Source organism: Gossypium raimondii, chromosome 8 (assembly GCF_025698545.1).
Source record: "Gossypium raimondii isolate GPD5lz chromosome 8, ASM2569854v1, whole genome shotgun sequence".
Taxonomy (NCBI): domain Eukaryota; kingdom Viridiplantae; phylum Streptophyta; class Magnoliopsida; order Malvales; family Malvaceae; genus Gossypium; species Gossypium raimondii.
Window position 1 is genome coordinate 919,116 of NC_068572.1, and position 140,569 is coordinate 1,059,684.

At 31.7% G+C, this 140,569-nt stretch overlaps 21 protein-coding genes, 1 long non-coding RNA gene and 1 pseudogene across 32 annotated transcripts; 11 read left to right on the plus strand and 12 right to left on the minus strand.

Annotated features, from left to right (window-relative positions):
- Positions 1–2,705: 2,705 nt before the first annotated feature.
- Positions 2,706–5,162, plus strand: LOC105790049 (LOB domain-containing protein 1). The gene is made up of 2 exons (XM_012617444.2): positions 2,706–3,074; positions 4,642–5,162. Exons 1-2 carry the CDS (start codon positions 2,826–2,828, stop codon positions 5,002–5,004), a joined length of 612 nt encoding a protein of 203 aa, XP_012472898.1. The 5' UTR covers positions 2,706–2,825; the 3' UTR covers positions 5,005–5,162.
- Positions 5,163–10,219: 5,057 nt separating this feature from the next.
- LOC105790050 (pentatricopeptide repeat-containing protein At2g27800, mitochondrial) lies at positions 10,220–13,424 on the minus strand. 3 transcript variants are annotated; one of them, XR_008198322.1, is made up of 3 exons: positions 11,923–13,424; positions 11,122–11,398; positions 10,220–11,038 (listed from the first exon to the last, which is right to left on the minus strand). XR_008198322.1 is itself a non-coding variant. In XM_012617446.2 (2 exons), exon 1 carries the CDS (start codon positions 13,200–13,202, stop codon positions 11,943–11,945), a length of 1,260 nt encoding a protein of 419 aa, XP_012472900.2. In that variant the 5' UTR covers positions 13,203–13,424; the 3' UTR covers positions 10,220–11,398; positions 11,923–11,942. The 3 variants fall into 3 exon arrangements, 2 of the variants coding, with proteins under 2 accessions (XP_012472900.2, XP_052490078.1); XM_012617446.2 differs by having other exon boundaries at positions 10,220–11,398; XM_052634118.1 differs by having other exon boundaries at positions 10,220–11,417.
- A 1,043-nt stretch (positions 13,425–14,467) lies between these two features.
- On the minus strand, positions 14,468–15,494 carry LOC105793504 (uncharacterized). The gene is made up of 2 exons (XR_008198915.1): positions 15,294–15,494; positions 14,468–15,140 (listed from the first exon to the last, which is right to left on the minus strand). It is a non-coding gene; the product is annotated as an uncharacterized LOC105793504 (long non-coding RNA).
- Positions 15,495–17,778: 2,284 nt separating this feature from the next.
- Positions 17,779–18,610, plus strand: LOC105790051 (protein transport protein Sec61 subunit beta). Its single transcript, XM_012617447.2, has one exon. The coding sequence runs from the start codon at positions 17,923–17,925 to the stop codon at positions 18,391–18,393; it is 471 nt and encodes a 156-aa protein (XP_012472901.1). The 5' UTR covers positions 17,779–17,922; the 3' UTR covers positions 18,394–18,610.
- Positions 18,611–21,050: 2,440 nt separating this feature from the next.
- LOC105790052 (serine/threonine-protein kinase GRIK1) lies at positions 21,051–28,067 on the plus strand. The gene is made up of 12 exons (XM_012617448.2): positions 21,051–21,541; positions 23,774–24,174; positions 24,502–24,576; positions 24,660–24,704; positions 24,955–25,029; positions 25,439–25,526; positions 25,614–25,738; positions 26,107–26,202; positions 27,000–27,066; positions 27,168–27,283; positions 27,369–27,447; positions 27,533–28,067. The coding sequence occupies exons 2-12, from the start codon at positions 23,848–23,850 to the stop codon at positions 27,688–27,690; spliced, it is 1,251 nt and encodes a 416-aa protein (XP_012472902.1). The 5' UTR covers positions 21,051–21,541; positions 23,774–23,847; the 3' UTR covers positions 27,691–28,067.
- Positions 28,068–29,158: 1,091 nt separating this feature from the next.
- Positions 29,159–31,389, plus strand: LOC105790053 (10 kDa chaperonin, mitochondrial). The gene is made up of 3 exons (XM_012617449.2): positions 29,159–29,344; positions 29,420–29,559; positions 31,142–31,389. Exons 1-3 carry the CDS (start codon positions 29,240–29,242, stop codon positions 31,188–31,190), a joined length of 294 nt encoding a protein of 97 aa, XP_012472903.1. The 5' UTR covers positions 29,159–29,239; the 3' UTR covers positions 31,191–31,389.
- Positions 31,390–32,080: 691 nt separating this feature from the next.
- LOC105790055 (GTP 3',8-cyclase, mitochondrial) lies at positions 32,081–36,064 on the minus strand. Its single transcript, XM_012617450.2, has 7 exons — positions 35,773–36,064; positions 34,836–35,381; positions 34,566–34,733; positions 34,285–34,476; positions 33,834–33,902; positions 33,512–33,596; positions 32,081–32,371 (listed from the first exon to the last, which is right to left on the minus strand). Exons 1-6 carry the CDS (start codon positions 35,842–35,844, stop codon positions 33,513–33,515), a joined length of 1,131 nt encoding a protein of 376 aa, XP_012472904.1. The 5' UTR covers positions 35,845–36,064; the 3' UTR covers positions 32,081–32,371; position 33,512.
- Positions 36,065–36,734: 670 nt separating this feature from the next.
- Positions 36,735–39,751, plus strand: LOC105790058 (60S ribosomal protein L7-4). The gene is made up of 7 exons (XM_012617455.2): positions 36,735–36,861; positions 37,843–38,021; positions 38,111–38,208; positions 38,294–38,351; positions 38,906–38,985; positions 39,080–39,182; positions 39,270–39,751. Exons 2-7 carry the CDS (start codon positions 37,845–37,847, stop codon positions 39,483–39,485), a joined length of 732 nt encoding a protein of 243 aa, XP_012472909.1. The 5' UTR covers positions 36,735–36,861; positions 37,843–37,844; the 3' UTR covers positions 39,486–39,751.
- An 892-nt stretch (positions 39,752–40,643) lies between these two features.
- On the plus strand, positions 40,644–42,663 carry LOC105790059 (molybdopterin synthase catalytic subunit). The gene is made up of 2 exons (XM_012617456.2): positions 40,644–40,863; positions 41,824–42,663. Exon 2 carries the CDS (start codon positions 41,917–41,919, stop codon positions 42,475–42,477), a length of 561 nt encoding a protein of 186 aa, XP_012472910.1. The 5' UTR covers positions 40,644–40,863; positions 41,824–41,916; the 3' UTR covers positions 42,478–42,663.
- A 2,225-nt stretch (positions 42,664–44,888) lies between these two features.
- On the plus strand, positions 44,889–49,994 carry LOC105790057 (uncharacterized). Its single transcript, XM_012617452.2, has 13 exons — positions 44,889–45,066; positions 45,149–45,244; positions 45,350–45,427; positions 46,747–46,827; positions 47,081–47,300; positions 47,378–47,436; positions 48,195–48,244; positions 48,341–48,428; positions 48,517–48,777; positions 48,872–48,949; positions 49,043–49,147; positions 49,328–49,444; positions 49,564–49,994. The coding sequence occupies exons 1-13, from the start codon at positions 45,001–45,003 to the stop codon at positions 49,633–49,635; spliced, it is 1,371 nt and encodes a 456-aa protein (XP_012472906.1). The 5' UTR covers positions 44,889–45,000; the 3' UTR covers positions 49,636–49,994.
- A 2,353-nt stretch (positions 49,995–52,347) lies between these two features.
- LOC105790063 (disease resistance protein Pik-1) lies at positions 52,348–53,324 on the plus strand. Its single transcript, XM_012617462.2, has 3 exons — positions 52,348–52,478; positions 52,611–52,689; positions 53,001–53,324. The coding sequence occupies exons 1-3, from the start codon at positions 52,356–52,358 to the stop codon at positions 53,141–53,143; spliced, it is 345 nt and encodes a 114-aa protein (XP_012472916.2). The 5' UTR covers positions 52,348–52,355; the 3' UTR covers positions 53,144–53,324.
- Positions 53,325–54,977: 1,653 nt separating this feature from the next.
- LOC105790064 (heavy metal-associated isoprenylated plant protein 47) lies at positions 54,978–56,252 on the plus strand. Its single transcript, XM_012617463.2, has 3 exons — positions 54,978–55,051; positions 55,245–55,323; positions 55,710–56,252. Exons 1-3 carry the CDS (start codon positions 55,046–55,048, stop codon positions 55,847–55,849), a joined length of 225 nt encoding a protein of 74 aa, XP_012472917.1. The 5' UTR covers positions 54,978–55,045; the 3' UTR covers positions 55,850–56,252.
- Positions 56,253–58,187: 1,935 nt separating this feature from the next.
- Positions 58,188–64,466, minus strand: LOC105790056 (protein DGS1, mitochondrial). Its single transcript, XM_052634501.1, has 14 exons — positions 64,110–64,466; positions 63,903–64,017; positions 62,817–63,020; positions 62,443–62,580; positions 62,147–62,308; positions 61,810–62,004; positions 61,578–61,678; positions 60,924–61,013; positions 60,469–60,541; positions 60,364–60,392; positions 60,133–60,256; positions 59,635–59,745; positions 58,875–58,975; positions 58,188–58,750 (listed from the first exon to the last, which is right to left on the minus strand). The coding sequence occupies exons 1-14, from the start codon at positions 64,334–64,336 to the stop codon at positions 58,630–58,632; spliced, it is 1,791 nt and encodes a 596-aa protein (XP_052490461.1). The 5' UTR covers positions 64,337–64,466; the 3' UTR covers positions 58,188–58,629.
- On the minus strand, positions 63,006–66,772 carry LOC105790060 (50S ribosomal protein L12, chloroplastic). 4 transcript variants are annotated; one of them, XM_052634502.1, is made up of 2 exons: positions 66,138–66,772; positions 63,006–63,020 (listed from the first exon to the last, which is right to left on the minus strand). In XM_052634502.1, the coding sequence occupies exon 1, from the start codon at positions 66,698–66,700 to the stop codon at positions 66,146–66,148; it is 555 nt and encodes a 184-aa protein (XP_052490462.1). In that variant the 5' UTR covers positions 66,701–66,772; the 3' UTR covers positions 63,006–63,020; positions 66,138–66,145. The 4 variants fall into 4 exon arrangements, with proteins under 4 accessions (XP_052490462.1, XP_052490464.1, XP_052490463.1 ...); XM_052634504.1 differs by lacking the exon at positions 63,006–63,020 and adding an exon at positions 64,920–65,203; XM_052634503.1 differs by lacking the exon at positions 63,006–63,020 and adding an exon at positions 64,920–65,206.
- A 2,086-nt stretch (positions 66,773–68,858) lies between these two features.
- Positions 68,859–69,736, minus strand: LOC105790061 (glycine-rich RNA-binding protein 4, mitochondrial). The gene is made up of 4 exons (XM_012617460.2): positions 69,578–69,736; positions 69,431–69,499; positions 69,181–69,287; positions 68,859–69,099 (listed from the first exon to the last, which is right to left on the minus strand). The coding sequence occupies exons 1-4, from the start codon at positions 69,732–69,734 to the stop codon at positions 69,010–69,012; spliced, it is 423 nt and encodes a 140-aa protein (XP_012472914.1). The 5' UTR covers positions 69,735–69,736; the 3' UTR covers positions 68,859–69,009.
- A 3,208-nt stretch (positions 69,737–72,944) lies between these two features.
- On the minus strand, positions 72,945–73,874 carry LOC105793046 (uncharacterized). Its single transcript, XM_012621989.1, has one exon. The coding sequence runs from the start codon at positions 73,872–73,874 to the stop codon at positions 72,945–72,947; it is 930 nt and encodes a 309-aa protein (XP_012477443.1).
- An 8,128-nt stretch (positions 73,875–82,002) lies between these two features.
- LOC105790065 (cytochrome P450 94A1) lies at positions 82,003–83,758 on the minus strand. The gene has a single exon (XM_012617464.2). It carries the CDS (start codon positions 83,673–83,675, stop codon positions 82,095–82,097), a length of 1,581 nt encoding a protein of 526 aa, XP_012472918.1. The 5' UTR covers positions 83,676–83,758; the 3' UTR covers positions 82,003–82,094.
- A 1,274-nt stretch (positions 83,759–85,032) lies between these two features.
- On the minus strand, positions 85,033–87,362 carry LOC105790066 (pentatricopeptide repeat-containing protein At5g27110). Its single transcript, XM_012617466.2, has one exon. It carries the CDS (start codon positions 87,210–87,212, stop codon positions 85,113–85,115), a length of 2,100 nt encoding a protein of 699 aa, XP_012472920.1. The 5' UTR covers positions 87,213–87,362; the 3' UTR covers positions 85,033–85,112.
- Positions 87,363–88,526: 1,164 nt separating this feature from the next.
- On the minus strand, positions 88,527–96,533 carry LOC105790067 (PH, RCC1 and FYVE domains-containing protein 1). Its single transcript, XM_012617467.2, has 9 exons — positions 95,933–96,533; positions 94,613–94,699; positions 93,747–93,836; positions 93,229–93,309; positions 92,901–93,095; positions 90,686–92,818; positions 90,129–90,275; positions 89,561–89,946; positions 88,527–89,095 (listed from the first exon to the last, which is right to left on the minus strand). The coding sequence occupies exons 1-9, from the start codon at positions 95,999–96,001 to the stop codon at positions 88,963–88,965; spliced, it is 3,321 nt and encodes a 1,106-aa protein (XP_012472921.1). The 5' UTR covers positions 96,002–96,533; the 3' UTR covers positions 88,527–88,962.
- A 10,220-nt stretch (positions 96,534–106,753) lies between these two features.
- LOC105790068 (homeobox-DDT domain protein RLT3) lies at positions 106,754–111,449 on the minus strand. 6 transcript variants are annotated; one of them, XM_012617471.2, is made up of 9 exons: positions 111,031–111,449; positions 109,727–109,857; positions 109,288–109,389; positions 108,566–109,204; positions 108,399–108,481; positions 107,732–108,160; positions 107,568–107,648; positions 107,163–107,230; positions 106,754–107,065 (listed from the first exon to the last, which is right to left on the minus strand). In XM_012617471.2, the coding sequence occupies exons 2-9, from the start codon at positions 109,761–109,763 to the stop codon at positions 106,990–106,992; spliced, it is 1,515 nt and encodes a 504-aa protein (XP_012472925.1). In that variant the 5' UTR covers positions 109,764–109,857; positions 111,031–111,449; the 3' UTR covers positions 106,754–106,989. The 6 variants fall into 6 exon arrangements, 5 of the variants coding, with proteins under 5 accessions (XP_012472925.1, XP_052490946.1, XP_012472927.1 ...); XM_052634986.1 differs by having other exon boundaries at positions 109,727–110,475; XM_012617473.2 differs by lacking the exon at positions 109,727–109,857 and having other exon boundaries at positions 111,031–111,447.
- Positions 111,450–127,824: 16,375 nt separating this feature from the next.
- On the plus strand, positions 127,825–130,236 carry LOC105790071 (protein LATERAL ROOT PRIMORDIUM 1). Its single transcript, XM_012617478.2, has 2 exons — positions 127,825–129,513; positions 129,621–130,236. Exons 1-2 carry the CDS (start codon positions 128,541–128,543, stop codon positions 129,947–129,949), a joined length of 1,302 nt encoding a protein of 433 aa, XP_012472932.1. The 5' UTR covers positions 127,825–128,540; the 3' UTR covers positions 129,950–130,236.
- A 1,955-nt stretch (positions 130,237–132,191) lies between these two features.
- Positions 132,192–135,908, plus strand: LOC105790073 (dihydropyrimidinase-like; annotated as a pseudogene).
- Positions 135,727–139,032, minus strand: LOC105790072 (uncharacterized). The gene is made up of 7 exons (XM_012617480.2): positions 138,842–139,032; positions 137,965–138,075; positions 137,679–137,789; positions 137,428–137,559; positions 136,257–136,484; positions 135,943–136,146; positions 135,727–135,858 (listed from the first exon to the last, which is right to left on the minus strand). The coding sequence occupies exons 1-7, from the start codon at positions 138,962–138,964 to the stop codon at positions 135,811–135,813; spliced, it is 957 nt and encodes a 318-aa protein (XP_012472934.2). The 5' UTR covers positions 138,965–139,032; the 3' UTR covers positions 135,727–135,810.
- Positions 139,033–140,569: the final 1,537 nt, after the last annotated feature.

Consider the following 140,569-nt stretch of genomic DNA (forward strand, 5'->3'; position numbering starts at 1 on the left):
ATATTATTTGGGTTTTCGTGTATTTTTTAATTGCGTCGGTGTTAGTGAGTTAAGTGATACCAACTTAATCTAAAGTTTTATTATAAGTATCGAAATCCTATTACACACGTATGCGTATTGAAACCACAAATTTAGAATATAGATGTGCGTTTAAAATAACATACAATAAATAATAAAACGTATGGTTTGAGGCCATCATAATAATAATAATAATTATAATTTAAAAAGAATGGGTGTTTCAGAAATTCATAATTGAGTTGGTGATCGATTAAGGATGACACCAACTCAATAAAGTGTTTAAATAATATTATAGATAAGTATAGATTAACTCTATTAAAAATAAATGACGCTTTTAAAACCGTGAATATTAACTCAAATAAATTTTTGTTTTATTTTATTCTTTTTACGGGCACAAAATTAAAATTTTTATTTAATATTATAAGGACTAATTTAAATCAATCTCTATAATAGAGGGACCAAGAATTACATTTACTTAAATTTCTAACCAGTTTTCCACCTAATGGTTTTTTTTTTTTTTGCAATTTCTTCCACACTCCACTGCTGTCTTAAAAGAGTCTTTTCCGCGTGGACCTTAAAATAAAAAAATAAATAAATATTTATTTATTTATTTATTTTGGACAAGTCACCAAATGCTAGTTTTGCTTTTACACATCATATAGCTACTTGAAAGTGATTCGACTTTCACTCGAAAAAAATTCGAATTTAATTTGATCATTATTAAATCGAGATCAAGCTATCGGTCGGATTAAATTCAAGCATTTTAATACTCGATTCGAATAGCTTATGAGTCTATTCAATTTTTTTCATTTTAATATCCATATTTATAAAATTATATTTTACCCTTATTATACAAAAAATTAACTGTGGAAGAGTTCTGTTCGACTCAATTACACTTCTAATAATGAAATTATATTTTACCCTTATATACATATTATGGAATTATATTTTCATGTTAATCCTTATCGAACTCCAACTTATTATTATTTAAATTCAGCTCGACTTAGTTACACTTCAAATAATAAATGTCACCTCACTAAAGTTGAATTTTCCTTCCCATAAAGAAAATGAAAAGATAAAAGAAAATGCACAAAGTTGCTATTTTGATTTCGGATTTGAAATTTTATGCTTAATTACTATAAATTTAAATTATTTTAAGTTTAATTTTTTTAAAATTGAGTTAAATGATTTTAAATTATTAAATTTTTTATGATAAAATCAAATTTTCGAGTTGAATTTTAGAAATTTAAGAGTCATTATCATAAAGTCCATTAGGGTTAGAAATAATAGGATTTTTTGTATGACTTAATTATAAACCAAGTGTGGACCACTTCGAATTTTGGCTGCCTAAAATTACTCATAGCCCATCCTCAACCCATAAATAGGAGGATAATGCACTTCAACACACTCAAACCCACGGCTTCCTGCATTGGCAACAATGCATATGCTAATCGAGCTAAAACTCAGTTAAAATGGTTAGTGTTTTTGTAGGAAATATCAAATTTTAAAAAAATAACATTTTTTTAGATATTTAATTATTTTAAATGTTTTATTGAATTATTTTCATGAGTCAACCAAGACTATATCAATTACAAAATTACTAAAATACCTTTTTCTTATACAAATTAAGTTATACTTTTATAATGGTATTTTGTCTTTTTCTTATATTATAAATCAATGGAATTTTAGTCATAATGAGATTTGAACACATAACAATTAACACCTCTCTCAAAGCATCAATTAATTTTTATATGATTTTTAATAAATATATTTATTATATAATTCTTTTACTTAAATCATAAATATACCGTAAATCTAGTATATATTTTAGTTCACCGCGTCCTTCCATTTAATACAAGGAGAGTTTCTCTTGTCAAGGAAATAAAATTTTTAAGTAGTGAAATGGATTATCTGGGCGAATCGAGCTGAACAGGAAATTGATTTCTTTTTCTAAAATCGGGTCATAGTTCGATTTGACCCATGAATATATTTTTTATACAATGTCTACTTCTATCCATAACCCCAAATCTTTAAATCGAAAGAAAAATGCATTTACGAGTGGTCGAACCCACATACACCTTGTTGTTGCAATAACAATGGTGCCAACCAAATTAAGACTCAATTACACCCAATCAAATAATGATTTAAAAACTAAAATTCTATATAAATATTAATATAAAATTTTTTTTAATATGTATTTTTACCAAATTTTATTTTTAGTTTCTCAATATATCTACCGGAGCGAACCTAGTAACTAATCATTCGCATTCGATAGGTCCATTAAGGGGTAGATGTTCACGAGTTTTAAAACTGTTCCGTACCCAGAGCAAAAATCAAATCCTTGACCACTAACTAAGATAGGAGAAACACTTATCATCTCACCTAACTCTCGTAGTTTTTTACCATTGTTTCAATACGTAAATATAAAAAGAAAAGTTTAAAAAAAAAATAGGTCATGGGTCATGAGGTCAACAAAGAAGGAAGGGTTTTTCAAACTAGAAATGGTCGTTTTTAGAAGACAAAAAAGCCAAAAGAAATGTAAAAACATAACCCAAAAAAATTTGTGAAAGACATAGAAAGCAGCCAGACCAGACACCAATGTAGACATTTTTTTTTTGTTAATTTAATGATGTCATTTTTTTAATTTTTTTATTTGGGCTTATTTCTTCTATAAATAATACCCCATTTCAATGCAAAAAAAAACCCCACAAAAATTTCCTATCAACATATTATGATCATCATCCTATACCTCTTCTTTTTTTCTCTCATTTAAGTCCATTTCTTCTTTTACACTAAAATCTTCCCATATGTTTAAGATGGAATGTAGAGAAGCAACCCCGTCCGCCGTTGCTTCTCCGAATTCTTCGAACCCGTCATCCCCTTCGACACCTACGTCTCCGCCGGTCGTCATTAGTCCTTGTGCTGCTTGCAAGATTTTGAGGCGAAGGTGTGCCGATAAATGCATGTTGGCCCCGTATTTCCCTCCAACCGAACCGGCTAAGTTCACCAACGCTCATCGGGTTTTTGGTGCTAGCAACATAATCAAGTTCTTGCAGGTAGTTTATTGATAGTTTTACTAGGAGATTTTCCATGTGAAGAGTAATGGCTAGTTGTACCAGTGTGAAATGCTTAAAAGGTTTTCACTTTTCTTTTGGAGAAATAAAAGGACTTTTACTTTACGAAAATTAAAAAAGTTAGTCCCTCTATTTTAATTTGTTAGGTTTCAACCCTCGTACTTTACAAAAATCGAAAGTTAGTCCAATTGTTGATAAACAGAATTGTTAGTTTTCAAGTTATTGATATCACCCAACTGGACTAACTTCTCGATTTTTGTAACAAAACAGGGATTAATTTCTCAATTAAACCCTAATAAACTCAATTTGTATTAAGTCAAAATTGAATAAAAAAATTTTGAGTCGACTCAACCGAACCCGAACTAAAATATTTTTAGAACATCTTCTTCTAACCTTTTTTTTTTTTTTTAATACGTTTAGGCCTAACATTGCTCATTCTATTAAATGAATGCTTTATATCAAACAGCAATATGAAAAGCTAGTTTTGAATTGATTTGTTCATATTAGGTAGAATTACATATGGTGCATGTGCTAACGACCCCACTTTATTTCAGCAAATGTTGACACTTCCTAATTACATTTTCTTTGACTATGTCAACAATTATTCGTACCCAATTTCTTTTTATCGATCTGATGTCTTGATATTCAGTAGTTACATTGTGCCCCAATTAAATCTGGAGTTAAATCGTGTCAGACTCTAGAGGCAAAGCAAGAAATGTTTTTAAAGGTTGAGATTAAGTTATATGTTTTTGTGAGAGTTAAAATGCAATTTCATTATTGTGTTGGCTTATATCTAATTTATGGTTTTCAAAAGGACTAAATCAAAATTCTAGAATTTTTTAAAGGCCAAACTATAATTTTATCATATACTAAATTAAGATTTTAGATATTTCAAAAGGACTAAAATAGAAATTTTCTATTTTAAGAGACCAAGGCATAGCCTACCCCTCCTTTTGCCCTTATCGGACCCATCAAACTTCAACTCAAAACCTTATACTTCTGCATGTTGAATTTCTTCACTACATTGAGTTCTCTTCATCAATGATATTTGATTTTTTTTTCCCACACATTAAGGCCTATTCATTTGTTTACTTATGGTCTTAGTTTTGAGATTAATTTGGTTCAAATTGTAGTTTTGGTCCTTTTACAATACTCAAATATGGGATTCAGTCCAAATACTTTAATTTATCATAATTTGGTCATTTTACTTTTATAATGTCATCTTTTAGTCTAAATGGTTAATATTATTAACTACTCCGATTAGAATATTATTGTGAACTTTCTTAAAATCCATTTTAACATGATGGGTCGAAAGGGTTAAATCGTGAAATTGAGATAAAAGAGGACTAAAACAATAATTTGACCTATTGATAAGAAAAGTTCGTTAAAGCCTAAAGGTGTAGGTGTAGACTTTCCTTTCGCAGTGATACTGACATGAACAGGGGCTTTGGGGAATAAAATGGTGAAATTTTATTTTAAGTCTTTCTATAAATTTAACAATTTACTTTAGCCCCCAATAACTTATATTTTTATCTACAACCCCTTTCAGGAACTTCCAGAGTCACAAAGGGCCGATGCAGTAAGTAGCATGGTGTACGAAGCTAGTGCGAGGATCCGAGACCCGGTGTACGGCTGCGCTGGGGCAATCTGCCAGTTGCAGAAGCAAGTCAACGAGCTCCAAGCACAGTTAGCCAAAGCTCAAGCCGAAGTGGTCAACATGCAGCTACAACAAGCGAACCTCGTGGGGGCTTTGCTTTGCATGGAGGCGACTGCGCCGCCTCCTCAACCGCATCCCCAACAACTCGCCGTCGACACCTTCATGTGTAGCCCACAAAGCTACCATAGCAATCCCGGCTTCATCGACGACGACGACGACAACAACAACCTAGGATCCTTATGGGAGCCTCTTTAGACATAACTGATGTCAAAGGTCCCATGAAACTCTTCTAAAGGAGAAGTTGAAGGACATTAGATTAATAAAGGCCAAGTTACGATTCTAGTCCCTCTATTATACTCAAATTTCATATTTAATCCTTATACTTTAATTTGACATAAAATTATTCTAATTTACTTTTATAATGTCATTAGTTAGTCTAAATAATTATCACCGTTAATTATTCTAGTTAAAATATTGGCATGGCTTTCTCGTAAAAGACACTTCTTTCAACACAAAGTAATTCATGTTAACATGATGAGTTGAAAGGAAAGCTTCTAAAAAAAAGCCACATCAACATTTTAATCGGAATAACTATGATGTTAATTGTTTGAGTTACCTAATGACGCTATAAAAATAGAAGGATAAAAATATGTCAAATTAAAATATAGGGATTAAATCGCAAATTTGAGCACAGTGAAGGGATTTAAAACCATATTTGACCATTAATTAATATTTAACTTTAAACATTGGTACTAAATACTAATAGGTTATGATAACTTTGTATAGACGAAAAGATACCTCCAATTTGTTTCTAAACTTTATTTATGTGCTAATTATGAAATAACTTTTCCTTCGGTCAAATTCTAGTTTTGGTTCCTTATTCTGCTTAAATTTGAAATTTAGTCCCTTTAATTTGATTCACTCTACTTATAATATCATTGGTTACTCTAAATAGAATGATATTTTTTCTTAAAAACAGTCTGGACTAACAAATAACATTATAAAAACAGGAGGGCTAAATTATAAAAATTGAAGTATAATGACTAAATCTAACAAATTCGAGCATACTTGAAAAAACTCGCATCAATAATTCAACCATAATAGTTAAGGGCATTATTTATATGGACTAACAAATGACACTATAAAAGCAGGAGGACTAACTTATAAAAATTAAAGTATAATGACTAAATCTAACAAATTCGAGCATATTAGAGGGACTAGAATCATATATTCTGACCCTTTTTCTTTTGCATTAGACTCCCCCACTTGATTTTTTTTTTACTTACTGAAGTGGAATTATGGCATGTAAAAAGAAAACCTATAGCTAGACTCAAAATTTGGGTTTAAACCTAATTTCCACTAGTAACAAATTTTAGGTCACCCACTAATACTATTTATGATATACTTAAAAGTTTATGTTTGATTTAATTCCTTGTCAAACAAGTTTTTGACCTATCTCTATTAGTTTTCAATTCTGTTATTTGAGTCGGAACGGATTGAGAATTTATCAGTATACTGGACCGAACACAAGGGTTGAATCGATCTTTACACTGGTGAAATTAAAAAGTTTTTAGGGTTATAATTGAATTATAAAATTTTGAAATTTCAAATTTTAATTTTATCATTCATTACTTTATTTAATTACTTTTTAAAGGGCTAAAATTATTTTTTCCATTTTCTAAGGGGTCTATTTTTTAAAGGGCAAATTTATCATATATCGATTTATAAATTTATTATTCACGCGGTACTGAAAGGTTAAATTTCTATTTTTACCCCTAGACCTATGAGCTAATTGCTCGATAAAAATTAGAAATCGGGATGAAAAGTAAACCGATTGAATCGATTTTATAATTTTTAAATTATTATTGAACCGACAATTAAACTGAAAATTAATTATCTAATTTTAACAAAAATTTTTAAAAATCAAATTGAAATTAAATATGTGTGCCTAAATCAAAGTGTACTTTTCTAAATGACTAATCATTTTCCTAATACAATGAAACATTTTTCAATTTTATTTTCCTAAATTTGACTAATTAGGGTGACTAGTTTGACCTTTTGGAAGGTTCAAGAACCTTATCTCAACTAATTCACCACCACAATTTAATTTCTTTCCTTATTATTATTATTATTATTATTATTATTATTATTATTATTATTATTATTATTATTTTATGAATCGGATCATATCATAATTCAAAAATATTTTATTTAAATTTAATCTGTAAATTAATTTATTATTTAACTCGATATATGATAATTCACTTGAAAATTTCAATTTATAGGAAATTCAAATTTTAATAAATTTAATAATAAACATTAAAAAATAATTGACTTATAATTAATAAAAGTCTATACCAAAATTTTTCTTAATATTGATGGACATCCACTTAATAATAAAATATTCATAATTAATTATCACTTAATAGTCAACATTATCATAATTTATATTTTTTTATCTTAATATCATACCTATCATTTAAAGAAAAAATCTTTAATTTATGAATTTTATTTAATATTTAATTTTTTAGATATCTTGTTTTAAAATTTAAAATTTTACATTTCTCAAACAATATATTTATATTCAACCTAAACCTAAACCCGAACCCTGAACCTCGAACTCGACCCTGAACCTTGAAGTTTAGGGTTCAAGTTTGGGTTTGAGTTTCGGGTTTGGAGTTTGGGGTTCAAGATAAAAAAAATTTACTAAAATTATGTGTCAATGAGATGAAAAAAATTGTTGAAATATAATTAAATAATTAAAAAATTGTTGAAATATAATTAAATAATTAAAAAAGAACCATGAATGATGTGGTGGGAAGGGTCCATAAAATAATTTCTCCGTTAAAAAAATGATATGAATGATGTGGTGGGAAGGGTCCATAAAATAATTTCTCCGTTAAAAAAAAAAAGATTAATTAATGATTTGAATATGGATTAAAGTGTGGTTAACAGGGCACATGCAAATGTTTCAAAAACTAATGGTCCTGATTTTGAGATTTTGTCTCCTTTTTGGAATTCTGGTTTTAAATCACGTGCTTCCCACGTGATTTGATCTTTCAAATGGCTACAATAAATTTGTCATTTTTTGGTAACAAAGTTTATCTTTATTTCTATTCTTTGAAAAAGACAAAATGAAAAATCATATTTTTCCCAACATCCCATTATTTTCCATGCTCAATTTCTTTTAAAAAAATCTGATAACTTTTAACGGTAAAAGGCTTTCTCTAGTCTTTCTCAGTTTCGATATTGAGTAAATTGATCATTTAAAAAAGAATTTGCCAATTTCGAAAATGAGCAACCAATGACAATTTATCCTACTTTTAATTTGTATAATAACAAGTTTATCTTCAATGTTTACAAGTTTTGTCATTTTTGTCATAATTCTAAAACTAATCAACAAATTTAGAATCGGGACCAAATTGATAGGATATGTAAATGTTTAGGGATAAATTTATTGAATTTTTTAGAACTAAGACAACATTGAGGGTTGTTATACCAATCAAAGGTAGGATAATTTGACTAAAGAAGTTAACATCATGATTAATTGTCTTTAGTTACTCACTTTCGAAACTGAGATGGACTAAATTGCTATGTTTTTTTTTAAATAGAGCAATTTACTCGATATCAAAATCAAGAAGGATCAAAGAGGTCTTTTACCTTTTTTGCATTTATATAATGTTAATATTTTTAACCCTATAATATTAATTAAGAGGGACTAAATTGTCACATTATTCCAATACACGAACAACTGCCAAGTTCACGGATTAACTTGGACAAAAAAGGTTCAAGCCCCAATATGAGAATCGTTGTTAAGATCAAGCTCCCAAAAAGTGGATTAGCCCTAGAATTTACTTTATAAAAAGGGACAAAGTAGCATTTAGTCCCTGAACTTGAAAACTTTTCCCAACTTGGTCCCTAAATTTTTTTGTCCATGTTAATCCCGCACTTGACATGTTTTTCCAATGTGGTCTATAAAATTGAACATAGATTCCATTAAAGTATGATGACATGACACTTTGACAAAGTACCACATAATCACTTAAAAAAATTTTAAAAAAATATAAAATCTAATCGATATAAAAAATTATATATATTTAAAATAATTATGTGACAATGTGGTACAATCTCAAAATATCACATCATCACATTTTAACGGAAATCTAAATGTAAGGATCAAATTGAAAAAGCTGTCAAATTCTAAAACTAATGTGGACTAAAAAATTCGAGAATCAATATAGAAAAGATTGTCAAATTCAAAGACTAAATATTACATTATATCTTATAAAAATATAATTTTTAATTATTTTCCAATTTAATTGATTTATATCATTTCAATATGATTAAAATATCATGTGCATTGTTCCTTAGATTTTGATGATATTTTCATGGCTGAAATAACGGGCATGCCACCATGGCCATGGAGCTCCTCTCTTACCCATACTTCATTCAAAACCATATAATAATGACACCCACGTTCCAACATTTATTCCATCTTTAATTTTCGAAAATAAAAATAAAAATTTTATTCATTCAAGCATGAAAGTCTAGTCGATATTTGAGAGAATTTTAACAAAAATATTGACAAATTAGACAACAATTAGGTCGTGCTTAAAAATATGTCGGTTTATTTTCAAGTTTTAACTATATATATCCTATATATTAAGGAGATAATTGAGTTAGTGTCGTCCATCAATCGATATAAACTCAATTATGAAATTACTAAAACCCATTTTTTACAAAATAAGGAATATTGTTAATGGGTATTTGTGTCTTTTAATAATTTGATAAGTTCAGAAAAATAAGTACACGTTATAAGATTTGAACTTCAGTTTATATTTTTTTACTAACTCAACTTTATTATCATTTCAACTAAAAACACATCTGGTTTTTATGTCAAATTTTTATAAATATTTTATATTCGAGTCTTTGACTGGATTGGTATCACGAGTCAACCAGGCATCAACTCGGTTAGAAAACGACTAAAAACCTATTATGTTTATAAAGAAACAAATATTATTATGATGTTTTTATCTTTTACGTTTTTATATAAAATCTATTATCATCAATTTAAATCCGAAAACATACCTATGCATGATGGGGTTTGAAGTTAAACCTACCATTTCAACCAAAACTTCATTTATTTTTATAAATACATTTTTAGCGCCAATCAAATCAAAATCAAACCTTTTAAGAATTGGTCACATAATGATCAATCATTTTTAAATTGTCGAATAATGACTATACCTATTCGAACGTACTCAAACACGAACAATAAAAAATAAATAAATAAACAAAACCTTAATTAGAACAAAATATTAATCCTCAAAATTTGTAATAAAATAATCCTTAACCAATGTCTATAACCCTAGTCATCTTAGAGCCTATATCCGTACGTATGCCTGACACCCGTGTTCAATGCATAAGTTCCACCTAAAATCTCCAAGTACAAGGAAAGGGAAAAAACATATGTAAAATACATATTCATATCCAACACTAACATTCAAGTCATGTCTGAGTAACATAGCTCTGGTCCATGGAACCTATCTCGTAAATGCACTGGTATATTCTACCATGATGATGTACCAATGAGAAGAAAATACACTGACCTACAGCTACAAGAAAATTTAAAGGGAGTAGAAATCAAAAGATACAAGTTGCAGTATTTTTCAGCCAACAAATGTTATCAATTAAATAACTACGGCCTATGTTGCACCGACTCTTCATTTTACTTGAAACACCTGTGTCTGATAGTAGTGCCTGATGCATATCGGGGATATGAGTACAAAAATATGACCCCTTTTTTCCGGTCAAAAGAATATTCCACCTAGCATGGCAAAGAGGATCCATTGCTATCAGACCTCAATCACCTAGGTACCAAAAACGAAGACAGGATGCTTCAACCCAATTCGTCAAGCACATCCTCTTCCTCACCTGGTGTGCCGCTTTATTTGCTTGTCTCTTCACAATTCAAAACTCAATAGCTTCACACGTTATACATCTAACCTCAATTTTTCCTTTTCAGCTAGTCTTAACCCTCTCTTGGAGCTGCAGCTTCAGCCTGGACTGCTGAGTTTTATGTTTCTTACAGTCCCATGTCGCACAACCATTTCAACATTCTCATTCCAAATTACAACTCCTATTCGTCCCTGTCCCACCATAAGCTCCATCGCAGTTAACTTTTGTCCAAGTAGCCTTTGGCCTTTCCCATTTAGCCTTCTCTACCTCTTTACTGTCTAGCCTCTCGTTCGCTCCTTTAGCTTCCCGCAAAAGTTCAGCGACGTGCTGCCTGCATAACAGCATAACGGTCATTGTACTAGCTTCCTTCTCCACATATTCTGAATTCTTGCTATATTATTAGTATGAACTCACCATAAAAAACACCTTGATCTTAGCAGGCACCAATGCATAACGGCATAATGGCCGTTGTACTAGCTTCCTTCTCCACATATTCCGAATTCTTGCTATATTATCAGTATGAACTCTCCATAAAAAAACACCTTGATCTTAGCAGGCACCAATACATATCCACTTCCAAACTTTTTTATCGATGACATGGGAAGTAGAACAAACCTCCCCTTTTGTTCTCCTTATTTCAGCACCCGATATCCAGACTCAACCGTATATTCCCCATCAGCCTCCAAGGACCCTTCAAATAGATGAAAAGACTTAAAAAGAAGAAGAAAATACCCACATCAAATACCTACTCGTGTCAAACACATTATCGTATCCAAAACTCACAACTGAGTTAGAGTACACATAGACACATGGAAAAGAAAAACCAAAGATATTGAGAATAAAGCATTTTGAAAGGTTTTCAAATGCTGCATTGATTGTTGACAAAAAATGCAGCATCAAAGCTTGAACTATGATATTCCTAAATCCCTAAATCACATACATTAACATCAATTCATACGAATGCAAATCTAGATGAACAAACATGTATAAATGAAAGAAAATGTTTAAAAAAAATAATTAAAAGCATGCTTCTTAGGGTTTTGTTTTTCTTTTTTTGTCGATTTATCATCTATGTCAACTAAAATTAGTTCAATATCAGGACTGTCAACACATATTATAGTAGTTCGGTTAGAATGAATGATGGTGAAGTAACGATTTACGCATATTAGGACATAAAATGTTATGAGCAAAAACTAAAATTCTTGCATGCAATACCTGATCCGGCTTCTTTCATTTCAATCCCCATAGCTATCCTCCATTGCATAAAGAAGTTTCCGATAAGTATGTCCATCGACAAGATCTTTACTTTGCAACTCTCTTAACAATCCCATGGCTTCCTCGACCCTTCCTCTTCTGCAAATCTCATCCAAAATCGTTCTATATGTTATCAAATCAGCAGACTTCCGCATTTCAATCATCTCTCTCAAATAATGCACCGCTTCTTCAACCTCTCCAGCAATTGCCAAAGCATTCACAAGGGAGTTATACGATTTACCACTAGGAGTAAACCCGTTTCTCTTCATTTCATCACACAACTCCCTAGCATTATTCGTTCTACCTTGCGCACATAACCCGTAAATCAAATAATCATAGGAAAAAGCATTAGGCAAGCACTTGTAAACCACACCCATCTGGTGAAACACACGAAGAGCATCATTGACATGAAGTGAAAGCACGTATCCTTTTATCATAGAATTCAACGTGAAAACATCAGGTTCGATCCCGTCATCAACCATTTGCCTGAACAAACACCTAATAGTCTCCATATACATATGGTTTATATAAGAATCCTTTCCCCTGCTCAACATCGCGGTGAAAAGAATGTTATACGTCCTAATAGACGGCCTACAATCGAATTTCCGATTGTTCCTCATATGCTTAAATATATTCACAGCTCTAGTTAACATCCTGGCTTCAGCAAAAAAGTAAATCATGGTATTATAAAGTGGCTCAGAACCGAACGAACGAAGTGCGAGCACTTGGTTAACAACAACATCCATTTCTTCATACATTTTCGCAACACCGAGCTTCTTTATGGTAATATGATAAGTGGAAACATTGTGCTTAAACCTAGGTTGTTGAGCAGCCCAATTGAATAATTCCCAACACACTAAAGGATCATCCTCTAGTGTTATTACATTGTAAAGCTCATCAGCAGTGAACCTAGGTGGGAGTTGTGAAATGACTTGTTGAAATTTAGCTTGGTCAAGAACAGGCTTTTGACTAGCTTTTAATCTCTTATTGACCCTCCTTCTATATGATCTTGATGGGGCTTTAGTTGAGTAAAAATAAGTGTAAAATTGATGTGAAATTGAAGTGGGAGATGTAATGGATGATGGGTTGATTTGAGTAAAGGTAAACGGGCTGTGTTGAGGGTTTTTGAAGGTACCTAAATTACAAGAAAAAACAGAGTAAAAGGGGAAATAGTGAAATGGGCACCTGTGAAAAAGATTAATCAAGCAATTTCTACGAAGAGCTATCATTTTGATGTTCATCAAATGAATTTGCAACTGGATTTATGGCAATAACAAAGAATATGTATGTATATAATTTTCTGTTTGCTTCTCGGGAAAACAAGAGAAAAAAAAAAAGAGAAAATGGGGGCTGCAAATCTAACCTCGAAACATATCGGAGAAGGCACTGAACGGTGAGTAGCACAGCATCAAAACGTAAAATTGATGGCTGTGTTTTAGCTCTATGCCCATACAAGAACAGTGGCTAACAATAAGAAATTAAATCACCAGTAAAACCTTGAGCCCTCCAAAACAGTGGTGTTGATGGCCCGGACCGAGACCCGAGCCCATTTTCAAAAAAATCAGGCCCTGTCTTAGGATCGGTCCAGTCCGCATTAAATAATTTATTTTATTATTTATATAGCTATTTTTATTTTTTTGGGAAAACTTCATCTAAGGTTACTAAACTATTAGTGAGTTTACATTTTGGTCATTTAATTTCAAAACGTTACAAATTAATCACTAAACTGTTCAAAAACTTTAATAATTAATCCGGAGCGAACCAAAGAAAAACCCAATTGTTTGGCGTTTTTGGTGAATTGAGTAAAAACTAATTTAATACCGTAGAAAAAAAAGTTGGCTAAGGCCTTGTTTGATGAAGTGTTGAAAAAATCTAATCGACTGAAAATTAGTATTTCAGCAACTTAATTTCCCAAACACGTTTGATTCCAATAGTAAAAATTACTAGATAAAATATTTTTCACGAAAAAATGTCTCAAAATGTTATTTATCTCAAAATGTCTCACCAGTGAACTTAACAAAAAATAATAATGATGTTAACAATTAGAAAGACTAAATTACAAATATACGGAAAGTTCAGGGACTTTGAACATATTTTAACATTTCAATTATTTTAAATATCGGGGATAAAATAGTTTTTAATCATTGAATTTAACAACCTTATCCAACTTGGTCCCGAAACCTTCCTTTTGTTCAAATTAGTCTCAAAAGTCAAAACTAGGCAACTTTTCTCATTTTGGCTTTTGAACTTGGATTCTATTAAGGTCCAATTATGTAGCACTTTGATATTGTGTCATGTCATCACTCGAAAATATATGAAAATTTTATATAAAATATAAAAATGAAAATAATATAAAAATATAATAAAATTATTAAAATTTTGTTTTTCTAATGATAAATGATGATGTGGCACAATCCGATAGTGTCATATCATTAGACTCTAAGTTCAAGGACCAAATCGGGAAGAACTTTCAAGTTCCAAGGAACAATTTAAAAAAAAAAACTAATATAAAAAAATATCAAATTCAAGGACTAAATGCTACATTATTCCTAAATACATTAAACGATTCTCAAACATTGTCAAAATACAGGGAGTAAAAGCACATTTTAACCTTTTAATTCAATAAAAAACGATACCTTAAAAGTACAATGGAGCTCTTATACTAAAAATTAGATTATATTTTGCCCCTCTACTTAAAATATGGATAAATTAGTCTCTATAGTTAAATTAAAGAGTAAATAAGCCATATTGTTAAAAATTGATCCATGTATGTTAGCATAAAGTACACATGGCACATCAGGTTTTACTATTTAGTTACTCTGTTAACTATGCCAATTTTTAATAGTAGAAACAGATGAAATTTTTAACAAAAAAATTTGCTATTTGATCTAATGTACAAGAATTAATTTATCTATTTATCAAGTAGAGGGGATAAAATGCAATCTGAAACCTAGTATAAGGGCTTCCATGATATTTTTACCAAAAACTACCCAGCATTCGCCGTAGAAACCAAGCCAGTATTGCACGACAGATCCTTCACAACCAAAGCTCGATCTCCATTAACGTCAGCTCCCATGGATTCTTCGACCATCGTTTCGATGTTTACTCGAAAACCCATTTCTTCATTAGCTCGAACAAAGGCTTTCATGGCTTCTCTTCTTCGTTCATGCTCTGCAACCCTACTAACCCCCCCCCCCCAAAAAAAAAAAAAGGAAAAACACAAACACACACAATAATTTAGTTTAGTTTCCATGGGGATACCTGCAAACATTGTGAGAAAACATATATATATATATATGTTGAGAGAGAGAGAAATTTTAGAATTATCATACTCTTTAAACCGGGAAAAATGGTGGGTAATGCCGGAAATACAGAGAGGAAGGCCATGAAAGCTTAACATTGAGTTTATGCAATATTTGTTTGAAGAATAATAAGACAAGGGAAGAGGAGGAGTTTAAGTAAGGGATTGAGGGTGTTGGTCTTTTCAAATAAAAAATCTATTTATTTCGCATTTTGATATCATTGGGAGAGATATTCACGAACTCCCAATATAAATAAAACGAACATGAAAAATACCCCGCATAAATAAAACAATATGAAAAGTACGACAAAAATTATTTTGATTGTTTTTTGGTAAATTACATTTAAAGTTGTTAAACTATTAGTAAGTTTATGCTTTAGTTACTTAACTTTAAAAGGTTATAAAATAATTACTTAACTATTCGAAAGTTTTTGTTTAAGTCACTGGATTGTTAAAATCGTTGTTGTATGGCTTTCTTTGTTCACACAACCTGCAGTAATCGAAAACTCTCCTTCCATTTTCTTCTATTGTTCTTTTTTTTTTCATCAAACAGCTTTTAATATTATGAATCTGTGAACTGAACTCTAAATAACTTTCTTCTCGTATCTTTAACATTGGCTATCAAATTAACTTGGATATGAAATATGATTTTTTACTCATAAATGGGTATTATTTCACCATACTGATTATTGAATCGTTATTCTTTATATGTAATCGTAAGATAGATAATTATTGTGGTATTAATTATTTGGATCGTTTTATAATTTTTTAAATAGTTTAATAGATACATGGATAGTTTTCTTTATTGCCTGGTGGCCTTCGTATGGTCATTTTCTTTATTGATTTAAGGTTGGAACACGTGCATGTGTTGTTATATTTATGTGGTCTATTTTTGTCTCTCTTTTAAAGCATTTAACACGTGGCAATTTATAAATATTGTGTACTATATCGTTAAAATATGTTATAAGCTTTTATATTTTACGAATTTAAAATGTAATCATTGTACTTTTATTTTTAAAATTTAATTTTTTTACTTTTTAAATTTTAAAATTTAAGTGTAATTGTTAATACTGTTATTTTTTATTAATTATAATGTCTTGTTTTTACAAGGCTATCAAATGAATATTTTTATTAGGGTTAAATAGTAATTTACCCCCTACAAGTGATTTTTTTTGTTCTCAACTTGGTAATTATGGTTTTATTCCGTCAATCACTTTACTCCATGCCGTTATGAAAAGTGACATGGTAATGTTGAACAAATCAACAACCAACACGTGGCATGATATATATTAAAAGTAATTTTCCATTTTTTCCTTTATTTACATTTTTATTTCCATTTTGTATTTTTTTAACAAATATTGTGTCATGTGTCAGTCGTTGATTGGTTCAACATTGCCATTTATCAAAATGAGAACAAAAAAAATATCAAGTACCACATTGAGGAATGAGGTATAGTTCAAAGGGTAAATTACTATTTAACCTTTTTTACTACTTCAAAATGTTACACCAACAAATTTAGCGGTGTTAACAATTGAACCTAAATTTTGCCATTTGAAAAGTAAAAGAACTAAATTTCTAAAAATAAAAGTATAGGGACTAAAATCTAAATTTTTTAAAAGTACAAGAACTTATGACATATTTAAACCTTTTATTAAGCATAAATTGCACTGGTAGTCACTCAACTATTTGTAAATTTCTTTTTTGGTCACCCAATTATAAAAAGTTACAAACTTGTCACCCAACTATTCGATTTTGTCTTTTTTGGTCATTGATGGTTAAATGGCTAATAGAAAGATGATGTGATAGCTTTTAAATTTAGCATAATAGCATTTTTAATCCTCAACATTTATATATTATGTCATTTAGTTATGATTTTAAAAAATTAACCCTCAACATTTATACATTATGTAATTTGGTCTTTTTGCGCTTTTTTTGACTCTTTTACTTAAAAAGCTCAAAAATTTATCAACTAAAATTGATCGAAAATATACAAAAATAGAAACACTAAAAGATCCAAGATAATATTTTTCATTTTTTCTCATTCGTTTAAAATTAACCCCAATTTCATAAAAGAACCCTTAAAAAAGGACTAAATTACACAATGTGTAAACGTTGAGGACTAAATTTTTTAAAATCAAGACTAAATTAACACAATGTATAATGTTAATGGTTAAAATTACTTCAAATTTTACTCAACGTCATTGCTAATTTTGCACACTAGCTTCACCTTCAATGACACCCAAAACTATGGGTTCACGAAGTATTATTCTTATTTTCATCCTTCAATAATCCATACACAATGGGTACGGATACTTCATTTCACTCATTTTCATTATGCAAGTGCTCGTGTCGAATCAATTTCAATTTAACTCGTTTTAAAAATTATGAATCGGTAAATAAACTTTAAAAAACTAAATTGAGAACGTTAGGAAGTAAAGTGGGAAAAATAAACTTTAAGGACTAATGTGGGAAAAGTGTATACTTTGAGGACTAAAGTGTGCATTAAAGCCTATTTACAAACTATCAATGTCCAAATCAAGGACCAAAGTGAGAAAAACGTATACTTCAAGGACTAAAGTGTGCATTAAAGCCTATTTACATACTATTATTGCCCAAATCAACGTCAAACCGTTGACTAATTATCTAAGAGAAAAAAAAAAATGCTGATCGTCCAAAATATTACTATTTTACCCTCCACATTTCACTCTTCTCCCCCACCTCTCTCTCTCGCAGAAATTAAAGGAAGAAAAATACTCACACACACACACACACAAAAAAAGAAATCACATTATTCTCCCAAAACCATGGCAAGAGGTTCCTCCCAGTCGCAAAACACCGCTTCCTCCACCACCACCCGTCCCGGCGTCATGGCTCCTCGCGGTTCCGCTGCCGCGACGGCCGGAATGCGTCGTCGCAGGGTTACGGGAGGCGCTGCTGCCACCTCCGAATTGACCACCGTCGGCTCCGGATCGAGCAACATGCTCCGGTTCTACACAGACGATGCTCCGGGCTTGAAGATCTCCCCTACCGTTGTTCTTGTCATGAGTTTTTGCTTCATTGCCTTCGTCGTTGCTCTCCACGCTTTTGGCAAGATCTATCGCGCCAAAGCTGGAGCCGGAGCTGGACCGTGAATCATGACCAGAACGCGGTCTCTTTTTTTTTTTCGGATCTATGAGCTGTTCTTGAATCGGTAACTGAATAACAATCGATTTGGTTTTAACTTTTTGATACTGTAAATGATGGATGGGTGGCAAGCTTGTAATTAACTAATGGTGTTTGATCCTGTTATTTTTCATACCTTCTGTTTTTTTCCCGAGAAAGTGAATTTATTTTCTTTCATTTTGTACACATTTTTTTTATCAAATTGCAGAAACGGGATTTGCTTAACCTTTTACTAGCTTTAATTTAAATTTAATCGAAAAAATGAAATAAGAATATTCTTTTAAGTCGAAATTAAATTATATCTGAAATTTTTCGTTTTAATAATTTATATATTTATAATTTTAGAATAATTAAATTAAAATTTTATCATTTTAAAAGTTAAAAGTATAATTTTATCATTATTAATTTAAAATTTTATAAATTATAAAAATATTTTTCATTTTAAGGCAATCGAGTGTCAGCCCTTTAAATCCGCCTTGATTTTAGGTTAAAGTTTATTTTCTTGTAATCTTTTGGGCAATGATCAATTTTCTCAATTTTGCATTTAAATTTTAATGATTTAAATTTTTTATTTATTTGGAAGCTAAGTTTTTAATTAAATATTTTAATAAAAGTGTTTGACTTTTCATTAAAAATTCCATTCAATTCTAAAGATGACATGATTAATAAGATAATAATCACGTGTATTTTGTTTTGGTGTATAATAATCAATTTTAATAGTAAAATAAATAAAATTTTTAATAATAAATGACTAGTGTAATTTTTAATCTAACATATAATAATTAATTTACATATTTTTTAATAAAGGGTCAAAATGTAATTCGACTCTCATTACAAAAACCTGAGCTTTTATCACTAACATTTTTTTATTATTTAAAGAGTTTTTATTTGTGTTTTGTTTTTTATTGTGATTTTAAAGTTTGAGTTCTTGAATTATTATTTTGTTATTTAATATTGTACAATAAGAGAATAGTTTTTTTTAACTCTCGTAGGATATAGTTAAAGGATGTTCACTCATAGAACCCATCATGGTTCTTGCCTTCGAGCGAGCCTTTATTTGGGTAGTTCTCTTTAAATGAAGTGTGTGCGTGTGTGATGTAAGTATATCTTCACGTGTGTATTAACCTTCTACCTGTATAATACAAAAAACAAGAGAATAACTTTTATGATTTTTTTTTTTAGATTCTCCTGTATTTAGTCATTATATTAAATTTCAATTAAATTTGAAGTCGAGTCCGATTAGAACCTAAACTAGAGAATAATGCTCTCTCAAATCTGTTTTCTCTACTCACAATAATTCAATTCCTTATTATTTAAGAGCCATCAAATTCTTTACCCCTCAATCCAACACGTAAATTATTGACCTAATTCTAGGCTTAACATTTTTAAATATTGTAAAGGTGACCTAATTTTTTAATTATTTTGGATCAACTACAAAAATAGTCATTAAGCCATGCCTATAGTCTGCTTTGGTCATCGAACTATTAAAATTTTCAACTTAATCACTCAACTTTTGAAAATCAAACATTTTAGTCACTCTTCTATTAGTTTCCATTAGATGAGTAACAAAAAGCCGACGTGGATTTTTTTATTGACCTAATGTTAAATTTAAGGGTAAACTATAAAAATAGTCACTTTTGTTTACCTCATAATGCATTTTAGTTACTTATATTTGAAATATTACATTTTAGTCATTTACGTTAACGTGTTGTAATGTTTTAGTCACAGGGTCGTTAATTGTCGTCAATGATGTAACTGTAAGCTGACATGACACGTTTAATCATCATTTTAAACAAAAATTTTAGGTTAAATTATACAACTGATCATCATATTTTTTTCGTTTTGAGCAATTTATTTATTTTTATGTTATTTTAACTTTTTTTTCTTTTTTATTTTTCATTATCTGTTTTCCTCCCTTCTCCATCGTTTTTAACGTAATTTTTCTATATTTTTCATTTGTTAAAATTAGTCCCTATACTTTTTTTGAATAATTTAATTTTTCCTTTTATTTTTTATTTTCCTTTCCTTATTCCCTTAAGTTTTAACAAATGAAAAACATAGAAAAACTACATTAAATGAGATGGAGAATGGAGGAAAACATAGGAAGAAGAATAAGAGAATGAAAAATAAGTTAAAAGGACATAAAAGAAAAAAAAAATTAAATTGCTCAAAACGAAAAAATGTGGGGACCAATTGTATAATTAACTTAAAATTTTTGTTTGAAATGATGATTTAACCATGTCAACTTACCATTACACCGTTAACGACAATTAATGGCTCAGTGACGAAAATGTTACAAAATATTAACGTAAGTGACTAAAACGTAACATTTCAAACATAAGTGACTAAAATGTAACTCAAGGTAAATAAAAAGTGACCATTTTAAGAATTTACCCTAAGTAATGTTGTATTAAAAATCTAAAAAATTCAACAAAATTAGCCATCATCATTTACAAAATTTCTTAATATAATTCTAATTCTAAAAAGTTTAAAAGGAAAATATTAAAAAAATAATTTTTATTGGGTCAGCTGCGAATCTTTTACATATACACCAAACTTGATTTGACCCGACCCCCACACGGCCACACCCACCCCACAGTTACCGGTCGTTATCAGTGCCTTTGCTTCGATTTTTTCCAATCACTTCCCCCAAATCCCTCCTCTAAAATCCACTCTCAAAATCCATTAAAAAAAAAAACCCTAAAAAGGGTGTTTGAAATTTTTTTCCGATTTTCTCCGATTCGATTTTGGAAAAAAAAAAAAAAACAACCGGAATCGCCGCTTCGATTTCAAAATCTTCGAAATAATTTTACACAGGCCGTTTGAATTTGATTCTCTATTTCTAACCCTTTTTCGTTACCGCTACGGAGGTTTCTTCTTCGTAGTGGTTCATCTTCTTCACAGAAGAAATCAAATTCAAATGAGGCCTTTTCTGTATATCTTTTTGATCGGGGAGGGAAAAAAGTCAACGTGAAAAAAAGGTGGAGGGTATTTAGAGCGATGTTGGGTGAGATTCGCTGTGGGTTTAATGTTGAAAGTTGTTTCTTCCATTTAGCCGAATGGCATCCTTTGCAATAGCATAGTTGATTCGGGCTTCAGGCCTTTAAAGAAAATCAGGTAATTTGAATTTAGTATTGGATTTTAATTATGCTAGGGTTTCGTTTGATTGTTTGGTTTGCTGCTTTTTTTCTTTCTTTCTAATTTTACTGTTTCGGATTGTGCGAGTCAATTTATGTCTTAATGAGTATTGGAATTACAGTAGCCGTTTACTATTTATTTACTTTTTGATTTGATGCTGGAGCTTTCTAATTATTTTAGATTTATTGTTAAATGATCGAATGTATTATCGACTGTTAGGGTTATTAGTTATGTTTAGGGTTTAAATCTGGGGTTAGTAATAGAGCTTTATTTGCTAGAAAGCGTAGTAACTTTACTTGCAAGAAAGTCTAGTATAAATAAGTTGTAAGTTTTGCGGTCAACTTGTTTGTTCAATATAAACCACACTGATTTTTGGTAGATATTAGTAGTGAAAGAAGGGAGAATGAGCTAGAAAGTAGGGGAGAGAACTAGAGGGAGGAAGGAGAAGGGAGGAGCGAGGGAAGAGCAGGGACAGGGATATGGATGGTGAAAGGAGAAGGGAGAAGGTGCATGATAGGAGTTGGGATATGGAAGCAGATAGAGATAGGAAGAGGGAGAAGGAAAGAGATTGGAGCAGGGGTAATGACAGAGAAAGAGTTGGGAAAAAATGTAAAAAAAAAACTGAAGAATGGAACCGAAAGCAGGAGAGGGAAAGGAGAAGTGACAGAGATTGGAGCAGGGGTAATGACAGAGAAAGAGTTGGGAAAAAAGGTAAAAAAAAACTGAAGAATGGAACCGAAAGCAGGAGAGGGAAAGGAGAAGTGACAGGAGTAGGGATAAGATGGGAATATTGAAGTTGAAAATGATGGCTATAGTGATTAAGATAGGTATAAGAAACGTACACAATCTAAATGGGATGTAACAGAAAGCTATCGGACAGAAGATGAAAGCATTTAACACGGGGCATTTTATAATCATTGTGTACTATATGTTATTAGCTTTTATACTTTACGAAAATTTGAAATGTAGTCCCTGTACTTTTATTTTCAAAAGTTTAGTTTTTTTTTCCTTTTCAGATTTTAAAATTTAAGTGCAACTGTTAATACTGTTGTTTTTTTTATTAATTACTATGTCCTTTTTTTACAAGGCTACCAAATAAGTATTTTTTATTAGGGTTAAACAGTGATTTGCCCCCTGAATTATATCTCATTCATCAATATGGTACCTGTGAATTTTTTTGTTCTCAACTTGGTAACTATGGTTTTATTCCGTCAATCACTTTACTCCATGTCGTTACGGAAAGTGACATGGTAATGTTGAACAAGTCAACGATCGACACGTGGCATGATATATATTAAAAAATAATTTTCCATTTTTCCTTTATTTACTTTTTTATTCCATTTTGTATTTTTTTAACAAACATTGTGTCACGTGTCAGTCGTTGATTGGTTCAACATTGCCATATGCCAAATTGAGAACAAAAAAATTTCAAGTACCACATTGAGGAATGAGGTATAGTTCAGAGGGCACATCACTATTTAACCCTTTTTACTATTTCAAAATGTCACACCAACAAATTTAACAGTGTTAACAGTTAAACCTAAATTTTGCCATTTGAAAGGTAGAAGAACTAAATTTCTAAAAATAAAAGTATAGGGACTAAAATCTGAATTTTTTAAAAGCACAAGAACTTATGACATATTTGAACCTTTTATTAAGCGTAAACTGCAGTGGTAATCACCCAACTATTGGTAAGTTTCTTTTTTGGTCACCCAGTTATAAAAAGTCACAAACTTGTCACTCAACTATTCGATTTTGTCTTTTTTGGTCATTGATCGTTAAATGGCTAACGAGGAAGAACTCAATAAGATTAAAGAGGAAAGCAGGAAGCAAAGGCATGGAGAAATATAAGAGTCAGTAGCTGCAGCAACAGAGTATGTTGTAGTGGATGTGAATAGAGCCTAAGTTGATGGGTAATTTCATATGTGTTTCTGTCAGTTCTAATGCATGATTTTTAATACTTTTGAATGATTAATTGAAAAAAAGAAACTAGCTTTTTGAATAGAAATGTGCATAAATTGTGTTTTTGAATGAACAATTGTCTGTGTGTTTCAATTTAGTCATTTACACATTTGTAATAAAATATTATATCTCTTTATGTAGTATATAGATGTATTTGAGATTTCCTTAATCCTAACCAGAAAATTCCATGGGTAGTTTTGTGATAGCTATAGGTGGTCTATTGACCTATTCTTATGCTCACTTTTTCAGGTTTAAGATTTGTTGTTCGTTGTTCCGAGGCTTGAGAGCTGCAATTTACTACCTTCAATGTTTTGAGTGTTTAAATGTTTAGTAAGAGTGTTTCATTTGCTAGAGCAATGGGGTGTTGTGGTTGCTTTGGCTTCACAGCAAGGCCCAAACAAACTTCCAGGCCCAATTGTAGATCTAACTTTAAAATTTCCCGGGAGTTATTGTTAGAAGAAGAAATAGAAGAAGAAGATGATGATGATTGTTCATATTACAGTGAGGTTACTAACACTGCTCATAGAGATGAAGTGGAGTCTATAGGTCGTGCCAAGCGTTCTGAAGAAATTTTGAGGTTCAAACTTGACAATGGCTTGATTTGCAGGCAATTTCCTGTCAAGGAAACCAACAGGATTGTCCGGTCAGAGGTAAGCTTAGAAATGAATTATTATGCCTCCGTTTGTAGTGAACTGTTATGACATATGATGGCTTTCTTCTTTATTTGGCCACAATATTTTATCTCTAATATGGGTGCTGCATAATCATTACTATCTGTATCGACTTTACAAATTGTAATTATGCATAGGTTAGATGACTTGTCACTTTATGCCAACATTAGTGTTGTCTTGTCGATGTGCTTTAGCATGTGAGACAACTTGTGTGCTTTGTGTTCTGGAATTACACCAGTAATCTTCATTTCATTTTGTTTTTAATTCTTGTGCTAATTTAGTTTTGATTCTTGACTTCGTTTTCAGGATGGAAATGGGAATAAGATGATTAATGAGTATGTGAGGGAATACAAGATTGGTTCTGGTAGCTATGGAAAAGTGGTGAGGATATTATTGAAAGACAGTGGTATATAATTTGCTTAAAGGATTTGAAATTTGCCTGTTTTGATTGCTTTTTTTGGTAGGTTCTGTATCGAAACAGCATAGATGGGAAACACTATGCTATTAAGGTTAGTAGCTTGTTTCAATACGAAGCGTTCCCTTTGAGGGTAAAAGAGAAGTAACAAATCAGAATGAGTGTTTTATGGCTATTCTATGCTGAATTTACGTGGTTACTTTCAGGCTTTACTTGGAGCCACATTTATTGTTTATTAACAAAATTGAAGCATTTAAAATTAAAGAAACATTTATTGTTAAAATTTTATGCCAAATTATGATTCTACCTTTCAATCTTGAGTAATTTTTATATTTAAATTATAGGCTTTTCATAAGTCTCAATTGTCAAAGCTGCGAGTTGCTCTTACAGAGACGGCACTGACTGATGTTCTTCGTGAGGTATTGACTTGATATATATATTTCTGATATAATCACTCATATGTTGGATCAGACTGCTTTCTCTTCTCTCATTTAAAGGCTATTATCCCATTTTATTTTTACTTCAAAATAATTGGAAGTAACTCAGGTCTTCAACTCCTTTCTTTTTTCTTTTTTAAATGAAAAGTCTTTAATGGAGAAAATGACTCAGCTCATTGTTGGTTTAACATGTTATCGGTATTTTATTCCATCCATGAAGAGGTGGGGAAACAACAGAGAATTTGTAACACTATTTGTTTAATTTCCTTGACAAATCAGAGATGTTGGAAGAATTTTAAGGATTCTACTTTTTTTGTGGAGAGAGCTGCCTTAACTTCTACCTTTTATTTTGGGTGAGTGCCCATGTTTATCTGATCCATTTCCCTTGCAGATTCTAATTATGAAAGTGTTGGAACATCCCAATATAGTCAATCTCATTGAGGTGATTGATGACCCTAGCATGGATCAATTCTACATGGGTATTTATATTTCCTTTTTTTCCCTTAGTGATGTGCTTAAATGAGTTACTGTCATTATTGACTGCCTGTACCTTTCTCTTTGTTCAGTTCTTGAGTATGTGGAAAGCAAATGGGTTTGTGATGGTTCTGGTCCTCCTGGAGGCATTGGTGAAGATACTGCTAGGAAGTATGTGCGAGATATAGTATCTGGACTTATGTACCTCCATGATCATGTATGATTTGAAAACCAACTTTTGTGAATGGTTTCATTTTTTCTTGCATTCATTTTTTAATAAATCTTTTGTGAATGGTTGTGTGATAGGCCCCAACTAAATTCTTTATTAGATAGATATGGTAAAGAAGAAAGTGTGCTGTTTTTTTTATACCTATGATATATATTCATACTTGTTCGATACCTTATGTTTCGATGTTCTGATGATGAAGGGCTTTGATCTTAGAATTTTACTTGTTTACCCTTTGTACTGTGATGAAAGTTCATGCTCCCATGAATTTTACATTGTATGTGGAACATCTTGTTCACGGTGACGGACGATAAAATCATCTGTTGTTAACTTGCTAGTGTTGTTTCTTCTAAATACAGAACATTGTGCATGGAGATATAAAACCTGATAATTTGTTGATTACTAGCACGGGTACGGTGAAGATAGGGGATTTCAGTGTCAGCCAGGTTTTTGAGGTAATGGTTTTACTTTACCCGTAAATTCCCTCAAATTACACTTGAATGAGAGTGTTAAAGTGCAACGGTCTCTTGTTTGAACCTCTTATTTCATCTTTTCCTGTTTATTATTGCAATTATAATCATGTGAACCGCAGATTTTGTTAATAGTCTGTTCTTCTAAGATATGAGCCAAGTGTGGAAGGGTAGTGTGTGTACTGGGTAGATTGCGTGCAATTGTTTTGGTTAGTTTAAAGTTCAGTACACTATAAGTTTGTATGGCTTAGACTTGAAGGCTTTGCTTGGCTGAGCAGAAAGAAAATTGAAAAGATGGAAATGTAAGAGTAGAAAAATAGAAAGCAGTTTATCTTTTCTTTCCTTTGGCGTGCTTGGTAGGAAAGATGGAAAAATCGAAAGAAAAAGTAAAATTTCTTTCCTTTCATTCCTTGGTAAAGTTGAAAATTGAGATAAAAGAAAATGAAATATATTTTTTTAATTTTCTCTCCTCTTATCATTTCAGTTTGGAATGATTTGATTTTATCCATTAGGATGGGAAATGAACATATTTCCTATTTTCTTTCCTCTTTCTTATTTTCTGTTCTCCTTTTCCGTGTTTCTATTTTTCCATCCAACCAAGTACACCCAAAAAGATTTGCTTGAAGTTTTCTAGTAGAACTTTGTCCTTGTTTGTTCTCATTTTCACGCCTCTCATTATTATTGCATCTTTGTCACTGTCGAACTTTTAAATCATGTTTAGTTCTCTGTGGAATTAAGTTGTGTATTTATTGTTTCAGCAATTTTTTTTTTAATTTCTGTAGAATGACAACGATGAGCTTCGCCGTACTCCCGGGACTCCTGTGTTTACTGCACCCGAGTGTTGTCTAGGTCAGTTTTCCCTCTGTTAGCTGAAACTTCACTCTAGGATTTCATGGAGATAGAGAATATTGTTTATGTTTGTTTTTACGAAGCCCAAAATCAACCAACAGGTTCAGTATATCACGGAAAAGCTGCTGACACGTGGGCTGTGGGAGTTACCTTGTACTGTATGGTACTTGGAAAATATCCGTTTCTTGGTGAGACACTACAGGATACATATGAAAAGGTATGCAAAGGCTTGCATACACTCTCTCGCTACATCTTTCTCTCTCCCACTGCCAACAAATACTTTGTTCATTTTCTTCTTGCAGATTGTTAATAACCCTTTAATCCTGCCGAACGACATGAACTCAGAGTTGAGGAGCTTACTAGAAGGACTTCTTTGCAAAGGTTAGCGAAATATTTCTTTATGATTTCGAGCTGGACTTTACTGTTCTTGGTGATCATGAGAATGTTAAAACCATTTCTATTTCAGACCCAAAAGAGAGAATGACTTTGAATGATGTAGCCAAGCATCCTTGGGTTATTGGAAAATATGGACCGATACCCCAGTATATGTGTTGGTGTAAGCGCAACAATACTGACGAGGGGCGGAATCCAATACGAGGAATGATGATACTCAATGGTAACTAACTAATCTTCTGCTTTTGAGAATTTGCTGTACAGTAAACTAAAAAGAAAAAGAAAACTCGGGCCTCCTTTTTTGCCCGGTTACTCCCTTTTTAATGCATGCGCCGGAGAACCAAAAAATCAAGAAAGCCGAAGACCGAGATGAAACAGTAGTGGTTGTTTCGGGTTTTATGATAAGATATACAGTAGGGAAATATTTGTGCAAAAAGTGATTCTGTGAGATATGATATCATAGCTTGGGTTTGTTTGTTTTTTTTCGATACCGAGCTTTAGTTTGTTATGGTTTGTATGAGTGTTATTCTCAATGGTATCTCAAATCTATTGTACATTAAACGAAATAATTTACTTTACAAGCAAGTACTTATAATTTTGTGAGATTATTTATTGGAGTTGATTGTAAATGTCCTTAAATTATGGGTTAAATTTTAAATATATTTTAATTTTAATGCATTGGCTTTGGGTTGAATTTGAATACGCTATTGTTAGAAGGACAGTTAGTTCTATCATTATAAAATTTATTATTTCTTGCGTATTAATGACGGAAAAAAATATATATTTTATATTTTGTACTTATCATTATTTTAAATTTGTAAAAGTTTATAATAAAAAAACCTAATTAGAATAGGGAAAGGAGTGATAATTTTATATTTTGTTTTTATTTTTAACAAAAAAATTTGATTTATTTTATTTGTTTTTGGTTCATTATTATATTTGATTTTCAAAATATAGTTTGTTATATTTGATTTTCTTTAATCTTTAACTTTTAATTATTATCAAATTGAGGCTAAGAAAATGTCAGAAAAGCTCACTAGCCTCTTTTAAGATTTATTTATTAAAATGAATTTTAAATAAAAGAAAACCTTATTATTTATGAGTTAATTTTTATTTTTATCTTTGATTTTTAAAATCAATAAAATTTAACAATTATTAAATTAAATTATAAAGTATGCATAATATATTTTTATTGATATATATAAACTTATTTTAAGCTTAAAGTATAATTAAAATTATAAAACGAATGTATTATCTAATTAAAAGATTCAATAATTTATGAGAAATTTAGTAATCTTATAAGGAATTCGATAGTTGTCTAAGAAATTCAATTTTCTTTTACCTTTCTATAGAGGTATATGTGGATCGGGTAAGGTAATATATTTTATGTTTATTTAAGCTTGACTGATTCAAAATATCGGCTTTAAATTTTGTTTAAATCAAATATGAGCCTAAAAAATTGTCCAAACCCGGCCTGAAAGAAAATTGCTAAGTTCAAGCCCGGCCTGGCCAGGCCCATATTTGATTAAAAATAAAAATATATATTTAATATATATTTCGATTAAAAATAAAAATAAAAATAAATATATTTAATATATAATTCGGGCTGGGTTGGGTCGGGCTTAGGCCCATATTGGATTTAATATTTTTACCCAGTTATGCGAGTAACAGAATCATATATATATATATATAGGCACCCACAAAACCCTACTTCTCCCCCATTTACTCCACCATTGAAAGAAGCTTCTAGTTTCTCTGTTAAAAGCAACAAAATCAAAACATGGCAAAGCGTTTAATCCCTTCATTCAATCGCATTTTGGTCGAGAAAATAATTCCTCCTTCTAAAACCACTTCCGGAATCTTACTTCCCGAGAAAACCTCTAAGGTTAATAATCATCTTCCATTTTCACTGATTTTTTGGGTTTTTTTTTTCATCTAATTTCGTTCAATATTTTTTCAGTTGAATTCTGGGAAAATCGTAGCAGTTGGACCAGGAGCACGAGACAAAGATGGGAAATTCATCCCGCTTAATCTAAAAGAAGGAGATACTGTTATTTTGCCTGAATATGGTGGCACTGAAATCAAGCTCGGTGAAAAAGAGTTAGTCTCTTTTTTCTTTTAAAAAAAAATGTTTTTGTATATTCTCATCGTTCTTCTTCAATGTTGAAGCTTTTTCTTAAATTTTGATGCAAATTTGGCTCATTCATGCGTTAGACAAGTCAGGGTTGATTTTGAGCTAGACTCATTTGCACATGTTAGACTCTAGGCTTTTAATTTTCAAACTTGTGAAGTTCTGGTTTGAGGATTGTATCATTTTGGGTTTCGGGCCTCTTCGAGTTCGAGTTGGGGCTCAGTATTTGGTTCGATTTAGTTTGGGTTGAAATATGTAGATTTAAATTTTTGGGGTTATTTTGGTTTTTCAGTTCCTTTTGAGTTTATGTTTTCGGGTCTAATCATTTGGGGTTTAGTTCACTCTAGATTCGTATAATTTCAAGTTTGTTTTTGTATATTCTCATTGTTCTTCTGCAATGTTGAAGATTTTACTTAAATTTTGGTGCAAATTTGGCTCATATAAGCCTTAGACAAGTTTGTGTTGATTTCAAGCTCGATTTATATGCATGTGTTAGATCCCAGGCTTTTAATTTTCGGGTTTGGGTCATTCTGGTTTGAGGATTTGGTTTTTCGTGATATGTAATTATAGGATTGTATCATATCAGGTTTTTGGTCATTTTAGCTTCGGGTTGTTTCGTGTTCTAGTCGGTTTTGGTTTAGGATTGGTTTGATTTAGTTCAGGTTGAAATATCGGGTTTTAAAGTTTCAGGTTATCTTGGTTTTCAATTCCTTTTGAGTTTGGATCACTGGGTTTGAAGTTCATGTTTTTCGGGTTGGATCATTTGAGGTTTAGGTCACTTAAGATTCATATCGACTTAGGTTTGCTTGATTCTAGTTTTGAGGATTTGTTTTTGGGTCCAGTCATTTTGGATTTATATATAAAAAGAGTAATTTAAAGATCTAACTCGTGAGTGGTGTCAAATGAAAACTTCAAAACAAATCATTTGCACTTCATCAATAGTTTAATCAACCATTCTGGTTTATATCATTTTGGGTCTAGGCCGGATTGAGTTCATGCCTATTTGGATTTGGGTTGCTAGGTTCAGGTTGTTAACTTTTTATAATCAAGTTGGATCAGATTTGATTCTAGTTGATCAAATAGGGATTTTGGGTTCTATAATTTATGCCTCTGTCTTTGTTTACTTATGAGCTTAGAAAATGTTTTTCTTGATGATGTTTGAATTGGATTGGACCGGAAAGTTGAATCGGGAACTGGTTTGGAGAATGGCATTGAACTGGTTGGATTGGAAACCGGTACGGACCGGCTGAACTGACGGTTGAACCGGATTTTTTAATAATATTTTAGTTCAATTGATCGGACTGACAACCGGTGGTCTGACCAGTTCGATCACCGGTTTGGTTATGAAAACATTGGTTTTTTTTTTTTGCCTTTGTTTAGTTCAATCAACATCTTTACTAGTTTAATTATTTAGAATGAACAGTCCATAGGGTGAAAATGCAAGTTATGTAAGTTTTACATTTTTGGATATTTTACACAAATAGTCCTTTGCTTTTGTAAGTTTTTTTAATTATAAGCTCATTTGCTTCTTTGAACTTTGATTATTTTCAGGTATCACTTATATAGAGATGATGATATATTGGGAACACTTCATGAATGATTTCAAGCACTGCCAACTTTCGAAGCAATGAAACATTGATTCAAATGTGTTGTGTTAGGCTCTTCTAGAACAACAACTACAACAAATGGTTTGTCTTTTTGGACTTTGACCTTGTATTTGTTTTTAAGACAATTATGGATAAGCCATGTTTTCAAGCATCCAATTTTTGATGGAACCATCAATAAAATGTTTCCTAGTATCTTCCCTCAACTATATATATATATATATATGAACTTTCGCGTTAGGGATGTTCATCCCGTAGAACTTACTCTAGTTCGAGTCTTTATTTGAGTACTAACCATATATATATATATATATATATATATATATATATATGAAGTTTTTGTATTCAATTTATTAATGAGAAAAATAAAACATTTTCCTTAATTTTATTTAGAGATAAATTTTAAAATTATACGAAAATTTTGATCTATTATGCAATTTTATAATAAAATTTTGATTTGATTAAATTTTTATAAATTATTAACATAATTAGTGATATATCATTTTATGTTTATATATTGCATATAAAAATAATTATATTTCTTCAATATAAAAATAAATTGATGTATTTATTTTTAAAATGTATGTGATTGAATTAAAATTAAAATTTAATGTCTAATATTAAAATTTATGTATCAAATTGTACATTTAGTCAAAATTGTTTATAATTTTAAAACTTGTCCCTCTAAAAATTTTATTTTATGGAATTTTATCTAATTATTTAAAGATAAATAATATATAATAAACATTATATAATTAAATATTTAATAGGTCAAAATGTATGAAATCAATATAATTTCCAAATGTATAAAAATAATATTTTAAACTTAAATAATGTAATTAAATTTGAATATAATTGGTAATAATCCCCATTCTAAAAAGGTATATAAATAAAATCACTGCATAATCATATGTAGCTTATGCTGTAAAACCAATACCATTATGGTTATTGCAGTAAAATACAGCGTTTTGATCTCAGTAAATGTGCCCTCTCAATACTAAACCTGGCCTTTTAAGTTAAAAGAAATTATACCACATAAAGAACTTACAACAAAACTTTTTCATCACAAATTCACCCCATTTTCTTTTTTACTGTTAAGCAAAGATCAACAGTATGTGAAAGTTACCAGCTTCATCTCTGTTTTTCACCTCTGGAGGATGTTTTTTACACCACATGCCTGAAATATATGTAAACACCAAAGAGTAATTATCATCAGCATTCGATTTATTCAATGTCTTCTTTTTTTTAAACTATGTTTCCCCTACCATTCATTTTTGTCTAAAATGTCTGTGTTCGCCACATACTCGGACATGAGTATGAGGGATGATTATACTAAGTGTATGTGCAAAGAGAAGAAGCATCACCATACCCGAACATACACATACATATTAGAAACAGTTATGCTCTGTTTTTCCATTTATTTGGAGAATCATGTCCCACACTCATGTTCGAGTCTGTGCCGGACATGAACTCAGACATGAGTTTTACGAGCATGTCGGTACATTTATTTTGCATTCATTTTGTCTAAAATGCTGCAAATGTCCAGCACATACTCAGACATGGGTAATGGAGGTATGATTCTCCAAATAAATGGAAAAAACCGAGCATATACATTCAAAAGGAAGGGATATTGAAGCAAGTGAATATCGAAGATGCATGTGTAAGAAGCAAGAGAAGAAGCATGTCGGTACATTTATTGTTTATGTTGCCTTTACGTAGGCAATGGAAACGATTGGGCACTCCTCATGAATAAGTTGGGACTAAGCAAATGAAATGCTCAAGGGTTATAAAGACACTAGGGTTAAATTCGGAAATCGTTGAAATCTTGGGTGGAATGACCGACCAGAAACAACGTTTGTTAAGTTCACTGAAGCTTCAACCTATGTCAAAAACCTAGACAGAAAATGCTTGAGCAGCTAGATTCTTATTTCCTAGTTTCAAATAATTCAAATCTCACATGGGGTAGAATGGCTAAACCGTGCTCTTTACATTGAATTTCCGAAAATATAACGTTCGACACAAACAAGTTGAGGAGACTTTATTCGTTAGAGAGAGAAGAATAACAGGATCTCTGATCTTGTCCCAATCAAAGATGGGTATAAACATTAGTTGACTTACAACACCATTCCATATTCTAACAGGTAACAGTCTTCCTATGCTATTCGGAGCAATACATATGAAGAAGAGAACCTATGCTATCCCACTCTAAAATGGTACTATAATCGTTCAACCTCAACAAGCAAGAACTAAAAACAAGACCAACAAAAAAGAAACCGAGCTACCAGATTCCTTAAAACATTAGAAGGTACATAAGTACCTTAGCCACCAATGTGTATCATCGGTCTATTTGCTGTCTTTGCAATGTCAAACATCCCGGCGTGCGAAGCTTTCTTCCTCTTTACCTGAACCAAAGAAGGAATAACGTATGCGTATATATTACAAGCCAAGAAAAGGAAATGAAAGAAGACTTGGATTGATTCTTCCGTAACTCGAAGCTACCATGAACAATCAACTAGCCATATCACTCATTTAAAAAGCTATAAAACTCCATCAAACCCTCTCCCTGGTCTCGGAAAACGACAGAGCATGAAAGTCAAAATAATAGGCCTAAACAAAGTGTCATTAAGCAGAAAGCATACCGCTGCTCCAATTATTTCTCTAAGTTCCTCATCACCAGCACCGGAACGAAGAGGATCTCTTAAGCTAACCTGAGAAGAATCATCACTAGTAAACATTGAAAGTGCAACTGCTATGCTAGTGCAATGAAGAACATATTGACATTGAACTCGAGATACGCAAAAGAATGACAACATATGCAGCAAATAGCATAAGAACCGGAAAGAACCATCACTAGTAAACATCAAACCACTATGCTAGTGCAATAAAGAACATATCACCATTAAACTCGAGATATGCAAACAAATAACAACATATGCAGCAAATTGTGTAAGAACTGGAAAGAATCATCACTAGTATACATCAAAAGTGCAACCGCTATGCTAGTGCAATGAAGAACATATCAACATTAAACTTGAGATATGCAAATGAATAATAACATATGCATCAAAATCGTATGAGAACCAGACTCACCTCAGAAGGACCAAAGAGACATACTTTTAAGTTGCCATCAGCCAAAAGTCTCAATCTATTACAACCAGCACAAAAATGTTCGGTCATCGAAGTAACGAAAGATACAGTACCGACATGGCCATCAATCTGGAAATTCTTTGCAGTCTCTGTCGGATGATCACACAACCTCTTTAAGGTCGGAAATTTCTTTGCCTATCAAGCAAGATCAAACAGGAAACTGAGTTAAATTGTGAAAGTTTAGAAACAAAGCATAAAACAAGATCATTAGTTCCGTACCTTACCACTGTATCCAACATCTCCGAATATGGAATGAGTTTCTTCACATTCCATACATTCCCATCAAAAGGCATGAACTCAATGAATCGAACATTAATTGGTTTATCAACAGTGAGATTGACAAAATCACAAATTTCATCATCATTGAATCCACGCATAACAACACAGTTAACCTAGAAAAAGCAAGGAAAAACAGACCCAAACACTTCAAAATCCAAAACAGAGCATTATATTGAAAACAGAGTAAAAAAAACAGGGTATAAAATAGAACATACTTTTACAGGGTTGTATCCAAGATCAATGGCCGCATTAATGGATTCAATAACCTTATGATGACCTTTACGCCTAGTCATAAACTCAAATTTCGAAGGAACAAGGGTATCTAAACTGATATTCAAATTAGTAAGCCCACATTGTTTAAGCATTGGAAGCTTTTTAGCAAGGATAATTCCATTTGTAGTGACAGCCAATGTTTTAAGCCCTTTCAAGCTCGATAAATTGGAACAAATATCGTGAATATCTTTCCGGACGGTGGGTTCACCGCCGGTGAGACGGATCTTATCGACACCGGAAGTAACAAAGAGGTTAGCTAAACGAAGGATCTCGTTGTGAGTGAGTAATTTTGGTGAAGGAGTAAGGTCTACCCCTTCTGCCGGCATACAGTATTGACACCGGAGATTACAACGTTCGGTTAAGGAGATTCGCAGGTAAGTATGTTTCCGGCCGAACCCGTCGATTAACATATCGGAAATTTGATTCCCTTCTTCGTTATTAATTGGTTCTTTCGTAGGTTTAGAACCAAAATTCCTCTCCTTATCCACCTGATTTATAAAACAAAAAACAAAAACAAAGCCCAGATCAATTCTCATAATCAAAGGTGATTTAGACGTTTAGTTGTCAAATCACATAGTGATAAAAATTGGGTTTTCATTTTTGAACAGAAAACAACAAAGAATTGACAAAAAAGTGATTATAGAATACATACTAAAATACGTTTTTCTGGGAAAAAATTGGTAGAACATTGAAGAAGAAGAAGATACCGTGATTTAGATGTTTATTTGTCAAATCAAATAATGATAAAAATTAGGTTTTTCATTTTGAACAGAAAACAACTATGAATTGACAAAAAATGATTATATAATACATACTAAATACGTTTTTTGGATTTTTTTTTTGAAAGAGCATTGAAGAAGAAGAAGAAGAAGAAGATACCATGAAGAAATTCAAGTTTCGAAAGGGAAAGGGCGTAGGCCAATTGGTGATTCTAGAGATGTAGCGTTTCATGGTAATGGCAAGGCAAATTGCAATTGAATTACTGAATCTTCATAAATGAGTAATCCAAACAATATAAGCAGAGAGGCCACCAATGCAGCTCGTTGCTTATCCAATAGTAACCTATGCATTACATCGAACACTTCATCTGCAATTGAAAGACTCGCACTTGAAATGCTGTCACTGACATCTGTTGAAATAGCTATGTGATTGTCCGAAGGGTCAGTTTAGTTCTACTATCCTATTTTTTAAAAATCGGATTATTGATTTTCATTTATATAATAATTTAACAATAAATAAGTATCATTTTTAAGATCATAAAAAGTTTTTTAATTGATTCAACTAATGATTTTTTGTTCCGATATTTTTATCGGTTCAAGTGAGTCAGTTCAAATATTATCAAACTCGAGCTTGGTTGGAAATTTGGAACTTAATTCGAGCTCGATCAAATATTTATTTTTAAGTTTAAACTTGGGTTGAGATATAAATGAGCTACTTGAGCTTGAGCTCAATTAAGCTCGTTTATATATTTTTATATTCAAGCTCGAATTCGAGCTTAAGTTTGGCTTGATAATTAAGCTTTTATAATTAAAAAAGAATAAACTGTAAAAGAGTAAGGGAAAGAGAGATTTCAATTGGTGCAGGCGGTGCGAATAAAAGAAAAACCCATATAATAACAATTTTAACAGCTCAATGATTTAAACGAAAAACTTTCGAACAATTCAGTGACTTATTTTGTAATATTTTAAAGTTAAGTGACCAAAACATAAATTTATTAATAATTTAGTTACCTTAGGTGTAATTTACCCTAATAATGAGAACCCCTTGAAACAGAGATTGGGCCAATGAAAAAAAATGGATATTGGATTGGGTTTTTATTATATTTTTTTCTTTCTTTAGCCCAAAACCCAACCCTAAAACCCTAGGAAATCAATAACTTGGTTATCAGATTTGTTGAAACCCTAAAAATCTCCCCCCCTTTCAGTAAGCCGCACCATCCTATCTTCCACAGTTCATAGGCACAGAGAGGTAAGCCTTCGCACACCATTTTTTTTTAAATTTGCAAAAGTATTTTGGTTTCAATTAACTGTTTATTCATATGTGCTTTGATTTTGTTTCTATCAGTTCTTTGAAATGAGGTGAATACTAGCTTGATTTCCATTTTTTTTGAAGTAATTGCTCAATTCATCACAGAAATTAAGATTTTTTTTTTCTTTGATTTTATAGTCTTTCATTTTTCCAGTATTATAGTTTTGTGAGTATAGCCCCATTTCATTGTTTCTCTCTTTTATGTTAATTTTCTGATCCGATCAATTTGAACCCAAACTCGAACCGACTTGAACCTGTTTTATCAGAACTTGAAGTGAACCGAGCCTGAAATTTATCTGATATAGAGATGATCCGTACCGAAATTGGCTTGAACTTGAAATGATTGAAACTCATAATGATCTTATCTAAAACCGAGTTTCAGTCACGAAATTAATTCAAACCTGAAGTGATTGGAACTGAAATGATTCAAAATTTTAAAAACCCAAAACCCGGTAAAAGTATCATGGAGACTTTTGTATTTGGAGTCAGATTGTATTTTGCCCCCTCTACTCAAAAAATGGGCAAATTAGTGCAAATTGGCCATCCAAAATGGATGGAACTTTTAACAGCACGTACAAGGCTAATTTGCCCATTTTTTAGTGGAGGAGGTAAAATGCAATCTGACTCCTAGTACAAGGGACTCCATGGTACTTTTACAATCCAAACCGATATGGTTCAGATTGGCTTGATTCAAAACTAACATGAGCTGTCCAATTGACATGTGTAGTTGCATGTATGTATTTGCTGGGTGTATGCTCAATATGCTTTTTTTTTCAGTATTTTGGAGTATTGTATTTATTATTTATGTTTGAATATGCGTTGGATTAAAATATTTTAAGGAACAGAAGAGTACGGGCAACATTGGTTAAATCTTTAGAACTTGTTTCTTGATTTGTTTTGGTTCGATATTATGTTGACTAGAGATGGGTGAGGAAGTCAAGGCTGTGATTCCTGAGTCGCTCTTGAAGAAGAATAAGAGGAATGAAGAATGGGAGCTTGCCAAAAAGCAGGAGCTTGAAGCTGCAAAGAAGAAGAAAGTCGAGAACCGCAAGTTGATTTTCAATAGGGCTAAGCAATACGCAAAGGAGTATGAGGCTCAGGTGGTGTTCTATTTGGATTTATGTAAAATTCGGTTTTATCTAATCCTAAATGCATCTGAATCTCTTATTGTGTGGCCTGTAACTCTTAGGAGAAAGAGTTGATTCGATTGAAGCGCGAGGCGAAGTTGAAAGGAGGATTCTATGTGGATCCGGAAGCTAAGCTTTTGTTTATCGTTCGAATCCGTGGGTATGTGTGATCCGTGACATTTCATTTGTTTATGAATTTTAATCTAAATTTTAGATAGTAATATGTTGTGAATGTTTGCTTTTAGTATCAATGCTATGCACCCGAGGACGAGAAAGATTTTGCAGCTCTTGCGATTGAGACAGGTAGCTTACCGTATCTTTTTCCTAAACCACGAGGCATATGGGTTATGAGAATCAATTTCCCGACCTTTCCCTGTTTGTAAGATGTACGATTTTGATATTTTAGTGTCGTTATTTACGTGCTGATGTTTGATATGTTTTGTTTAAAGTTAACTTATGGGATTTAGTTTGTGTGGTTTGAAGTTATTGGTACTTTAGTGGTTTTTCATTTTGTTAGCACAATTTTGAGTTGAAAGTTGTGGTCTATTTTGCTCCCAACTCTTTATTTTTCTTGAAATACCTGTATCCGACCCGTATATGGAAATGAGTAGAGAGATATGATTCTCCATACACAGAAATCTTTGGAAAAAAATGAACATATCCAAGTTCGAAACACACCTGAGCTTGAGTAATACAGGTGACAGTAGCTTAGCGAATACCGAACTTACTCTCGAACTTTCTTGTTCTGTAATGCCTCTTCATTGTCATTCTAACTTTGGGTCATTCTTTCCAAAACCGTATTGGAGAATATAAATCTGAAATCTAATTTGTCGTGTGTTTGCTCTTACAAAACGCAGATTTTCAATGGTGTTTTCCTTAAAGTAAACAAGGCAACAATGAACATGCTTCACCTGGTTGAACCTTACGTTACATACGGGTATTGTTTGCCTTTCCCGTTTCCATTTCTTTCCCTTTTTGTAATCCTTATACGTACTTGCCTTATCTTATTTTTCATTGACGTATGTTTCTAGATACCCTAATCTCAAGAGTGTGAAGGAATTGATTTACAAACGAGGTTTCGGGAAGTTGAACAAGCAGAGAGTTGCTTTGACCGACAATGCAATCGTCGAGCAGGTCTGTATCCTTTTTCCATTTACCTAGTTTTGCATATCAATGGCGACCAGTCATTAACCATGCTTGTTGATTGGGAACTGATCGCAGGCGCTTGGCAAATACGGGATCATCTGTGTCGAAGATCTCATCCATGAGATCATGACAGTGGGTCCTCATTTTAAAGAGGCCAATAACTTCCTTTGGCCTTTCAAGTTGAAGGCGCCGTTGGGTGGTTTGAAGAAGAAAAGGAACCATTACGTCGAAGGAGGAGATGCCGGTAACCGGGAGAATTATATCAACGAGCTGATTAGAAGAATGAATTAAAAATTGGTATTTTTTTCGTTGTTAAATGGTTCGATTTCGTATTTTAATTTAATTTTATTAGAAAGTTAGAAACAATTATCTTAAAAAGTATGAAAATATTTCAATGGTACCAATATTCTGCTTTGTGACTTTGCCTTGAGAAATTTTGTGGCTAGTACATTGAGATTGAGAGGCACATTCCTTTTAGTTTTATTATTGACTTATGGATTTTGTTCTCTTTCCTTTACATTATTAATAATATCAAATATGGTCCCTTTACTTTTTAATTATATGAAAATAGCCAAATTTGAGCGACCAAAATTAAAATTTGACATAATTTGACACCTCAGCCTTTTTAATACCATTAGATAGTCTAAATAGTTTATTTTAATTAAAATGCTCACATTAATTAAAAGAATTGTTAAATTTAAGTCCATTATGAAGTCATTTTTGTGACATAATTATCGAGTAAGTATTTCTTTTTTAAATTTTAGAACGTCGCACTAACAAATTTAATAGATGAATTTTAAATATGTTAATGAATTTTAAATTTAAAAAATAAAAGAATTAAATTTTAAAAATAAAAATATGAGGATTAAATTCTAAATATATAAAGAGTATAGAAACTTGAAACATATAGTAACTTGTAAATTTTAATTATGTAGAAATTCATATTGATTTTAATAAATGTAATGTTTTTAAATAAAATATATTTTTCAATTATTCATATTGACTTCTACATCAATATTTTAATAGAAATAGTTTAGACTGATTAATGATATTAGGTAAACTACAACTCAAATGGTTCAACTTTAAAAAGTCGTAAAATTGTCTTTAGAATATTTAAAAGTTTTAATTAAGTCATTAAAGTATTTAAAGTTTTTCATTTAAGTTCTTGAACTATTTGAAAATGAGTTAAGTTTTGAACAATTGAGTGATCATTTTATGCTAATTTTAAAACCTGCCATTATTAACGAATTGGTGCTCAAAAAAGATAAAATTGAATAGTCGGGTGATCATTTTATAAATTTTCATAATTGAGTGACAAAATTGAAATTTACTAATAATTAAGTGATCATTTTGTAACTTTTTATAGCTGGATGACTATTAGTATAATTTACCCAAAACCTATTATAAATTTGAAAAGGGCTGAAAATTGAAGGGTCAACGCTTTACCCTTCTCTCCATTTTTACCTTTGCTTTCAAAGTACAAAGCTACAAAATCAGTACAGTGAAATTCCCAAACAGAATCCATAAACTATAAGCATTTTAAAGGTGGGTTTTTGTTTATATATATATATATCTCCGTGGCCATCTCTTATCTCTTCTTGGCGGTTACTCTCACCCATTTCGAAGAACGAAGCTCCCCCCCCCCCTCCCAATCCCTTTTTATTTCAAGGTAATCTAATAAACTATTTTCTTTTCTTTTTTCGATTTTTTTTTTCTAAATTTTCGTTTTAATTCTTGATTTTTTCTGTCCTTCATTTCTGAAATTTTGCTGGAACCAAATTTCCATTGTTTGATATGTTTATTTTGCTGCTCTGGGTTTTTTTTCCCCCTTAATTTTTTAAGTATTTTCTTTGTTAATTCCATTGATTTTAGTTAAGTTAGAGCTGAATTTGTTGCTGCTTTTAGTCTAATTGTATCTATGTTTGATTCCTTTTTCGCCTTTGGTATTGAAATTCCCCTCTTTCTAGGGATTTGATGTTCTTGTTGGATTAATGTTCTGGCTATGAATAATTTCTTGTGATAACCTTTGGAATTATTACAATGCATAGTATTTACTGTAAAATCTAAACCTAAAGACCTCAACCCTTAGATTCAGCTAAGAACTCATTAACTACTCTGTTCTATTATTTGCAATCCATCTGATCATTTGGTATTATTATAGAGTTATGATTATCTATCTTACTCAGATTTGTGATTAAGCCAAGGCCTCATTTGGTAATCGGTTTTTAATTTGCAGTCTGTCTGATCATTTCATGTACATGTCATTTTGGGCTTAAGTTTGAGGCTCGGTTTTTCGGGTCAACTCATTCCAAGTTATGGTCACTCAGTTTCTGGTCATTGGGATTGAGTTGTTTCAACTTGGTTTTGTGTAAGTTTGGGTTCGGTTGGATGGGTTTGGGGTGTTAATTTTTTATGGTCTAATCGGATTAGGTCAAGTTTGGATTCGGATTGATCGTATTGGATTTTCGATTCAAGTCAGAATTAACAGGTCTAATCCAAAATTGCTAGAATCTTATTTCACTTTGAATTTAGTTGTTTATGTTGTTAGTTTAGTTGTGACATTGTTCCTTTTCAGTTTTGGCAGAATTCATTCCATTTGACTTTGCATTGTTTTTGATTTGATGTCTAGACTGCATTCACCACCATTGGGATTCTCTTAATATCTGTCCCGAACAAAGACCAGTTGAGCCTCGGGATAACCGTCAAAGTGCCGAAAACAGCAATGAACTCTGAGGAGAAAACTCTTGTTGAAATCATAGACGACAATAACCAGATCAACCTTGCCAAGTACATAAACTATGTAAGTGCCCCTCAAGCTGGCGCCATAGCTACGTTTTCCGGCACAACACGTGACACTTTCGAAGGCAAAACAGTAGTGGAGCTAAGATACGAAGCATACGTACCGATGGCGATCAAGAACCTCAAGTCTATTTGTTCCGCTGCTAGATCATCCTGGGATCTCCATTCTATTGCGGTTGCACACCGTTTAGGCATAGTTCCAGTAGGAGAAACGAGTGTGTTTGTTGCCGTATCGGCTACTCACCGTGCTGATTCCCTAGACGCGTGTAAGTTTTTGATTGATGAGTTAAAGGCATCTGTTCCAATATGGAAGAAAGAGGTTTATTCTGATGGAGAGGTTTGGAAGGAGAATCCGGAATTTCTGGAGCGGAGGTTGGAACTCGGCAAGGATGGTGGCTGTTGCCGAAGGAAGATCGAGACCGCGGCACATGATAAAAAGAGTTGTTGCAAACCAAAGGTGAAGGTGGAAGAAGCAATAGATTGAACTCGGAATTTAATTCGGTTCATGTTGTCATTAAGGCATGATCTTCATTGTATCGATATCGGTTGTACCGGTCAGTAAAAACCGAATTAGTATCGAAGTTGACCTAGTTCGGTTTTTGTTCGTCCATCTTAATATGTATGGAATTGTATCTAATTGCCGTCTTTTATAATATTTTTCTCTTTTCTATGGGTTCATAAATTTTTTTAATCAAATCGTTTATATTTTCAAAATTGTATTAAAAAATAAAAGGGTAAACTACAAAAATAGTCACTTTTGTTTGTCTCATGTTACATTTTAGTCACTTATGTTTGAAATGTTACGTTTTAGTCACTTATGTTATTATTTTGTTACGAAGTGATCACTCTTCCGTTAAGTTTCGTTATCTCCTTAACGGTAATCCTACGTGGCAGTCTAACTAGATTTTAAGTGCCAACTTAGATTTCCTAATGGGATGAGAATAGATTTTTAATTAAATAAATTTAATTAATTAAAAAATTTAAACCCTAAACCTTAGTTAAAAAACCGTTCATCTCTCTCTTTTTTAATTTTCTTTAAGGGGTTTCTCTAAGATAAATTATGCACCTGTAAAGGACATCAAAGGAAACGGCAGCACGAGCATGTCCAAGGTGACTGAAATCATATTCAGTGACACCGCAGACATACATGTGAACTTTTCCAGTGGTTTTGGGCTTGAAAACCTCTTTTTGCTGAGTCATGGTATTGTAAACAACAAATTGGAATTCTTGGGTTTCCTTCCTAGCCATCGGTTTAGAAGCTTTTTTTTTTGTTTGTTTCTTGCTTTGAGGGATCCATTCTGACCCTAAAAAATTACCCATTTTTCTAAAAACTTAAATCACATGTAAATTAGTATGAATCTCCAACACCTTACATCAATGGCAAAAAAAGAGTTCATAGCTTTTGAGACGCTTTAACAGTGAATTCATGCTTTAATAAATGAGAACCTTTAAACAGTGAATTCCAACACCCTACATCAATGGAAAAAAAAGAAGTTCAAGCTTTAAAAAAATTGTTAACCCCAGTAAAGTTAAAAAAATAACTGGGAATTCAAACTTTTGAGACACTTTAACAGTGAATTCAAAACTTAAAATCCATGTGTCTCTCATTCAAAAAATAGACCAAAGAAACAATCTTTAACAATGAATTCAATATAACATTAAACATTAAAGAAACAAAACGATGCATTAAGTGATTGAAGAATGAAAAGAACTCACCAATTAATCAAGAAATTAAAGATGCAAAAACCCAAGTGCGGGAGATGAACGGTTTTTTAACTAAGATTTAGGGTTTAAATTTTTTAATTAATTAAATTTATTTAATTAAAAATCACTTCTCATCCCATTAGGAAATCCAAGTTGGCACTTAAAATCTAGTTAGACTGCCACGTAGGATTACCGTTAGGGAGATAACGGAACTTAACGGAAGAGTGATCACTTCGTAAAAAAATAATAACATAAATGACTAAAACGTAACATTTCAAACATAAGTGACTAAAATGTAACCTGAGGCAAACAAAAGTGACTATTTTTGTAGTTTACCCAAAATAAAAATATGTTTATTAAATTAAGTTATAATTCAACTAATAATAATGCATTATTTTTTAGAAATATTTACTTTTTTATAGTTAAAATTTTTTAATATAAAATATTTATAGTTTTGAATTTTGTAAAATTTTATTGAGCAAGTTGATGGATATGAAATTATTACATAACAATTTATTTAAAAAAACAATATTTCTTTTATTTTTAATAAGGAGAGGAAGTAGAAGTGTTTATAAGTTAAGTCGAGTCAACCCGAAACATAAAATTTCTATTCAAATCCAGCTTAAGTCAAGACGAGTCTATCTGTAGGCATTTTGACCAGAAGAAATTTTATTTTGTTATTGAACGATAAGCTTGGTCAATAATATAAATATTTAAGTTCAAGGCTAATTAAAACAAAAAAAAAATCAATTAGAAATAAGTTTAACATACTATTTGCTACCTATGGTTTTTTTTTTCAATTTAATACTTAAGTTTGGCTTCAACGTTCAATTTGATACCCAAACCAAATGATATCATGTGGTTTAATTAATATTTGATACGTGTGTTCTAGTAAAAATAACATAAGTACTTAATTAGGACTAAAAAAGAACTTTAGGTACCAAATTGAACATTAAAGCCAAACTTAAATGCTTAATCGGAACAAAAAAATACTCAAGTGTCAAATTGGAAAAAAAAATCAAGCACCATTTTGAATATCGAAGCCAAACTCAGGTATCAACTCGGAACAAAAAGACTCAAGTAGCAAATTGAATATTGAAGCCAAAGTTAAGGTATAAAATATTATATTAACCCTAAAAATATAATGAAATCTAAATCTCTTAAATAAAATCGAAAATATATTATTTTCCATAAGTATGTTTAACAAAATTTATTCATAGATTCTCCAAAACCCCACGAAAAACCCACCATATATATATATAGATACACATACATACACATATATTTCTCTTTGAAACTGGCAATGGATTTTCAAGTAGTGGTTTTAGCCGGTGGCAATTCAAAGAATCTAACTCCCCTTGTTTCCAAGGTTTTTTTTTTTGGCTTTCATTATCTAATACCCAATTCATAAATTCATTGATTTAAATTTTTTTTTTGTGAATTTGTTGCAGGAATTGCCTAAACCGCTGCTTCCGGTGGCTAACTGCCCTGTTCTTTACTACGTTTTGCACCAATTGGAACAAAGCAACCTTAAAGATCTAATTGTTGTAAGAAATAAAAAAAAGAATTTCCCTTTTTGTGTGATGGTTTAAAAATTATTTATGGTTTTAGGGTTTTTTATTTGAAATGTCTTGGGGGTGGTGAAAAAATAGGTGGTTGAAGGAGAAGATGCAGCTCTTCTCGTTGGTGCTTGGATTTCTGGGACTTTCATTGATCGTTTACATGTTGAGGTACTTAACACTTATCCTTTTTTTTTTAAACAATTTTATTTGAGGATTGTTTATAGAAACTATGCAACATTGTATTGCTTAATAAATTGCTTTTTTTTCTGTTTTAATGAATGTTGTTTACTTGATTGGAACAAATGTAAAGTACAATTCAAGTTGTGAAATTTGATATTGAGAAAAGGGGAGTGTTTACAATCTGTGTTACTCGCACTCGAGGTGAGGGTTGGATACAGGTGTGTGTCCGAGACTGTTATGCTCGGGTTTTTAGGTTTTTTTTCCATATATATGGAGAATCATACTCCTATCCATGTCCAAATATGTGTTGATACGGATGTTGGATATAGGTACTTTATGGAAAATTAAGAGTTGAAGTGTTGTAGATTGCAACTGGATCACCTGTAAAGGTATTTCAATGTTTCTGATCATGGTAAAAGTATCATGGAGGCCCTGTACTAAGAGTCAAGTTGCATTTTGCCGTCTTTACTCAAAAAAAGAATAAATTAGTCCCTATACATTAAATCAAAGAGCAAACTAGTCCTTTCAATTAAAATTTCATCCTTTGCCGTTGTTAAAAACTGGTGTGGTTGACAGAATAACTAGACAAATACACATAACGTGTCATGTGTACCTCATGTTGATGCACGGGGACCAGTTTTTAATAGTAGAAATGGATGAAACATTTAACAGAAGGACTAGCTGCTCTTTGATCTAACGTATAGGGACTAATTTACTCATTTTTTGAGTGGAGGGCAAAATGCAATCCGACTCCTAGTACAAGAGCCTCTATGATACTTTTACCTTCTGATGATGCATAATATTCAGAAGCTGATTAGCATAGAAAACTATGGACATTCATTAACCATATTTCTTTTGGCTTTGGTAGAAAGGACCAAATATAGATATAGTTAAATTTTGTGGAATGAGTTATAGTGCATGTTATTCCATATTTTTGAAATAGAGTTGCTTGAGCTCATTAACACTTTGTGTAGGATCTTTTAACTCATTTTAACTAAATTCTCATCAAGATTCGAGACTAAGAACAAGTTTGAGACTTTTAACTCTTTCTCGAATAGGAAATCCATGGAAACCTACCATGCGTGTGTTTTGTTACATAATTGGCTGCATACTACATTCTAAGAAGGTTGCCTTTAACAATCACACCCGAAAAAATCTATTAGGGAAGCTTTTCTTTTATGTGGTCTACTTAGAGACAATGGACAAGTTAATTATGTAAAAATAATGAACATGGAGTTTTTTAACGAAGACCGCAATTTAGAGGAAGCTCACCCTTTTAATTAGTTTCCTCTTTTATGATTTTGCAGATTGCTGCAGTCCCTGAGGATATTGGAACTGCTGGGGCACTTCGGGCAATCTCACATCACCTCACAGCAAAAGACATTTTGGTTGGTACTTGTTTTTCAACAGCCTATCGGTTCCAAAACCAGGGGTTAAGCCTGGAAATTTTTGTTTTTTTTTTTTTTTGGGGGGGGGGGAGTGCAATTTCACCATTATACTAACTTGTGATTTCCTAAAAACTAAAGGGACTATATAAGCAATTTTTCATTTTTGGGAGGCCAAGGTCACTGCCTGCCCCCACTCCCTCTGCCCCTGTCCAAAATCAAGTAGTTTCTTTACAGCTGTCTCATCGCCGTGCAGGTCGTGAGTGGTGATCTTGTTTCTGATGTTCCTCCTGGTGCTCTTGCTGCCACCCATAGGCGACATGATGCAGCAGTGACTACAATGCTTTGCTCTATTCCTGTTAGTGGACCTTCAGAGTCAGGATCCTCCGGAGGAAAAGATAAAGCCAAGAAACTAGGACGATACAACATCATTGGACTAGACCCTAGCAAACAATTTTTATTACACATAGCTACAGGTTAGTTTCCATTGTTTTATTTATTTAACCTGCTACTTGTATTGGATCTTTATATAGAATCTCTTGATGCTTTATAGGAGCAGAAATTGAGAAAGATGCTCGAATTTCAAAGCGCATTCTCCATGCTGTAGGCCAGGTATTACTTTTCATCAATCCTTTTTCTTATTTTACGACTCTTACGCAAGTGACAATGAATGCCTATATGGTGAAGTTGATTACTGATAGCATTGTGTGCTGCAACACACAAGTCTAGAGGCTTCGTTTCTTATATAGAAGGGGGTAAAAATATCATGGAGGCCTCTATCCAAGGAGTCACATTGCATTTTACCCCTTTTACTCAAAAAATGGGCAAAATAGTCTATGTACTTTAGATCAAAGAGCAAACTGGTCCTTCCGAAAAAGTTTCATCCATTTCTATTGTTAAAAACCAGTCCCTGTACGTCAATATGAGGTACATATGGCATGCCACATGTTACTCTATGGTTATTCTATCAGCTAGTCAGTTTTTAACAGTACAAATTGATGGGATTGAAAATTTTAATAGAAATGACCAATTTGCTCTTTGATCTAACGTACAGGGACTAATTTACCCTTTTTTGAGTAGAGAAGCAAAATGCAATCTGATTCTTAGTATAGGGGCCTCCATAGTACTTTTGCCATAGGAGGGTCATCCTTTTTCCACCCATCTATCGATTTAAAGGCTACTAATGGCCAATAACTTAATAGCTAAGCATCGATGTTCTAGTTAAACAATGTTGTGTTTTGTAATGTAGCATATTCTGTTCAGTCTATCGTCTTATATTCTAACTCTTGCATGTTGAAAATCCATCAAATGGATTAAAACTTGCTACATATTCTTTTTTTAACCTCGTTTTTGTTTTGTATTTTACATAGATGGAAATGCGATCTGATCTCATGGATGCTCATATGTATGCATTCAAGAGGTTGGTTCTATCCCTACTTGCTTCAAGATCAGCTGTGTCCTCACCTTGTTTTACCCTTTATTTTTAATTACAATTCCGTGTCGTTTTTCCACTTAGGTCTGTCCTGCAAGAAGTTTTAGACGTAAAGGATACGTTTCAAAGCTTGAAAGAGGATGTACTTCCTTATCTTGTCCGGAGCCAGCTGGTTAGTATCACTACATGTCTCAATATTCAAAGGCTACATGTTGATCTGGATAATCTAAATTTGTTCCTAATTCTTTTATAACTATCAGAAATCCGAGGCCTTACTAAATAGAACACCGCAAGGTGAAGAAAATGGTAACGAGAAGGTTAGTTCCCAGAACAATCAAGCATTCATCTCTCGAATCCTTGCTAACGCATCTACCCCAAGCTTTCACGGAATCTATTCTAAGAATCCCGATGGTTCTTCTTCTACTCGGAAAACCCATAAATGCTGTGTTTATATTGCAAGCAGCAGCAGTTATTGTGTGCGCTTAAATTCCATTCAAGCATTTATGGACATAAATCGAGATGTGAGTCGTGTTTCACATTTTCACTTTTCTTATCTGCCACCGAACTTTTTTACTCCACTTTACAGTTGACTTTTTTCTCTCTATAATATTTCAGGTCACTGGTGATGCAGATCATCTGCTAAGTCCTAATAATATTATAGGTCCTTCACCGAAGCTCGGAACCAAAACTACTGTAAGCCTACTTCACCCATACAAACATTTATAATTATTTAAAGATCAGTTTGAATAAGAGCCACCAATTATAATGATAATCTTTGGGGATTAGGTGGGGCCAAACTGTAGGCTGGGTGAAGGTTCGGAAATGGGTGACAAATGCCAAGTAAAACGGTCAATCATTGGTCGTCACTGCCGGATAGGTTCCCATGTGAAGGTACGATGATTTCTCCTATTAAATTAGGCAAGTAAGGTAAAGCAGAACGTAAATAAGGACAGTCTGTAAAACTTGCTTCCTACGATTTTGTTATTTATGAAACTAAAAACAGCACGAACATTTCAAGCTTAGATAATCATTCACTTTGTAACACAAATATTTGTTTCCATGCATATGCAGGTTGTCAATTCAGTTGTAATGAATCATGTTACCATCGGCGATGGCTGTATAATACAGGGCTCCGTTATTTGTAGCAATGTACAGCTACAAGAGCGCGTTGAATTGAAAGATTGCCAAGTAATTCTCCAACACTCTTGCATAAACTTTGCATACACGTCTCAAATCGAATCATTTTATTATATTTTTCATACTGTTTAGTATTTATAGTTGTGGTTATTGCATCTTGCTTCTTTTAGGTCGGGGCCGGTTTTGTTGTCACAGCCGGAAGTGAGTATAAGGCAGAATCTTTGGCTAAAAAGGAGAAATGAGTGAAAGCTGTATCCCTGAATTACTTAGAAAAAAAGAATGCCTGTCTCGACTCGACTCCCGGCCCGTCTTGTTTTTGCTTTCGAGACAGTACTTTTTCTGGAACTGCTGGTGCTACATTGCTTGTGAAGGTAAGACCGATGTCAAATGAGCGTGTATTGTCCTGCTCCTCCCATTTTATTTGCTTTCTGAATAGATATTGTGTTGCTTATATATATATATATATATATATACATATATCATGGACTTTGCCCTATGTATTTTTCATTCACTAGAGAATATATGTACATAGACTAAGCCCAATTTTGATCCTTTTTTTTCTTAATATATGTTCAAATCTTTCTAGTCCTGGAAGGAACAACCCCATCATAGTTCTTTTCTTTTTTCTTGGTTAAATTTTGCTATCGATCATTATACTTTGCAATAGTTGTGGATTTAGTACTTAAATTTAATTTGGTCATTCTAGTCCTTGGTACTTTTTAAAATTTAAAATTTCCGTCCTTACCAAACGGTAACCGTTAAATTCATTAAGTTTTGTTATATCCAAAATCTGATGTAGCAAACATATCATCACGTGTAATATCATGTTAGGTTATTATTTTCACATATTACTCAATAAAAATTCAATTAATGGATTAATGTTGTAATTCTTGTCAAGATTGAAATTTCAAAATTGGAAAGGTATAGGGACTTCAAATGCTTCAATTGGAAATATGGATTAAATCTACAATTGTATGTATAATATATGAATAGTAATTGAATTTAATCAAACAAATTTAATTGTTATTTCAACATTTAGAAAAGTATAGAGATTAAAATTGATCAATTTGAAAAGTAGTAAGGACTGAAATTGGTCGAATTAAAGTATATATATGGACTAAATTTACAACTTTTACAAAGTATAGGGATTAATAGCAAAATTTATTTTTTTAGAAGAATTTTCTTTTCTTTTAAACTAGCCTTTAAATTCCATGAACTAATTAAATTAAATGCGAAATACGAGTTAAAAATTATGGTTATTCGAATCGAGTTTAATTTACAATTATTTATAATTAATTTTTGAAATTTTATATCAAAATTTATTTTTCAAAAATAATATGTAGTAAGAGCTCTACATTATTTTTTATTTACTTGATCAATTAGTTTTTATCAAATGATATCTAAAATTTATAAAATAAAATTTATTTTACTAAATAAATCTAAAATTAGAACCCAAAAAAAAATAGAAAATCAAATTGAATTATTATGAACGGTTCAAAATATCCAAACTCATCCTAATCATTTTGGATTTTTAAGGGCTACAAGAGTTGAAAGCGACAAATGTTTGTTTGAAAGCGATATATGAAGTAGATCTAAAGTTTTCGTGTTTTTTGTTTGTATCAATTCAATATTATTAGTCAAATTTCGCATGAAGTATATTTAAAACATAAAAACAAATTGTAAACAAATTGAGGGACGGGATTACGTTTAAATACTAAATTTATTGTTACACAATCCAAAAGAACTTGATTGATACGATATTAACAATTTAATAACTCAATTAGGATTAATCCTATAGTACATAAAATAATATTAAAATATTTAAGCAACATTTTTTAAAATTAATAATTATCGATAATATAATAAAAAATGTAAACAATTTATAACTAACCTATATAACCATACTCATATTTGTTTTGTTTTGTTAGCTCTGACACCAATTTAGACAAATATCTTATTTATCGATATTTATTTCTTGAAATTTAAAAGTACAATACAGTGTAAATCATAATATAATCACAAGTACAGATCTAAACAATTATAAAATAAAATAAAATAAATATAAATCACAAATAAATTAAAAATCAAAATAATCCAAACTAGAAACAATATGTTGCAATTAAGTTTTTTTATATATTTTATTGCAATTAATAAAATCCAAAAGAAACATTTTTAAATAATAAAGAAGAAGACTTAAAAGTTGACTTAAAAAAACAGGGACTTGCTAGTGAAAAGGTCTAATTTTAAAAATAAATACGTGGCGGCGTGGTTTAGGTACTTACGCGTCACGCTTATAAAATTGATTTAAATATTTTAGATTTATTTATTTAATTTTTTAAGGGTCGAGATAAGAATTATTCGATTACATTCAAAATTGGTGTTAATTAAAGACTTAAAAGAATTTTTTCCCTTTTTCATTTTTATTATCATTTATAAATATATTCAAACATTACGCGTATACATATAAATAAGAGAAATATGTTGAACAAGATTTACTCTGAATTCGAGTTATATGTAAATTTTTACTGAATTTATTGAAAGTGTAAAATTTAAAAGCATCCTATTAATATTTATATATGGAAATGAATTTTCATAATTTATTTAACCAAGTTAATGATCTGTGACACTAACTCAGTTAAATGTTTAAATATTAGTATAGATTTCTTCATAAATCACAAAGACTTATTTTTAGTAATTATTAAAACTCGTGTCCGACACCTAGGTAATACGAGGTCAAACCCTTTTTTTTCTCTTCCCCACCTCTCCTCCCCTCCCATAAATGGTAGATTAGGTAGCCTATAGTTGTGAACCCAAGTTAAAAAACTTGTAAAAGAAGGTGTTAGGAAATGGGGAGAAATTGACTTCAAAACTCCTTTTTTTTGTGGAAGAAAATGGAAGGAAACTTGACAACTAAGTTGTGGAATTTCATGACATGCATACATACATACATACATACATACATATGTATCACTATATAAATGGGATTCTTGCATCTTCAATCATCTTCATACCTCACTTTATTATCTTCATACTATATATATTATCTTTGGGTGTTTCGAGAAGGAAAAAAAAATCAAATATGAAGGTAAATTATATATATATGTGTGTGTGTGTGTGTGTGTCTTTTATGCATAAAAATACTGTATTTTTTTAATAATATATATGTCTAAATCGAAGTAAACGTTAAAATTCATGTGTTTTTTTGTTTGGGAAGCAGCAAAAGGTGGTGTTGAAGGTAGCTATGAAGTGCCAAAAATGCAGGACTCGATCCCTCGAGGTGGCTGCAGAACAACAAGGTAAGTTATTTTTTTTTTAAATATTAACAAATGGGTCCTTAAGCTATACCTCAATTCTCAATTTGATATTTAAGTTATCGAGTTTATCTTAGTTTACCCCAAAATAATACGATCCATGTTTTGATTAAATGTCGTAACTATTTGGAATAAAACGAGATAAAATGATAGTTTAAATATCATTTCTGATTAAGGTATAGTTTTGCGGTCAAATTGTTAATAAAGTATTTTCAATTGTTATGATTTGAGATTATATATGAAGCAAATAATTGGGAAACTATATATATATATGTATGTATGTATGTATAAAACAGGGGTAAGCTTTGTTGGATTAGAAGGCAATGAAAAAGAGAAAGTGGTGGTGATTGGAGATGGAATTGATGTTGTCAAATTAACTACAATTTTGAGGAAGAAAGTTGGAACTACTGAAATTATCAGTTTGGCTGAGCAGAAATAATTTTTTAAAAAAAATTTTTAATCCGTATATTCATGTTGTATTCATATCGAATAATATCATGTTTTGATTAGTATTGATATGTACAACGAGAGTTTTGTTCTCGAAATTTGATGGTTTGTATGTTGTTGTATCGTAGGTCCGAATATATTTTAATTATCAATTTTATATATTTTTTCGATTCTATCTATTTTTCATATTATATAATTCCTATTCAATGACGAAACCAAGGTGGGAGGCGAGGTCTTGACTCTTTCCTAAAATCTAGATTCATATATTAGAGTTTATGTGTCAATCGTTCTTTAATTAATAAGTTATATATAAATTGCATTCTCTTTGTCCCATTTCATACCCAAGGGATTTTATTAAACAATAAGGTCCGAAGCCTAAATTGGTAACGTATCTGTTAGAATTAAGTGACACAAATCCTTATTTAAATTAAATACTGTGGTAAAATAAAATAAAAGTAAAATCCTTATAGAATTATACTTCTTTTATTTTATTTTAGAATAAAGTTTTTTAAACCTTATTAAACTCAATCTATTTGATAATATTAGAATAAGGAGTTTCACTCCTATTAGAATAAGGTTTACAAGCCTATAAATAGGCATAGTCTACTCCTCTTGTAATTGATTTTGAATTCGACATAGTGAATTTTCTCCTCTTCTGCCCGTGGTTTTTTCCCGAAAGGGTTTCCATGTAAAATCTGTGTGTTCTTTATTTTTCTATTTCTATTTTATTTGCTATATATTGTCATTACCGACATTATATTTCCACGTATATGCAATGTCAGTAAGGTTAAAAAATTTAGTTTTCTTCATTCATTTTGAGATGATTTGACAAAAACGCAAATTCAAGTGTTAAAAGAGATGAAAAATTAAGTAGAGGACTAAAATGACTTTTTTGTAAAGTTGAAAGGCTAAAAAGTCATTATACCTTTAAATTATTTAATGAAAGGACTTAAAATTGACTACTACATTTTCATAAACAAAAACTTAGACTTTGAAAATTTTTCATTGTCTTTAGTATAATTTTCTTCATTTGCAGCTTTCATTGTCTTTTTTCCCCAAAATCACTATGCATTAAAATGGACAACCCAAAAGGGTAGAATTAAAAAAAAATTAAACAAGATTTATCTAAGAAAATAATATTTTGTCGTAATTCAAGTTTAGAAACTATTAGTTTGATTGGCATGATATTGTTACCAATACAGAAGGATGAGTGCTGAAGCGAATTATCATTTTATTTATGGATTGGGGAGGAACTATAAGTAGTTCTAGGTATTATATTCAAGTAAAAAAACATACATTATATTCAAGTCAATTTAATGATCAGTGTCGGAGATAAAAAAAAAATCGTTTAAATTTTGGTTCGCAGATTCGTGACTTTCAAAACTGTTTTATAAAAAAAAACTGAATTGTATAAGAAAAGGGAAAAAGGAGCTTTCAATTGGTACAAACAGTACAAACATGAAAGGCTATATATAGCAACAATTTTAATAACCCAATAACTTAAATGGAAACTTTCAAATAATTCAATAATCATTTGGTAATCTTTTGAAGTTGAATTATCAAAACGTAAACTTACTAATAATATCGAATCATACTCTCTAAACCCGAATAATATTATTCATTATATATATTTATTTAGAAATTGATTGAAGGGGTTAATTGTGAACATAACAAATAACTTGTAAAAGAAGTGTTGGGACTGTTTTTATTCCTTGTATAATTTATGGCAATAAATTCATAGCAATGAAAAGGAAACTTCAAGGCTACGTCATGTGAAATTTCATCATCATCATATATATATATATATATAATTTTATTCCTTCTTAGCTGCATTTTTATCTTCATACTATATATTTTCTTTGGGAGTTGGTGAAGAAGAAGAAAGAAACCAAATATGAAGGTAATTTTTTTATGGATTCCATCATTTGAGTTTCATTATATCATTAATATTTAGTTCTTTTCTTTTATAATTTAAGTTATTCTTTCAATTTCATGAAAAATATGATATATTCTTATCTGACCCTCACGTTTAAATCGAGATAAAATTGATATTTAGGGCTAAAATTCATGTTCTTTTTTATGTTTGGGTACAGCAAAAGGTGGTGTTGAAGGTGGCTATGAACTGTGAAAAATGCAGGAGTGAGGCCCTTCAAGTGGCTGCAGGACAAGCAGGTAAGTTGATTTTTTTTTTAAATATTAGCAAATTGATCCTTAAGCTATACCTCAATTCTCAATTTGATATAAATTTACTTAAATTATCAAGTTTACCCCAAAACAATACTATGCACGTTTTTATTAGATATCACCCTTACTAATTTATATATTTTTATGAGAGATAAAATATAATTTCTCATTTTAGCGGAGATCAAGCTTTGCCAGCCTCTTCCTGTCGCTACTGCTTTGAAGACAAAACATAGTTTAGATACCAATTTTGCTCAAATTTTAAAAAAAAATTAAAGTATAGTTTAAGATTCAATTTATTAATAATTGTTACTATTTTGTTTCATTTGAGAAAATGAAGTGAATCATTATATATATATATATATATATATAAATAGGGGTAGACTCTGTTGCATTGGATGGTAAGGAGAAAGAGAAAGTGGTGGTGATTGGAGATTTTGATGCAGTCAAGTTGACAAATAATTTGAGGAAGAAAGTTGGAGCTACTGAAATTCTCACTTTGGGGAAGCACAACTAATTTAAGGAAGAAGGTTGGAGCTACTGAAATTCTCAATCTAGGAAACAGGACTGAAGAAAAAGTATATGCTATATTTCTTATCACACTTTATTTAATTTATCTAGTCGTGTTTTATTTAGTGTAAGATTAGGTGGGCGGTGCATTTATCTGAGGTTAGTGTAAAAATAATGGCGACAGTGAGATTAGATACTGTAACGATATGAGACAAAAAGTAAGTTAAACGCACCGCACTGTCCATCTAAACCCATACTTAATATTGATATGTTCAGCTTATTTTCCAAAAATATATACTTAATAAGAAAATATTTAAAAAAAATTAGATTTGGGTAAAGAAATTTGGATCACAATAGACAATTATAATGTGTAATATCTTTTGAAATTATAAGTAAAAAGATCTCTCCAATCTCTCTCGGTTCGATATTGAGTAAATTGATCCCTAAAATAAAAGGGGAACAATTTAATCTTTGTCAATTTCGAAAGTGATAAATTAAGGACAATTAATCAAAACATTAATGTTTTTCTTCCATTTTACATAAATTTGACCGGTATAATAACAAGTTTAGCCCACAATATTTTTGTAAATGTGTAAATATTGAGGTTAAATTTGTTGATTTTTTAAAATCAAGACCAAATTAACAATACATGTAAACATCTAGGGCTAAATTTGTTATTATAACAATCAAAATTATGCCCAAATGACAAAAAGACGTTAACCCGTGATTAATTATTCTTAATTATTCACTTTCAAAATTGACAGGAATTAAATTACTTCAAATTTTTTGAGAAAGACTAGTTTACTCAATTTTTAGAAAAATATTTTTATCGAAATTAAACTACAAAAGTTAGATTGCATATTTGTCCAACAAGGGCGAAACTTTGGCCTCATTTGATTAATGGAAGATCATTTCCATCCCTTCTATTAAAAAATGCTAATTTAATTAAGGTGTTTTTAGCCTCTCTTTTTCAGGAATATGATTATATAAACAAAATTTGAATTGGCGTTTATACGCTTGATTTTCATTCAATTGTACTCATTTAAATAAATAAATACATATATTTATTTTTATATTGGGTTAATATAATTGCTTCTGTATGCAATATATCAATGTAAAATGTTGCTAATTCAATAATATTGTCAGTAATTTGTGAAAATTGAATCAAATCAAAATTATTTATAAAGTTACACAAAATCAAAATTCACATGTGACATTACACGTTGATTCAAAGTTCATGAACAATTTTGATGTATATATATTTTTTTCCTTCAATTTCTCGCCTACCAAACAGAGTAAAATTTTCCATTCCACCTCTCTTTTCTCTTACTCCTACCATACAAAAAATTAATAAATTTCCCAACCACCTTTTTCTTCCTGTCCTTTGCTATAGGGTGTGAACATGGGGGGAAATGTCCTTCCCAATTTTTATGGTTTGACCCAAAAATTATTTTCAATGGTTTGGCCCTTTCCAAATAGACCTTTTACTAGTCATCTCATTACCCTTATTATCAGCTAAGAACTCAAATATTCGTCAAAAATTTAATGATGTTTGAACTAGATCGGACCAATTGGACCTAATATTAATCGAAATATCAGTCCAAAGAAAGTTGCTACACTGATTTGATTCAAAATTTGGTATAAATCGTTTAATTTTAAAATTTTTAATAATTTATTTAATTAAATTGACAAATTGATAGTTTGATCAACTTGACCACTAGTTAAGTAAAGCCGAACTCTTATTAAATTTGAAATTAAATAGAGTAAGACTTTTACATGACTCAAACCTATAAACCATCTAATAAGTATAGGCACATTCTTATCTTCTAGCTGCCAATAGATTAAAATGATATTTAAAAGGAATGCAAGCTACTCAATCCCAAATATAAAATTGATCAGATCTAGTAAATACTAGACTATGACATACTCATGACGTAGGTAAAAAATCATGTAAAAATTTAAGATTTTCCGATATAACAATTTTAATTCAAATAGTAAATTTTAGCGAAAATCATAACGTTTTGAGTTCAATTCCAGCATGTGTAAATATTTTTCCATATTTTAAAAGGAAAAACAATTTTATTCTCAAAATAATATCTATTACTTTATAAACATAAAAGATCTTTTGATAAATTCTTCACTGAATTAAAACTCGGTTAAAAAGTATAGATTTGACATGTGCTACATCATAATAAAACCCCCGTCACCTGACATGACAGTTTCACTCTCGAACTTTTAAAAGATTTTCAAGTATTTTATCTATTTGATATATTGTTACAGAAAAAAATACATTAAAAAAGTTAAATCTTGAAGAAAGCATGCATGGAAATACGAAATAGCAAGTATGAAAAAGGCAAAATCTATGTTTTTTCCGACTCTTTATTTCTCTTGAAGTCTTCGTGCCTATAACCCATTTTGGACACATTTAAATATGGCACAGATCCAAACACATAAAAGACTTGGACAAAATGAAACATACCCGTGCTGGACATGTATCCGTATCTAACATTCACATCCAAATCCGAGAACATAAGGCAAATCGGCAACGAACCTTACCTGTGTATAACCTCAGATCAAAATTAAGCAATGCCCTACAAAATTTCATGCAGACAGCAATTCGAGAATGCCAGGGAAGTGTTGCACTTGCAGCTACTTCTTTCCGCTGTAGTTTTCCGACTACTAGGATATGGTAAAATTATGCTTATACAACAATAAAAAAGCAAAGGAAAAGGAATTTAAGATCGAGACCTTTTTTTTCCCCCCCTTTTTCGAACTAAAGGTAATGATCTATTGGCGCTTTAGGGAAGGAAGCAAACAATCGTAAACGCGTTCCATTCGTGCCGTCACACTTAGCTTGTATGAAGTTTGAAGACCAGGCCTTCCTAAATCAATTATATCCTGTTTCAAGCTGCAGAATTTTATAATCAGTTAGTTGCTACCTTGAGTTCATTATCTTACGACAGAAAGTCGAAATGAGATGGGCAAAGTAATTTAGCTTTTAAGTCAGTTAAGAAACAGAAGAATCAACTAACCATTGCCATTCACCAGTCGCCTTTGCATGTCTTCTGACAGCATGGTATAAACGGTCTAGACAATAAATCAACAACCCGAACATGCATTGTGCATCATTTTCCTGTGAAAGAGCATTATATATGTCATATTTTTTTCACCCTTTGGAACATAGATGTAGGTGTGGTATGTGTGGTGTCTGAGTCGAAGCAAATTCCTTAGATTTAGTCACAAAAGCAGTATTCTAATCTGTCTCAAGAGAGACCGAATTCAGCATAGTAAAAGTAAATACAACTTTTGGACCAAATAAAGGTTCTTCTAACAGATCAAACTTCTTTCTTGGCGCCTAATCTACAGAAATACAAATGCACAAACATATCGAGCATATGAAATCATGCAGGGTAACATATGATATACTGATATTGAGAGAAGGGTAGATGGGAAAAGGGGGAGGATGAAGATGCTTTTAGAAAATGAAAACAAAATAAACATACGGAGCAATGGCAACAAGAAAGGTCCTTCCAGTTCTCTCCATTTAGTGCCACTATACGAGTAGAACTGAAGAAGTCAACTCCATATCTGACCTCACCTCAATACCATCAAAGCTACTTAGAACTTGTTCTCAGTTGAGAAAGCATATAAAGTCAAGATCTTATGATTTCCTACGAGTTCACATCTTGCAAATGGCATGCTCAGAATCTAAATTTTATCAAGGCCCTTTCAAAAGAAGCCAATGTGGATAGGGGAAAAAGGAGAAATTAAACCGAATGGTAAGGTTCTTACCAGCCCTTGGTCAAAGTAAGCCTGGTAGTGCATAATTGTTTTCTCAATCTCCACAATAAGTAGCCTCCTCTGGATACGAGCAATTCTTCCTCTGCCTTCAGCTTTAGTATCCTGATTAGAATGACAAAACCAAATAATCAATTGTCCGACAAATACGAGAAAGGAAACAAGATTTGGTGATTAACAGGTATGCTTTTCTGCCCTGAGGGTATTTGTGTTTGGATGGCGGCTCAGGATCAGCCTCATTAAAACCTTATAACATTCCCTGAGAAGGTTCTACCCTGTGCAAATGCTCTTTAATGGAACTTTAGCTTTAGCCAGTCATGACCAATATCAAAGGTACAATTGATAGTCAGGCACTATAAATTTGTATAACCATGTAAATAGTGCAATCGTTAAACCTAGCATATCATCCCTTCCTACACTGATCAACAAAATGGAATTTACTTTTACAAAATTAACTAGATAACATATTGTATAGCTTTGAAGTGTTCCAACCTGTCTAAACCATGCACGCACGGCTACAATCAGACCAAGAGACAGAAAGAATGCTGGCAAGGCAGCTAGTATTGCAAAGTTAATTTCATTTGCTCTGAGAATCTGATCCAGTTCAAGCATTGCCCTAGTTCAATGATCATCGTAATAAGTAAGAACATTGAGAACTGAAATAAACCAGAAAGCCGATAATATTTAAGCATCTATGTAGGAAAAAGTTGGCGTTGAACTTACATCTCAATATCGAGTTTCAACTTCTGCACCTGCAATGGCAAAAACATGAGGTTATGCAACCAAAATAGAAGGCAGCATCGACGTTGTAAAAATCATGAGCATTACCTGGATAAGCAGAGCACGGGCAAGCTCTCCGTGGAGAAGATTCTGGATAGGATGCACAAGTTCTTTTTCATATCTACATTAGAAATCCCAATGAAAGAGTTTGTTTCAAAGAAGAAATTTACCACATAAAGAGATATACACCATGCAGTGGCAGTTCAGTTAAAGCAATATATCAGATTAGCAATAGGAGGAACATATTTATTCTGGAAATTTCTGGAAGTATCATGAAAACGCATTCATCTAGAATGCAAGATTATTTCAGATGTATTGGAATTTATAATAACTTACTATCACTAATCTCTTTGGTCTAAAGCATTTTTTTGTACCTGAAGCATTCGTAAATAAAAAAATTCCAAACAAAAGATAATGTTTAAATTTCACCCATACCATGTGCATCATAATCATAAAGTGCAAACACGATTTAGCATTGCCATGATATTAGAAAAAAGTAGTACCTTAACATAACTATCTCAAGCATTTCCTGATCTGATGCATTCTCTGGGAACGCTTCACCTTTTGTCTGCTCACTGAAGGCCAATAACATTCTGCAAACCATGAAAGCAATTGTGTTTAGAAAAAGCATTTGACATGGCTGTCGATGATACGGCAATTACCTTTGAACAAAAAGAACTTCATTATATCCAATCACCATAGAAAAAGAAAGAGATCAAATAGTGGATCTGGAAGACAATCTAAAGACAAATAAAACAAATATCAAGCAACTTATATCTCTAGAAGAATCTTGATATCTCAAGCAAAGATTAAAGTAGTAAGTACAAATCTTTTTTGTACATACAGAGGCCCATTGGGCCTTGAGCTACACAGTAGCCCTTCCTCTAAGCCTCACCCCCATCCCCATTTTCCTAAGGTTTGAAGAAATTCTAGTAATATGGTTACGAGGATTAGGTATATACTCAGGATTTATGTCCTAATTCTAAATAATCTAGCAGCCTAAAACTCAGAACTTTGTCGTTTCACTAGCCGTGCTTCGTGAATAGATAAGAAGTTAAAAAAGGGATTGAAGAAATGACAATCACATCCTGCAATTCCCTTGCTAGCTAATTTTAATTCAATATCCATGATGCAAACTGGCAGGAAGAAAATTTAACCTGTGGAGAGAATCGGAAGTCAACTTCACTTCCTCCATATCCATCACACCTTTCTGTCTTTTCTTAAACGTATCCAAAAGTTCATCTCTAATTGCCAAAAGCTGAAGATAAATTAACATCACTACAATCAGCTTCATTCTCAAGTATTCATGAAAATGGTAAATACAAGACATGCAGGAGAGAGATGTTAAAAAAACCAGCTGAGCAATCAGATTAGAAAAGTGCAGTGTACCGGTTGCTCAACATGGTCATTAAAGAAGCTAACTGTTGACTCCTTTGCTTCACGAATCCAGATGTCAATGTCAGAACTTCCCATCAGACGGCTATGCCGTAGGAGCCAGAAAGAACAAACTGAAAGCCCAACTGCACCACATGTATACCGGATCCAGTAACGAGTTACATTACTTGGTTTTTGGTGTTTAGCTACCTAAGAGCATGGTAAGAAAATAAGCAACAAATCCAAAAATAAATTGAACATCAAATGCAAAAACCATGAATGAACAAGCCAGTTATCAGTTAATAAAATAATGTCTAGTTTTATGACAAAAAGGACTAAAAAGGACCATTACCATGAGAGCTAAGTAAGAGTCAAGTGCCTGGAGATTTGTACAAACCAAGTTGATAGCTTCCTTAATTTCAGAATTTGTCCATTGAGACTCTTCCTGACTGATTTCTGGCAATGTCTCAAATAGTAGAGGAAACGAATAGGTTCCTTCAATGGAAGAATCATTCTGCATAGTTTTTGTACATGAAAATTGGGGTAGAAGTTTTCAACAATCTAAATTCTAATAATAGCAGCAAGTCTGAAATGCTCTGCAAAAGATTGAAAACATTGCAAAATAAATGCAACAAGAGAAATATATACCTGACGCAAAGCATGAAGATGGCCAATTGATGCGTCCAACTTAGAAAATAAGCCATTAAGAGTGTGCATTAGTGAGGAAAATGACTTCTCTGGATCCTCTGCTAACTTCTTTCCACATTTGTCAATTTCCACATAAAACTATTGAAGAAAACAAGCAATGAATCCTTGATTAATCACATCTAACGAAACATCACAACAATAGAGTTATCAAGCCTATAGAACTACTACATGCTTAATGTTATGTCTATCTATGGCTTTCGGAAAAGAGAGGGAGGAAAAAGGTAAGATTGTGAGTGTGTCAACATATGATGGGCTTCCTTATTACGGTCAAAGCATAACAGGACAGTAGAGAACTAGAATAAGATGGAGCAAACCTGAGCCAGAAAAGCAGCAAGTGAACACCTTAGTGAAGATAAGACAGCAATCCTTTCAGAGATGTACACAGATGAAGAATGGGAAAGATTTTGCATTGCTGATCCATCAGTGACAGCTTCACGCATAAGTTGAACTGATCCATTAACAAAAGCTCGTGGCCCTCTCTCGAAAATCATGAAGTAAACTTTCCTTGCATTAGATCCCTAAATATTTGTACAAAATTACATTAGTAAGTACAATGAGGCTGTTGTTATTGCTACTTGTATTTCATTTCTGGAAGTAGATGTGCTCAGGCAGTTAAAGCTGACCAAATAAACCAATTCAAACAATGAAGGGTGGTACAATTTTGCCTTGCAAACCCATGTTCGATTCGATTTCAGTTCAATCTTTTTGATTTCAGTTTGATGTAATAATTAGATATATTTGACTTGGTAAAAGTACTATGGAGGCCCTTGTATTAGTAGTCGGATTGCATTTTGGCCCCTCTAATAAAAAAAAGAGCAAAGTAGTCCTCATACGGTAGATCATCAAGCAAACTGCTCCTTCTGTTAAAAATTCCATCCATTTCTACCGTTAAAAATTGGTTTTTGTACACCACATATCACAGTTTGGTTATTCTATCAAATTTTCAACAGAAAGGACCAATTTTCACTTTGAACTAACATACAGGGTCTAATTTGCCAGTTTTATAAGTAGAGGGGGCAAAATGCAATCTGACTCCTAGTATAAGGGCCTCCATGGTACTTTTACCATTTAACTTTGGTTTTCTTTATTCATAATTAAAAACCATATTTTTATAAGATCAAAATAAAATATTTTATTTCTAAATTAGCGAAAAAACTTAAAAGTAACTTTAACAAAAGTGATGAACCAAAGCAATGCAATTCAATTCAGGTCATTCAAATATGTAAATCGGTTTGATTTCAATTTGGTTACATTTTTCTTGCTATTGCTATTGCAATAGAAAACAGTAAAAAGAAATTCAACATTTACTAAATGCAACACTAATCCTAACACAAGTAATTCAAAGAAACAACTGCATATTTTAGAGAAATTCAAAATTAACGAAGTCATTAGTGCATTACCTCAGCTATAGATTGCCAAAATTGCAAATTCTCTTGAATTTTATGCAAATTTAAAATGAAACGATCCATTATATCGTTTAAAACTTCATAAATTCTCGATGCTTCTGATGCCGTCCTGGATATTAAAAAAAATTACTATTAAGTTCGAAATTCATTTCTACTAATTAAGAAAAGTGGAAATGAATAAACGAGGTGAAGGTCGTATACCGAGTTAAGTTGACTGAGTTGGAAGGCAATGGGAGAGGGAGACCAGCTCTGCGTTTAGTAGAGATAGGAAGAAGCGTTTGGCGATACAGATTTGAGATTTTCTCGAGAAAATTTGACGGAAAGGAAGGAAACAAAGAGGTGAATCGGTTGCTCAGATAATTGGAGTAAAATGAGATTAGGGTTTTAGCGTCCCTCGATGACTCGTTTCCTTCAGGTGTAACTTCCATACTTGCCCCTTTTTTTTTCTTCTAACTCACTGAAATTGTAGTGCTGAGTTGATTTTCAACTGAGTCAGCCGATTCAAACTCGATGACTCGCTAGGTATGTTTCACAGCTGTTGACGACGAACAAGAAAAACCCCTGTTTTTCCTAGGCATTTATAACTTGCCTTTGTAAATTGGCTTAATTTCAAAATTGACTACCAAATCATATCGCTTTTCACATTTAGGTAATTACTATTTTTTTAAAGAAAATAATCCTTAAACTATTAATTTCCATTCATTTTACCGTAGCAACATCCAATAAAAAAATGCCACGTCTTTTTTTGTTTAGTAAAACATAAATGTATTCTATTAACGATTAAATAAAAATATTTTTAATCTATTAAAAATATAATCAAATTAATCCTTATACGTTAAATTAAAGGTCCATGTGTTAAAAATTGATCCTTACACATCCACACGAAATCACATGACACGCAATATATAGCTATCTGATTATTCTGTCAATCATACTAGTTTTTAATATATACAAAATAAACTGTTTATTTTTTGCATAAATAGAATAAAACGTAATCTAACTCGCTACGTGTTGGCATACCAAGTAATAGCTAGCTTAGTTTTATATTGATGTTTATGTAATGAATGAACAACTTGGGTGATTTATAGCTACCATAGTTATACTCCAATTTTGCCAGCAATGTCTTTGATTGAATCAAGCATTTTAGTGTAGCTCATCAGTCATCATTTTGCACTGGATTCATTCATTTGATCGTCCTTTTGCAAATACATCAAAAGGATTTTCTTTTTTTAACATCTTTCCCCTTTTCATCCGAACGGGTGAACGTAGGGTGCTCAAATTACATTTTGCCCACTCTACTAAAAAAATAGATAAATTAATTCATATACATAAGAGCAAATTAATTTTTTCTATTAAAAAATTCATCCACTCGTACTGACGTGACCGATGAAATAAACAAATGTTACAATGACAAGCTTCCTTTAACGGGAGAACCAATTTGTTCTTTGATTTAAGATATAAAAATTAATTTACCCATTTTTTAAGGAAATGAGACAAGATACAATTCGACTCCTAATACAGGGAACTCCACGATACAATACTTTTAGAGGATTGTTTTGTTGAGTTAAATTTAAGATTTTCACATGTCGATTTTGAATTGAATTTATGTATGGCATTAATAATATAGATAGGAATGGTCATCCCCTACCAGTAGAGAAGAGCTAAAGTTGGTAGTAAGTGATTTTTCTTAGTGTGGAGGGTCAGTTGATGTATGGTTTTGCGGTCAAGGATGTCGGTTTGACAGATAGGCTCCTACTAATTGTAATGGTTCTAAGATAGGACTTGATATCTCTAATAGCCACGGGTAAGCTGTCGAGGTTACAGGCGATTAGTGGCATTGGATGTCTAACTCGGCATTGTTTGCTCTTATCCTGCCTTCGAGTCTTTGACTTGTTGCGACTGGGAAGCAGCATTGGGTGGACGCTTCCATCTTTAATCATGTAAATAGGTGTGGTATAGGAGTTTGTTCGATCAGGTGAAGGCGAATTCATTCAAGCAATGGCGGCGTCGAAGATAACAGAAGGGTTGTGCAGCGTTTTCAATAATTTGTTTAATTCAACCGTCCGAACAAACAGACGGATTCGAGCAATTCATGAGAAAGTAAGCAACTAAATATATAAAAATGCATCAATTAAATGAGCAAAAAAGGGAGTAAAATTCAGAATACCAACAGTTTTAGCAATTTAGAAATTTTCTACTGTACTGGAAATTAATCATAGGAAAACAAACCTGCTGTTCTAAGCAATGGAAACTTTAGCTCCAGCTTCTTCAAGTTGTTTCTTGGCATCATCGGCTTCCTCTTTCGAAACTCCTTCTTTGAACTTCTTGGGCAAACCTTCAATCAACTCTTTCGCTTCTTTCAAAGCCAAATTTGTCAGAGCCCTAACGGACTTAATCACCGCGATCCTGGCATTGCTAGGAACCTCCTCAATCACCACATCGAACTCGGTCTTCTCTTCGACAACAGCCTCTTCAGCACCGGCACCACCGGGGGCGGCAACTGGAACGGCTGCGGGAGCGAAGGCAGCGGCAGAGACGCCGAGTTTCTCTTGAAGGTAGTCGACAAGGGTGCGGGCTTCCTCGAGGGTTAAGTTGGAGATTTCGGTGCCAAGTTTTTCGATTTTTTCGGGGGCGGCCGTGGCGCGGAGGGCGGTGGAACGGTGGGTGAGGTTAGGAGGAGTGAGGGAACGGAGAGGGAACTGGAGGGAAGGGGCTTTGAAATGGGAAGGGTGCGTAGGATTAGAGGAAGTGGGCAAGCGGAGAGAAAGTGTTGAGAGAGTTGAAGAAGCCATTTTTCTTCTTCTTCGAATTGCAGAGAGGATTAGGATAAGGCAAGGCGAGGCAACTAGAGAGGGAGTGAGCGTAAATAATAATATAGCGAAATTGCCCCTCTAAGTTTACAATTCAATTTGACGAAATTGACCTTCAAAAATAGAAGAAAAAAAAAAGAGAGACAAAAATGGGAATTTGCTTTGCTTGTCAACCAATTATAGTTTTTTTTCTTTTTTAGTCACTTAATTATTAAAGAATTATAAAATAGTCATTCAATTATTTAATTTTGTCTTTTTTATCACTAACAGATTAACGTAAAATGGAAACATTCAAAATTCAACATAGTTGAGTGGCTAAAACAATTGAAATTGAATAGTTAAATGATCATTTTGTAATTTTTATAATTAGATTACCAAAATAAAATTTACTAATAGTCAAGTGACTATTTTTTTAACTTTATAGTTAAATGGCCAAAAAGAAAAGAAATATATAACTAGGTGACTACTATATAATTTAATCATAAAAATACAAATATTTAGAAAATTAAAATTTCATTTCAATAAAAATTATGAATCATTAAAAAATTAACATACTCCTTAAATTAATAACTAATATAAAAATTAATTGTTAAAAAAAAACGTATCTTTACACTGCTACAGCTAGAAGCGTTTTCGTTGTTTCAACTTAATTCTATAATTTTCCAAAAAAAAACAGCCTAATCCAATAATTTTAAAAAATAGCTCGTATAAGAAAAAGAAAAAGAAATGTCAATAAGTTTAGATAGGTGTCAAATAGATACCTAATGTAAACTTTACGGACAGTCACCTAATTATGTTTGTGTTCTTGTTTTGGTCATCTAATTTTAAATTTTTTAATTTAGACACTAACGTTTGAAGTCGTTCTTGTTTTTGTCACCCGTTATTAAATTTTCAATTTTTCCTTTTTGGGTTTTAGAAATTTATAGATATAGAATACATTTGTTTTAAAAGCTGAAAGCTTTTTGTTAAGAAGTTTGAGGATTAAATTGATAGAATTTGTAAATATGAAGGGTTAAATTTATTGAATTATTTAGAATTAGGATTAAATTGATAGAATATGTAAGTATTGAGGACTAAATGTGTTATTATACCAGTTAAAAAAAAGACTTTTTGTTATCAATTTAGTAGCCGGTGACTAGAACAAGAACGAATTCAAACCGTAGTGTCTAGATTGAAAATTTTTAAAATTGGGTGACCAAACTGAGAATGCGGGCATAGTTGGATGACCATTTGTATAATTTACACTAAAAACAATTGTTTTATTATGAGTAAACTAGAGTAGAAGTCAGCCAACTATGGTTTTTTTATTCCTTTTCGGTTACCTAATCGTGAAAAGTTACAAAAGGTCACCCAACTATTCAATTTTATATTTTTCGATCCTTAGACGGTTAATGCAAAAATGGAAACACCCAAAAGTTCAAAATAATTGGGTAACCAAAAAAGACAAAATTAAATAGATGAGTGACTCTTTTATAACTTTTCGTAGTATAGAAAAAGAACATAATTGGGTGACTACTAATGCAGTTTATACTTTTATTATCCATACAAGAACAGCACAGTTATTCAAATGTTCTTCAAATACACAGAAAGAGGGAAAAGTACCATGAAAACCCCTTTCTAAGAGCCAGCTTGTATTTTGTCCTCTTTACTCAAAAAATGAGCAAAGTAGTCTTTTTACATTAGATTGAAGAGCAAATAGGTAATTTCTTTTAAAAATTCCATCCCTTTATACGATTAAAAACAGGTGTAACTGACAGAATAACCACACAATAACATATGACATGTTAATATTAAAAACAAGTTTATGTATGTCAGTGTGAGGTACATGTGGCACGTCACGTCTTAATGTCTAATTATTCTGTCAATCACGTCAATTTTTAACGGTACAAATAGATAAATTTTTTAATAAAAATAATAAGTTTACTCTTTCATCTTACAACCTTTCATAATAATTGGAAGGGACTCAATCATAGTCTTAAATGCCACCTTAGTATGTAACTTTTCACTGCTGTTCCGTGCTGCCTTTCTCACCTCTGGTTGGACGAGATTTTGCACTTACAGAAGGTTTCTAAAGGAATGGGGTTGTGTTGTTGTTCAAGTGATACATAATTCTCTGTGTTGTCAGCATTTCTTCGATAAATGTATCAAAAAACACTTTCTTTTTTCATTTCATAAAATATTCAAAGGAAGTACAATGCAATTTTTAATGAATATCCTTCATCAGGTTAATTGATTAGTTCATCGATACCATAATCACATAGAAGTAAGAAAGTAGAAAATTACTTGCAAATTCAAGTGTGAGGTAGACGAGGGACTATAACAGGAACACCCCGAACCTTCTCAAGGGCAAAACTTATCCTTAATGGTCGACCTAACAATGCCTGCAGCGAAACCAGTTCTCAACATAAATATGATCTCCTATGGAAGATGACTTTCAGGTTCAAAAGTACAAGTCTCAATACCTTTCCATCCATAGCATCTTTTGCAGACATGGCTTCATTTTCATTAGAAAAATGGACAAACCCAAAGCCTCTTGACCGACCAGTCTCTTTATCATACATTATCCTCACTAGAAAAAAATTATCAAAGAGCGAAACAGGCCGATTATATGAAGCTTTCCAGTTCAAGTCATTGTTTTCCAAAGACTATTTAATGAAGACACTGTGATCACTGAGACAATTTATCGAACACATGGAGGACGAGTCTACTAACCTTCGGAGACATTGCCATAAGAAGAGAAGGCGTCTTTCAAAGATTTCTCGTCAACCGACCATGATAATCCTTCAATACCCAATTTCCCATTATGTTAAAAACAATCGGAAAGACAAAAACCGAAAGAGATGAGAAAGAAAATGAGACCTGCAACAAAGAGTTTGCTGGAAGATGAAGGAGGTGAGTGTGAGCTATAGAATCGCAAGGGTGAAGGTGAAATTGAGTTACCAAGTATAGTTGAAACTCTTCCGGCGATGAACCTACCAACACTGTTCTTCATTTCTTCGCCAAAAATAAAAACCATTCTTGTTTGAGATGGTAGTGTTGAAAGAGCGTAAATATGTTATAGTTATGGATAAAATATGACTATAGTCCCTATACTTTTGAAAATTTGGAATTTAGTCCCTCTATATTAAGTTCCAAAATTTAGGTCCAATTGTGTTAATTTTTTTGTTAAATTTAGGTTAATTACAACATATTTTTTAATTACATGGATACCTAGTGAGTAGTTTTTATTTATTTCAAAATGCCACAGAAAACAATTTAACAAAAAAAAAATTAACAGTGTTAATAGATTGGATCTAAATTTTAAAATTTGAAAATAAAGAGACTAAATTCCTAAAAATACAAGTACAAGGACTAAATTCCTAATTTTCCAAAACTACACGCAGCACATTGTAATCTATATTTATTTGTATAATTTTTTAATGTATGGTAAATAGAATATTTTGAAATTGGGATAATATAATTTTGACCCTATTGTTAAGTCTACTGAGTTGGTACTTTTTTAATATATTATAAGGTAAACTACACTAAAGGTCACTTAACTATGATTTTTTTTCTTTTCTAGTCACCCAATTATTAGTTAATTTCTTTTTTGTCACCTAGCTATGAAAAGTTGCAAAATGGTCACTCAACTATTCAATTTTTTCTTTTTTGGTCACCAACTGGTTAAAGTAAAAATGGAAACACCCAAAAATCTAATATAGTTGGGTGACCAAAAAAGACAAAATTGAATAGTTGAGTGACAAAAAAAAGAAATTTACTAATAATTGAGTAATCATTTTGTAACTTTTCATAGTTGGGTGACAAAAAAACATAATTAAATAGACTACTTGAAATTGGGATAATATAATTTTTACCCCTCATAAATTAAGTCCATTGTTGATGTCTGTACCTCTTTAATATATTGTATTACTTTGATAATATAATCTATACCACTATATATTTTTGGTAGTTAGGCCTTCCTTCTTTAACACCTCTCTAAGCCATTTTTTCAATTTTGGGCCTTATATTACTTTTGAATTTAAAATTTAATCTTTATACTTTATTTTTTACGATTTAGTACCCTTTTTTTTTGCCTTATAAGATAATGGTAAACGGTATAATTTCATTAGTACATCCCTAATTGTGCTCACCCCCCAAGCTGTAGTTTTTTTACCCAACTTGAACATGGTGATAGTTAATGTTGAAAAAAAGAAAAAGTTGAATCTTCTTAAGTTTTCTTCATGATTTTTCCTTAAATTTTTATTTATAAAATTATTATTTTATTATTTTAATAAATAAATTTTATGTTAGAAAAATGGGTTTTGATTTATTTATATATATATATATTTATAATTTTGTATGTATTTTTTATAAAATATTATGTACTTTTATCGAAAAATAAACTTTTAAATATAACTTTCAAGAGTATATTAAATTTAATAATTTGTATTCCTAACTTCTAAATGGAGTTGATAGAAAAGTTAAAATTAAAACGGAAATTTTGCCAATCTCTTAATGGGCCTACAAAATGTAAAAAATTAATTATTGGACTCATTTCGATAAATACATTGAGAAATAAAAAGAGAGGCTAAAATGTTAAAAATAATAGAGAAACTAAATTTGTATAAACCCACAAGTACAAGATTTATCCTTAAATTTACCAAAAATTAGATACAAATACATATAAGGTTGAAATTATGAAATATGGGTCATCATTTGGTACCATATATTTTTTATTCCACACATAACTTTAAACATTTGTGATATATATATTTTTAATATTTTACTATATCGATAATTGCCAATCCCTGACCTTGTTTATGAAATTTAAAAACTCCTCCAATATACGAAATATGCAAAATGATTTTGAGCGGGAGAGAAAAGAAAAACCTACAAGAAGCACAAATTCATGATTAATTGTTCTTTTTTATTGGTGGAGAATCGTTTGGAATTATATTTTTCTTATTTTATTTTAACGAGGTAAGTTAAATACAAAATCTAAGGCTTAGAATAATTTATTTCGATCTAACGGCTAAAATCATTTTAGTTTTTATGATTCTCATTTTGGTTTTTACAGTTCACAATTCTATAATTTTGTAAGTAAAGTTGAGAACGAAAACCGCGTTAAGTAAATAAAATGATTATTAGAATCAAAGAAAAAGTAATTTGTTCCATTTGATCAACAAATCATAACAATGTGTGTTCTTTCGGTTTTAAACCGAAGCTAAAGAGTCTAAGTTTCTTTTCAATATCGAGAAGATTATCTTCCGTTTCGATTAAAAATTTCGGTATATTTTAATTTGTTTCGAACATTAGTTAACTTACATTGATACTTATAGGCTCGAACTATTAAGATTTCGATAAGTAATTATATGAATCGGTAGGCTACTATATTAGTTTAATTAGGGATAATTGTTCGAACATGCTTAAACCTTCTTTCTAACATTTCTTGTTATTGTGTGCGGATTATACATATATTAAGCCTCCAAAAGATAATCATTGTTTCAAAGAAAATATGGGAAAACCAACCAAATAACATTCACTTGAGATGAAAAAAAGTAATTTAAAAAACCATACATATACATATACATATACATGTGCAAATAGTAATCATCATATAAAAAAATCAAACTAGCATATAGTATTGATCATAGATTCAATGAACTAAACATACACATATTCATATACATATACATATAGTAATCATCATATAAAAAACATCAAACTAGCATATAGTATTGATCATAGATTCAATAAACTATACATACACATTCACATATACATATAGTAATCATCATATAAAAGAACATCAAACTAGCATATAGTATTGATCATAGATTCAATAAACTATACATACACATACATATATACATATATAGTAGTTATTATATAGAAAAACAACATCAAACTAATATAGCACTGATCAAAGATTCAATAAACTAAATAGATGTGCATGTACATAAAATCATAATCATCTCAGTTGTATTGAACCAACAAACATACTTAAAATTTCAGTTCTAGGGCAACATGAAAAAGACATAAACTATAATGTCAAATGGCAAACACGACAAACTAGTTGACAGCCATTTATATTTTATGCAAAAAACAACAAGGGTTTTCAGGCACAAGTTTAAACCCTAAAAGGATAGATAGAAACTAAGAAACCAAACATACATACATACATATGTATATGTGTATATGTATAAGCAAATGGTAGCTGAAACCCAGAAATTTGGTAATTTGATAATCAAACCTCACTATCTGAATCATCTGAATCTTCTCCAATATAAGGTTCATTCAAATCAAAATCTAGCTGCTGTGTCTTGTTGTTCTTGGTGTAGTATTGTTTTGCCTCTTCTTTCAATGGAGTTGTTTTAGGGTTTTTAGTGTAGAAGCTTGTCTTCAATGGTGTCTTATGAATTTTTGTATTATCTATTTCAAATGAATTACCTCTAGATAGCTTCATAAGACAATAAGCAGCTTCGGTTATCTCATCCTCGGTGTCGGTGTCGGTATCGGCATCGGTGTTGTTGGCGTGATCGGAACGAGTTGATTTCTCGAACCGTTTAGTGGTGGTGGTCCATTTGGGGAGGGATTTCAACAGATCGGAAGCGGAGCCTTTGATCTGATCAACCACGACGGCTTCGTCGTTCTCCGACACACTCGAACAACAGCTGTTCCTGTCGGAAGGCGGGGGCCTTATCCCTCTCCAGTTTCTCTCAGGGTGATTCCTCATGTGACCGAACAAGGATTTCAATGACTTGAAATCCTTCTTGCAAATACAGCAGCTCACTTTCTCTTCGCTTCCATGGCTCTCATGCGGAGTTTCCGCCGCCGCTACCGCCGCCATGATCGGAATCTTCTTACGGATGTTATTATTGTTGTTGTTCCTTGGCTGACGCTTTGATATCTTCTTATAACGGCCACCATTCTTGTTAGCTTTCATATGGATCCTTACATGACCTCCCAACGCCTTACCCGACGTAAACCCTTTGCTGCAAACAGGACAAACATGTTGATCACCACCGTCTCCTCCTCCTCCTCCTCCTCCTCCACCTCCGCCGCCGGAGCCGCCGTAGCTTTTCTTGGAGATCTTGAGCTTCACCATGAGCTTGTTATTGTTTGGCTTTAATGGCACTGAATCTGATGTTTCAATTGAAACTGATCCTTTTTCCATGGTGTTAGTCACTTGATCATCCATCAAAACACACAAAAAAAAAAAAAAAACCAACAACAACAACAACACAAAAAAACCCAAAGATTTGGGTGTTTTTTATTTCCTCGGAAAATTAAAAAAGAAAATTGGGAATTTTAGAAGACTGATTGAATTAAAAACGGCATGTAAAGGGACAAAAGAGCAAAGAGTTCAAGATTTTAGGGCAAAGAAAAAGGGATTTGAGCTATATTGAAGGAAGAAAAAATACATTTCAAATAATGAAAATTACTCATAAATATTAAGTGAAAAAATACTTACATTTTCTTCTTCTTTTTATTGACTTTCCAATGCATATGAAATATTTCTTAATTTCTTTGATATCCCCACCTTCAATGTTCAATGTGTATTTATTTGATAGGATTTTTTAGTCACTTTTTTCTTCTTAATTTTTCCATATATATAAAGTATTTTATATATTGTTTATGTGTTAGAGATGGAAACTTCTTATAAAATCTCGGGTTCGGGTCGTGACATATATAGAAAATGATATTAACAAGGCGAAAATTTTTTCGTTGCGAGCTTATCGTATCATATATATGATTTAGATGATCGGGATCGTTGGTTGTTGGTGTCTTGGATCAACATTCGAATCGTGTGTCATCCATTCCCTCACCAAATAGTTTAACGGATTAATTTTAAAAAGAAATTACTAAAAGATAAAATAGAAGACACTTATCTCTTAAAGTTTGTTATAAAATACGGAGAAAATTTTAAATAAAAAATAATTATACCCTTATTATTTATATATGTATTTTTAATTATTTATTTTTCATTTTATTTACAAAATAATAAAACTTAATTATATATTAATTAGTTACAATTATTTAGAAAGTTTTAATAAAAAATTGATAATAATTTTTTAAAAATAAAGTTATTGGCCTAACAGTAATCTTAAGATCCTGGGAATTTTAACATCTTATCTCGAAGTCACATTTTGTGTAAATCATATGTAACTTCTTAATCCATATTTATTCTAATTTATGTCTCAATACGTGTGAGAGTTTTGTGTAGGCTTATTTTGGTATAGGCCTGAATATGTTGTTCTGTATATCGAGCTCTATAATATATTTGCAATTGTGATTGTACTTGTAATTTTCGGAAAAAATAATGGAGTTAAATATATTAATTGAAAATTGTTATTATATTAGAATGTAATACACCTTATAATTTAATTAGATTTTAAATATTTTTAACTGAATATTGTTTTTTTAACATTATCTTCGTTATAGGTTCTTATCATATATATTCTTTTTTTATATAATGCCTATAACTATACATAGCTCTTCCCCAGCCCTTAAATAGAAGGATAATGCGCTTCAGCGCACTCGAACCCACGTCTTCCTGCACTAACAATAATACCGATGCCGATCGAGTTAATGGCTAATTGAATCTTATAAATTAAATTAATTAATGGCATGTTTTATACAATGCCTATAACTATACATAGTGTCTCCCCAACCCTTAAATAAGAGAATAATGGGCTTCAGTGCACGATGCTTATAACTATACATAGCTCCTCCCCAACCCTTAAATAAGAGGATAATGCGCTTCAGCGCACTCGAACCCACGTCTTCCTGCACTAACATTAATACCGATGCCAATCGAGTTAAGACTGGCTAATTGAATATTAAAATTAAATTAATTAATGGCATGTTTTAGCCATGAATGCTGTTTTAAATAAAAATAATTACCCTTAAACTATTTTATTTATGTGCTAAAATAATTATGAGAATGGAGATGAGACTAAATTTAATATGAAAGGCGTTTAGTCTTTCTAACTTCTATTAATACGTTATATTCAAAATAATACACAAAAATACTTTATATAATTTCAATTATTGAAATAAAAATTATTTTAAAATATAATAAAATTAAAATTATATTAAATCTAATAGTAGATAATTACATTTGAATCTTGACAATCTATTGGCTGTAAAATTTTTAATATTTTATTAATTTATATATTTTAATTTTAAATATATATATTTAATTTCATAATAATAATATAACCTGATATTTAATTAAAAATAAAAATATAAACTTACTAAAATACATCTAAAATGAAGCTAGACAAATGGGTGTCAAAATTTAGATGTATTTGGACAATGTTGTGTCCAAATTCATTCTTAATGTGAAAAAAAAGAAATATTCTTTTTTTATTAATTTATGTATTTTAAAGTACTTTTAGAGAATGGGGCAAACTACATATTAACATATCAAACAAATTTTATAATTCAAATTCAACACCTAATTTCCATTTCATCAATAACACCTAAGTTAAAATTATATAGACTGGCAATTAAATTTATTGTTGTTGCAATATCTTAAAGACTATTGGGCTACACATTACATCTCTACTTGTAAGGGAGGAAGTTCTATAAGGCATATTTCGAGGGAGGAGACGACGGAAATAGAAAGGTGGATTCAACTAAGTTCTGATGGAACGGTTAAAATTAACACAAGTTGTGTTGCTGTAGGAGGAGCTTTGAAAGATCAAAATGGGGAATGGATCTTTGGGTTTAATTGCGGATTAGGGAAATGCTCTGTTTTCGAAGTTGAACTGTGGGGTATTCTTGATGGTGTGACATTGGTACAAGGAAGATAGCATGATAGAGTTTTGGTGCGAACAAACAACTTGGAAGTTATTGGGGTGATCAAGAAGGTCTTATCAAAATGATCCTATTCGGAAATAATCAGATGTATTATACAACTCTTGCAAAATGAGGAGAACTAATGTAATACCCAAAAAAAAAAAATACTACAGTAAGAAAGTAAGATAATATTCCTGATATAGTAAAATAAGGAAATAAAGTGATAAAAAGGGTAATTTTGAGTTATGTCAACATTGAGAAGTATATTATGACATATTAATTCAAAAAGGATTAAATCGCAAAAGTGAGAAAAGTTTTGTGGCCCAAGAGTAAATACTCAAAATTTAAAGGGTTAAAGTGTAAATATGAAAAAGTTGAAGGACCAATAGTGAAAATATTTTAAGGGTAGAATAATCTAGAAACCAAGGAAAATGGATGAATTAGGACCAAATTGAAAAGGTGAAGAATTTTGAGGGACTAAATTATAATTTTACCAATTTAAGTGATGACTCAAGGATGGAATTTTAAAAAAACATGAAGAGCAAAATGGTCAATTAGAAGAGAGAGAAATCTAGAAGGCAATGATGATGTTGGTGATATTTTAGATTAATTAATTAATTAATTAAATATTAGTTTATTAATATTTCAATTTGATTTTTAAATGATAATTTATTATTTTATTATTAATTTATTTAGTATATATATATATATATATATATATATATATATATATATATATATGTGTGTGTGTGTGTGTGTGTGGAAAGAAAGATGAAAAGCAACCAACCCATCATCTTCCATGCATCCAACGTGAGGAGAAGAGAGAAAGAAGGAAAGTTTTGCTTTCTTTACAATTTGGTCCTTCCTCCAAAAACTTACCATTTTCACCTAGAAATCAAAAGAATTTCCATATCCATCAAGAGAGAAAGATAACAAGGAGACTATGGGGAGCTAGAATATCAAGTTGAATTCAATAGATTGAAGCTGGAGGAGAGAGAAAATCAAGTTAAAGATTGAAATCAATAGGACAAGGTAAGAACATTGAGATTTCAATATATTTTTAAGTTTGATATTATTGAAATAGCATGGAAAAGATGTTATAGTAGAATTTTCTTATATAAAGTCTTATGTTCTTGATATATTAGTGAAGATAAATAAGTGAAAGTGATGGGAAATATTATAGAGAAAGGAATAAGGAAGTTATAAACTTAGTAATTAACATTTTGCACTAAAATAGTTTTGGACAGCAACAATAGGTTAACTTTGAAAAATCACCATAAATTGTGGAAATGAAATTAGAGGATGAAAAAATATGGAATTAAAGCTTACTGAGTCTAGTTTTTCATAGAAGAAACAGTGTAAGTAATGGAATTGTAAATCATGAGATATAATAGATTTTGTGAGATAAGGTCAGAATGATTTTGGGTTCCCTGTTCTAACTTTGGAAAATCATAAAAATTGTAAAAAATAATTATGGGTTATAATTTATATGTTTAAAATCCTTAAAGATTATATTTTCAATAAAATAAACAGGGATATCATCCAAATTTTTACAAGGAGATAATTAAGTTTTAGTGAAGAAGTGTCAGAACTGTCAGACAGCAGAACAGATGTGACTTTAAAGAATAAACTGTACTTATTGGCTATACCAAAAATTCTGAAAATGTTATGGTAGGAATATATGTGAGTTTAGTTTCAGATAAAATTAACGGATCTCAATTTGGAGTTCTGTAGCTCAAGATATAAATAATTTAGTGACTATGACTCAAGTGGACAGCTTTGAATGAATATATAAATAAATGGTGAAATTATAGATAATGTTACATATAAGCATGTTATATACATTAAGGATGTGGAATGGAGAGGAGGAGGAGGAAAATATATGATTATTCAACTAGCATGAGTTTTCATTAAAATGACCAATTTACATGTTTTAGGTTCAGGGACTAAATTGAACAAATGTGAAACTTTAAGGGTAAATTTGTAAATGTCAAAAAGTGACCAAATTGCATGAAATGAATTGTTTTATTATTTAAATTAGTAAATTGAATGAAATATTAATTTAGATCAAGATTGGGTGGAAATTGAGAAAATAGAAATTTTCCAAAATGTCCCTAAATTTTGCTATTTACGCAATTTAGCTCGGTAAGTTCGTATGAACTATATTTTGTATAATTTTAATAGAAGTGAATGCTATTTGGTAATGAATATTATATGTGTGTGTGTTTTATTATTGGAATTGAATTATTATTGGTAATAGGTATAATTATTAGATGTTTTGAAATGATTATCGGAAGCTTGATTGGGTTGGAAGTTTGTTGGAGATATATCACATTATCCATTGGTTCTATTGGTAATTTTGGATGATTTGATTCTGGTTATAATAACTTGTATAAGTTAAATTGGTTAATGTTAGCTCATAAATGTTTTGATTTTGATTGGTTATAAATATGAATGCTTGATGAAATGAAATGTCTGAAAATTAATTTGTAAACTCCGGTAATGCTCTATAACCCTATTCTGGAGAAGGATACGGGTTAGGGGTGTTACAACCAGTCAATTGAATATGTTCCTAGAGAAGAAAACATGAAAGCTGGTCGTATTACCAAGCTAGCTTTTGATAGGGAGGAGGGTCTACAATTATATGTAACATCTCTTTTTGTTTCTTTTTAGTATTTTGTATAGTTTCTTCTTCTATTCACCAAAAAAAAATTTGTAATAATTTTCACTTTAAAGATACATAATATAAATTTGGTAAAAAACCTCTAAAGTCCTTCTCAATTTCAAAATTGAGCAAATTGATCCCTCTAAAAAAATTAGAGCAATTTAATCCCTATCAATTTTGAATGTGAGCAACTAAAGATAACTTATCGTGACGTTAATGTTTTCCATCAATTATTCATGATTTTCATTGGTATACTAACAAATTTAGCAATTAAAATTTACACATTCATCAATTTGGTCCTAAATTAACAAATTTCTCAATTGTACATTTTTTTTGCGTGTTTATTGGTTTTACAATGCATATAATTTCTTGAGATAATTCCAAAACTACACATGAACTATGGTTTAATGTGCGTTGTATACATGAATTTTGGTTTTGTGCAATTTTATACATGAAATTTTGATTTGATCCAATTCTTGTAAATTATTAACACAAGTATTAATATAACATCATTCTATATTTATATATTGCATACATAAATAATTATATTTATCCAATATAAAAATAAACCGATGTATTTATTTCTTTAAATGTGTATGATTAAATAAAATTTAAAATTTCAAATATATATTTGAACCACAATTAGAGTTTCACGTATATAATTGCGTCAAAGTAAAGTTCATATATACAATCGCACACTAAATCAAAATTTATGTATAATTTTGAGATTTATCTCTATTTTTTTATATCTCCAAACTTTCAATATTCAATGCGTATTTAATTGGAAGGATTTTTAGCCATTTTTTCTTGTTAATTTTTTCCATATATATAAAGTATTTCATAATTTGCCAAATTAATCAAATAAAAGACACCATTATAACCATACATGTATAATATAAAATATGGTAGCTTAATACGGATTAGGTGGTAAAATCTCGGTTTGAGTCGTGAGATATATAAATTGGTATTCACGAGACGATAAATTTTTCGTTATGAGTTTAATATCATACATATAATTTAGATTATTAGAGTCGTTATCGGTTAGCGTTTTAGATCAAAAATTGAATCGTGTGTCATCCATTCCCGCCCTAAATAATTTAATAGATTGTTTTTTCAAAAAACTTTTTAAATGAACCACACAACATTTGAAAAGCCTTTTCTAAAATTTAATTATCATATTTGTTAATAAATATTTTTAAAAATACATTTACTTTATAGTTTGAAAAATAGGCACTTTTGAAAAAATATTCCTAAATTATTCACTTTACATAAAGGAAAATTTAAATAAAAGATAAGATAAATTACACTGCAAGTCACTCAATTATCAAATTTTTAATTTGATCACCCAATTATTGTTCCTTTTCTTTTTGGTTGTCTAATTATCTTTCTTTTTTAATTTGGTCATCAAATTAATCGAGATTTTTTTGTCATTTTATTGTTAGTTGTCGTTAACTCTCTTATCGGAAAGTAACGTGGCGGTTAAAAATTTTAATATAATAACAAATTTAGCCCTAAAATTTTACATATTATATTGATTTAGTCATAATTTTAAAAAATATTCCTTGAAATTTACAAATAATCTTATTCTGATCCTAATTCTAAAAATTAAAGAAATATATAAAAAATTAAAAATACATAAATATTTTCAAAAAATATATATAAAATACCCCCACCTCCACTTCCATCAATGGCTATTTGGTCTTCTCCTCCTCCTCTCAACCACCATCCAGGATCCATACTCCTCCATCTTCGCACGATAAGCAACCAACGGTTCCTTGGGCAACATTTCTTCCCTGTTAATACTATCGTCTCTATCCTTGAACATGGCCATAACTCCCACATTTGAAACAAATATTAGGATTATCATACTTTGATCAACCAACTCATGGATTCGTTTGGAAAACTTGATCATTCTCCTTCTTCCAACTTAATGTCATCTTCAAAAAGTGAGCCTTTGGCCCCTTCCAACTTTTTTCGTTCCATTTGGCAGTTTATTCTTAAAGGACATCAGAACTACCTCCAAAGCCTCCATGTCCATACCACCATCGTCAGGAGGATCATCCTTCCATAACCGAACTTTCTTGGTAACCCTACTGCCACCGTTACCTTGGTAATCCGGTGATGAAAACAGGTGAGGAGTGCTACACTAAGGGTGTGTACGAGGGAATTCTATTTCTTCTTTTTATTTGTCACTGATTCCCATATGCAGGTCTTCATTGTTGGATCTTTTCTTTGTGATCCATCGGAATGTGCTTAGGCATGTATGTTTGGAGTTTACAAAATTTACAACATTTTAAAAGGAATTAAAATTTTTTATTTTGTAAATGTCAAGGGACTAAATTTATTGAATTTTTTTAGAATTTGAACTAAAATACTAAATTTGCAAACATTGAGGGTTAAATTGATTGAACTTTTATATTTAGGATCAAATCGATAAAATGTGTAAACATTAGAAAACTAAAATTATTATCGTTCAATATAATTTATTCTAATATTCTAATATATATATATATATATATATTCAAATTCATTTAGAAAAAAGTGTTGAGTGCACTTGGAAAGCAATTTGCACTTCAAATGGATAAATTCGAACTTTAAAGACAATATTATTAGAAGGGACAGCCACGAACTACAAATATGAACCATAAATCAGATATAAAAAAATAATATAAAGTTTTTAAAATCAAAGATAAAAATGTAAAATTAAAAACTTCGGTAATTTAAAAATCATATTTATTTCTTTTTTTGTGTGACCCATATTTAATTTTAAGTAACTTATAATTCAAATCCAACACTTAATTATCAATTAATCAAATAACATGAAAGTAAAAGATTACGAAAGATACATAATATAAAATTCAATACGAAAAATATTAATATAATTACAATAATCTAAATTTAAAATTTTTACAATACGACATCGGATTAATTCGGATTAAACCCCCTTTTCTTTAATCTAACAAGAAAGCCACCTCTCATTTTCAAAAGAAGTGATAAAGTGTAAGGAGGGTCCATCATTTTCTCTGCACTCGCACCACCATCAACCGCTATGATCTCGAATTCACGCATCAAAGCCACTACGATCGTCTTCATCTGTACAAAAGCCATATCTTTACCCAAACACGTCCTGGGCCCACAATGAAACGCCGGAAATTTAAACTGATCAGACGGCTTAAAAACGCCATCACCCCCGGGCAACCATCTTTCGGGTTTAAATTCTCTACAGTCAGGGCCCCACACTTTCTCCATCCTCCCCATAGCGTAAGCAGAATAATCAGCGAACCAACCTTTTGACACGCGGGTACCATCAGGCCAAACATCATCACTCACCGTTAATCTTGAATTGATTGGTACCGGAGGAAACAACCGTAGCGATTCCGATAGAGCCGCATGTAGGTAATTCAAACTCTTTAAATCATCGTATGTGAAAGTAGGATCTAGTGTTGTTACTTCGTTAAGAATCAAACGGTCGCAATCTGGGTGGCCGTTGATTAACCAGAAAAACCAAGTCAACGCCGTCGACGTTGAATCTTTACCGGCCAGGATGAAGCTTATGATTATATCTCGTAAGAACTTTCTCTTCTTTGCTTCGTCGTCGAATTCTATCTCCGATGACGTTTTCGCCATGAATCTCGATAACAGATCTTGATTTCTCCAATCGGGATAGATTCTGTCGTATTGTTCTTGTTTTGCTTTTGATTTGATGATTTCAAAAGCGAAATCATCGATTATTTTGATTGATTCTTTCAATTTTTTCTCCGATCCGATGTTCAACGATCTCTTGATTCTCCAAACGGCGGGAATCGGAGCGAAGAATCTCGAAGAACAGATATCAACGGCGTCGTTGAAAGCTTTAGCGAAACCTGAATTATCCATAGATTCAATATCTACACCAAACGCGACTTTACAAATGTTAATGAATGAAAATCTTTGTAAAATCTCTTGAAGATCGATGATTCGGTTTTCGTTACAAGCGGTGTAGAGATACGGTACGAGGTTTTGATCGAGCTGGGAAGTTACGACGTTAGAGATGAAATGTCTGAGTGATTTGGTGTTGAATTCGTGACTCGAGAGCTTACGTTGCATAGTCCAGAGATGGCCATCGATACCGAATATGCCGTCGCCGAGGAGGTCGTGGAGGAAATCGTGGAACCGAGAGCCTTTGATGTAGTTGGGGAAATTGGCGACGAGGAGGTGGTGGAGGTTGGCGGGGTTAGCGGTGCAAACGCCGCGAGAGAGGTTGAGGAAGTTGTTGACTTGGAGAGTGGATGTTGGCGTTTGAGAGAGCATGTCGGCGACCCAATCGTGGAAACGGTGGCGGTTGCGGAGGAAACCCGGGAGGTTTCCAATTATAGGGTACGACTGTGGAGTCGGGTTTTTGCTCGGCGGAGCTTGTTTTTGACGGCGGAAAATGGGGAAGAAGATGAAGGGAAGGAGACAAAGGGATAATAAAGCTAGTAATGGAAGCAGGGGACTAATGTTATTTAGAGGATCAAAGTCTGCCATTGTTGATCAGTTCCTTTTGCTTCGTGGTCTTCGAATGGGGTAGTGCAGAAAACATACAAAAGCTAGAAGAGTGTGGATATGGTTGTGTTTTGGTAAAATTCCATGTCAAGTCCCTCTATTATAAATATTGGATCAAGTTAGTCCCTTTATTATTAAATGGATCAATTTAATTCATGTACTAAGGCTAAATTGTAATGGACTAATGAGATACTGGTACTCACAAGCTATCTGAGTTCAATTTGAAAAAAATTCGAACTCGATTTGGTAATTATTGAGTTGAGCTCGAGTTATCGGTCAAGTCAAATTCTAACGTAATAATATTTGACTCGAATAGCTCATAACCTAATATCGAGCTTTTCATATTTTTATATTATCAAATTAAATTATTGTCCTTAATATATTATTAACCTAAGCTTAATTATCGAGCCGAGTTCAAGTTTGAGCTTGAGTACAAAAATTGGTAAACAAGCTTAATTGAACTCCAACTCGAATAACTCAATTATATCTCGAGTCGAGCTCAAGCTTAAAAAATAGATGTTTGATTGAGCTCAAACCAATTATTGAACTCTGAATTTTGAGTCGAGCTTGAGCTTGGCAATATTTGGGCTCTGCTCAACTCGTTATACCCTTAGACACGACTTTTTTAGTTGTAGTTCAACTCCAAGTAAAAGATTCCGATTGTAGAATCATAAAAAAAGCTTTCAAAATATTAGCTTTGTTAAAAATTAAATGACATTCTTTAAAGGCTTAATGACAAATTTGGCTACTAACGTTTATATGTTTTGTCAAAATGACCCTAATTGTATTTTCTAGCCTTTTTTGGCATCAACATTTATTCTTTTTTTCAAATTTTTTTTAACAGATTTGATGAGAGTACCGTTACAAAAAGTTAACGGGATGATGCGGAATTTCATATGTGGAATATTTTTAATGAGATGTAATTTATTATTCAGATAACTCAATAAGATAATTACATGTGAAAAATAATAAAATAAATAGATAATTCATGAAGTTAAAAATAATTCTTAATTTAAAGAAAATAAATGTAATTATCTAAAATAAGGTTTCAAAATAAATGCAAATATTCAATATTTTCGGTTTGATTAATTAATTATATTTTGAAACCTCTCAAAAACAAAATGCATTTATTTTGAAACCTTTTTCAGATAATTACATTTATTCTCTTTAAATTAAGAGTTATTTTTAATTTCATGTATGATTTATTTTATTATTTTCACATTAAATTATCTTATTAGATTACCTAAGTAATAAATTATATCTCATTAAAAATATTCCCAATCATTCTCCTTAATTTTTTAACAATACTTTCACCTATGTTAGAAATTAAAACACAAGATTAATTCAGAATTTGAGTATTTTATTATTCTTAGTGCTTGAATTTCAGATGTTTGATTTTCTGTTTTATCAAACAACACCTTAGTCTATGCTCGATTCGAAAGCTTCCATCATGACATCCTTTTCCATGTAACTGTTGAGGCATGATAGACATTCATACATGATCTTTGATTCCGGGTGTGAATTATCTTCAACAAAGAAAGGTTGGATCCTCCGGTCGACCTCAATCCAACTACAACCCGGGTTCTTTCTCAGTCCTAGTTCCTTCATCTTCAATCTCACTTCGCGTACTTTGCTCCACTTCTTAGCAGAAGCATACATATTTGATAAAACGATATACGTAGATGAATCATCGGGATCTTTCTTGATAAGCAATCCTGCAATTTTTTCCCCTAGCTCTAAACACCGGTGCAAACGGCACGCAGACAATAGTGTGCTTAGCAACTCAACATCCTCTCTAGTTTCCCGGGTACTTTGGAGAATCTCGTATGCTTCATGTAATCGACCAGCACGTCCAAGAAGATCGATCAAGCATGAATAGTGTTCCCGTTGCGGTTTAATACTATGTTCATTGATCATTTGATGGAAATAAGAACAGCCCTCATCAACCAATCCTCCATGGCTACAAGCAGATAAAACCGCAAGGAAAGTAACTCCATCTGATTTTGTATTAGATTTCTGCATTTTATCGAAAAGATTCAAAGCCTCGGAAGCTCGACCGTGAGAACCGTAAGCAGTGATCATAGAAGTCCAAGACACTAGATCCCTCTCCGGTAAATCACGGAATATTATATATGCTTCATCTACGGCACCGCATTTTGCATACATGTCTAGTAGTGTCCCCATAACAACTTCATTTCTTTCCAACTTGTTCTCAATTATAGAACTATGAATCTCCTTCCCTTTTTCTAAAGCAGCTAACTGCGAACAAGCGGCTAAGCCACTACTATACGTTACTGCATCCAGTTTTACACCGGCTTTTACCATACTATCGTAAATACCAAGAGCATCAAAGCATTTTCCAACAGAAACATACCCCGAGATCATAACGTTCCACGAGACTACATCTGTCTTTGGCATTAACTTAAAGACATTTTCAGCTAAATGAACATTTCCACATTTGAAGTATAAATCAATAAGGGAATTGTTAACAAAGATATCGGTTTCAATCATGTTTCTTATCATGTAACCATGTGTGAACTTCCCATACCGAAGTTGGGCTGATCTCGAACAAGCTATTATGATGCTGCTTAAAGTAGTTAAAGAAGGTTCAATCCCTTCCACATTCATCTTCTTAAAGAGTTCAATACAAGATTGGCTATTACCTATGGAACTATAACCAGCAATCATGGTATTCCAAGTGATCACATTCACATCCTTTTTCGGTATTTGCTCGAAAACCTCTCTAGCTATCTCTATACAACCACATTTTCCATACATATCAACAAGAGCAGAGCCAAGGAAACCATCCAAACCAATCCCGGTTTCAACCAATTCTCGATGAATCTTCTTCCCTCTTTCCAAATCCATAAGCCTCGCACACGACGAGATAACAATCGTAAGCGTTACTAAATTTGGTTCGAGTCCATCGTCCCTCATTTTCTCAAACAATTCCAACGCTTTTTCAGCTTTCCCGTCTTGATTATAACAAGAAATAACAGTGTTCCAACAAGCAACATCTCTCTCAGGCATTTCATCGAACACATGGGTAGCTTCCTCAAACATATTGCATTTTGCATACATGGCTACAACAGAGCTTCCAATAACAACATCAGACAAAAACCCAACTTTTATCAAATGGGTATGAATCATTTCACCATACCCAACAGCCCCCAATCCACCACAAGCTTTAAGCAAACTGGGATAAGTAAAACCATTAGGCTTCAACAAAGGGTATTTCCATAACTTATCGAAAAGCTTAATAGTTTCAACGAACATGAAACTCTTAGTGTAAGCAGCCATTAAAGTGTTCCATAAAGAAATGTCTGATGGGTTGTCGATGGTATCGAAAACACGGCCGGCCGAGCGGTGTAAATTGCAAGAGAAGTAAAAGGCGATGAGAGTTTTGCATAAGGCAATGTTGTTGTGAAAGCCTGAAGTGATTATTTTCTGGTGAATGAGCTTACCCTTTATTAAGGACTTGCAGGTTTTTAAAAGGGATAAAAATTTTACAGTGTCCATTTCAAAAGGGTGATGGAATTTTTATCATTGAAAACGAAGACGGAGACGACTTAGTTTAAGCACTTAAAGCTGGTGTTTTCGGCGGTTGAGGTGCAGATGGCCATGTTTTCCGGTGGTAGTTACTAGATAGGGAATTTTGGTTATTGAGTGATTTTTGGTTCGAGTTTTCAAGCGGAGTCATACATATTTAAATTATTTTAAGTTTGATAACTCATAAGGTTATTTTTGTCAATCCATCCGCTATCTTGTTATCCTCTCTAAATACGTGTTAATTGTATCGTCCAATTTTGTTAAAGTAGGTCCTTAATGGCGTGAATCACTAATGAGCAATCCTGCTTCTCTTCAATTACTTGAATTTCTTGAATAATTTTTTTACTATTTGTCTTAATGATCACTTCCTTCATGCCGAGACTCCATGCAATTTGGAGCTCATCCCGAATACCCTACAGCTCCGTTATGGTCACTAAGCAACACCTAATATTCCTTGTGAATCCCACAATCTAAAAATCAGCATGATCACAAACAATTCCATCCGCAACAGCAATCTCAGAATTCTGACAGACAACACCATCTTTATTCACATTTATCCAACCATCTCCAGGCAATTTCCATTAAAAATCAACATTCTTTAAATTGAACTGGTTAAACCATTGGTTCAATTAAAAGTTATTAAAAAATAAAAAAAGTGTTCAATCGCTTTGTATCTAATATTTTAAAGGTTGCTAGTAGAAAGGTCAAACTTTTACAAAAATGTTCAAATAAGAGTTTTTCACACGCTTTTACTTTGTTTGTAGTAAAAAGTAAGTGCATGATACGTGATTAGAATAAAACACATTATAGTTAAAACAAATATTACTTAAAAGAAAAATAAATAAAAACATAATTTAAAAACCTGATATATATATATATATATATATATATATATATGGCACTTAAAAAAATTATTTGAGTATATTTGAAAAATTTTGGTACATTTAAAAGAATTCAGTTTTGAAAAATTTTGGTTCGACAATTCTTAAAAGGCTATGTCCCAATTTGCACATTTAATCTATTTATTTATAATATAATTAATATTTATTCTTTAAAAAATAAGAATTATGCTTTATGTTTTTATTATTCAAGATTAGTTTTTCTTATTATTTATGATTAGAATTTTAATTATTTACTTACATTTTCAATATATATTATGAATATATATTTGTTTGAGTAAATAAATTCATTTAATTTAAATAAACGATTATACACAATTTTAAATAAATAAATACAAAACTAATTTTAAAATTTTTAATGAACACAACCAAATACAAACAAACATGAACAAAAACCCGTTATTAGTTCAAGCTCGATTCATTTATGACTCCTAAATATACTATACATACCATCGGCATAACTAAAATTATATAAACCCAAAACAAAATGAAAAACTTTCATTTTTCCCTGCAGATTTTAACTTGCTTATGAATTTACATGGCAAATTGCTATCAACAAAGGCCAGAAAACCCTAATAAAAATTTACATTTTCTTTTGTCACCCCTCAAATCCAATCAAGTAGGAAAAAAATGATCCAAAAAAACATCCCAAACAAACTTTTCTAATTATCTTCCTTTATACCATTATTGCTTCCCTTCAAACAACTCTTTGATCAACAATGGTGTTGTATGGTTTTTGATCAATCGAAATCCCGATATTGGGATCGGAATCTCAGAAAGACAAATGAATGTACAATCATATAGTTACTACTTTCATTGTGTTAATGAGCTAAGTCCTCGCTCCCGACACCGACGCTAGACTTGTCGATTGTCCGGACATTGTATTGTTCGTATACTCTTGCTCTGTTCTCTGCCCACCATTGTTCTGCTTGTTTCTCGCTGAACCGCTTACGACTGCATTCAAAGTTTTTACCAAACCATTTAATTTTTCACCAAATCACAGAAAAACCCTCGGGTAAAAGTACCATGGAGGTCCTTGTACTAGGAGTCGGATTGCATTTTATCTCCTCTACTAAAAAAATGAGCAAAATTATTAGTCCCTATACGTTAGACCAAAGCAAATTGGTCCTATTAAAAATTTCATCCGTTTCTACTGTTAAAAGTTGGTCCTTGTACGTTGACATGCCATGTGTAACTGTCTAGTTATTCCATCAGCCACGCCAGTTTTTAACAGTAGATTTGAATGAAAACTTTAACTAAAAAACTAGTTTGCTCTTTGATTTAACGTATGGGGATTAATTTATTCATTTTTTAGTAAAAGGGACAAAATACAATCTGACTCTTAGTACAGGTCCACCATGGTACTTTTATCCAAATCCCTATTATTCAGGATTATAGCTTGTCAATGCAATAACGTACCTGAATCGGACTCGTTTGAGATCCTTGGCACCACCTGGTAGTGAGGTAAGTGTTATATACACACCAGGTTCATCTTGCTCAACCCATTCACTCTCATTTCGAGGTTCACTTTCTTTTGTTCGGCCTCCACTTTTAGTAGCTGGTTCACTATGGCCTTGCTTGGTATGGCTTGTACTACGATTATTGGTGGTGTTGGACCCATTAGAAAGTAACTGGCCACTTGATACGTTTGAATCTGGTTCTTGGTACACTATTTGACCATTCGGTCTTTCAAGAGAAACACTAGAGGCATCATTGGAAGGAGGGCTAGAGCCAAATGAAGTAAATGAAGGCGACTTAATGTTCCGTGTGGCCCCAACAGGCAGTCTTTCAGCCATATCCTTTAACTGTTCGGCAAATCAAATATAATCTACATCAGTATAAAGACACGATGAAAGTATTCAAAGTCCAACTAACCGACATGCCCAGTTTGTGACTAAAGGCAAGCAAAGAGCTTCAAACATTAATAAGAAGAAACAAAAGTCTAAAAACCCAGAACATGGAAGACAAAAAAATTAAACCATCTTACTTGTGCAGTAAGCGACTTGATGACTTCCTTTGCTGCTTTGCATTTTGCCGTCTCCTCCTCTGCGATTGCAATCGCCTCTTTCAGCTGTTTGGTTGTCCTTTCCAGCTCGACTTCTTGAAGTTGTGTTTTACGTGTAAGATTCTCGACCTGAGAGATAAAAGATTAGTGATGCGTGATAAAATAAAATCCTAAATAACCTTGCAAGCAAGTAAAGAGCCTTGCTTTCTTTGCTAGACAAAGGAAACAAGAGTTAATATTCTAAACCATAAAAATATCCGGCTGAAATTAACGCTTAGCATCTAGCATTGTAATAGGAAGCCAAATCTTGACTGTTGTTTTGAAAGAACTTGGAATTTACTACACTGCATTGCAGAAGCACCATGCACTCACTTTAGATGGAAATCCATTGTGAGAACTCATCGGTCAAGCAAAACGAGCATTTGAGAAATCCATGGATTTAAAAAGGAAAATGCAAGGAGCGATCAAACGGAGCCTTAGTTAAACAAGCATATAAATAAATCTCCAAAAGAGTATTGAAAGTATGGAAGAGAAAATACCTGTGCTCTTAATCTAGTGACCTCTTGATTAAGGCCATCGTTGGTCCTCTTAGCATCATCCACAACTATTTTAGGGGAGGTGAGACCTCCGAGTGTTGGGGTTGGTGTTGTTGAACGAGGAGGACTAGGCCGTCTTGATATTGGGGATGTCGCACGAGAAACGATTCTTGATCCAGGAACAGAAGCCGAGAAAAATTTCTTGGATGATCCAAATACCGGGTTGAAAGACTTAGAAATGTTAAGTGCTCCCCTTTGAGAGCCTCCATTTGGGACTGGTGAGACACGACTACTATTAAATTCTAGCTTCTTGTTTTTCTTTGATCGGCTTTCCCCTTGCTTAAACGACTCCATTGGTGAAAATCTAGCAAGTTGAGCACGAGATCTAGAATCCAACTTATCGTCTTTATCAACAAATTCATTAGTCCCATGGTTTATGCTTCCTCTTCTACTTACAGAAGATTGAGATGATGCATCAGTTTCAATGGCTTTCCTCAGTCTATTAAAACAATTGTCACAGACACGATAAGGTTTGTTCGGGTTTGGAGCCATGGAAGCCTTAAGGCACTTCTTACTGCTGCATGCATGACAAAAGACTAGTCCACAATTATAACAATTGTGACGTTTTCTTTTGAAATTAAATGGAAGGCGACACCCGGAACACATTGATTGATCAACGCCTGAAGCCCATTTGTGGAGACAGATTGCTGCAGTGAAGTTCGTGCCACAAGCAATACTTTTGACTTGCTTGTCTTTCAGAGCTTCCACCAATGTTGGGGAGTTCTTATCATCAACATTCCCATGACCTAATCGACCATTTGCTCCCTTTCCCCAAGTATAAACTTCAGTTCTCGAAGTCAAAACTGCAACATGATAAGCACCACAAGAAATCTCCTCAACGAAACTCTTAGAAAGCTTTCCTTCAACACGGGTAGGAACTTTTCCATCAGCTTGTGGATTTCCTAGCTGCCCATAAACAGGACTTCCCATGGTGTAGACATGCCCTGATGTTGTAAGGGCAACTGTCAGACTGTGTCCGCAGGCAACTTGACAAAAGTTTGGTTCAACAAGAGCAGCAACACAAGTAGGAACAAGTTTTGCTTCCTTATCGCCATGTCCAAGTCGACCTTTATCCCCATCTCCCCACGTAAAGAGCTTCCCCGAGGAACAGTTGCTAGAACTTGAATTCCCAACCATGACTTCAACAACTGCAGCAGTATGCCACACTCCACAAGCTGCTCGGACAGTCCGGAGCCCTTTTAGGGATTCCACTTCCCTTGGTATTGAGACACTATTCTGATCTCCATGACCCAAGACACCAAATGTGCCATCACCAAAGGTAAACAATTGACCTGCAGAGGTTACAACAGCTGTATGCCAAGGGCCACAAGATATTGACGAGACATGTATGCCCTCCAAGGGCCCATTCACTCGTTTTGGCACCCAATGACTTACCTCATTTCCATGACCAAGAAGACCAAAATTATAAGTGCCATCACCCCAAGTGTACAAATCACCAGAAAGTGTTACAGCACAAGTATGGTACTCACCGCATGCTACAAGCTCAATGTTAGTATTACTTAAGGCATCAATAAGCTTTGGCTGCAAAACATCAGAATCTACACCATGCCCGAGCCGGCCTCCAGATTCCTCTCCCCAGGAGAAAACCTCCCCCTGCTTGGTTACCAAGGCGGCATGTCGACCACCACAGGCAATATTCTGAACATCAAGTACAACTGCAGATTCTAAAGCTTTAGGCAGTAAAGAATCCATTTTGATGCCACAACTGCCAACTTTATCAAGTCCGCCACCCAAAACACCATCCCCAGTGCCTTCACCCCAAATGAAAACATCACCCAAGGCATCACCATCATCATGGCCAGATCCTTGGCTTGATGAACTAACTGCACTTGAAAGACTAACCCTAAAAGCATCCATTGCCATTGTCTTCATATGGCCATGTACACTATCTGATCCTCCTGAAGACAAAGAATGAACTGAACCACTAGCGGACTCTGGAGGAAAGAAACCCTTGGGAGGAACAGCATATAATATTACATCTGAAAACGCCTTACCAAGACCATTCTTTGGAGGACTTTCATATGGACTATGAAGGCGAAGGTGATCTCCACCATCCTGAATTTTAAGTAGAAACACGTCTCAAATTCACAATCTTGTAGTGTTGAAAGCAGATTTTGCAGATAAAATAGAACCATACCTTCTGCAAGCTATCATTACTACCAAATGGAGAATGTAAGGGTGAACTTCTTCGCGTGTATGTTCTAGGACTATTTACTTCAGAAGGAATGCCATCACTTCTTGATTCTGTTCTCCATTTTCTTTGATGGCTGCGAGAGATTAATGCTTTTAAACCACTAAACCAGACTTCAGCTTCATCCTTGTCCTTGCAGATCTAGAATAATTTTATTAAGAAAATAAATAAATAAAAACTTTGACCTGTCTGTATATGCCACTGGAGAGGAAAAATGCAACAATAAATAACCAGATAAATGAGAAGTCATGATTAAAAAGAAGAAGATTCTTACCAAATCCAGTGATCTGTCATTATATATCAGTGAAAATGACTGGTACTCTTTCTCAGGCCGAGGATACCGTTGAAAGATAGGCTGGAAGAAATATAGACCATATTTATGAGTAATAGCAGAAAATTTTTAAAAAAATGAATATAGTCATCACGGTGTCACCAAGACAAGAGAATAAACAGAAGCCGCAATGGTCACAAAATTACATGCATAAGACCTAGAAATAAAAAGTACCAAGTATAGCATCACAGTTTCAAGGTTACAATTGTCTTAATTCTGCTATCCAAATCCAAGTGCCAAAGTAACATGATCATATTTTAAAAACAAAGAACATGCAAATCCACATCATCATAGTTTTAAGTTAAAGATCACTGCGATGCTTTTAAAGTGATTCGAGTGTAGTTGTAATGCAATAAGCAAGCAAAAAATTGGAGTGAAAAGGAAAAACATATATTAACCAACTCAAATTGCAACTTCATTCGAAACTGGTGAACAAGGAAAAACATATATTAACCACTTACAGTGCGCTGCCCGGATATGATTCTAGATATGTGACTTAGTTTAAGATGTTTCTCCTCTTTCCCTGATAACCATATTAAAACAGACTCATCCTGAAAAAATAACAATCAACAATTTAGGCATTTGTAAGGAAAACATAACTCATATTCAGCAGCAAAATGACAAGTACATGATCAACGATGCATATATACAGGCAAATTATGGCATCCCTACCTTCACTTTTTATCTTACACAAAAGGGTTTTTCAGCATCCAACAGAGGAATCACTCTAATACATAACAAGTCAATAAGAAGTGAAAATGAGTTGTGATGGCAAGTGGACTGCGCTCTCACCATTTGAGCGAGAGCGAGGAAGGCACAGGAACGATAGAACAAAGTTATAGACAAATATAATGTGTTATCATGCAGAATAGTTTAAAGTTCATTCGAGTATAATTAGTTTGTGTTTCCCAAGTTGGCAATAAGAAATACAAATAGTCTTCTTACCGGCAGTTTTGAACCTGATTTCTCTCTATCTAATACAAGTATCTCAGTCAGTTTCAACAACAAAGGAATAGCACCAAAGAGTTCTAAACAGTAAACAACGGGAAAGGTTTCCATGCAGAATAAATAACTAGTTTGAACTTCTCAGGTCAACACTATGAATAGTCTTATATCAGCAACTTTGAACCTGATTTTCCTCTATATACTAGTCATTCCATAATTCATCACTTACAATGGCTAAAAGTAAAAACTACTTTACAAATATTGTTCTTGGCTTGAACATTGTGTAAATCATTCTCACATTTTCAACACAGGCTAACTGACAATGAAATATATTAAAAGAAAATTTTTCGAGTATGTGACCTGAACATATGAAAAAACTTACATTCGAAAGGCGGAAGGGGCAAAATTTTGGCTTCCCTCTTCTTCCATACTTAAGCAGGCAAGCCCCTTTCTTCAAAGCAGTAATTGCCTGTCACAAAGAGTACCCAATAACCTTAGCAATATTTAGGACATTTGCAGGCAGGAAACATGATCATAGCTTCAAAATCAATTTACAGGTAGCATAATGATAAATTAATGAAAATATCCAAGGGATTGTCAAATTGTTCAGAAAATACTCACTCAAATAGAAGGACAAAAAGAATTAATGGAAAGAAATTTTAGTGATTTCAGAAAAGGAAAATGCTATGATAATATACTAAAAAGTTATTTCTGGTCCACCAGACACTTTTTCATCCGCAATAGTAGCACAAACACATAGTGGTACATGGGATTGTAATTATCATGGACTTGTTAAAAACCAGGCCATGTTTAAAAATGCTAGCATATCTGAAATGCAACTGCGTGTAACAATAAATGTCATTTATATATAGCATAATTAAAGGGTTAACCATGTATGAAGGGTGAAACAGAAAACACTAATCAACCAAGAAGAAGTATAATTACTCGAGTTGCATAACTATGTTGTGGACTAAAGTGCAGCAGCAAGTTGACATAAAGTAGCAGCATTATAAAATACATACAAATTTTACCAGTCATGGAGCATATCGGTATTTCCATTGATTTGTCGCAAGAGCAGATTTAGCTACATAGAGACCCAACTAGAAACTTCTAATATCATGGAATCAACATAATACTAAGATCAGCTGGTTTCCCCTATCTATTTTCATTTCAATGTCCAAAGTTTTACAGTTATAAGCTGACTAATATTTTCTTTTTCTTTTTTTTTTTGGTATGATCAAGGTATCATTTATGTTTGTTTTACAGTCCATGAAGACTAATCCTTTCAGGTTTCGTGGATACCCCTCCCAACAATGTTACCTCTAGGGTTTGAACTTAAGATGACTAATACTATTAGCAAGACTTCATCACTCCACTATTATTTCTACTTGCTCCTACAATTAAGCATAATCTATACAGACACAACAAGAATAAGCAAACATGTCAAAATATATGTAAACACAAATTATTAATCAAAATTTATATGAATATATATATTATGACAAAAGAAAATATAGGAATATTAACAGGTCTAGCATAATCTACTCGTATACATCACTCAACAATCATTAAGCAACTCAATTACCTCCGAAAGCCCCAAATGTAAGGCAATTTCAAACAATAATCACAAGAAAAAAATATCAACAAATTCGATCCAACAAGTACAAATAAATCAGCAAAAAGAAAAAGGAAAAAAGAATACCTGTTCTATGTCTCTTTCAACGGGGCCAGTTCTACTAAGATCGGAAGCCATCCTATCAGTTCTTGACATAAACCAAAACTACACTAAAAAAAAATCTCCCCAAAAAAAAAATGGGATCCAAAAGAAAAATAAAAACCCAGTTAAGAAATGTTAAGAACAAATTCATCCATTTTCAAAACCAAACCCTTCCATCCAAAAAACCCTTCACTTTTCCTTCCTCACCATAGCTAAACACTAACTTCAACCTCACAAATCCCATCCAATCTCCAAATAATTTGGATTCCACCATTAAGAGAATTTCACTAACCCCAAATCGTACTTCCACTTCTTATACCTCTTTTGAAGCTTCAATCATCGTAATCTAAAGTAAAAATGGAGAAAATTTTAGCTTTTCTGTATTGAAAGTAGCTAAAGAATGGGAATGAAGTGAGGGAAGTGAAGCGAAAATGGGTGTCTGGAAAGAGAGAAAATCTGGGAAAGCGTTGAGAAAAAAAATGTTTTTAAGTAATAATATTTGATCTGATTAAAGAGTTAAGAGACAGAGAGACAGAGAATAAAGAAATAAGAGACGAAAAAAAGGTGAAAGAAAGAAAGAAAAAAAAGGATAATGCAAATTGCAAAAAATACCCACAAAAAATTTTAATCTGAATTTCATTATTTTAAGACTCTTTTTTTTTCTTTTTTTTTCCTTTGCTTAACTTTGCAGTGAATATTCTTTTAATTTTCTTTTTTCTGTTTGGTGACTGAGAAAGTTGTTAAACAAAAAAAAAAGTAGAAAAGACAGTGAAATGTAAATAGTAAAATCCTAGTCAAACTGTTCTTAATAGAAAAAATTAAAAATATAATTAAAAAAGAGTTAATATAACATTATTTTGTGTAAAGCTATTTTTTATTTGTAAATTAGCCCCTAAACCAAATTTAAATTTTCAATTTGGTCCATAAATTTTTTTCGAAATAAATAATGGCTAAATTATCCCAATTTAGTTTTTTATCTTTTGTTTTGCCTAACGAGACTGGCATTGACCGCTTTTTTTTCTCTCCCACCAACCATTTCTTTTTTTCTTTCTTTCTTCTTCTCATTCACTCTACATGCCTTCTTTCTTTTCAATTTGAAGATTTATTTTGCTGGTACCTTTGTTGTCTTCACAAGTTGTGATAGACAGATGACGGAGCATATTGGTCACTAAAACTCCATCGGCTACCAGTAGTCTTTCCAGAAAAGTGGGTGGCTCTTCATCAGCTTTTTAATATGTTTTCATTTTGAGAGTATTTCAGAATAATAAATGATTACACGAGTTGATTTGGACTCATGTTGTCTTAATTTTTTGTTTTTTTTCGATTGTTTAATTAGTCTTTAGTTTTAGAAGTTTTTGTCTGCTCTTATAGCACGATTTTTAGTTTTGCTTATGCATGTAATCTTCCTTTTGCAAGTGATTTTAGGGATGATTTTATTGTCGTCCTCTTTGGTTTGGAGAATGCTTAATTATTTTGTCGATTTTTGCTAGCCGATTTGGACCATCCGAGACTGATTTTCTTATCATATTAAGTGTTTGCAATCACTCCAGAAATGTCGTGCTTGAGTTGTGATAAAGCCAATTGCAACGTGTCATAATGTTCTATTGATGCTAAGGCTAAAACTTTTGTTGTGTTGATCGAGCTTGTCATTTACCATCTACAATGAGTGCTGTTAATGTTTCCCCTAAATTGTATGGTTCCATTCATTGAATGAATTAATGAATTTATCTTTCAAAAATAAATTATCTCAATTTACCCAAAAAAAACAATATAAGACAATAATGATGTGATACATCATCTATTTTTATTTGACTTGGTTTTTTTAAATGGGACAAAATTAATAGTTTAAATATCACATCTAAAAAACATTAGGAATCGTTTTGAGAATTAAGATATATAGTTCAAGGTCAATTTATGAATAAAACCTACATAAAATTTGATTAAAATATGTAATTAGTCCCTTATTTTGATAAAGTTTGCAATATAGTCCCTATATTTTAAAAGTAAATTTAAAATTTTAATTTTGAAATATCTTTTATTTAAAATTCTAGTCTAACTATCCTTATTGTTAATGAAATTTTGCTTACTATAAGGTTTGCTTACAAATTTATAATAATTTGCTTATGGAGTTGGTATGTTTATGTAAATATTTTTATGATAAATTTTGACCAAAAATACTAACAATTACAATTTTAAATTAGAAAAATAAAATATTCAATTTTTAACTTTTAAATATATGGATCATATCACAAACATCATTCGAGTAAAGGGATTGATGGCACATTTTACCGATAAAATTTTACATTTTCTTTATTTAATTCTATCAAATCTCTCGTAAAATTTTAAATTAGGCTCTTTATAATTTATAAAATTTTAAATTAATAATGGTAAAATTACACATTGACTCTCAAGAATGATAAAAATTAATTTAACCCTTTAAAAATTATAAAAATATATAGGCTATTAAAATGATGAATTGTATTTTTACTATCGTAAAATTATATAATTTAATTCCGCCCCCCTCAAAAAATTTTCTGGCTCCGCCACTGTCTACAAGGTATGTGTTTACAAAAATTAAGCTCTGAAAGAAATGAAATGTGAATGATAAAAGATCTAACGATAAGCTCCTAGATTATATTTACAAGAGAAATGAAAGAATAAATATTTGAATATGTTTCTCTTGATCTTGATGCTTGGATATCTCAATTTTAAGTACTGATGTGTTTTTGAAGTGTATTTATAGCAAAGAACAAGTTTGTAGACGTTTATGACCGTTGGGGATAAATTCTAGTCGTTAGAAGTATTAATTTCCAGCTTAAAAATTGGCTCTGCACGTCATGTCTTGAGACCTAGCAAGATGTCTCAACACATGCAGACTTTTGTCTCAAGACAATAGCCCTTGGAGCAAAATTTGCATCGATGTTTTCTTGTCTTGAGACATATAGTTGTATATCTCAAGACTTGCATACCAAAATTAAACATGTTACAACGCTTTGGTATTAACCCAAAAAATACTTAGATAAATTAAAACACATTTAAAACATATAAACTTGAGATATCAAACCTAATAACTCGAGTTTGATCTCACACTAATTGTCCTTTATTTGAATGTTTTTCATATTAAACATGTTTAATTTTCACTTATTTTATTTTCATGAATATAATCTTTTAAATATATAAAATTAAAAATATTCTTAAAAATTGCAAGTTTAGTTATATTTTATATTAATATTTAAATGTATAATGTGTTAAAACATAAAGCAAAAAATAAGGTCATATTATAATAATATATATAATTGTATAAAAATAACATTACTTACTATTTCTTTTGGTATTCTTCATATCTTTCAGTCTATGTTCAAGTTTCGTGATTGTTTTTCGTGTTCAATTTATGATTATATTTTTGAATGACAACATATACATATATCCGACAATATATGTTTTTTTAAATTTAGATACTAATTTTTTTAAAAGGTACAATTATAATTATAAATGCAATCATGAATCTAAAATAATAGTGAAAAATCAATTGAAATGTTAAAATAAAATACAAGAAACTATAATATATCATAAAATGAAAAAAATTATCTGTTTAATTTTTTTTATCATATGTGCTATTTTTGATAAAATGTTTAGAACCATCCATAACCCCTCTCCAATTCAAAAATTGGACGATAATATGCTTTAGCACACTTGAACTCACGTCCTCCTATTGATAACAATGCAGATGCCAATTGAATTAAGACTCCATAGACTATTTATATTTTTAATTATTGTTTGGTTTTATATCTGTATTTAAAAGTTATGTAATAAATTTATATATTTAGTAGGATAATTATATATATTTAAAAGATATATATATTTATATATATATTACACCTACTTAACTGAAATGTGAATAATTATTATTTTAACAATTTTAAATAAATAAAATTTGAAAATTTTACTTTATGTAAGAAAATAAAATATAAAACTATCTTAAAGATAAATAATATTATCATAAATATAAATATTATTTAATTATCATTAAGATAAATATTATTTATCTTAATATTTAAATTTATTATCATTAGATTTTTAAAATTATCATTATCATTATCATTTAATTTAAATTTAAATTTGGTTTAAAATTTTATTTTCATCATTTCATTAAATTTAAAAATTATTAAAAAATATGTATTATTTAATTTAAATTTAAAACAACTAGATATATAAATTTTAATTTTAAAAATTCTAAAATGTCTACAATCATTGTATAAAATAATTTTAAAGAATATCATGTTAATTTCTTCAAATTTAACATACCTTTTTTTTATGTCCTTACTTTCAAATTTTTTCTATGTAACATCGATTTTTTTTAAATTCTTTAGCATTAAATTAAAAATAAATTGTATATATGTCAATTAATACATATTATCAGCTCATACATCATACGGAAATAAATTAATATATATATAAATCTCTAATTTTATCAATATATTTTATTATTTAAATTTCATCAACTCACCTTCAGATTTTCTAAATTGTATATTCATAAAATTCAATACTAAATTACAATAAAAATACATTTTTAATTGACATGAGAATTTAAAAAAAAAGAATTAAAAAAAATTGGTGAAGAAGCATATGTCAATAAAAGGGTGGGTTGATTGAAGTTTGTCATATACATCCATAATGGCTCACCACTTTTGTTTTTGCAGCCCCTATTTGATTGAGACCAACACCACCCCCCTTTTGAATTGCAAAAAAAAAAGTGAAAGGGTGATAAAAAGAAATAGCCACACAAAATTTAAAAAAAAAATTATGAAAAAAATTGAACACAATATAAATACACGTAAAGATGTAGTCACGGATAATCAAAGAGGTCAACCTTCACCTTAATAGCGAGGATCTAATTATATTTGTTCTTTTTTATACAATACTTAGACTTACTTATAAACCCTCCCCAACCTATAAATAGGAGGATAATGCGCTCCAGCGCACTCAAATCCATGTCCTCCTACACTGACAATAATACCCATGACAATTGAGTTAATACTCAATCGGCTTTTTAATCTGATTAAAAGACTCAATTTAAATTATTTGTTTTTATTTTTGAAAAAATTTAATAATTTATATAACTTTATAATTTTATAATTTTATACCAATTCCCTAAACAAAATATTAACCTATTTCACTTTTAAATATGTGATTTGTTAAATCTATCTTTTATTCCTTTTATTTCCTCTTATTTATTTCATTACTTTTCAGTACAATATTAACTGTCACTAAAATAATGGGAGGACCCTAACCCATCATACTTTTTTTCTCATCAGTGTTTTCATAATCGAATTGAATCAGTAACCAGCTAGTATGCTAATCCGAAACAAGGTAATAAATTGATTGAGTCGAATTTTTAATAATTTATTCAATTTGAATTGGATGAATCAATCAGACCAAAAATCTATAATATGATCGGTTCAACTATTTACCTAATTTTAAAAATATAATGATAAATATGAATTTGAATTAATTAGGCTAATGGTAAAATATTTAAAATTTAAATTGGTCCGACATGATAAGACTGTTATTTAATAGATAAAATTAAACATTAATGTAAAAAAATCATTCATTAATGTCTCATAAATTTGAAGTAATAAAAGCTAACTTTCGCATTGACAAATAAACAGAAAATTACATCAAATTGAAAAGATCAAAAGCATCCCTCGCTTTATCTTGTTGAAAGATGCCCGAGACTTCATAAAGGACCAAATCAAAGGTTTCACGTAGGACCCAATTTGACAAAGCAATCCGCAATTGTGTTATCTTGTCCAGACATGCGTCGCAGCCACCATTGTCCTTCGGCTTTCAAGAGTCGTCGCACCCTTTTAAAATAAAAAGACAAAGATGAGATAACGTTCCGTCCTAAAAGCCACAACAACCTTCTAAGACTCGTGTATGAACACATCCTTACCATTGGAGACCATTGGGGCAATAAAATGTTTTCTTTTTTAACTAAAAAAAAGTTCTTATACTTTGAATTGATTTATGTTTGGTCCATTTCATAGCTTGATTTAGGGTTACTTTTTAATGAAAATATCATATGTCAATGTAAAATATATTTATGTGTGGTTATGAGATAAGGATTGGTCCTTTGAAAAGGGGAAAACTATGTTTCTTTTTAATTTTGTTATATAAAAAAAATGATGAAACCCTTCTTTTATAAAGGACCCAAAATTATTGAGTTGGTAAAACATCAATTTTATTATAATTTCCTTTTTTAGGAGTAATTTTTTGATAAAATTTATCTTTTTATTATTTTTAATAAATTTTAGTTATTAATACATTCGTGTTTTATAATGATTAATTCGATTATAAATACTTAGCTATATTATTTGCACTTATAATTTATACATTTAACTCTTTTTTAAATACTAACCCATTTTCAATTTTGTCCAATAATATGAACAAAAATAAATTTAAAATGATGGGTTGAAATTGAATTATGAATTTTAGAGAGGTCAAAATATAAATTTATGTTTTTATTATTTATAAAATGATTAAATATAATTTTTTTCTATTTTGGAGGAGTTAAAGTGTAATTCTACCTTATATTAATTTATATTTTCATCATTTATGAAAGGACTGAATTGTATTTTTTTTCATTTATGATACTTAAACTCAAGACCTTGATTAAAAGATATCAAACTCTTTACCACTCAATCTAATTGAGGATAGCACATTATATATTATATATAATATAAAAAAAAGAGTAAAATGCACTCAAAATCGCTAAACTATCGTTTCGGTTACTCAATTTAAAATCTAGAACTACCCATAACCCATTCTAACTCATAAATAGGAAGATAATGCACTTTAGCGCACTCGAACCCACGTCTTTCTGTATGGGCAACAATACTCATACCAATCGGGTTAAGACTCAATCGGCGAAATTTTAACATTTTATTTTATATAATATATATATGTATGTATATCAATTCTTTAAAAAAAAGGCAAAAGATATAGGGAAAAAAAATCTAAATTATATTGTCCAACAATTAAGTTGGATGGTGTAGATTGAAGGGTTGAGCAGTTAATTTTTGTCCTTTTGAGGACAACCCCATGTTCTAAGCATGTTTTTTCTATGGACCACCCATGCAACTCAGTTTTAAAAGCGATTTGTCCTACAAATTTTGATAATTTTATTTACTTCGATTTAATCCAATTTGATAATAAAAATTTAATTTTGAAGTTAGGGTGTAAAGATGGAACTGGAATAGTGAATTATATCGATTGAATTGAAAATTGATCGATTACTTGATTTAATATAATATATAAACTCGAAAAGATGTTAATGCGGATTTGGTAGAAGCAAAGGCAGTTCTAGTAGTACTATGCCTTTGCTCATCTCTGAGGGTTTTTAATAAATACAAATTTTTTTTATTTCTATTCATAATTCCTCCCAACTCATAAATCGGAAGAAAAATGTGCATAATCACGTTTGAATTCATATCATTCTAATTGTTGCTAGAACAACGGTGCCAATTGCGTTAAGGCTTAATATATAGTATTTGGATGCGGAAATTGAGGGCATCGCTTTATGCAGTGATTTCCAAATTACAACATTGTAAGATGAATCTTTCCATGACGAGGGCAACACTTAGGGGAGAGCAAATTTCTTCATATCATTCTAATTGTTGCTAGAACAACGGTGCCAACTGCGTTAAGGCTTAATATATAGTATTAGGATGTGAAAATTGAGGGCATCGCTTTATGCAATGATTTCCAAATTACAACATTGTAAGATGGATCTTTCCATGACAAGGGCAACACTTAGGGGAGAGCAAATTTCGGTTAAAACTGAGAAAATCAACTCAATTGGTTTAGTTGGTTTTGGTTTGACAGCTTATGCGATTTTTAAGTTATGGGTTTGGTTTTGTTGGTTATTTCAGTCAGTTATTGATGTTTAAAATTTCCAACTAACCCGACTGAAAAAAACTGACTTAATTTAATATATATTTAATTATTTAAAATATATTTATAATTTATAATGCATAAAATAAATATAATTTATTCAAGCCCAATAAAACCGACTAACTTAAAGTCAGTTCAATTCTTGAGCTTTAAGTTGATCAGGTCAAATTTTGTAGATTATGATCAATCAAGTCGATTTAATAAAAATTTAACCAAACCAATATAAAAAAATCGAATGCTTTCCCTTGTGACACTTAGAGGCAACCTCCTCCATGCAATTGGATTTTTCATGTTAAAAAAAAATAGAATTTTGATCAACTCGATCGATTTGATAAATTAAATCGATTGATCTAAAAATCAGACTTCCATTTTAATTTTTTAAGATTATTATAAATAATTACAATATATACAAATTAATGCAGAATTGTACTAGGATTATCTAATTTGTTTTATCATTTAAAAAAACATTAAATAATTATTTTTAGTAATGGGTTAGGTTGAAGAAAATTGAGATTGCAAAATTCCCCATTTTTGTCACATGGTCAAAGCTTATTTTTTGGACAAAAAATCAGTATAGTTCGGCCCGTATTTATAGTTTCGTTTTTAATTTTTATTAAGTAGTCTATGTTTTGTTTCAGTTAAAATTTTAAAATATTTTAATTATTTCGATTAATATTAATTTGTACCATTACGTATTGGCCCGTGTTGATAGATATAATATATAATATATGAAAAATATGGAACTGTGCGCTAATATTAAATACATAATGTTACAATATTAACTAGGGTAAACTACACCCAAGGTTATTAAACTACTGGTAAGTTTACGTTATGGTCGCTCAACTTCAGAAAGTTATAAAATGATCATTAATCTATTCGGAAGTTTTCATTTAAGTCATTGGATTATTAAAATCGTTGTTATATAGCCTTCTCTGTTCGTACCACTTACACCGATTGAAAGCTCTCACTCCCTTTTCTTCTACAGTTCAATTTTTTTTTCCATAAAATAGCTTTGACTGTCACGAATTTACAAACCAAAATCTAAACAACTTTCTTCTTCGATCATCGATACTGACCGTCAAATCAACTTGGATCTAAGATATGTTATTCTACTCATCAATAAGTACTAATCCACCGTATTGATCGTCGAATCATAGCTTGGACTAGTCGAACTTCTTTTGAAAAAGAAAAACTTAACAGCCCAGTGAGTTAAATAAAAGTTTCTGAATAGTTAGTGACTTAATTCGAATAATTCAATGATCATTTTATAACTTTTTGAAGTCGAGTGACCAAAAAATAAATTTACTAATAATTTAGTAACCTTGGTCCTACTAAATACCTCAAAAAATTTTCAAAAACAAATTATTTTAGGTAATTTATGTATACAATTTCTCTTTTGACAAAAGAATTCAAAGAAAATAATTAAATTACCTTAATAAGTAAGTGAACATTGATTCTTAATTATGCCCAATTGGACAATTGGGTTTAGGATTTTCAATTGGGTATGTTTGGGGAAAACCCAAAAAGTTTTTTTTTTCTTTAAGTCATTTTCAATAAATCGAAAATAGAAAACACGGGTTACTATATCATTTGGTACTTAAATTTAGTTTTAATGTTTAATTTGGTACCTAAATCTTTTTTGTATCAATTTGATACTTGAGTTTGGCTTCAATATTCAATTTGGTACCCAGACCAAATGGTATCATATAGACCAATGATGTTTTGACACGCTTGCTCTAGTAAAAACAAATTAGGTATTTAATTGGGACAAAAAAATCAAGTATCAATTAAAAAATCAAGTACCAAAATGAACATTAAAATCAAACTCAAGTTCCAAATTGGGACCAAAAAAAAAAACTTAATTACTAAATTGAACATTGAGCCAAACTTGTGTATCCCTAAAAAAATATTATAAAGCTTCAAAATATAAACTAATTGAATATTGAAAAATTAAGGGTTTAAAAATTAAATATAAAATATAATTGAATTGTTTAATAAATGTATATTTTAAATTATGAAAAATAGTTAATTTAGATTTTTATCTTTATTTAAAAGGGATAATGTAACTTTTGCCCTTGAACTTGGCAAGTAAGTTCATATTGGCCCCTGAATTTTTTTCTGATCCACTTTGACACGTAACTTTTGGCCATTGAGCTTAGCAAGTAGGTCCACATTGGCCCTTGAACTTGAGAATTAGATTCATTTTGGTACTTGTAATTTTTTTTAGTTTACTTTAACTCTTAAACTTGACAATTAGGTCCATTTTGATCCCTGAATTTGAAAAATCTAAAAGCTTGATGATGTGACACTCTGAGTTTGGAAAATAAAAAGTTTTTAGATGATGATGCAGTTCAATCTTAGAATATCATATTCAATGTTTTAATAACCGAACTTATGGTTAAACAGGTTAGACCACCAGTTCTTGATTCAACCACTTCGATCAGTTCGACTATTGGACCAACAATAATTAAATAAATAATTAAGAATTCATTAAAAAAAGTAATCATATAAAACCAGTTTTACTTGGCTTTTTAAATTTTTTAGATTTTTAATTATTTATTTAGTTATTGTTGGCCCGACAGTCGAACTAGTTAAATCAAGAATTAGTGGTCTAATTTGTTCAACCATCAGTTCGGTTATTAAAATATTGAATATAACGCTCTGAAATTGTATCACGACATTATTTTCATTTTAATTTTATTTTTCACGTAATGATGCAACACTCTTAGATTTTTTAAATTCAAGGATCAAAATGAACCTAATTGTCAACTTCAGAGGCTAATGTAGACCTAATTGCCAAGTTCAAGTGCCGATATTTACATTATTTTAAAGTAAAATCTTGGTAATAGGATGTTAAAAAAAATAAAATAAATTGAAAATATTAAAAACCTCATATCTTGCAATGTGAAGATGGGGATTTGTACATATATTAACAGCTGAGCAAATATTTCAAGGACAAAATACAACCAACAAAATTGCTCTCTCAGCCTAATGTACAAAAACTCCGTATGGCAATTTTTACAGGCCTCCGAGGGATCGATATAATCCCTACCCTTTTCTCTACGAACCAGTCGGCCATACACGTCGTGTCAACCCGAGGATGAACTAGTGTCTGCGACTTCATCTTCACTGAAGCTTGATGGTACATCCATGGAAGCTCTATAGCTGAAACATGTAAACACAGTCCAAAGATGTGGATGATGAATACAAGGTAATAAAAATTGATGGACCGGGGCAAGGTAAAAATGTACAACACGCTGACCTTTTAGTGGGATTCATTGACGGAGGGGATCTCGGTCGCGGGAAATCGACATTGACTTGCTTGGCAACCTTTGAGATACAAAAATATCAGTGCATGATATGCGTATTTGACCCAAAGCAAGGGCGAAGCCAAAAAGTTTTTCTTGGGGATGACATTAATTAAGTTGTATGTTTTTAAGGGAGTTAAAATGTAATTTCACAATTTTACTAGCTCTTTATAATTTAAAGGACTAAATCAAAATTTTATCATTTTGGGGGGCCAAAGTGTAATTTTACCTTCTACTAAATTAAAATCTTCTAAAACTTAAAGGGTCAAAAGTGAAATTTTACATTTTAGGGGGACCGGGGACCCTGCTAGCCCCTGGCGCCGCCCCTGACCCAAAGTCGACTAAAAGCTTGACCTTACTCTCGATTCGTTTGTTGGATCGGTTTTTACTCCTACAGGATACTCCTTTTTCGGCTTCCGTTGTCCACCAAGCTTCTCCACCTGAGTAAAGAAAATGAATTTTCAAGCCAAAACATTCACGGCACAGAACTGTTGAAAGACGAAGCATATGTGAGGAGAAATACCTTTGCCATCCTTGCACCCGGGGACTCAATGCATCCACGTTTAGAATTTGAAGTTTTAGATGGGATTTTGTTCTTCGGGGCCTTATACGTACGATTATCGTTGTCATGCAAACAAGTCTTTTCTTGTTCATTATCGAGTTTCCCAACATTGGGGCCAGGATGGTTAGTGAAAGAATCCGGTCTCATCCTTTCAACAGCAAGCTTAGAGCTCGCCTTACTTCGTTTGCAATCGATGGTACCGGCATTTTCGGCCGAACTTCTGTGGATATTCGATGAAGAGTTCTGGCCCCGGAATGAGTTAAAATGGGACTTGTATAATTGATGACGAGATTTCTTGTTCCGTCTTTCGAGCCCGTACATGGTTTTGAAGGTTGCATTCTCCATATAAGGATCCTGAGAACTTGTCTTTGAATTATTTACTTCATTTACCTACAAGGGCATTAGATGAACAAAACGCCGTATCATAAGACTCTTGACAGGATTTGAATATGACACCTTAACATCATAGTTTTTTCAAATACCGATTGAACCGGTAAAAATGAACTCTTCCTAGTTGTCAACACCGTTTAGCATGGCCATATTGTTACAGAATATAATGTAAATATAGTTTGCATATACACTACATACATCAAAACATGAAAAAAAATGCATCCAAGAGTCAACTTACAACGTTAAGATTTGGCTGCTTCATAGCTCCAGAGATACGAGGAGAACGGGGCTGTTGGGGATGATCTCCAACATCTACTGGCTCTGATGACGCAAACACGAGATTCAAATATTCATGATTCTATAAAAATTGTGAATATAGCAAACAGATTTCGGTATTGGACTAACCACTGACCGCCTTGCTACTCGGGAATTCAAATGCACCATTAGGAAGTAAATCGAAATCAGTAGCAAGTAACGGACCATCTTCTATATAATACCTCCCGAGCTGCCTCTTAACAGCAAGAATAGCAGGATTTTCACTCTCACCCTTAACCTTCAAATATCCTGATGGCTTATAAACCGTGTTTTTAGTCGTCCTTGGGTTTATCTGTGTAATGGTTCCGTTTTGTCCAAGTTTAGTGTCATAAGGACCCCGATTTTCGGAAAAATGCATATCTTGTAAAGACGAACTACTTTCAGAAGATGTATCTTCCATACAAGCATCGTATGGATTTTGATGATTCCTACGGTCATATACGTGATCAGTAGCTAGAAACTCTTGGCTAGAAATCAATCCACTTTCAACCTCCCTCGGATCAATATTCCTATAATCCCGTTCCTTGATACTACCAGAAGAATCTTGCCGGAGTCCACTACCACGATCCTGAATAATGCCACTAGAATGATCCAATCGCCCGTTAACATATTCATCTCTCTTTTTGTCTTTTAACCTTCTGTGACAAAACCAACTAGATATTTGCTTTTCAGTCAACCCTACTTGAAGTGCGATTTGTGCTTTCATTTCATCAGAAGGAAACCGAAGCTCTGAAAAAACACCCGAAACTCTATTTTAAACATAACGGATGAATACATTTAAATAAAATGAGAAATGAAGAGCTACATAATACCTTTGTAGAATTTCTCCAGAGCCATAACCTGAGCCGGTGTCTTTACGGTTCGTTTCTTATTCACGTCTAAAGAAACTTTATTCTCTTCGGTCTGCTCTTCACCTGAATTGAAAACGAGTGCATAGAAGTAGAAAAAAAAGTAATAGACTCAATAACATTAAGCATAATACGAGAAGAAGTACAATGTATACTAGACAACTACATAAAATAGTATAAAAGCGAGAACGAGGGCAATTCAGATTAACGAAAAGTAAAACAAAAACCTCACGTAAACTACTCCGAATCAGACGAACAATTTCACAATATTCCTTCTGCCATTTTAAACACCCATACTCAAACAGAACGAAAAATTGATATCTTCATATTATTATAGCTCCCTGAATGTAACATACAGAAAATAGTACAACTAAACCTACGACCAAATACACGATCTTATGACCTTTCACAAAATCGCAGTTAGCTAGCATCTTCCCCATTAAAGAACTCTTGCAGTTCTCGTCCTGGATTCCAGAAAATGTGTAAATTTTCAGACTTTTGCATAAAACCCTTAATCTGGACTACGCTCGAAACCTAAAACATGATTCAAAGACGATGTCATTCATTGATACAATCACCTATCAATACAAAAACAATCTAAGGTAACATGCAACAATTCAAAACGAATAGACTGGTCATAGCACGAATAACTCTAGAAGGCTGCACTTTATCTTTCTCTCGAACTGATCTCTCACGTTCGAGAGAAATAACCAATGGAAACACGTAGCATTTTAAGCACAAGCATCGATAGTCCAAGCCTCTTGGATCCGGCTGTCCTTCAATCTCGAATATTAAAAAGAAAGAAAGATCGATATCTTCATTCTTAGTTTCTTTCGTATCATTATTATAGCTCCCTGCAATCTAACATACAGAAAATAATACGACTAAACTTCCAACCAATACACGATCTTATACACAATCTTCCCCATTAGATAACTTCTGCATTACCAAGAAACCTCATGCATTGGTCTCATCTTCCAGTGAACCAAATGAAAAAATTCATGGATCGGTTGTCGGATTAGTGAAGTATCCGAAATATCTCTAATCCATCAACCGAACGTATTAGCGTAAATTTCAGACGTTCACATAAACACCCTTTATCCGGATTAACCTTGAAACCTAGAACACGATGCCATTCATTGATACAATCACCTATCAATACAACAAACAATCTAAGGTTCATGATCTGATGGCATTTCCAATTTACAACATGCAACAATTAGAACTGAATACCGCGTATTTTCCTCGAATAACTTAATAAAAACAAGGGCTGCCATGGATGAATTTTACGATGGTTCAAACTTCTAAGTGATTAGAACAACATCTAATCATAAGAAATTAAGATTATAAACAACATTCCTAAAGGAAATATTCAACCATGATAATAATATTTGAAGAACAAATGAATTATTACAAGAATAAATCTCACCTCCAGAACAAAATTAAATAATTGATAAAATAAAATCCAAGCAAATAAAGACAAAAAAAACCAAAAAATATATAAAAAAATCATAGTTTTTTTAAAATGCTGGAAAAAAAATAGATCATGGCTAGAATTTTTAGACTCCATTTTCTATTGAACCAACCAATATCAAAATTTCTCAGTGCATGCAACTTTTAAACACCAAAAAACTCAAAGTTAAAAAACCCAAATCTCAAAAAAAAAAAAAAACTTTGATCTAAGCTTTGAGGAACTAAAGCATTTACCTTCCATGGGTTCTGAATTTTCCCCTATTTTTTTCTGGGTACCCCTTTGTTTTTTGTTTTTCCTTCAATATTTGGTCCTTTGATTCGATTTCAAAAAGGGAACCACCATTTCAGCGAATGCAAAATCTGGGTTTTCAATTTTGCAATTCTATCTTCGTTTTAAACATCATTTCAAGAGATGGAAAGAGAGAGGTGAATAGAAAGATTCTGATGGAAAAATGAAAAGAACAAAGAAGAAGAAAAAGAAGGGAAGTGTTTGTTTGTTTTGGGGGCGTTTTTTTTATATTTATTTTCTTGTTCATTTCCATTTTGTTTTCGATTATTTGAAGAATTTAACGGTCGTAGTTTTGTTTTGATTTTGGATTTAATTAAAAACCCAGATTTGGCTTTTGGCTTTTCTTTTTTCCTTTTTCAATGATTTGTCCATTCTTTTTTTAGTCACCATTTTCTTCCCCAGAAAAATCAAATTTTGTTTACCAGTAGGGGTCAAAAGATTAGAAGTCTAATTTTGCTACCATTCCCCTTACTTTTCAAATATTTAAAATTTAGTATCTCGTTTAATAATTGATTTAATGAGTTTCATTGAATTGGAAACCTTTAGACGAGAAGTCAGCTTGCATTTTAATTTCTCTACTAAAAAATAGATAAATTAACTCGTGTGCACTAGATGAAAGAGTAAATTTGTTCTTTCTATTAAAATTTGGATCCATTTGTTAACGGTGGAAATGGATAAAAGTTTTAACAGAATGACCAATTTGCTCTTTGATCTAATGTATATGGACTAATTTGCTCATTTTTTTTAGTAGAGAAGACAAAATGTAATTCAACTCTAATTTATCGATTATATGATATTTCGTTTTAAAATTTTGTTCATGTGACCAACATAAAGCCTTGGGAAAATATAAATAAATCGGATAAAAGTACCATAAAGGCTCTTATATTAAGAGTTGAATTGCATTTTGACTAATCTACTTAAAAAAATGGCAAATTAATTATTATATGCTAGATCAAAGAGTAAATTAGTCATTCTGTTAAAAAAATTATCCATTTCTACTATTAAAAACTAAGTCTTTATATGTCAACATGAGGGGTACGCACGTGTCATTGGTTATTTTGCCAGACATACCAGTTTTTAACAGTAGAAATGAATGAAATTTTTAATAGAAATGACCAATTTACTCTTTAATCCAATGTCCAATAACTATTTTTTTTTAATTTGTTAAATATAATCCAATGGTTATGTGTGTTTTAGTTTTATGGTTAATTTTAGGGAAAAGTACATCAGCAATCACTAAACTTTGATTAAAATAACATTTCAGCCACTAAACTTTCAAAAGTGACAAATCAATCACCCGGGCCCATTTTTCGTTACAAACGTAACCGGAAGTTGACGTGACCTGTTAGGGTGCCACATTAGACATGACCTAATGTCCATATCAAATGCTTTTATCAATTTATAAGGATTACCAACTAAATAGAGGAACCCTAGCTTGAAGAAGAATGAGAATGAGAAGAAATGGAGATACCCACTGTGATTTTGATGTGCTACCATGAAAACCCAGCCAATTTAAGGACTTCTTCTTGGTCCAATGACAACTCAAGTAGGAAGTTTTTTGGGTGCAATAAGTATGGGAGTGGGTTTCAAAATGCATGTCATTTTTTCGCCTAGTTTGATCCACCATTGACGCTTCGCTCACGAATCGTGTTGTTGAGTCTTTTGAAAAAAGTCAGGGCAATGGAGGATGCAAGGAGGGAGAGAAAAATATGGTTGATGATGTTGTTATTTGTAATTTTGTTGTGCTACCCGTTACAATCGATGGAACACCTTCGGCTGGTTCTCTTCTATTAACCATTCTGACGATGTTGAAAATTTGCATAATGATTTCCCAATTTCGAATAATTTCAATCCATTCTCCAACAATTCCCTAAAAATTTCAATCGTTTTCCCTTTTCTCCTAAACGATTTTTTTTATTTAACCAAATTGTTTGTATCTTGATAGTTTCTTCTCATGTTTTATTTTTTTTTTTTGGCACATTAAGTTAATTTTTTTTTGAATCACACGATGGAAATTAATTACCCATTGAATGGACATTCAGTCATGTCCAATGTGGCACCCTAATACGCTACGTCAGCTGTCCCATTAGCCTGTAATGGAAAATGGGCTCGGGTGACCAATTTGTCACTTTTCGAAAACATTAGTTACTGATTTGTCGCTTTTCGTAAACATTATTGACTGATTTGTCACTTTTGAAAGTTTAGTGACTAAAATGTTATTTTAATCAAATTTTAATGACTAATGGTGTACTTTTCCCTTAATTTCATGAAAATTATTTGTTAATATTATTAGTTAATTATGAATTTTCGTCAAATTAACCCTAAAACCAAATTAAACACTAATAAGTTAATATTGTTACTTTTGAGTACTAAAATGTATAACTTTCACTAAATACAAGTACTACATTACCACAAAAAAAAAGAGGGTAAATTATGGTACCGAATGACTTATTAAACATTGTCAATCGACTTCAATTAAAAATATCAAAGAGTGAAGGGATTAAATTATTGGATTAAAAGTAGAGATTAAATTTTAAATATGTAAAAATATAGAAATTGAAAGCAAAATTAGACCAAGATTAAACATCAAATCACAAGAAACCTCGTACATGGGTTAAGAATGACAAGAAGTCGATATCGTATTTTTGAATTATTTGAATTCAATTATGTGAATTTATTTAAAACTCGTACATTTCTCGTCCACAAATTAATTGAATATTACTAATCAAAACAAAGTTAAATACTATTATCAGTTAAAAATTCAAAATGCAAAAAAAACCAGAATTTCAAATCATTCTTCATATATCCAAATCTATAAAATTCCAAATTCATTCAAATTCTCTTTATTTATATATAAAATCAGAATTGGTTGGTGGATTCAGATATTTGAATCCGTGTCCACATTTGTTATTCGGATAATCAATGCAGATTTAAATAATAGATATATGAAATAATTATCTTCATCTGTCTGAATATGCAGTAAACAATATTTTTAAAATTTAAGTTCAAATATTATCCAAATTCTTAATCTAAATTGTGACCCCAGATGGGTAGGCAGTAGAGTTGCTCATAGGTCGGGCAGAAGCTCGGTTTCAAAAAAAAATTTCATGCCCAGGCCTATTTTTAGGTCAACTCAACCTGCCTAAAAAGTTCATTTTTTAATGTTCAAAAATTAATAAAGTATTCAAAATATATATTTTTAATTGATATTTTATATATTTTATAACTAATTTTAAATTTAAAAAATATTTTTTATTATTTAAATTGAAATCAGATCAAGTTAAACTTGAGGTGCAAAATCACTATCCAATCCCAACTCAAGTCGAGTCGGGCCTATCGGGTTGGATAAACTACCCTACCCTTAGATAGGTCTGGTAGGCAACTATATAAGGCCAACCCTACCCATTGGGCCTCACTATACATTTTTTTCTTTATTTGGATTTTTAAAAAAATATTCATTTATCATTAAAAATTAATAATTCAAATGGGAATCCCTAAAATTCAAATGGATTTTCTGTTTTCTTGATTTAGAGATAAGATTGTGGTGCTTATATGGGCCGATAATCCATTCTCACGGCCCATTTAAACACAATATATATATATATATATTCATGTACTCGTATGTGTACTAAACTCTCAATTTTACATAAGTAACTAATTACGCTTAGCCTTAAATTGATTAGTGTCGACTCTACTCAAATAATTTCCACGTCTAGCTTGTTAGGAATTTTCTAACACGTTTTAGACATGGTGGACCTTAATGAATTTAAAAACAAAATTGTTATAATCATCGCCAACACCATCCGCCCTACCTGGCCTATCAAGGGTGTGATACATGCTTCTTCTCTAGGCAGAGTCTAAACACCTATCATGGCATAACACAACAACATCAACAAGGTACGATTTGGTACATAATCACATTTATAATTTCCAAATGGTAATATACCAAATTCTAGATAAGATATTTTACATACCAATTTCTATTCACCACTTGTCAATGTCGATATTATAATTTCCGCATTTCTAATCTTTTATACTACCTTACGAATTATTGTAAAAGAACTCAATACATAAGTACATATCACATTTGATGCTCGTCCGAGCTAATCACATACATTAGTGTTAGGTTATCCGTCCGGACTAAACCTTTATCGACACAATAAATAACCTGACCAGTACTGTGTATACACGTAAGGTTACCCGTTCAGGCTTAACCTATAAAACAACATTAGATTACTCGTTCGAGCTAAACCTGTGTTACGTGTATCTTCGAGTCCACAACCAATGTTGGAGCTCAAAATCATCAGAAATCAAATTGTAACCATGTGTGTCTTTAAATAAATAAAATCAACTAATTATGTCTCTTTAAATAAACTAAAAATATATAATTAGTTAACTTAAAACCAACGATAAAAACAAAAAAATGTAAAAACTGTCACTAACGTTGTTGATTTGTAATATTTTAGTCCTGTAACGTCGTAGCCCTGATTTAAAGGTGTTACGAAAGTATGACGTGACATAAATTGTACCGTTAAACACTAGCATGTGATAATAGACCCAATTTATATGTTTATTGTGCTTAATTTTGATAAATTATTTAATTTTTGATCCGATGTAAAAGTAAGATCGAATAGTCAAAAAGAGATAGAGTCCGAACTGTCGTAAACAATTTGAGCTACCATGACATAATTTTGATAACTTTATTTTGGGAATTTATTTGTAAAAAATAATATTTTAATATTCTAGTATTTTATCTTTTAATTTTTATTGATAACTTTTTAATATTTTTTTCTACATAAACTGGCAGTCCCTATACGTTCGTTTTGGAGAATTGCTTTCAATTCATCTCCTTTCCCTAATTAAATTGTACTTAAAAATTTTTATTTTTGTATTTTTTTGCTTCTCCGATTTAAAAGATAGACTTTGTCGTTTCACAAAGTTGTATTAACACTAAATAAAAAAGCATTCATTGATTCGGTGTTGATAGACATACAGTTAAAAGTACTGAATAGATTGTGTGTCATATTCGATCTACCGAAAAACATATTGGCGTGTCTAATTAAGTACTTGGTTAGATCCGTCAAGGAAATAGCAATCAAATCTACATGATCTGTGCGGTTGAGGTTGTTGGTTTGAGTTGGGTCATTCTAGTTCACAAATCTGAACAGCTTTATTACCCGCTCTTCAACACTTACTATCGGATAAACTTAAATCTAAAATATGTTTTTCTACTCATCGATTGATATTAATGTACCATAAACTTTCTAATTTTTTTAATAGCAATGTATGGTTGAAAATCAAACACTCTCATCCATCAAAATAAATTAGTAAATAAAGGAGAAAGTGATCCATTGGGTGGGGAGAAAAGGGTAGGGGCCTCCAAAGCTTTGCCCATCAAAATCATCTGTAAAAGGCAGTCAAATACATCTATGTCCATCCATTGTGATTTTGATTTGGGTATTTCTTATTTCATCATATTTTAGGCTTTTGGTATTAAATATTTCATAATTTTTTTATAAGATAAATAATTTTTTAAGATTTTTTTTATCAATTTTATATTTTTTTATGGTTTATATTTTAACAATTAAATAGTTAAATTTACCAATATAATTATAGGGTTATCGTGCATAAATTTTTTGAACTGATCGATATTTATATCATATCTAAATAAAAATTATTTAAATTTCTTTACATAAAATAAACAATCAAAAAATTAATTTACTCTAAACTTATCCTGGATGAAACATAAAATATGACGATTAAATCATTAAAATATTAATCATGAATGCACGTAAAAACTACTTTAATTTTACACTAATTTATTTTTATTTATAAATTTTGTTATATTCTTATATTTACATTACATTTATGATATTAGTTTTTAAAATTATGGGTAAACTACACTCATGGTCACTCTAAAATAGGTTTGTCCTATTTTGACCACTCCAAATTTGTTTCTCAATTTAGCCACTCTAAATAAGATAATTGTGCGAATTAGTCACTACTGTTAAAGTTTTTGTTTTCTTTTAACGGATTATTGATGTGGCACGTTAGCACATTGAGTGATTGACATATGGCATTTAGGGATCTCCCTATAAATAGTCCAAAACTTCTCCCCCTAAACTTTAGTCAAAAGTCAACAAAAAATGGCACATGTCAATTACTTAATGAGTTAATGTGCCACGTCAGCAATCCTTTAAAAAATAGAAATTTTAACGGTAATGACTAATTTGTACAATTATCTTATTTACAGTGAGTAAATTGAGAAAACAAAATTAGAGTGACCATGAATATAATTTACCGTAAATTTATCTTGTATTTTATATCTTATTTAATTTTTATTATAATTCATGTCTACGTAGCTAATCCCAAACAAAGCGTCACTATTGTCCTTATATTGGGCCCAAATGCTAAACCTAAGGCCCAAATTTGTGTTATTTGTACACCAAGTGGAGTGAAAAATAATTTTACCCATAACTAATTATAGGGAAGGTTTTTTTTTTAATATTTTTACTTTTAAATAGTAATAAATTCGATCATGTTTAAATAAATCTCGAGTTCAAGTTTAATGGATTGAAAAATAATATTGCGAGAGGTTTGTCTGACCCGAATCGAATTCAGATTCAATTAAAAGTTAATGCGACTACTAAATATTTTCTTGTAATTCTTTAATTTTTTATATAAAATAAATTAATAAAAATTCCTAATATAAAACATTATAAACTTTAAAAATTGATCGGATAGAGCCAAATTTTAAATATTTAAGTTCGAGCTTGATCTATTTTTAAATTGATTTATTTTTCCTCAAATTCATTTTTTGAATTTAACATTTTTTCATAAGTGAGCCTTCGGATTTAGACAAATAGTTATATATGAATTAACAAAAACTTTCTCAGACATTTTTATTTCTATTTTTGTAATTCTTCCATTTTGTTTGGAATTGGACATTTTTTACATATGGTATAAAATACAAAATTCCCAGATCTGGCTCGACAGTCTGTGACTGACCATGCTCTACAGACCAATAAAACACTGACACGTTTTCTTCTATTAAACATACTTTCACTGACTATTTTCCTAGGCTTCCCTTTTTGCAGTAAATCCAATGCTACCTCTTAAATCTTACTGTCCCCAAACTCGCCCATTTGCACGCGCCAAACTTTTTCCTTTAAGGTAAATATACTCTTTTGCGCCTAAGTTTGGCATTAATGTTCAATTTGGTACATTTATTTTTCAAATTAATAAATAATTTAACTTTTGCCACGTTTAATCACGACATTAATATTTTCTGGCAATTATACTAATTGGTACGATAATAAATTTAGACATTGATGTTTTATATATTTCATGTAGATGTTGATAGAATGTATAAACGTTGCGGGCTAAATTTGTTAAATCAACACCAAATGTTGATCGCTATAATTAAAATTTTAAACATTGATTTTTTAAATATTATGTGTAAATGTTGTGAGCTAAATCTGTTAAATGAGACTAAATTGACAAAATGTGTAAACTTCGAGAACTAAATTTATTATCATACCAACAAAAAACATGTACAATTGACAAAAAAATCATTAAACATTGTGACTAATTACCCTTAATCGTTCCCTTTTTTATTTAAAAGGATCAAAATTTCAATATTAAAATTGCGAAGCACCGAAGAGGTAATTTTACCTAATTAAAAATTAAGAAGATGACAAAGCAGGAGCACGTGCAAAAAGTGGGATCAAATAGCGAGTGAGATTGAAAGTAAAGGAGAAAAAAAGAAGGTTAGTAGGGCAAAGAGAGACAAAGACAGTGAGAAGAAGAAAGATCTCGCGGGTTTTATGAACCGGTGGGTCATCTTCGTTGGGCTCGAGGTAATAAACCCAACCAATCTCTTTATAGGGGCAAAAAAAACCGAACCATATTAACCTCGACATGTGAACCCTATAAAACCCTATTATTGCCCTATCAACCCCCCTATTCTACATTTTTTTTTCCATCTTAGATCTGTGCTGTAATACAATATCACCACGGCTCTTCTACTTTTCTTCCCCCACTTCCTCTTCTAAACGCGTGTCTTACCACACTCTCACTATCACATACAACTGCGTCGAGTCGAACTTGAATTTTCACGTGTTTCCATTAATAATATTATCTTTAAAATTCGAAGCTTGAATTTAACTAATGATCAAATTAATCAAACCGACTAATTTTTTATGATTTGCTTGGGTGCTAGTTCAATACTTTGTTCGAATAAGTGATTCGATTCGATCTAGTTTCAATGATACTAATTTTTGTTAGGATCGTGAATTGTTTGAATTAAATATTACAATGTTAGAATTTGGGTCAATTAATAATTATTGAATCGGATTCGATTTTTTTCGAGTTCATTTTAACTCTTACGCCCAACAACTAAGTAAATAAAAATAGAATACAAATCTATATGTTATTATAATTAAAATTAAGATAATATTTAGAAATTAATAAATAAAAATATTTTTTATTTAATTTTTAAATAAATAAATCTTTTAGGTGATAGGGGAGTTGTCTCTTTTGTGGAAGAAAAAGGGTGGTTGGGGTGTTGTTTGTTGTAGGGAAACTATGCCCATGCCCATGCCCATGCCCATGCTATATATATATATATATATATATGAAGAAAAGAAGAAGAATGGGGGTTTTTACATTAATGATAGAGAAAAAAAATAATTATGAAAAATTATTTACGAGAATAAAATATTTTAAATTGTAAAAGTTGATGCCGCTATTATATCAATGCACATCACTTATAAAATAATATTTTAATTATAAAAGGGTGTCGTCAACAAATGGGGACACTCTTTTTAAATGTTACATTTAATTTTTTAAACGCATAATGATGTATTTAGCCTTCAAATTTTACAAAAAGAATCAATTTAACTTTTTATTCAATTTTTGTGTTTTTTATCAAATTATTCTAAAATTGATTGAAAAATTAACGTTTTTAACTTTGAAGACGTGGTATACACATAAATTACAAGGTGGATAAAATGTCAGCGTTTAATTAATTTTTTAAAGTTTTATAAATTAAAGAAAACCTAAATTTTGCATGTTAACCACATGACAATCCATGTGTATGTCACGTCAGCTAAGTTAACAAACGTTAATTTTTCTACTTATTTGAGGTGATTTGATAAAAATTGCAAGTTTAAGGGTTAAAAAAACGAAAAATTAAATAAAAACTAAAATAATTTTTTTAAAAGTTGGAGGGTTAAATATGTCATTATGTATTTAAAATAAACAAAATATTCTTTTGAATCTAGATTCTGCAATATTTCTTACACATTAAAGAATATTTAAATACAAATATATGATATGAATATGTGTTTTCCTTTTTCAAATTTTATATATTTGAAAAGAAATCCTCAGAAATAACACGGTCGTAAAATTATTTGTTGAAAATAATGGTCGTGATTGATGAAATGACTTGATTGATATAATATTGATATTTTAATAATTTAATTTAGAATTGTTAGAATTGTGTGATTGATTCTTGTTAAATAAATAACACGTGGTAAAATTAGGGGTTAAGGGTGAACAAGTGGAATTTGTATAGAATTACATTTCTTTCATTTGATATTGATTAGAATAAGGTGTTTCAACCTTACTACACTGCTTCTATTTGACATTGATTAGAATAAGGGTTTTCAATCTTTAAATATATGTAGTCGAAACTCCTCTTGTATCATTTGAATTCAACATTAGTGAATTTTATTCTCCTCTACCCACATAATCTGTGTGTGTGTGTGTTTTTTTTACTTTATTTTCTTTTTGCTTTGCGATCATTTTATTGCCATTAACGACGTTAGTTTAAACAATAATATTCTGTATTAAGAGTTAGGTTGCATTTTGTCCCTTCTACTCAAAAAATGAGCAAATTAGCTTTTATACATTAAATCAAAAAGTAAACTAGGCATTATGTTAAAATTTTCGTCTATTTTTAATATTAAAAACTAATATTTATACGTCAACATAAGGTACATGTGATATATTACGTGGAATTGTCTAGTTATTTCGTCAGTCGCACTAATTTTTAATAGTAGAAATGACGAATTTTTTAACAAAAAAGAGTTAATGCACAGAAACTAATATGGTCATATTTCAAGTAAAATGAGTAAAACGCAATCTAACTTTTAAACTGTGACAAAATACTATGTTGTAACCCCTACTTAACTCTTCAATAGAAAAATAAACGAGCTTCGATGGATTTAAATTTATATCACCGATACTAATAATAATACTAATATCAATCGCTTCGGATTCTAATTTGATAGACTATAAGCAAAATTGATGAAAGATGGGGGATAAAGTGATTTGATTAAAATTTTAAATTTTATTTCAATGGATTTGATTTATTGGAAACTGTTTAATGGTCAACGGTGGAAAGAAGATGGAACGTTTGATGAGATATTTTGTTTGACATTTTGGAATTAATGTGTGATGTGATTGCCCCAATCAAACCATACCAGCTGGACTCCATCCATCTTTTGAAATTTCTTCTTTCTTCCATGCAATCACAATGCTTACACCTTGCCATTTGAAGAATTATTTACAAACATCAAAGATACCCTATCAAGGGTATGTTTGAATTTTTTTTTCTAAGGACTTATATTAAATTATATATATTTATAAGAGTTGAAATTTAGTAGAGTCTAAAGAATCATTTTTTATTTTAAGAAAGTTTTGTCTTTTCATTAGAGGTGTTCATGAGTTGGACAACCCGCTTAACTCACTTTGGGCTAAATTTGAATTATACTTTTTTATCTCATGTCGACTCAATTTAACAGTTCTATTACCGATTCTAACTCTTTTTAACATAATGCTTAAAACTACTTATAACCCTTTCTCAACCCATAAACAGAAGGATAAAGTGCTTCAGCGCACTCGAACCCCCCAGTTATTTGAGCGAATTTGAATGAATCTAAGTTAAAAAAAAATTAAAATCGAATCTAACCCAGTTAAAGAATCTCTCGATTTCAGATAGATGGCACTTAACAGACTCTTTCTCAATTTGATCGTTAATGTATAATTTTTTATAAATAATTTCATTATAGGTTCTGATCATATATGTTCTTTTTTATACAAAACTTAGAACTACCCATAATAGGAGGATAATACGTTTCAGTATACTCAAACTCACATTCTTTTGCATTAGTAATAATGTCTATGTCAATTGAGCTAATACTCAACCGACGACTTAATTATTAATTTAAATATTAATTATACAATTATATCAATCACATCAATTTAATTTATTTTGGAATCACTCATCTATGTTTAAGAAATGGGTTTCCATGTTTAAATGTTTTGGTAAATACAAATTATAGATATTGATAAAGATGTGGGTTGATAATGTCATCATCAAATATTTTGGAATTTCCTTCTATATATGTGTAGTCTAATTGAAGATGTGACATCTCTTTGATGAAGTTTAAATGATTAATTAATATAATAATTATGTGATAATTGGACACATGTTTTGTATTAACTTAATTACAACATGACACAATGGTTTTGTGTTAAGTTAATTAAGACATGATTTGACATTGTTTAAACTTTAGTGTGGAAAACATGATTTCCTTAGGTTTTATTATGTGACTCACGTGCTCTTAAAGTTGATGAAATAAGTAGATGGTGTTAATTAATTAACTAGCAATAATCTAATTTAAATCATAAGCTCACCTAACCTTAAGAATATATTGAAATTACGGATCATTAGGATACTAATTACACCTCATCATAATTACCACATGTTTAATTAATAGGGTTTATGGTGATGAATTATAATATGTAAATTTCTCGATCGTTAAACCCTCGTCAGAATTGAATCAAATAATTGAGATACTACAATTACACTTAATTCAATAAGATTTACTAATTGTAATAGATGCACAAACATCGTTGATTGAGGGTAAATTTGGATGGGCAATACATTAACCTGCAGTCGGTGTAAAAACAACAGTGGCTGTGATATTAGATATTGTAGGAATACTGTAACGTGAGACAGAAATTAAACTGAACGCATTGCACCACACCGCCCATCCAAACTCGATTGGTATGAGCATTGTTGTCAGTGTAGGAAGGTGTGGGTTTGAATGCGCTGAAGCGCATCATCCTCTTATTTATGAGTTGAAAAGGGGTTATAAGTAGTTTTAAGTACTGTGTCAAAAATATTAAACCAATATAGTTTTAATTATTTGTTTGAAAATGATGGGTCCCCCAACAATGTTTTAGGGTTATAAATAATTTTAATTAATCGGGTCTTAATTCAATTGATACAGTTGTCAATGACACGTTTATTTTTCTATCTAAAAATTTAGGGTTATAGGGTTATGGGTAATTTTTTTTAATATGAGATATGGGTAAAAATATATGTTGTTGAGTAATATAAAATAATAGATAGGAAAAAATGATTCCTTGTGGGTTGAATGATAAGACATGAGCAAATAATAAAATAAGTAGCATTGGTGAAAGGCTTTTTCAAATGGCTTAGAAAAGGAAAACACACTTAAATGTGGAAGAGGCTTTAAAAATAGTGCTTTCACACACTGAGAGAGAGACAGAGAGAGAGAGAGAGAGAGAGAGAAGGGGGGGGCGTGCTTTCAAAAAGATAAGACTTCGGCACACGCCTATGTAGTGTGTAAATTGGACGGTGGAAAGCACATATAAATATTTTAATTTTTATGTCACAACTTATTTAAATATATGGTAGGCTAAAGTGAAAGGTTTAACATTTTATTTTCGTATTCGTTTTATGATATATGTTCTACTTTTGATAATATTGTATTTAAGGTTTGAATTTACATTCTTTATCTACTGTGAGTAGAATGTGCTTTACTACTAAGAATGGTAAAAAAATCTGAATTTGATGAATTTCGACTCAACCCGATATTTTAGAATCAGATTTTTTTTTAATTTTGGATTTGGAGAGTTGGGTCGGGTAAAATTAAAAAAATAGTCGGGATGGGACGAGACAGGATTAAGGCAAATCTGTCTTGTCTTGAAATACTTACAAAAATACTCTTGATATATATATATAAATATTAAGTTTTAAGTCTAAACTAGAGCTGTCCATGGGCCGGGCCCAGAAAAAATTTTGGCCCGACTCTTAGGCCCGAGCCCGGCCCGGCCCGAAATATGAGCCTGAAATTTTGCCCAGGCCCGGGCCGGGAAAAAAATAATAAGCCCGAGCCCGGCTCGGCCCGGCCCGATTTTTAATAAACACAAAAAACATTTTAAAAATAAAAATATTTTTAAAGTATTTTAAAATTAAAAAATAAAAATAAAAAATATATATTTATTATATTCGGGCCGGGGCGGGCCTGGGCCAAAAAAGTTGAGCCCGAGCCCGGCCTATTTTTTAAACGAGCCTCGTTTTTTTGCCCAAGCCCATATTTCGGGCCTATATTTTACCCGAACCCTCCCATATTTCGGGCGGGCCATTGGGCCGGGCCGCCCGGCCCATGGACAAGTCTAGTCTAAACTAAAAAAAATTAATCTTATTTGCTTCAAAACAAAATAATTAAACTAAATTCGGGTTAGTTCGAAGTTGAGTCAGATTGATCAAGCTTCAGGTCGGGATTGAGGTTGGGTGGGCAAAAATCTACCCCACCCCATTGTCATTCCTATTTATCACTGCACTCAATACTTGTAGGTGGTAAATGTTAATATTTGGTATATCAAAAATATAAACATTTTAATTTTGCAAATATTGTCATATTCTATATTTCACTAGAGGTATGTTTTACTCTTTTGCTTGTAATTCGATTTGGGTGTAATTGCTTGTAATTACATTGTGGCAGCATGTTTGGGTAATCATTATAACTGATAGGTCCTATCAAATTCCAATTCTTAGAGAAAGGGTGAGAATTGAAGTAATTACGTAGATAGTTACTCCAAAATTCAATTTTAAAAATTATTCTTATAAAAGTTAAAAATAGATTATAAGCATGAGCACGTATAAGTGTTTGGGATGATTGTGGTCAAATGTAAATCCTAAAATTTATATTATAAAAATATTTTGTGTATTTTATAAAGTTATAACGAAAAATTCTAAAGTTAGGGCTAGAAAGTTTAGTATAAAAATAAACATTCTAAAATTATGACAAAATATTAAATTATTTATAAGTAATGTTATGAAAGTTTTGGACAATTTATAATTTGTTTATAAATGTTATATATTATAAAATTTATATTATTTTGATTTAATTTGTGTATTATAAAAATGGATATAACCTGACATAAGTTTTTCTCCAAATGAAGTTTATATAAGTTATTATAATTAAAACTATATACTATTTGAATCGTGAACCCAAATATTATAAATTTAATGTTAATTACGCAAATAGAAAATATTTTCTTGCACCATATCGTGGGGTATGGTATCATTTGAGAAAATGGTGCGAGCCACAACCACTATAGACAACTCACACTCTTTAATTTGAGACATTTGTTATTCTAAAAAAATTTCCTCATATTAATATCACTTTTATATAGCATGAAAAACAAGGTTGGACTGTACTTGTATTTTGTATGTTTCATAACTTCAATCATAGGTGGAATTGAAATGATCTATATTTCGAATAACATAAAAAAATCTTATACCACACACATATTATCATACTTGTAATGTTATGTTAACTCACTATTTTCACATAATACTTATGAAAGGTCACGTTGTTTTAGTTAACAGATTTAATAGTTTTGAGTTAAGATTGAAATTTTAAAAGTCGAAAAGTATAAATTCGGGAATAAAGACTAAATTCAGGGTTTTTTACACAAATAATACAAAAAATTAAAAAATTAAAAAATTATCAAAATAATACAAGCTTTTTATTATGTACCAAAATAGTACAAACAGTAGTCGAGGGACTACCACAGACGGCACTAAAGGTGCCAGTGGCAGAGGCGGCACCAAAGGTGCCACTGCCACAGGCGGCACCCCCCTTATATTCCCTTCAGCTGTATGAAGGTAAAGAAAGAAAATGAAAGGAGAATAAGAAGAAGAAGAAGAGACGAAGAGGGCAGTGCCGGAAAAAGAAAAAAAAAGAGAGAGAAAGAGAATAGAGAAAGGAGAAAGAAAAAGAAGGAAAAAATAGAAAAAATAATGTATTTTTTTTTAAATAATGGATTATCTTCTTCTTATTCTCCTTTCCTTTTCTTTATTCTCCTCGTGCGGCTGAAGGGAACCATTATAATGGGGGGTGGTGCCTCTTGTGGTAGTCCCTCCACTCCTATTTATACTATTTTGGTACATAATAAAAAACTTGTATTATTTTAATAATTTTTTAATTTTTTTATATTATTTATGTAAAAAACCCCTAAATTCAACACTTATGTACAAAATTTTTAAATTGGATCGATAATCAAAACGATTAAACCACTAATTTATCAGTTGAATCGAAGTCCCAATTTTTAGTGTTTTAAAAATAATTTATGATAATTTTTTTGTGTGGGTAAAATAATTTATTGTTACTAACAAAATAGTTTTGGGTAGTTAATGAGCGTGGAATACACGCTCCAGTAGGTGAGAAGCAAAGGCGACGGTCCCAAGCTCTATGTTTTTTTATAGTTGAAAGGGGAGTCTGACGCGCGACGGAAAGGACCGTGTGAGAATAACGCATGTACGGGTTGAATCGAATCAAATCTTTTGATTAAAAATTGATTAAAGTATCGATTCGAAAAAAAATTTAAATTGATTGAGTTACAAATTGACATGGACTGAGATAAAAATAGGTTGAATTGATGGTTGAGTCTTTTTTAATATTTTTATGAAATTTTTAATGATCTATTTAATTGAATCATTCAGACCGACGAATCGGTGACCTGATTGGTTTGATCACTAATTATTTTTTGAAAATCTTATTTGAACCAAATTTTAATCTCGAAATTGTCATTATTAGGAGAACTTTACTTGAATATCTCTCTCGACTCAAAGAAGACTAACCTTAATATACAAAAGGTATGAGGATACGAGCAATTAATTTGGTATATTGACAACGTACAATTATATACATTATCAACTAATCAGATGATGACAAATAGTAAAATAAATTAAATCTTTTACTTCTAATTAGATGACATTATTTGATTTATTGACAATGCATAAAATTATATACTTAATATAATAATAATAAACATCGACTCATTTGATTTGATATATTGATAATAAGAAATTTGTTTTAATACCATCACGTTTTTTATCACTCAACTATGAAAAGTTATAAATAATTTGCTATTTATTCAATTTCATCTTTTTGTCACTTGACTATATTAGATTTTTGGGTATTTTCATTTTCCGTGACCAAAAAGAATAATTGAATGATCATTTTATAGTTATTCATAATTAGGTAAAAAGAATATAATTGGGTGATCTCTACTTCAATTTATATGAGTGCGGTGCTTATTTTTGTTTTATATTACAGATTTAATTTTACCGCTATTATTATTTTACAGTAATCGTAATTAAATGCACGCTCATTAAAATTCGCTCCTAATATAGTATTGTATTAAAATCTAAAAATAAAAAAAATTCAACTTAAAATACAAAATGATTGTTACTTGTAGAAAACCCAAAAGGAAGAAGAAAAGAATTGAGAAGTGTAGAGTTGAAAAGATGGCATAAAATGACAAAAACTAGAGAACAAAAACTCCTTCCTACTTTATTTATTTTTTCTCCTTCTATAGTAAATAGTAGTGATTATTGGAGAGAGTCAGAGAATCAAAAAAAAAGGAAAGAAAAAAAGAAAGCAAGAAATAATGAAAGATGGTGAGAGTGAGTGAGAGAGAGAAAGAAATAAGATTGAAAAGAAAGCCAAATTCATTTTCACTTTCTATCAAAGGAAAAAAAAGAAGAAGAAGAGAAGAAGAAGATGATGAAGAAGAAGAGAGATAACAGAAAAAGAATAATAGAGATAAAGAACAGAAGAAAACAGGAAAAGGGTTGTTCATAATTGGCTTTATATATGTGTGTGTGTGTTTATATATACATACATACATACATACACTGAGCTTTTTTAGGTTTTTGTTTTGTTTTGTTTTGCTTTGCTTTGTTATATATTGTAAGACTGCAGCAGTTGCAGAAGAAGTCTCTGCAAATTTTGCTGTTTTTCACTCTCAAAAATCTAATCTTTGTGACAGTGTCTCTCATCAAAACACACTCTTTCAGTACCAAGTTGATTTGCTTGCAGAAGCTAAAGATATAAATATATACATATATGTATGTGTGTATATGTGTGTGTGTATATATATAAACACTGCTTGCTGCACTAATTGGAAAGGCACCCAACAAACAAGATCTCTCTTTCTTTTCTCTCTTTCCAAAAACCCTTTCTTTTATATCTTCTGCTACAAATTCAGAGATTTTTTTGACCCCACTTTTCCTCTTCTTCTACCTTATATAACACCCACATAGATAGATATCTATGTATGTTTTATGGTAAGAAAAGATTTTTTCTTTTATTACAAAGGAAGGAAGATATATTTTTGTTATTTTTTTGTTGTTGTCATTGTGGCTACCACAAGAGGGCAGCTACCGTCAGATACAGGAGGAACCTTTGCAGATTGGGCGACGTCATCGTCCACAGCAATTCGAGCTGGCCCCGATGATTTATTATCACTCGGTTTCAATCCCAACGCCGCTTCTCCGGCGGCGACTGCGGCGGCTCCGGCTCAATGGCCTCCTTCTGCACGTCCGATCAACAATGGACTTGCTGGTCCTGAGATGGGGATGGTTGGTCTACGGGACTTTGTCGTCGTTGCTCCTGCTGCTTCTTTTAACCATCATCATCATCACCATCATCATCATACTCAAGATCCCATCATGGTGAATGAACAAATCAACGGTCCGAGTTCCGCCGCCGCCGCTGTCACCGCACTAGGTGTCGGTGTTATCCCACTTCTTACAGCGGCTCCTTGTTTACCTCCACAAAATGTGGAAGACACTGGTAAGTTCAGTGGGATACAACTATGGCAGAACCAAAGTTCTTCACATTATCTTAAAAAACCAGCTTCATTCCTTGATAATAGTAATCCCTCCATGATGGCCGGTGACGGCGGTGGAATGGGTGGAGGTAGCGGTGGTTCTGGTTCTAGTTCAGGGGCAACATGTCAAGATTGTGGGAATCAAGCTAAAAAAGATTGCACCCATAGAAGATGTAGAACATGTTGTAAAAGTCGAGGCTTTGATTGCCCTACTCACGTTAAAAGTACATGGGTACCCGCTGCTCGGAGAAGAGAACGCCAGCTCATGTCGGCCGCCGCTACAACCGCCGGAGCTGGCTCATCGGGGTCTACTTCCGGTGCTAAAAAACCAAGGCTTGTAACTTCACAAACCACCACCACTTCACATACATCAACTTCAAATACTACCCCTCCTCGAAGCTTTGATACAAGCTCGAGCCACCAAGGTTTTGTTAAGTTTTTTCGTATTATTTTCGATATAAATTTTTGATATAAATCAACAAAAATATTCTTTTGTAGTGTTTTTAAATACTTATGTGGATGCATTGTGCAGATGTTGGTTTGAAAGAGACATTGCCGGGGCAAGTCCGTGCGCCTGCGGTGTTCAAATGCGTACGAGTAACGGCAGTTGAGGGCGGTGAAGACGAGTACGCATATCAAGCCGTCGTTAAGATCGGTGGACATGTGTTCAAAGGGTTTCTTTATGATCAAGGAGTTGAAGGAAGAGATGGGTTTCCAAATATATCTGAATTGCATTTAGGTGGTGGTGGGAGAAATGCCGGGTCGTCTTCGTCACCTGGTCTCGATCCTTCCGACGTTTATGCCGCTACTGGTGGTGGTTTTCTCGGTGGTGGTTTGGGTTATGGTAATCCAATAAACTGAGTTTTGAAAAGAAAAAACTCGTGAAGATGATGCATTGTAGTCTATTCTTCATAAGATTTTTGGTACATTCTTGCTTTTGTAGAACTCTTGAATCTCATATATTTACAATGGTCTCAAAAAGGGTTAATTTATGTTCTTTTTATCAAATTCCGAACTTCGAATAGAAGATTACATAGGTAAGAAGAAGAAATTAATGTTTGTTCATTGTAATGTGCTTTTTTGATCATCAAATTATGACATTGTGTTAAGTGTATTTATGTAACTATTTATGCTGGTTTTGTTTTTCACTTGATTCCGATTGATTCTGCTGGTATAGTTTTGTTGTTCGGGTTTGTAATGAAGCATGAAGTAAATGTGGAATTTGTGATTGTTGTTGTCGTCGTCTCAATGCTGCTGTTTTTTTGGACTTTTTAGTTTGAGTAGTTGTTTTTTGTCCCCATCATTCATTGCTATAGATCGATGTCGCTATCGGAAATCTGTGGACAAATCTGCAATTTCGCATGCATTCATGAATTCTTCCTAGTATGACAAAATCATCCCTACCAATGTTTCCACCCTTGGCCCGATTCTTGTATGTTATGTTCTATAGATGCTGAATCCCAAACCCATTGCTCTACCTGTGTCCCGTGTCCCGTTGATTCAGCACACTTAATGAACACATCGTTTCTTTGCATTTGTTTTGTAGGAGAAATGTGTGCAATAATTTACTTGTTTGTAGGTTTTCTTCAAGATGTTTTGCAGGTCACTTGTGAAAATCGGGACGGTCGATGTGGGAATCGCGTTTGGCTTCTAACGATACTGTATTCCGTAAGATGCTGCAAATTTATCCTTATGCTATCATCTTATGCATCATTGTCGACTAATGCGGATCAAAATAAAGTTGCAGGCATGCTTCTAAGGGTGCTTAAATCATCATGTGAATTGCTTTGTCATTCTTTCTCTATATAGTTACTCGTATTTATGTATCGTATCTGTATCAGGAAACTGATTAATGGCATGTTTGATCCCTACTTACCGCTCAAAGTTGCATTGCATTGTCGATTTTCCGGCTTTGTCTTGTAGATGATGAACTTTTGATGTTTGATGATCTATTCCGGTTAATATATTTGATCGTCCGATGCCGAAAGCAGCTAAAAATGCTCGTTCGATTGTTGTTTGTTTTCGTTTTCGTGCAGTTAGATATATCTGTATCCGACATTGTTATGATCCCGGCTGCAAATTTTCTCGAGCTTCGACATAATTTCAAACAAAATCTGTGTATGAACACTGCATGCATGATCAAATGGTGTTTGGAAATTTTTACGTCAACTACGGAAAAAATAAACATGGTTGATGTTTGTTTAGGGGGTTAATTTTGGGAAATTTGAATTTTATTTTAGTTTAACCTTGTGCTATTCACTGGTTGGATTGGGATCGGATCTTAATTAAATTTAGAGCCGAGCCGATCTAATAGTTTGGGTAAATTATTTACAAATGGCGTCAAACCGATTATTACATTTATATTTTCTATTTTTCGAAGGCATGCACAAAATTGTTTTGATTTCAATTAAAGAAAAATAAATATCAAATATGGGGATGTTGAATAAAAATTAAAATGTGCAGAAAATTATAAATTTTTTTATGGTAAATAGAATGTCGGTAATGATAAGAAAGAAAAATTTTTTGGGGAAAAATTCATGAGTAAAGAAAAAGAAAATTTATGATGTCTAAACTAAATTAATACAATGAGGAAGTAAATTTTTATACAAATTCTTCTTGTGTAGTTTGTATTGTATCATAAGGGTCTTCAGCCCCTGTACCCCGGTTACGATTTGTAATTTATTTTAATTAGAATTTGGGTCACAACTCTAACAGTTGATGTGGTTGTGATTTTGTCCTTTCGTGTCAACTTCATTCTCGTCATAAATGAAAGGATAAAGTGTTTCGCCCTATAAATAGAAAGATAATGCGTTTCGGTATACTTAAATTTACGTTTTTCTACATTGGCAATAATATTTATACCAATCGAGTTAAGACTCAATATTTTTCTTAAAAATTTATAATTATAAAAAAATCATAGTGAATCTTTTGACATATAGGTCCAAAACTCTATCGACTGTAACCCCATAGGTCTAAGCTACTATAACACAATCAATCATTTTCATACTCCTAACATAATTAAAAAATGCATTAACTGAGGTAGGTTCTATATAATTGAACACCGCACATTTACTAGCCTACTACTATATCTATATCTATATATTCTACATCTATGATAATGATCAATTTTCATGGCTATTTCTCAAATAATTTCTCTCTTTTTACTTCATCTTCTCCTTCCCTTAGCCTCCATTTCCCTATCACAATCAAGCCACCAGCTGGTAATAAACACAATTTCAATTTTCTCGTATATATTTATGAATTTGTCACCTTTGGGTTGTTTGAAAATTGGTTGAGAATAATGATCATAGCCATTGTTGCTGCAGATGTGTGAAGTTGGAACCGGGAATGGCGGTTCCATCGGTGGAATTTCATGGTTACCAGCGTCGTTATCAAAGCTATTGATTAAGGGAGGAACTGTGGTGAATGCTCATCGGCAGGAGAGAGCTGATGTTTATGTAGAGGATGGTATTATTGTTGCCGTACGTCAAGCCTAATATCAAGGTTAGTCCATGTTTCATTTCTTACAGTTTAGTCCAAATTGATAACACCGTTAATTGTTACACGGTTTTTTGCACTACTAACACTAAATTAAGGAGTCCTTGTATTGTACTACGGTTGAAAAATAATTTTTATGATATTTTTTATACAGTAAATGTTAATTCTTAATGGTATGCGGATTAAATTGATCTATTTAATAATAAAGAGACTACTAGGAACCTCCCAAATACTTTAACCAAATTTAAATCTTAATTTTTCTTTCATAATATACATTTTGAACACGTTTTGGTAGGTTGGTGATGAGGTTATGGTACTTGATGCCACAGGAATGCCAGGTTATAATTTATAATTATGATATGAGAAATTATAGGAATACGATATGATTTATACGATTATTTAAGTGTGTTCTATCGTTTCATTAATGTACCGTGACATCGATAGGAGGTATCGATCCTCATACGCACCTAGATGCGGAGTTTATGGGGACAGTGGCGGTTGATGACTTCTTTAGTGGTCAGGCCGCGGCGCTAGCCGGTGGAACAACGATGCATATCGACTTTGTTCACCCTGTTAATGGTAGTTTAATGTCCGGGTTCGAAGCTTATGAAAAGAAAGCAAGCAAATCTTGTATGGATTACGGTTTTCATATGGTGATTCGACATTGGGATGAATCTGTTTCAAAAGAAATCGAAATAATGGTTAAGGAAAATGGTAAGCTTTTCAATTAATGATTGAAATTTGTATCATTCAATTTTCAATATTAGTGAATTTTCTTTTCCTCTGCCCGTAAAATTGGTGTGTTTTATTTTTTCTTTTCTTATTGTTTCGCGATTGCTATTGACAATTTCGTAGGCATAAACTCTTTCAAGTTTTTCATGGCGTACAAGGGGACATTCATGGTCGACAACAAGGTTCTATTACGAGGGATGAAGAGGTGTAAGTCTTTAGGTGCATTGGCTATGGTTCATGCTGAAAACGGCGATGCCGTGTTCGAAGGGAAAAAAAGAATGATCGAGCTCGGTATTACCGGTCCAGAAGGTCATGCCCTTTCTAGACCTCCGATGGTAATGACTTCAAACGCAACCACAACCGCAATTTAAACATCCTTACACATGCTTTCTTTTGGTTGAAGCCGAGGCAACCATGAGGGCGATTCGTTTGGCGAGTTTCGTGAACACGCCGCTATATGTCGTTCATGTGATGTGCTTGATGCTATGGAAGAAATAGCTAAAGCTCGAAAAACGGGTTTTTATTTCTCTTTTAGTATTTTATCGAACGAGTCTCGGATACAAATAAATATCCGACACGAACCGGATTTTTTTTTCGTTTTTATTGGGCAAAAGGTTATAGGAGAGCCTGTGGTTTCTGGATTGGTCCTTGATGATTCTAAGCTTTGGGACAATACCTTCGGTTGTTGGGGACTGGTCAAGTACTGCCTGATAGACGACATTTCAAACACTCCTCCGGAAAGATCCATCCCCCTCAACACACATACACACTCTTGGGCTATGTACGGTGAGGAGCTCTCGGCTCTGTGAACCAGGCCATCATGACAATTGCTCACAGTATGTTGGCTCTCGATAGAGAATGAGAGACAATACCTTCAACTGTTGAGAGACCAGTTGATTGCCTAATGGACTACACTTTGAAAAATTTTCTGGAAAGAGTTGACCCCCAACATTCATACATACACACACGCAAGCAAGTGCGTACACACATCGAACTCAAAAAGCTCATGAGCTCTCAAGTGTAACAGTTACCTCCTATTCGTTACAAGATTTGTAGTCTGTTCTCACCTCGAGCATTTTTACAGGAATCAGGCCAAATTTCTGTCACTGATTATGTCCGGATAACAAGTACTGAATGGTAATGATTTTTCATCTTCGAACAATTTTCCTTCATAGACAACCTTTGTGTCTATTTGTTGTCATGTTTCAGTAACTTGCAGTGCTAGGATCTTCAACATCTATCCAAGAAAAGGAGCAATTCTTGTTGGATCCGATGCAGATATCATTATATTTAACGAGCTTCGAAATAAATCCAAGATCTCATCATTCGATAACCAATACGAATGTATACGAAGGTAGAAAAGGAAAGGTATAAAAATTATACCCTCATTAGCCGGATTACAAAGCGTTTTAAACACGAATAACTCGGGATAATTATAAGGGATAATATAAATTTTGGCCTCTGAACTTGACAACTAGGTCTATTTTTAGGTTATGACGTGGTACAATATTAGAATGTCATATAAAATATTCTAAAAACCAAACTAGTGGTTGAACTAGTTTGATCAATGGTTTGCAAGTCAAACTATTTGACCAGTTCAACAGGTAAACCAGTAATAATTAAGTAAATAATTAAACTTTCATAAAAAATAAAAAAATTAAACCGGTTTAATTTGTTCAACTACTGGTTTTTGTCTCAATTTTTTATTTTATTTTTATCAGTTTTGAACAGTTTTTGATTCAATCAGTGCAACCCTTTTATTTGGACCAATATGTCGGTCGGTTCTCAATTGATCTAATCAATTCGACTGACCAGTCCAGTCATGTTCCAAGAACACTGGTCATATCATCTTGATGGAATCCAAGTTTAAGGATCAAAATGGATCTAGCTACTAAGTTCATGTGCCAAAATGAACTAAAATAATAGTATATGTACCAAAGTGGATTTATTTGCCAAGTTCAAAGGTCAAAAATTATATTATTACTAAATATAAATTCGGGTTTGGAGTTTTTCAGGGAAAAGTTGAGGTCACAATTTCTAGAGGAAGAATTGTTTGGAAAGATGATGAATTGAAAGTTGCACCGGGTTCTGGGAAGTATATACCAATGCCTCCTTTCGGTTTTCTTTTCGACGGAATCGAAAGAACCGATGCTAAGCTCATTTCTTCCTTCAAAGCTCCGGTACATTGGTTTAAATCCGATGTTTAAACTGATTAGGCTCTCGAATTTTCATATTTGACTTCGAACTCGAGTATATATATGTATTGAAATTATAAAAAAAATTTCGATTACATTCACGAGCTACTCGAGATATTTGCCCCCTACAATCCAATTGCACATGCAAATAATGATATTTACATGGCAATTCAATAAAAAAAAAACGACCCCTTTTTGATTTGTTTGCTCCCCAACAGATGAAGGCCAATTAATTTAGCAATCCCAGGATTTTAGTTGTCTTGTCGTGCCAAATCAATGTCTGAAATTCGGAGAATTTCATTGCCAAAAGCAGCAAAGAAGGAAAGCAAATATCTTGTTTCTCTTCTGCATTGTAATAGATATCAATTTAGTTATTCGAATTCGGCTCAAAAAAAAAAATGTGCAATTTAATTTACGGAGACAAACAACCTTATGTTTTTTTTGGTAAGGTGGTTGTTCATGTGGTAATGAAACAGTGATGAAATCGTCGTCGTTTCCTAAGCTACGCCAATCACCACTCATTTGTCGTTTCCGGTTGGCTCGAGCTTTCGAGAACACCGTCGAGTAGTCCATCGATCCGGTGGATTTCCGATCACACCCTCTGAATTCGGGGACGAGCATCCACGCATAGTTCTGTTGGTTTCGAAAATAATCAAATAATGTCATTAGATTTTCGAGCTCATTTTTTACTAGATAAACGGGTTGTAACCAAGTGACTTAAATAGCGATAATGGAGATCTTACGGTGACTGCAGAATCTTGGTCGTTATTGTCGGCTTGTTGGTGAGGCTGCGGCGGTTGAGGTGATGAATCGGCTGTAAAATCGCGGTGGTTTCCAAGATTACGGAAAACATCAGATTTTTGTTGCTTCCTGTTGGCTCGAGCTTGTGAGAAAACCATGGAGTAGTTTGTAGCACCAGGAGGTTGTTTGTCCCAGCCACCAAATTCAGGAACCGACATCCACTTCTTGTTCTGTCCATTTTAGAATAACTTACAAACATTATTAAGGGTTTAAGTAATTTTGGGTTTTGTTCATTTCGAGTTTTAGGTCGATTTGGGTTTGAATTTCAGCCACTAAAAAATATCAAATTAGTCTTTATATGTTAAATAAAAAAGTAAATTATTTATTTCTGTTAAAAATTTCATTCATTTATACTATAATATCTAACGAGATTGACAAAAAAATCAAACTGTGACATGTGGTGTGCCACATGTACCTCATTATGATCTAGTTTTTAACGTAAAAATGGATAGAATGACCTTTTTGCTCTTTGATTTAACGAACATTGACTAATTTGCTCATTTTATGAGTAGAGAGTGTAAAATATAATCCGACTTTTAGTACAAGGGCCTCCATCGTACTTTTACTGTTGAATCAATTTGGTTTTTATAATTTTGGGGTTAATTTTAAGTTTACCTCATTTTTATTAGTTGTCATTTTGGAATTGGGTTTTTAGGTTTGAGGTCCAAATTTTTCTAGTCACATTATTACGAGTTCAAGAAAATTTGGGTTTTGTTTATTTTAGGTTCGGGCCATTTTGAGTTTGAAATATTGTTTCGGGTTTAAGTCACTTTGGATTTGGATTAGTTCAAATTTGGGTTGGGCCAATTTTGGTTGTTGATTATTTATAATAAAAATGGGTTGAGTTGGATTTGAGTTAGGACCGACCAAATTGAGTTTTTGAATTTGGGTAAAATTTGACATATCTATATTAATTCATTCATATATACATGTAAATATAATTTGTTGCTATACCAAATCCAACTGAAGTTCGGTTTCGAGAAGCGGTTTTGTATTAGGGGTGGAGATAAAATTATAAAATCTAGAGTCGAAGGTTAAAAATATTATATTAAATGACGGTTGTAGCTAAATAAATAGACCATGGATGATTTAGGATGAAAATTGAAACCTTACCATCCCGGGATCATTGTTGTCTTGCCGACGAGGTGACGATGCAGTGATGAAATCCTTCTCGTTTCCTAGGCTACGACTAACATCTTTCTTCTGTTGCTTCCTGTTGGCTCGACCTTGCAATTCCGACTTCAACTATACAAATGAACATTCTCACACACGTGAATACATTTTAAGTCAATTATTGGGTTAGATCCCTAAGAAAATAACATGATAAATTAGTGGATGATTTAGGTGGAAAATGAAAATCTTACCGTGACAAAATCATTGTGGTCTTGTCGTTGAGGCAGTTGAGGAAGTATTGAAGCAGCGATGAAATCTTGCTCGTTTCCTAGGCTTTGTGTCTTTTGTACCTTATCATTGACCTGATACCGAGTCGAATTTAAGTATCTTATTGTTGATCTCAAATGATTATTAAGCATAATCGAGTTTTTAAATATTTTAAATTAATATTGAAAAAAAATAATCTAAACTTGAAAACAAATAATCGAACTAGTATTAAATCAACTGATGATTCAGGATGGAAAATGAAAATCTTACGGTGACAAAATCTTCATGGTCTCGTTGTCGAGGATGACGAGGAGGTAATGAAGCAGCGATGAAATCCTGCTCGTTTCCCAGGCTTTTCGTCTTTTGTTGCTTCCCGTTGGCCTGATATTGAGTCGAATTTAATTATCTTAATGTTTGACTCAAGTAATTATTAAGCTTAATTGCTTTTTTTAATATATTTTATTTTTAATTAATACTGAAAAAATTAATTCATACTCGAGTATAGAGGTATCCATGCCCGACGGCCCGCCCGAAATATGGGAGGGTTCGGGTAAAAATATAGGCTCAAAATATGGGTTTGGGCAAAAAACGAGGCCTATTTAGAAAACGGGCCGGGCCTCGGTCACCACTTTTTTGGCCTCGGCCCGGTCGGCCCGAATATAATAAATATATATTTTTTAATTTTTTTAATTTTAAAATACTTTTTTTTATTTTTTATTTTTAAAATAAATTTTTGGTGTTTATTAAAAAAATGGGCCGGGCCGGGCCGAGCTCGGCTCAGGCTTAGGAATTTTTTCCCAGGCCGGGCCTGGACAAAATTTTAGGCCCATATTTCGGGCCGGGCCCGGGCCTAGGACCCAGGCCAAAATTTTTTCTGGGCCGGGCCCGGCCCATGGACACCTCTACTCGAGTACAAATAATTCTCTCCTCTTTTCACAAGGACTAAATATGTATTTTGCACAAATTATAGGGATGAATTATACAAAATTGACCTAAAAATTAAAATTGTATTTGACCCTGGTTAAATAAGCTAAAATCAATTGAATTCATACCAACTTTTGAGCAAAGAACATATCATCAAAGCATGAATTAAAAGTGTTGATATGTAGGTGAATAGATAGATGAAAATGCAAAGAAAAAATCTTACAAAGACAGAATCTTGGGTGTCTTGTCGTAATGAATCCGCAGTTAAATCGAGTTCGTTTCCAAGACTACGCCAAACATCAGCCTTTCGTTTCTTCCTGTTGGCTCGAGCTTGTGAGAACTCCATGGAATAGTTGGTAGATCCTGGAGGGTTACGTTCCCACCCTCCGAATTTCGGAATTGTTATCCATTCATCCTTCTGCCGGTTCCGAAACGAACTCGGAAATTAGGGATCAAAATTAAAATTTAAAATTTTGGAAGGATCGAAATGCAATTTGGCCAACTTTTTTAGCTAACAGTAACTATAGTTAAGAAGAGCAAGAGGGGATTTCGCCCCCTCAACATTTTTGGAAATGGTTATTAAACCTTTCAAAATTTTACTTAAGCTAACAAAATTATTGGGAAATTCTAATTAAACCTTATAAAGGTTTTGAAAATTTTAATCAAATCCTTTAATTTTTTTTGAAAATTCTCATCAAATTTTTCAGAAAATTTTAAAAATTAGTTAAACCCTTATTTTTAAAAATTCTCATTGAACTCTAAATATTTTTAAAAAAATTAATTAGACCCCAAAACTTAATGTCATGTTCTGCCATCGGAAACACCCTTAAAATTCGATTAATGAATAGGTTAAAATTCTTAAAAACTAGAGCTGTGTTATCAAATTGCCAATTAAAAAACACCATTTTTAAAAAAATTAAACAATTCTGGATTAATTATAAAAATGCAGAAAAATAAATTAAAACTAAAATAAAAAAATAGAAAAGATATAGAGGTTTATTACCTCTGTTGGGTTGGACATGGATTGTAGGAGCAAGGATTAAAATTACCAAAGATGATAATTAATTAACCAAGGAATTGAAGTTTTGAAACCCAGTTAAATTAAAATAAATTAGAACAATTTTCAGTTATAAATTGATGGTAATTAAACAATATAATTATCTGTGGAGGGATGCCTAAATTAAGTTACTGTTTTACTAACAAAACCAATAAAAAAATTAATTTATTAACTCTTAATACCATTAAGAATATAAATCTATTGTTGTATTTTTGGCTATTGTTTGGAAAAAAAAAAGAAAATTGTGGGTATTTTTAGATTTGTTCAAAAATTAGTTTATGTTAGAGTTGTGTGACCCAAATTCCTGCTAAAGAAATAATACAGTGGTAAAATTAGGGGATTTGTTGAGGGTTTAAGGTCGAGGGCCAAAACTCCTCTACTTTTTACTTTGAGTAGAATAAGGTTTTTCAACTTTTAAATAGATGTAGTCGAAACTTCTCTTGTATCATTCAATTTCCAACATTAGTGAGTTTTTTTCTTCTTTGCCCATAAAATTTTTTTCCCGAAAGGGCTTCCATGTAAATTTAATTTTCTTCCTTATTGCTTTGCAATCGTTCTACATTGCCATTATCGACATTCAGTTTTACAGTTTATTTATCTATTTTATATAAGATTGAATTTGGAAAAATAAAACCTATATGATCCCAATTGTTTTCATTAAGAAAATTTTATAATCTGAATTTTATTTTTATTTTTCAAAAAAGGAAAAGTTTCAAGCCTTTGTTTGATATAATCAATTTGGTTATGTTTTTAACTATTGAAAAGCTGTATGTATGTATGTATGTATGTATGTATGTATGTATGTATGTAGGTAGGTATGTATTTGTATATTTTTCTAAAACAACTAATCTATTATGCATGAACTAGGAATTGAGTTTTAATGGAAATATGTTG

Coding starts and splice junctions, on each gene's coding strand:
- LOC105790049 (XM_012617444.2), top strand. CDS start 2,826: ATGTTTAAGATGGAATGTAGAGAAGCAACCCCGTCCGCCGTTGCTTCT. Junction 3,075..4,641: donor ACATAATCAAGTTCTTGCAG/GTAGTTTATTGA, acceptor AACCCCTTTCAG/GAACTTCCAGAGTCACAAAG.
- LOC105790050 (XM_012617446.2), bottom strand. CDS start 13,202: ATGAACATCAAAATGATAGCTCTTCGTAGAAATTGCTTGATTAATCTT.
- LOC105790051 (XM_012617447.2), top strand. CDS start 17,923: ATGCTGATCGTCCAAAATATTACTATTTTACCCTCCACATTTCACTCT.
- LOC105790052 (XM_012617448.2), top strand. CDS start 23,848: ATGTTTAGTAAGAGTGTTTCATTTGCTAGAGCAATGGGGTGTTGTGGT. Junction 24,705..24,954: donor GGAAACACTATGCTATTAAG/GTTAGTAGCTTG, acceptor TTTAAATTATAG/GCTTTTCATAAGTCTCAATT. Junction 27,067..27,167: donor TGCACCCGAGTGTTGTCTAG/GTCAGTTTTCCC, acceptor ATCAACCAACAG/GTTCAGTATATCACGGAAAA.
- LOC105790053 (XM_012617449.2), top strand. CDS start 29,240: ATGGCAAAGCGTTTAATCCCTTCATTCAATCGCATTTTGGTCGAGAAA. Junction 29,345..29,419: donor TTCCCGAGAAAACCTCTAAG/GTTAATAATCAT, acceptor ATATTTTTTCAG/TTGAATTCTGGGAAAATCGT. Junction 29,560..31,141: donor ATCAAGCTCGGTGAAAAAGA/GTTAGTCTCTTT, acceptor GATTATTTTCAG/GTATCACTTATATAGAGATG.
- LOC105790055 (XM_012617450.2), bottom strand. CDS start 35,844: ATGAAACGCTACATCTCTAGAATCACCAATTGGCCTACGCCCTTTCCC. Junction 34,734..34,835: donor TTGGATACAACCCTGTAAAA/GTATGTTCTATT, acceptor TGCTTTTTCTAG/GTTAACTGTGTTGTTATGCG. Junction 33,597..33,833: donor GAGAAATAATTGGAGCAGCG/GTATGCTTTCTG, acceptor TCTTTGGTTCAG/GTAAAGAGGAAGAAAGCTTC.
- LOC105790058 (XM_012617455.2), top strand. CDS start 37,845: ATGGGTGAGGAAGTCAAGGCTGTGATTCCTGAGTCGCTCTTGAAGAAG. Junction 38,352..38,905: donor AGCTCTTGCGATTGAGACAG/GTAGCTTACCGT, acceptor TACAAAACGCAG/ATTTTCAATGGTGTTTTCCT. Junction 38,986..39,079: donor GAACCTTACGTTACATACGG/GTATTGTTTGCC, acceptor GTATGTTTCTAG/ATACCCTAATCTCAAGAGTG.
- LOC105790059 (XM_012617456.2), top strand. CDS start 41,917: ATGAACTCTGAGGAGAAAACTCTTGTTGAAATCATAGACGACAATAAC.
- LOC105790057 (XM_012617452.2), top strand. CDS start 45,001: ATGGATTTTCAAGTAGTGGTTTTAGCCGGTGGCAATTCAAAGAATCTA. Junction 45,067..45,148: donor TAACTCCCCTTGTTTCCAAG/GTTTTTTTTTTT, acceptor AATTTGTTGCAG/GAATTGCCTAAACCGCTGCT. Junction 49,445..49,563: donor TTGAATTGAAAGATTGCCAA/GTAATTCTCCAA, acceptor TGCTTCTTTTAG/GTCGGGGCCGGTTTTGTTGT.
- LOC105790063 (XM_012617462.2), top strand. CDS start 52,356: ATGTATCACTATATAAATGGGATTCTTGCATCTTCAATCATCTTCATA. Junction 52,479..52,610: donor AAAAAAAATCAAATATGAAG/GTAAATTATATA, acceptor TTTGGGAAGCAG/CAAAAGGTGGTGTTGAAGGT. Junction 52,690..53,000: donor GGTGGCTGCAGAACAACAAG/GTAAGTTATTTT, acceptor TGTATAAAACAG/GGGTAAGCTTTGTTGGATTA.
- LOC105790064 (XM_012617463.2), top strand. Junction 55,324..55,709: donor AGTGGCTGCAGGACAAGCAG/GTAAGTTGATTT, acceptor ATATATAAATAG/GGGTAGACTCTGTTGCATTG.
- LOC105790056 (XM_052634501.1), bottom strand. CDS start 64,336: ATGGAAGTTACACCTGAAGGAAACGAGTCATCGAGGGACGCTAAAACC. Junction 59,746..60,132: donor TGCGTGCATGGTTTAGACAG/GTTGGAACACTT, acceptor CATTCTAATCAG/GATACTAAAGCTGAAGGCAG. Junction 58,751..58,874: donor GCGACTGGTGAATGGCAATG/GTTAGTTGATTC, acceptor AAAATTCTGCAG/CTTGAAACAGGATATAATTG.
- LOC105790060 (XM_052634502.1), bottom strand. CDS start 66,700: ATGGCTTCTTCAACTCTCTCAACACTTTCTCTCCGCTTGCCCACTTCC.
- LOC105790061 (XM_012617460.2), bottom strand. CDS start 69,734: ATGGTTTTTATTTTTGGCGAAGAAATGAAGAACAGTGTTGGTAGGTTC. Junction 69,500..69,577: donor CAGCAAACTCTTTGTTGCAG/GTCTCATTTTCT, acceptor TGGGTATTGAAG/GATTATCATGGTCGGTTGAC. Junction 69,288..69,430: donor TTATGGCAATGTCTCCGAAG/GTTAGTAGACTC, acceptor ATTTTTTTCTAG/TGAGGATAATGTATGATAAA.
- LOC105793046 (XM_012621989.1), bottom strand. CDS start 73,874: ATGGAAAAAGGATCAGTTTCAATTGAAACATCAGATTCAGTGCCATTA.
- LOC105790065 (XM_012617464.2), bottom strand. CDS start 83,675: ATGGCAGACTTTGATCCTCTAAATAACATTAGTCCCCTGCTTCCATTA.
- LOC105790066 (XM_012617466.2), bottom strand. CDS start 87,212: ATGGACACTGTAAAATTTTTATCCCTTTTAAAAACCTGCAAGTCCTTA.
- LOC105790067 (XM_012617467.2), bottom strand. CDS start 96,001: ATGTCAAGAACTGATAGGATGGCTTCCGATCTTAGTAGAACTGGCCCC. Junction 93,096..93,228: donor ATGACAGATCACTGGATTTG/GTAAGAATCTTC, acceptor AAATTATTCTAG/ATCTGCAAGGACAAGGATGA. Junction 90,276..90,685: donor TCACTAGATTAAGAGCACAG/GTATTTTCTCTT, acceptor TTTATCTCTCAG/GTCGAGAATCTTACACGTAA.
- LOC105790068 (XM_012617471.2), bottom strand. CDS start 109,763: ATGGGGAAGATGCTAGCTAACTGCGATTTTGTGAAAG. Junction 109,205..109,287: donor TCTGGAGAAATTCTACAAAG/GTATTATGTAGC, acceptor GTGTTTTTTCAG/AGCTTCGGTTTCCTTCTGAT. Junction 107,231..107,567: donor ATCCAACAAACGAATCGAGA/GTAAGGTCAAGC, acceptor TGTATCTCAAAG/GTTGCCAAGCAAGTCAATGT.
- LOC105790071 (XM_012617478.2), top strand. CDS start 128,541: ATGGTAAGAAAAGATTTTTTCTTTTATTACAAAGGAAGGAAGATATAT. Junction 129,514..129,620: donor TACAAGCTCGAGCCACCAAG/GTTTTGTTAAGT, acceptor TGCATTGTGCAG/ATGTTGGTTTGAAAGAGACA.
- LOC105790072 (XM_012617480.2), bottom strand. CDS start 138,964: ATGGAGTTCTCACAAGCTCGAGCCAACAGGAAGAAACGAAAGGCTGAT. Junction 138,076..138,841: donor ACACCCAAGATTCTGTCTTT/GTAAGATTTTTT, acceptor ACTCAATATCAG/GCCAACGGGAAGCAACAAAA. Junction 137,790..137,964: donor ACCATGAAGATTTTGTCACC/GTAAGATTTTCA, acceptor ACTCGGTATCAG/GTCAATGATAAGGTACAAAA.